Consider the following 140,993-nt stretch of genomic DNA (forward strand, 5'->3'; position numbering starts at 1 on the left):
GCGGCGGCGGAGGCGGCGGCGGAGGCGGCGGCGGCGGCGGCGGCGGCGGCGGCGGCCCGGAGCGAGGGCAGGAGCGGCGGCGGCAGGTGAGCGCGGCGGCGGCGGCCCGGGACCCGGAGCGGGGAGGCGCGGCGACCCCGAGTGGCAGCGCGCCGCGGTCCGAGTCCCCGGGCCCCCCGCGTCGTGGGGGGCGTCGCGCGGGGTGTCTGCGCGTCCTTGCCGCGCTCCGGCCGGGCCCCACCCAGGCGGAGACCCGGTGAGTGTGGGGCCGGGGCGGCGTCGGCCGGGACGAGCCTCCGGGGAAAGGCGCTGAGGCGGGACGCGGGGCGGAACGGCCCGCGGAGCCGCCGCCCCCTGCGTTCTCCTCCTCCTGCGGGGTTTGTGGGGGGGTCTCCTCAGATGCTCCCTCCCTGGGTCCTCTGCCCCCCTCCCGGGCCGCGGGAGAGCCTCGCAGACAGAGCCCCGGCTGGCAGGAGCTGGGGCGCGGTCCCACTTTTCAGATGGCAAGACTGAGACCTGCGGGAGGGACACGGCTCTGCGCCTTTCCCCGGCTGCACCCCAGGCCGGTGACCTTCGGACCGATGCCGGCAAGTTCGCTGGCCTGTGATGGTCCCGAGGGCCTGGCTGGTTAGGTTTCCCAGACTTAACAAGGCCCGGGCCCCCGAGCGCCGGTAGAGTGTACTGAAAGTAACAATAATACCTCAAGGGGAGAAGGCTCAGTGAGGGCCAGACCAGGGATTGGGTTTGGAGGCAGTCCTACCACAGCCGGCATTGAGCAGGACCCCTTTGGAATTAAGGGAGAGGGGTTGGGCAAGAGAGCTAGGCGCTGGCCCCGGACTTAGATACCCACTGGGGAAAACGGGAAACCTAAACCTTAACATCCGAAGGGAATGGGTAAAGGTAGTCTCACCCTGGTTGGGGGAGAGATGCTGGAGTCTTCCTCAGTGGGGTCTGAAGGGTTCTATCTTGGGTCCCCTCCTCAGAGGCCAAGAACTCCTGTTCTTTCTGAGCCCCAGAGTCAAAGCTGGAAATGAGAGTCTAGGATTGGAGCCTTTCACAGGGGGAGCCCAGTTGACCTGGGTCTGGGGGTTGTGCCCAGAACAGCCAATGCAGCCCAGCCTCCATTGTGCTGAAGCGCCATCAGACCTGGTCCAGAGTGAGGCTCCGCAGGGCTGTGAACCCACGACCATCAGGCCTGCGCAGTCTCAGGGCCCCTGGCTGAGGGGTTCCGGTGGTGGGGTGTGGGGGGAGTCTGGGGCTCTGTTATTCTGTCACTGCTTTGACAGGTGGGCAGCCGCCCTCATAGTAGCAGGGAGCTTGTGTGGTGGGGACTTGGGATTGTGGGGGGTGGGCCCCAGGCACAGTGAGGAGACCCCCCCCCCCCAGGAGTGGAGCTGCTCCAGGGGGATCAGAGGGGGCAGCTGCCTCCCCCAGGGCTCAGTGTTCTGGTTTACACATGTGAGGTCCTCTTCCCTCAGCTCTTGGTGCTCTTGGGCCTATTGTGGTGGTGGTGGGGGGGCAGGGAGAGGTGGGAGCCCTCTGATTTCTGAGGCCAGATGGCTCACAGAGCCCCGGCACCTTCCTTATATCATTTGATCTGTGAGTTAGGGCTGGAATGACCTGCCCCATCTACAGATGGGAAAGCTGAGGTCTTCAAAGGTCTCTTAACAAGTTAGGCCTGGAGCTGGGACTAGGGCCTGGCCTCTTGGTCTTCCCATCCTATTCTGGTATGGTTCTGGTGAAGTCTGTTTGAGTACATATCGGGAGCCTGACCCCACCCCAACAGGCGGAAGGGCTCTCAAGTGGACCCCTTAAATCCCTCCCCTCCACAAAGGGCACAACACATTGCCCACTCACCTCCTCCCTTTTTCCCAAGGATGCTCTGGGGCTTTGCTGCTGACCTCCACCGCTTGGATCCTTTTCCTGTGTACCTGGGCACACAGGCACGCTGATGGGGGATAGTGGCTTCTGTTGACTCTTGAGTGGCCTGCCTGGGCTGGAGGCAAAGAGATGGCATGGCTTCCTGCCCTCCTGAGCCCCTTACTAGCCCACTGGGGAAACAGAGTTCACCTTGACCCCAAACACCTCCGTAGGGAGAACCTCACACAGCAGGCAGGCCAGTCCGCACTCTGGACGCTGGAGAAGGACAGACAGGGAGAGGTCTTCATTGGGACATCTTTGGGGAAGTCTGGTGATCGATCATTTTCTTCTTTATTCATGCTTGCTGTATTTCCAAAGTTGTCTAAAAGCGAGAAAAGCAAAACTTTATTCCTTTCTCATTTGCTCTGGAAAATTTCTCAAGAGCAGTTCTGCTGCCCCTGAAGCTCGCACCCGGGTTTGCAGGTCTGGTCTGGGGACAGATGTAAACTTCTGAATTTAATAAAGTGTCCAAGGGGGAAGTCTCAGGATTCTGAAATAGTTCAGCACAGATTAGTCTTGAAACCAACAGAACAGCCTGGAACTCATGCAGAAGTCAACATCCTAATTGGTCTGTTGCGGACCTTTCTGTTGGCGGTGTTGCCTCTCCGGCTGTGAGTCCGAGGGGAGCCACGACTCACGACCAGCTGCTGGAGAGCCATCTGATGGGGTCCGGCTGGCAGGTGGACGGGGGCTGGGGTGACGGCAGCCTCCAGCCCTGAGCCACACCCGTTTGGGAACCGAAGAGAATGGTTTCCTAAGCTGATGCTTGGCCTGGGTTAGAACTGGGGAGAGGGGCTCCCAGCCCAGAAAGCAGCTGATGGTTCCACATCCCAGAGGGTCCGCACTGAAGAAGCCGAGTGCATGGGATCAGCCCACAGACTCCTTCTCTCTAAGTAGCCCAGGCTGCATGACCCATCACATCCTGCGTCTTTTCTGCTCCCTGCATGAAGACCTCTACTCCTACCTCCCGGCCCTTGCACCTGCTGTTCCTTCTTCCCTCCCATGCAACGCCATCACATCTCTTAGGAAATGCTCTGCACCCCCCTCTTGGACAGCTGACCTCAGGGGTCACACTCAGTGCTGGTGGACTATGGGTCAGGGACCTGGCCTGGGGGCCCTTTTGACCTCAGGCTTTGGTTCTGGGGCCTTTGCCTTCCTCTGCCTTTTGGACATGGACATTTGAGCCTGAACTGTCACTTTGAGAGGGGAAAAAAGGAAGGCAGGAACCATGGCTCCCTCCTACCCTCAGCCATCCATGGCCCTCTCTGTCTCCCAGCTTTTTAGAAGAGGGGCTAAATGGAGCCCCACAGACTGGGGTGGTGGGCATTGGGCCAGGGCCATTGCCAGGTGTACAGAGCTGGCAGCAGGAGGCCACTCCTTTGGTTAATAACCACCTGCTGAGTGAGGTGGCTGGGAGCAGTCCTGCTGTTGGCAGAGGGAGCCACTGTTTCCAGCTATTAACAACAAAGGCTATTATTTGCAAGTCCTTGGCTTGACAGACGAGAACACGGCCTCTGGAGGGGACCCCGTGGGCTTGAGTCTCAGCTCCCCATTTCCTAGCTGTGTGACTTAGGGCAAGTGCTTCAACCTCTCTGGGCTTGTTTCTCATCTATGAAGTGGAGACAGAATACTTATCTCAAAGGCCAAGGCACAGTTCCAGATTAAAGCTCACCAAGGGGACAGGATAACCAAACTCAGTATGTGAACCCAGGCTGGAAAAAAAAAAACATCGTGTAAGGTACTTTATTGGGGCAGTTGACGAAATTGAAAATGAACTGTAAAGCGTTGTATCCATGTTAAATGATCTGATAACTATAGGGTCCGTGTTCTTAGGAAACATGCATTGACGTTTTTAGGGGTAGAGGGGCACAGGGTAGGCTGTCTGCTTTCAAATACTGGAAAGAGACACGTATATAGACAGGTCTTAAAATGAGGCAAAACAGCATAAGTAGATCTGCATAAAAAGTGTAGGGGAGTTCTTTGTACTTTTCTTGTAATCTTTCTGGAAGTTTGAAGTTTTTTTCAAAATACAAAGTTAAAAAGAATGCCTCATGGTTGGGATGAAATGACATTAATTCACATTACTTAGAATGGTGCCTGGCATTCACTGTTCACTGTTGCTTTTTATCACCATTCGTCTGGGCAGAGTGTAGCTTCCTGTCACAGTAACCTGTGTTATTTTTTCTACTTCTAGAGAACACGCTCGAAGTCGAGAGAGGTTAAGTGGTTTGCTCTGGGTCCCGCAGCAGTAAGTCCAGAGCACTGACAGAAGGGCTTACAGTCTATTTCAGATTCATTGCCAGAATGTGAAACTATGAGATTCTACACAAAAACCCAGATTTCCAGCTACATGCCCTGTCCTACCCCAGTCCTCCCTCAGTCCCACCCCCAGCACTAAGCAGGGCGCCTGGCTCTTGCAAAGGGAGGCAGAATGGCTGACCCGCCCCCTGACTGGAGTGTTGGCAGAGCCCGGGCTGCCGTCTTCATCTGGCTTTGGTGTGTGCTGGTCGGAGTCAATTATCCCCTCTGAGCCTCTGGGTCTTCCTCTGTCATATGGGGTTATACCACCTTCCTGGAGGGCGATCCCAAGGACTCAAGGACCCAGCATGTTACCCTCAAGCAGGGTAGACTTCTGCGTGTGTGGCTGTGAGGACTGTTCATCCCAGTTTCTGGCCTCCTATGCCCCTGGGTCCCCACCAGCCTGGGTGTGGGGTCAGGAGGTGCCTGAGAAGGGAAGGAAGGAGCGAAGGCTGGAAATGGGCCTGGCTGTCCACAGGGGGTGGGGGAGGGCAAGGCTGGGCAGGCACTTTTTCCTTGGCTTTGTAGGTGTGCCCTACGGGCCCCATCTCACAGAAGAGGGAACAGGCTCTGCAGGGATGGTGGGAGGAGTGCACTTGGTGGGTTTCCCCAACAGATGGGGAAACTGAGGCTCAAAGGAGCAACATGAACCTCAGAGGCCCCACAGCCATGCTGCTTCTGCTTCCTTGGCCAAGGCTCTCATTCTGTTCCCAGGAGGACAAAGCTCATCTCTTCCTTTTAAATGGCTTGAATTTTTTATGTAAATTACAGAAATAATTCACATTTATTATTGAAAAATCAGAAAACTCCAGCAATAAAGTGAGGACAAAAACCAGCATCTGTACTCTTCGAAGTAACCCATTAACATACGGGTGTATATCCTTCTAGAGGGCTTTTTTTTTTTTTTTTTTTAAAGGACAAGAAAACAAAGTGCGCCCAAGTGTCTTTCTAGTCCTCTAAGGACAATTCCACCAGCCCCGCGTGCCCCACACGCTCTGTGAGTGCATTCAGCGGGGATCCCAGCCACATCAGGCTGGCCCGGCATCTGGTGCTCCGGCAGCCCTGGTGGATTTCTTGGTCCCCTATAGCTGGACACATAGGTTGTTTCCGATATTTTTGTGGTTGGAGCGTTCCTCTGAGGAGCCGCAGCGAAGGGTTTGCACACACTGGGGATTCTTTGCGTCGGTAAATCAAGAAGGGTGCACCCCTTCCGCCCCACCCCTGCAGACGCAGGTTTGCGGTATAGGCTGCGTCTGGGGGCGTGGAGGGCGCTCGGCTCCCAGGAAACTGCTTTGCGGTCAGCAGATGAGACAGGGAGGGGCTCCCTGGAGGGCTTTGCCAGGAGAGGGTATCATTGTTGCGCCCTGGCTGGTTCTGGAAGCCTTTAAGCTCCTGTGGGGGTGGCGGGTGGAGGTTGAGGCCAAGGAGGAGGAGTGCCTCTGCCCGGTGAGGGGGTGACGGTGGAGCCTGGGGCCCTGCGGCACCCCCGCCCCGGGCTTCATGCACGGAGGCCTGCGGTTCTGTTGGGCGCTCATCCCTTGTGGCCTGGGGGTGGGCCTGGAGCAGGATTGAGTCCGGTTTTGTGGTTTTTGTCGTTAGGTCTGGCTCTGAGACCCTGGGTGAGTGGCCTTCGCTCCAAGGGCGGCACCTTTCTCATTAGTGGGAAGGGGCTTGCCACAACCCCTCACTGCTGGGACTTGAGCAAGAAAGGGCGCTAGAGCTCTTCCCAGGACCGGGTCTCAGCTTCACTAGGGAAGGATTATGCGGGTACAGGGAAAGACAGAGGAGTGGGGACAGCCGCTGCATACCCATCCCTTAGGGGCCCCCCGGGGGAGAGGGGTCCTCCCTCCTCCCCCATGCCTTCCCCTCCAGACCTATCGCTTCCTCTGGACAGATTGTAGTATATATTACTGCAAGGTAAGGACTAGCCGCCCCAGGATTATTACCACACCTGAAGCCTAGCAATGTTCTGACTGTAGCTATCCATTCAGAGTTCAAATTTCTAATTGATCTATACACATCAAATATGTATCTATTTTAGTTTTTTTAAAATATGGGTCCTTATTAGGTCTATATAATGAGATTGTATGATAGAATTGATAATCATTCCCTCTCTTCCTAGTGTCATGGTTTTTTGTTGTTGTTGTTGTTTTTTTTAAAGATTTTATTTATTTGAAAGAGAGAGAAAGCACAAGTTGGGGAATGGCAGTGGGAGAGGGAGAAGCAGGCTCCCCACTGAGCAGGGAGCCTAAAGTTGCAGGACTCAATCCCAGGACCCCGGGATCATGACCTGAGCTGAAGGCAGACACCTAACCAACTGGGCCACCCACATGCCCCATTTTGGAGGTTTTTGAAGCCAGATCCCTTTGCCTACAGTCAAGCCTCCTATCATGTGTAACACATTCCTTACCCCTGTGAACCTGGAGGCTTGATCGCATTCAGTGTCGTTTGCAGGAGAGCGTCTCGCAGCAGACGAGACAGGCTGCTCCTGGGAAGCTGGCATCGTCTGCTTGTGCCTCGCGTGTGATGCCCGTGGCCACGGATGTTTAGTGGCTTTAACGTCGAAGCATTTTTAATAATAAACCCTTCCATTTTCACCTGGTTACAGGTGGTGCTGAGTTTGGCTCTGGGGGAGAACTTCATGTCAGGACATTGTTCTTTCTGATTCTTGATTTTTTCTTCATGGTAGTTTTACCTGGTATCTCATAATAACACAGGTGGTTAATTTTTTTTTTTTTTAGAGAAAATTGGAAAATAGTCATAAATAAGATAGGTATGAAAAGACTGTTAGATTCTACCAACTTAGTGGTAACTCCTAAGATTTGAGTACATCCTTCTAGATTCTTTTTTTTTTTTTAAGATTTATTTATTTATTTATTTGAGGTGGGTTGGTGGGGGGAGAGAGAGTGCGAGCAGGGAGAGCGGCAGAGGGAAAGGGAGAGGCAGACTCCCTGCTGAGTTCAGAGCCCAACACAGGGCTGGATCCCAGGACCCTGAGATCATGACCTGAGCCGAAGGTAGATGCCCAACTGACTGAGCCACCCAGGCGCCCCCAGATTTTCACACATCTGTGACACGGTTAAGTGAAGGAGAGCAGGCCCTCCACACGCAGGTCTGTGGCTGCCATTTTCACAGTGTGGCATCTCGATGGTGACCCCATTCCTAGGATCTGTGGGGCAGAGCGTGGCCTTCCTTGCCACCCCTCGGCCCTTCCCACTGCAGCCGGGTGTGGGGAAGGACAGACAGCTGCTGTGCAGCCCAGCTGCCAAGTTTTTCAAAGGAAATGAGGACTTTTGGTTGGCAGGGCGAGAGCTTTCACATCTGTTCTTTTAGGATTCTGTGCTGTTACTCAACACCCTGTGACCCTGGCTGCCCCCTTCCTCCTCCAAAGCCCTCCGTCTCCCAGGCCTGGCAGAGGCTGGGGACATCAGGGTCCTGGGAGCCAGCCCCCTGCCCTCTGGTGGACGGCGCCCCCTAAGTGATGCTGGGCTGCCCCTCTCTCCTTGTTCTCTTTCCTTGTTCTGGTGCTGGACCCGCGACAGGCGGCGGATTTCTGCAGGGGAGGGGCAGGGTTGAGAGGAGCCGAGTTTAATAGCAAGATGCTGTTTACTTAGCCCATGTGTTTATTTGGAGTGGCTTTGAGGCTCACCCCAAGCCACCCCTTAGGACCACCACTGATTAGGAGTTAGGCCCTCATTCCATCCTGTCACTTGTGACCTGTCGCGTGACCTCAACCAGCCCCTTCTCCTCTGGAATCCTGGTTTTCTGACTGTGGAGGAAAGGAGGGAGCCATAGGGTGTCCATATGTTCCCAGTCTGGAAAAGAAAGGGATCCTGGCCCATCCCTGAGCCCACAGCCAGGAAGAGATGAAGGCAGAGGGGCTGGAGGTGAGTGAATGCTTTGGAATGTGCCCCCCCACCCCCCGGGGCCCTGTGTGAAAAATCAGTCTGGGAGGAAGGTGACGGGGCCACCAGGCTGTGCCTGCTGCACGAGGCCCCCCTCCATGAGGAATCTCACTCCAGCCCTCCTGGCCATGAGCCTGGAAGAGCTGGGGCCAGCGGACCAGACGCCTGTGCTAAGCTGGTTGTTTGTCCTCCCCGACGGGTGGGCGAGTTGGCGGGGGGGGGGGGGGCATGCATGCTGCGGGGGGCGTGGGGCGGGAGCCGTGTCTCTGCTCTGTGCTCTTGTGGGGAGAATCTGAGTGCAGATCCCTCAGGCAGAAATTTCACCAAGGGCCTCTTGAGTGTCTGGGGAGCCTCCCAAAGAGGAGAGATGATCCTGGGTCATGCCTGAGCAGGCCAGGGCCGCGGTGGTGAGAGGGAGTCCGGCTGCTTATGACGGGGGCTGCTGGGTCCTAGGGCTGGCAGCGTGGTGCTGGCTGAGGGAGGGCCCTCAGCTCCCTGTCACGGGACTGCCTGAGTGTCCTCACAACATGGCGGCCGGCTTCCCCCAGAGCCAGTGCTCCGAGAGGGGGCGAGGGGGAAGCCACGCTGTCTTTCATGACCTCAGAAGTCACACATTGTGGCTTCTGCCATATTTTGTGGGTTGCGAAGGTAGGGAGGGGCATGAACTCTGAGGGTTGTTGGAGGTCATTTGGAGACTAACTACCACAGGGGCAAAACGGTGCCCATCGCTTCTAGCTCACATCCTACCAGGCTGTTGAAATGTGAGCGCCTTTTTCCTATATAGTTCCAACAAAATCCCAGAATTGGATCTCCTTGGACCACTTTGAGTCCCATGACCATTCCTCAGTGGACAGGGGTCACAAGCCCGCCCCTGGAGGGCTGGTTGCCCATAGGAACAGGGAGCTATTACCAGAGTGGAGATGGCTGCTGCAGAAGGAGGGTATCTCACTGTAAACCCTCTGTGGAGAGACCTGTGGTGCTCTGCAGCCCAGAGGCAGTAGTGATGGGACCCTGGGGAAGGCTTCCTGGAATAGGTGGCGTTTATATTTGTCTTGGGAGGGTGGGCAGCATTTTGACCATTCCTGGGGGCAGAAGGGTCTGAATCAAGGCAAAGAGTGAGGCATGGAACGTGGACTCAGGGATGTCCTGGGATCTTTTTCTTTCCTGGGCTGGGAACATATGGATGCACTTGGGCTCAGTCCTTCATTTAATAGTCAGGAAACTGGGTTTCCAGAGGGGAAAGGACTGGTTGAGGTCATGCAACTGGTTAGGAGTTATAGGATAGAACGAGGGCCTCCGATTCCTAATCAGGGGGGATGGAAACATGACTTGTGGGGGTCAGGACTTGACTGAGGAGGCACAGCAAAGCCATGAAAGGCCTTGGACTGGGGCAAGCACATAGCAGAGCCAGGATCTGGGGTTTGGAACTGAGAGAACCCCACCCCCTGAGTCTGTCCTCCCTTGTCCTCCTTTAACTGAGCACTTACTCTGTGCCTTACACACGTTTCTCGCCTAAGCCTCCCCTGCCTTCCAAGGAGCTGGGTGACTTTACAGAGGGCCTCCGGGGCTGCCGAGATCACACAGCTTGGCCAAGGTTGCTCCTTGGGGCTCTGACTCTAGCGTTCATAAACCTTTTCTTTCCTCATGCATGGGACCAGGGGCCGGGCTAGCAAATCACTAGCCTCGCAGGGCTCTTCTGGGGTGTGGTGAGCCTCCTGACTTTAGGGGAAGGAAAAGATAAGGTGACTGAGGTATGGATGGTGTTTCCCTGCTCATACCCGCTCTGGGAAGCCTGCCTGAGGTCCCAGAGGCACTGGGTGCCGTGGGGTTTCTTCCCGAGGGGAAAGGCTTGGCATCTGGTGGCCCAGGGCTTGATGTTATTTGTCCTTTGGTCGCCCGACAGTCTGCCTTGTTTCTGCTGCACTTTTATTCCTTCCTGCCCACTGTTTTAGGACCTTGCCACTTTCCCAGGCTGTGGCTCCTGGGCAGGTGAGGTCTCTCTGCCCAGAGCTCCGGTCCATGAGTCTTGTCTCCGTAGATGATTCTCCCAGACCTTTGTGTAGGCCTTGGTGGGCACAGCTTAGCCTGGGAGCTGGGTCGGGGGGGGGGGGGGTGGGGGCTGTGTCCAAGTCCCGTTTGTGCCCCCAGCAGCAGAGAGGGGTCCTGGCCATGGGGAGGAAGGTAGGGTATAGTGGGAATTGGAGTAGCCTGTCCTCAGGCAAACCTTTCTTTGGTCCCACGATGGTCATGGGGTGAGTGGTTGAGAGCACAGGCTGTAGAATCAGACAGACCTGAGTTGGAATCCCGGCTCTGCCTTTTCTTAGCTGTGTGTTCTGGGGCAATTTAGTGACCTCTCTGAGCCTCTGCTTCCTGTTCTGCAGAAGGGGACCTTCTTTGTGGGGCTGATGGGCAGTTGTGGGAGGCCGTGCTCGAGGCTGACACACAGCCAGTGTCCAAATGTTGGTCATAAGGCTCATCAGCCTGGGTGCACGGGCCCTGCCTGGCGGAACCTTGAAGTCTGTGTGAGGGCTGGGGGGTTAGGTGCCCAGGGGCCACAGCTGGGTGCGCAGCGGGAGAGGAGGGAAGAGCCTGGCCAAGACCTCCTCTGAGGATGGAGCTGAGACAGAGGCCTGGGGAGGGCAGGGGAGTCAGCTGGGACAAATGGTCTTTGTTCTTCACTTTGTTACCAAACAGTAGGTTTTGCTGTCAGAATAAAGGGTAGAACGTGATCACAGGACCTTAGGTCACTTGTTGAACAGGCTTTGAGGACCGGGGTGCTTTGCCCCTCTATCTTAAGAGGCCTCCGCTCCCTGCTTCACGGTCCTTCCTAGCCTGCTGCCTCACTGCTGAGCACCACGTGATCCCAATGGGGAAACTGAGGGTTGGCAAAGCAGAAGGGGCTTGCTTCCTGACTGCCTGGGGCCCAGGGCTGCTGGGGTTCTCTGGGGGTTCGAGCTGCTTGGAATAGCCACTCCAGGCATGGGCCTTGGCGTGGGGGCAGCTGCGAAATGGAGAGGCAGCTGATGCGGCTGGAGGCCTTTGACCTCTCAGAGATGGATGAAGCCCCCTCACTATGTGGGTGGGGAAACTGAGGCTCAGGGTCTGACTGTCGGTGGGGGAGCCAGAATGAGGCTCAGTGTCGGGCTGCTCATCAAGGATGCGTTTACTCCTGGCCTCCAGCCGTCTCCTCGGGGCGTCTAACGGAGGTTTTGGTGCCTGTTTTATTTTCACTTTTTGAAAATTGTTCCAGCTTCAAGCTTCCAATTTCCATGAAGTCATTGGAGCCAGGAGCCTGGACTCCTGCCTCTCCCCACTTCGGCTGAGGGCCCCGCTGCAGCTGGGAGAGGGGGGCCCCCCCACACCCCCGGAGGCGCCGAGCTCAAGGCTCGGCCTTAGCTTTCGCGTGGCGGCTGCTGTGGAGCAGGAAGTTGTGGGTCCCAGATGTGACTTGCGCTTGGTAGGTAGCTGGTGAAGGAGGCTTCCCATGTGCGCACCCGGACGCCGGCTGAAGAGGGGCAGGCCGAGGCCGGGCCGCCTCCCCGCGGGCTCAGACCCCGCCGAGGGGGCCTGGACGAGAGCCAGGTAAAGGGCCTTGGGGACGGGGCGCCCTGTGTCCTGGGCCTGAGGGGAGTGCGGGCTGGGCCTCCCCCGCCGGCAGGGGGTGGACAGGGTCCGTGCTGGGGGTGGTGGCGCAGCTCCTGGACAGAGGACCTGGACAGCTGGCCCCAGGCTTTGCCCAGCCCCACGAGGGGGTGCTGTTAGATCTGTGGTGGGGGGCTCATGGGGCTCGTTCCACCTGGAGTTCTGTCTGCCCTGGACTCTCAGGTGTCTATTTTTCTTTTCAAGCTTATAATTTTACATTTATGAGTCCACTTTTCTCAATGACAGTAACAATTAGTGAGGGGAGGGCTGTCGAAGTTTGTTACGTTAAAAAGAAAAATAAGCAAAAAAAAAACCCCTGAAAGTGACACCTGCCCAAGAGAGAACCAAGGAGCCTCTGGAAAATGGAATGGTCTTCCTTTCTCTCCAGCCCCTCCCAACCTGAGGCCCCCCCGGGACTGATGCGGACCAGTGGGAGTAGGTCCTTCTGGAACATTCTGTGGGCTCATCCAGACCCAGGCACACAGGGCGAAGTAGGTGGCTCGTTTCTGTGTTACCACCCAGGGTTCAGGACAGATGGCCCCGGGCTCTTCCTCTCTGGCCAGCCCTTGGGGGAGGGGAGCAGCAGGGGTGAGCTGGACCTTGGTGCAACAGGGCCCCGGCCCCCCAGGCCTGGCTGGGTGGCTGGCGTCCTGGTGGCCGGAGTCTGGGATGGCTCAGCTTGGATAGCTGCGTGGCTGTGGGCTGTCGGCCACAGATGTGCAGGTGGACAGCCCGAGGGTGGCCCATGAGAGAGGGACTAGGCCAGCCTTTCTCCGACAGCGGCTCCGGGGCGGTCGTTTTAGCCCATATGTGGATGAGCGTGTTTAAAATTTGCTAGGTATTTATTTTAACGTATTTGAGAAAAACAAACCTGTAACTAGGACCTTGGGTCCGTGAGTTCATGGCCTTTCTTCGCTTGGGACAGGGCAAGCGAAGATACTGAAATGAGAAGTGAGCAGACCTAAGAGGAAGTGTAGAGCCGGCAGCTTTGCCGGAAGCCCAGGCGTCTGTGGGGCCGGAGTCGGGAGGGTCTGTGCTGGGAGGGTGTTTCTAACCCAGCTGCGGGTCTCCCTCCCTCCAGATGGGGGCCTTCTGGGGTTTTCCTGTGGCTTCTGATGTGAGGTGTGGGTGCAGAGGAAGGGAGGCTCTCAGATTGTTCTGGATTCGGGGCCCTCAGAAGGGAAGGTGTGAACTTTGTGGGGGAAAGAGTCTCTCGTGGAGTTGGAGGGCAGAGCAACGGCGGTATACTGGCAGCAGGTTCCGGGGGTTGGGGAAGGGGTGGTCTCGCAGGACCCCTTGGCCGGGAGTAGGTCTCAAGAGAGGGAGACTTCTTGTGAGCCCTATAAGAATGGGGGTTCGGTGCAGGGAGGGACGAGGCAGTGAGTGGTGGGACGGGGCAGGAGGAGGGCCTCTAAACAGGCCAAAGGTGCTTTTTCAAGGGGAGATAAAGGTCATTCTTGATGTTATGGGGACATGTACCCCCCTTTACAGTTTATAACTGATGGCTTAACCCATTTCCTGTTCCCCTCACCCCCACCCCCCCCTTGGCAGTGGAAAAGACAGAGGCCCAGAAGGAGCCACATGTCCTGGGTCACACAGCGAGTCAGCCCCCAGGGTGGTCGAGGGGCACTTATTACCTGTCATGGAGAGCGGCCCTGTCGTGTCCCGGTGCCTCTTGTTTGGAGAGGCCGGGCGGGGCAAAGCTGAGCTGGGGCTCTAGGTGGCTTTGAAGGGTGCCTAGGGGGTGAGCCTCACCATGAGGAGGGAGGAATCAGGTTCCCCTGAGTGGGTCCCTCACCCCATGGGCCTGGCTTGGCCCTTGTCTGCATGTGCTATTGGGGGGCCGGGGCGGGGCTGTACCACCGCTGAGCCGTGCCTCCTGGGACACGTGCAAGCTGGGAGTTAGTCCGGCTCAGTGAATGAGACCATCACATCTGAACAACCAGGGAGGCAGGGGTCTTCTGGAGGTCACTGAGTCCAGCCCCCTGCCCCCTCCCCTGGCCCCACTCTGCCTGCTTCCAGCAGCATGGGAAGTGAGCTGGGTTATCTGAGCCAGTTCCTGGCATCTGTAAAATGGGTCGCTTATGTTTAGAGGCTTAAACAGGGTGACAGGTGGTACCTGGTGCCACAGAGCCACGACTCTTGGGCAGGTGTTACCGGCGCTTGTCCTGCTTTGGGTGGGAGGGTGGGCATGACTGGGGGAGGGGACCAGGGAGGTCAGGATGGGCAGGGCAGGGAGAGGGGCCTCCCCTGGAGCCTGCAGCCCTTGGGCTGACTGCCAGCTCCCATCTGTGAAGTGGCCGTTCCCCTGGCAGGGGGCCAGGAGAGCCACATATGCCTGGAAAGCTCTTCTCAGGTGTCTGATATCAGTACAACCAGTCTTGAGTCTCCCCAGCGGTGGCCAGAGCCCTCTAGCCCACTCCTGTCTCGTGGCCCTCCAGCTCTGCCTCTGCCCCGTCCTGAACGGGTGTCCCCCTACCCACTAGGTTTCCTCCCACCCCCAGCCCCCAGGGAGGGTGGCGGGGTGCCCACCTGAGGGCCACAGGCATCTGGCTTGATCTGTTGCCATACCCGGATCTCACAGACAGCCACGTTGGGCCTGGGGTGTTGCCCAATCCTGAGTGCTGACCTGGATCAGAGCCCCTTCCTTTTCTGACTTTCTCCTGGAAGCCCTCTAGGTGTTGAAGTGGGGTGGGGATGAGCCTTGGGTCAGAAGTGAGCTCAGTTCCTCTTTCCTGACATTTCTCCCACGACAATGGATCATCCCTTCTGACACCTGCTGATCCCAGCAATGGGTCTATTTCTCGGGCGCTGTCTGAGCACCAGACCAGTGTAGTGGGGGGAGGGGAAAGCCGAGCTGCCCCTGCAGTCCACATGGCGTGGGAGGGCTGACCCAGGGGCTTGGACACGGGGCCGGCACGCTTCCTGGGTTCATCTGACACACATGCTTGACTGGTTCTCCCGTCTGGTGTCACATTTGAACCCCTTCTTCTGGCTCCTGGGGTCCTCTGTCCCGGCCCCCCTCCCAGTGCAGTCCTGCCTCTTGGGGCCTCCCATGCACTTGGCCACCCCCCACCCCGGTCAGTACCCTGCCTGTCTCGCTCTTTCCCTTTGCCCAAGCAGCCCCTCTGCTTACTGCTTCCCTACCTGACATAGGTCACCCCATCCTGGCTCAGGTCACCCATTTGAGGGTTCCTCCTTCAGGGGTCCTCAAGCTTGGGAAAAGAGCGGGCTTGAGTTGTCTGTTCTGGAGTCGGTCACTTTGCAGCCCCGTCCACCATCCCCGGCTGTGCAGCGAACCCCAACCCAGGGCTGGGGCCTGGGGATACCAGGGCCACCCTCCTCTCTCCATCCTCCTTGCTATGCCCCTGTCTGTACCCCTCCCCACACTGACCACTGGAGGGAATTAACTGTGACTGTCCCCAGGGAAAGGAAACAGATCTTTGTTGGGGGCATCCTGGTTTGCAGATGTGTATGTGGTCCCCCTGAGGCTTACCTCCTCCCTCTTCCTCTGGCGCCTGGCTGGGGGTGATGGGAGTGGGAGTGCTCATGACCTGGGGAGGAGCTCGTGCCCACCTGGGGCTCGATGCATAGCAGGTTTGGCTTTCGGGGAATGCAAGGTTGTGCCAGTAGTAGGTGGGGCCACCATCCACCCCTGGGGACCCACACTACCCTGGTGGGGACCACTTTGTATTCCAGGATCTGGGCCCCTGTCATCCCCTCCAGGGACCTTTGGTACACCTGGGAAGTGCCTCTGGTGCAGTGGACTGGGTTCCATGGTTCCTGCTGTCACTGGCCTGTGGAGCAGGGAGAGGCCTGGGAGCTCAGGGCACAGCCCCTCTCTGCACAGATGGGGAACATTTTCCTGCTTAGAGCTGTGTGGGAGGCACAGTTTCCCCTGGTCTCAGTAAGTGGTGGGGATGTGGATTGGGGGACCTTGTGCCTCCTCCTCCTAGCCTCAGTCTCCCCACCCCTGCAGTCGCCAGGCTGACTTTGCTCCCGCACAACTCCACTCCCCTCCCTGTGGGCTTTGCACAGTCCCTGCTCCCAGCCTCCTACACCTGTCTCCCTCTGGCCCCATCCAGCTGGGGGAGGAGGAGCCCTTTGAAGTCAGCTGGAGGTGCCACTTTAATAGAGGGGACCCAGGCTAAAGGGGTGTGTCCTGTTTTGAAATACCCTGCCTCCTGGAGCCCAGGCCCTGTGGAGGGGGAGGCTCAGTGTCAGACAGTGCCTGGGGCAGGGACCAGCACTTCTGTACCCCTGCTTTCTGGGCAGGGGAGCAGGGAAGGGCTGCCCTGAGGGAGCTGTCAGGAAGTCAGGCTGAGACCTCCTTGGACTTAAAGGGCATTGCTCAGTGCCTGTTGATATCAAGGTTTTTCCCAGCAGCCCACCCCTTGTGTTTGGAGCCAGCTGGGGTGACCCCACGTGGTGGCACTCCCTGTGTCCCAGCCTCTGTGGGAGACCACTGAGCTTTAGGTACTCTCACCAGCCTCTTCTTTGATTGAGGAAATGGCCCAGAGAGGTTAATGCATGTGCCCTTGGTCACACAGCAACTCTGACGTTCGGTCCCTGCGGCTCTGCTCTTGACCTCGAGGCTTTCCTGCCTTCCTGACTCTCAGCCTGAAGCAGCGCCCTTGACCACCCGTGTGTTTCTCTTCCTCAGGGAACTCACTTTTTCCGTGTGTCTCCGCTCCCCTGTCAGTGTGAGCTCTCCAGGGGAACTTGCTTATTGTGGCCTCAGCATGTCTCCCAGTGCGGGGCGTGGGCAGGAGCCCCGTGAATACGGGGTGGGGGGTTGGAGGAGCTCGAGTCTGCTCTCCTGTGGTTGAAACAACATGGTAGGGTTGGCCCCCCAGAGTGTGGGAGCTTCTGGATTTACGAGGAGGTTTTTAGCCATGAGGTCTTTTCACTGCCGGAGTGGGCCAGGGGGCTGGGGACATTTTTGTCCCCATTGCTCAGGTGAGAAACTGAGGCCAAGAGGCAGGTGACCTGCCAGAGCTCACGCAGATGGGAGCAGGGTCCCCAGGACTGGGCCCAGCCCCTGGGTGCATGTTTGGTATGGGCCGGATTTGTCTCAATCCGTGGAGTTTTACGTGTCCCCCTGTGGCAGCCAATGGCTGGATTTGGGAAGCTAAGCAGTGTGTAGCCAGACGTCAGCCTTTGGGGGGGGGCGGGGCATGTAGCCAGGCAGTGACAGGCTATGTGTCCTGTGTTTCGATGGGCATCGCAGGCACTGGGGGTGTAGAGGCAGGCACCAAATCTAGATTTGGAGAGAACTGGGCAGCCCTCCTGGGGGAGGAAACAGCTGAACCTGGGCTCTAAAGGGTAGACAGGAGTTTGCTAGGTCCGGGGTGGGGGGTGGGGTGGGGGGGGCTTGGGTGGTGATGCAGGGGGAGGTAGGCAGTGCTTCCAGGCAGCCCTAGCCTGGAGACAAAAGGGCAGGGCTTGTTTGGGGAACCGAAATAAGTCAGTCCTGCACTCACAGAGAAGCCTCTGGAAGCCCTGGAGGAGTTTTCTGGCCAGGGGGTGAGCAGGACCCGGCTTGGAGTCTTTGGGTGTGAGAAGCCGTGGCGGGCTACCCCACGGGTCGTCCTGTGTTTGGGGGTGCATGGGGGCTCTAGTACCTTGGCTTCCTGTGTCCTACTGGAGCCCGGCTCTGGAAGGCAGGAGTTTGTGGAAGGAAGGAGGAAGTGAGGACTGGGGGGCTTAGCCTCCTATAGGGAGGTCCTCCTGAGCCCCTGTGTGGGTGCAGTTGCAGAAGCCAGGCTGTGGTTTTGGGGTGGGGGAGGTCGGCTGCAACTGATTCCCTGGCAGAAGGGCTCTTCCGGGCTTCCTGCCCATCCCATGCCTTGAGGGAGTGGGGGTCTCAGCACCTTGCTTAGGGCTGGGCATGCTGGTGGCTGGTCTCTGGACTAGGCAGTGGCTAGTCTTTACCGTGGCGGCTGAACTTAGGGCTGCTCCCCTGTACCACAAGCAGGTATACCGGCTTGTCCTCCACTGTGTGTCCATCCAGCCCAACCCAGGGTCAGGTGGAGGTGGGAGAGGGGGGACCTCCGGGGCCGAGGGAGCGCCCTAAGCGGTCAGAAAAAAAGGGAGGGATAGTGCCCTCTCTAGGCCACATCTGCCCTGGGAGGAGCTCTGAGCTCCATAGTCAGCATTTCCCAAAACAAGTTCATTGGAGAGGAATACAAAAAGAGTTCCCTGAGCCAGAGAGACTAGGAAAAGTTTAGCTGTGTTTCATGTAGCCGGTTTGTTTCCTGCAGGACTTCTCAGAGCCTTTAATTGCTAATGTGTACAGGAAATCTTAAAGCAGGAGGAGGAGAACACTAAGCTCTGCACTGCCGGTGACCAGAAACCAGTGTGGGTGGGTGTGACCATGGGTGCGTAGCTTTTCGTGGCTCTGCTTCTGGAAATGCGGACAGAGTGTTAAGAAAAAGCTTGAGCCTTGGATTGGAGCAGGTCTGGGTTGAAATCCCAGCTCTCCTGCTTCCCAGCCAGGGGGCTTTGGACAAATAGGTTAAGATTCCAGAGTCTGCCCCTGGCTGGAAACAGAGTGAGAGCAACGCCCCCCGCTGGGCTCAGAGGTTGCAGAACCTGTCCTGAGTGCAGGCGTTATGCTTTCTCTCCACAAAGCAGGCCTACAAGGCTTGGAGTGAGGTCCTGATGGGGTCTGGGAGGCCACATGGCAGTTCCCTCTGCACCCAACATCCCCCCCACCTCCCTCTGAGCCCAAGTCGGGCAGATGGCCTCTCCCTTGAGGCCCAGCTGGGCACCCCGTGAGGGTGTCAGCCCCTGTGGCAGCTCAGGGCCCCTGATAGCAGTTTTGGGTATGACTACTTTTAGGCCAAGCCACTCCCAGGGCAGAGTGGGGGGGCCAAGGTTCATGACAGGGTCGGGATGGCAGGAAAGGGGCAAGTTCCCTACCTACCTCTTCCCAGATCTCTTGGCCCTTTCTGTCAACTTAATACTTGTCATCTTGACTTGGGTGTGCTGTGCCAAGGCTGCCCGCCTACGTCACCCCTGAGAATCCTCTCAAAGCCCCACGTGGTGAGGACGGCATTCTCCCTTTTTTTCAGATGAGGGAACTGAGGCACAGAGAGGGTAAGTAACTTTCTCAGGGTTGTGCAGCTGAGATGGGATGGGCCTGAGATGTGTGTGTGTGTGTGTGTGTGTGTGTGTGTGTGTGTGTGTGTGTTTCTTTTTAAAAACAGGTTCTATTTTTTTTTATGTGTTCACAGACATACTTATGTATGTTCACACACACACACACACACACACACACACCATTAAACATGCCAGGAACACATCTTCCCATGTTAGTATATATGTCACCTGGATTATCAATCACCTTTTATTCCCCTTGAATTTTTCCAGTAGGGTCTTTATATTTTAGTTCATTTTTTAAAAAATTGATTTCTTTTAGTAATCTCTACACCCACAACATGGGGCTCAAACTCAAGACCCCAAGATCAAGAGTCACATGCTCTTCAGACTGAGCCAGCCAGGTGCCCCAAGTTTTTAGTTTATTTATTTTGGAAAAGATTTATTTATTTATTTTAGAAAGAGAGAATGAGAGCACATGCAGGGAGGAGGCACGGAGGAAGAGAGAAGCTCTAAGCTCAGCGCACAGCTCGGCACCGGGTTTGATCCCACGATCCTGAGATCCGGACCTGAGCTGAGGGTAGATCCTTAACCAACTGAGCCCCCAGGCGCCCCTAGCTTATTTTCAAAACCACTTCGTTGAGGTATACAAAAGGCTGTGCATATTTAATTTATACAACTTGATGGGTTGGAGATAAGTATTCACCTATGAAACCATCATCACAGTCTATGCCATAAACCTCTCTATCTATCCCTCATTTCCAAAAATTTCCTCCTGCCCTCTTTATTATTATGTGTGATAGGAACCTTTAACATAAGGTCTGCCCTTATAGGAAGAATTCGAAGTATGTAATACAGTATTATTAACTATAGGCAGTAGATATGTGATAGATCTCACATTTTGTACTAAAACTTTTCTTTTTGAAGATTTTATTGGGGCATCTGGGTGGCTCAGTTGTTAAGCATCTGTCTGCCTTTGGCTCAGGTCCTGATTCCAGGGTCCTGGAATTGAGCCCCACATTGGGCTCCCTGCTCAGCGGGGAGCTTGCTTCTCCCTCTCCCACTCGCCCCTGCTTGGGTTCCCTCGCTTGCTGTCTCTCTGTCTGCCAAAAAATAAAATCTTTTTAAAAAAATTATTTATTTGTTTTAGAGCGAAAGCGTGCACACTCAGTGGGGAGGAGCAGAGGGGGAGGGAGAAGCAGACCCTGCCCTGAGTGTAGAGCCCGACTTGGGTCTCGATCCCACCACCCTGATCTCATGACCTGAGCCGAAATCAAGAGTCAGGTGCTCAACCGACTGAGCCCCAATTAAGAACCTTTTAATGGCCCCAGCTACATTATGGCAATAGAAACAAACTAAAGATTCATTCACTCCGTCAAAGCAGTTTTGGCTAGCCCTTGTCTCGGTTCAGGCATTGTCTGTGCCTGGCGTTACTGTTGCCATGTGGATTTTTCACACAATACCCCAGTCCAGCAGAGTTCAACCCGCTGCACCCTTTTTGACCGCTGCCTTCTATTCCATAGTGCTGGTCTATTGTGATTTTTTTCACCAGCCTCTGACGGGTAGCTACATTGTCTTCTTTTGCGATTGTAAGTAATGCTGCAATGAGTAACCTTGTACATGTGTCATTTTACATATGTGAAAGCGTGGGTAAGACAAATTATTTGAAGATTTGCTACATCAAAGGTTTGTGTATGAGTGATTTTGTTACATCTGACTATCTTGTCCTCCCTCCAGAGGTTACCATATCCCTGCCAAGGCTAAGTGTGAGCTCCTATTTTGGAGCTCCTGTTTTGCCACCACCTGTAAATGCTCTATAAATACTTTGATCTTTGCCAATCAGAGGGGTAAAGATGATTTTGTGTAGTAGTTTTAATTTATATTTCTTTTATTATGGGTGAAGTCTGCTTCTTTTTAAGAGCCATTCTTAGTGCCTTTCTGTGTACTTTCTGTCCATAACCCTTCTCCCATTTTTCTCTTGGGAGAAGGGTTATGGTCTTTTTCTTTTTGATCTGTGGGAGCTTTTTACATATGGGGGAGATTAGCTCCTTACGATAAGAGTTGCAGATATTTCCCTGATTTCTTATTTTTTTTATCTTTTGATTTTGCTCTTAATAACTGTTATTAGGCAGTAGATTTTTTAAGATGTAGTTCAGTTGATCAGTCTTTTCATTGTGGCTTTTAGGTTTTGTACTTGGCTGCTGTAGCATGATCGGAGAATGCTTTCGTGGTTTCTTGCTCTCTTATCTTGGTATAAATGATGAATCCAGCTTGCTCTCTCTCCTCTGGGTTTTGCTGCCTCTTTAAAAGACTGTTAACAGAGTAGTTACATCCTTCTTGCTCCCTCCAGTTCAATGGTTACTCTGGGATATGTCTGCCTGTGGGTGTGTGAAATGGGTCTCTTCGCCTGCCTCCCAACCCCATGCATGCCTCACCTTTGACCTCAAGGTCCTCACCTTTGGACCTCCTGGCTAGGGCCCTGGGCAAAGCATGAAGTCAGTGAAAAGACCACTGTCCTGCCATCCTGGGCGGGACATCCTGAAGGCTAGCTAGACTGCCTCTTTCTGTCCTTCCTTACCAAGGGGAGAGAGATCAGAAATGTGTTGAATGTGGGCATGAACGTGTTTTCATTTTAAAGGGGGAACATAGTGAGGGGAGTGCTAAAGGAATGAATCACTAATGGTGGAATTTCAGGCAAGAGCCAGTTAATTAGGTAATAAGCACCGTTCCCTGGATACCTACTATGCAGACACCCAGCAGAGGGGGGTGCGGAGGCCTCTGCCTTCTGGGACCTTGAGCCTGGAGCATAGTTTCTTCTTGGCATCTGGCCTAGTGCCCAACATGTAGAAGGTGCTAGAGTGCAGTCATTAAAGTAATGAAGGCATGGATCTCTCTCAAGATGGATGAATGAATGAATGAATGAATGAGTGAATTTTCACCAGGTAGTCACTAGCCATCATTAGAACTGGCACACGAGACAGAGAAGCGGGTTTACTATCCGTGGCAGCTGAGCCTTGGAGGTGAGGGGTAAACGAGGTATTTGTATTTTAAAGGAGGGACAGAGTGGGCTAAGGCAGAATCCAGAAATGTGGAAGGGAGGATGTCAGGTATAGAGAATAATCCCTTCCCCACTCTTAGAAGTAGCCCTGGAGGGGGCCAGGTGACAACACCCAAAATGTCCCCTTCAGTTTGTTGTTCTCATTTTATGATTCACACACCACGCCCAGCCCAGCCCAGTGCCGGCCTCAGAGGTCTGACAGAGCCATTCCTTTGCAGGAAGGAAAACCCGAGGCCCACATGGGGCCCAGGATCTGCCCAGGGTTATCGAGCAGGTTGGTGGCAGAGCTGGGACTGGACCACGGGTGCTGGACCCCAAGACTGATGGGGAGTCTCTGGTCCCCAGGAGCTGGCACAGAGTCAGCCTGGGGTCCTAGGAGAGCATGACGGGGTACGGGGCTGGCTGGGGAGCTCGTGTCATTAGGGGACTTTGACCTTCGTCCCTTGTGGGTTGTCACCAGGAGGTGCGAGATGATGTAGAGGGTTCTGGGGGGGGCCTTGCCTGCTTCATGCTTCTGTCTCTCCCGTTTGGGGCCCATGGTTAGGCTTCCTGAGCTCTGGAAACTGAGCCTCCTCTCTGGGCTCGTCTGCTCTTTCGTCCCAGAAACATGGCCTTCATGACCTGCACCTCACTCATCCCACGACTTGGGTATCAGCACCTGCTGCTTGCTGGTGAGGAGAACTGAGGCCCGGAGTATAAGCGCCTAGGACTCACAGCCTTGGAAGCAGAGCCGGGGTTTGAACCCGTACCTCCTCCCACCCGGCAGGCTCCCTGGAGAAGAAGGTGCGCTGCCCCGGGTGCTTCCCATTCTTCTCACCTTGTCGCCTCCTTCTGCCCTAGCGATCTCTCCCTCCTCCTTCCACACCTGCCCCACTCCCTCCCCCTGCCTTTTCTGCCTGGTCCAGGACTCCAGCTGGTCAGCACCTCTGTGTGTCCATCTGTCCCGCCCATCCGTCTATCCTTCTGTCTGTTCCACAAGCAATTGCAGGGTCCAGCGGCAGGACACAGACACAGATCTCCCCCAGCAGTTTGCCGCGGCAGGTGCTGGGACGTCAGACATGTGGGACCCTAGATTAGGAGTCCGGGCAGGCCTCCCTGGGTGGGGAGAGCCCGGTGTGGGGACGGAGGTCAGACCTTGCATGAGGAGAGCTGTGGAGAGGCCCGAGGGCGCTGGGGGCTGGAGAGGCTGGTGTTGGTGGCAGGGAGGCGGGTGGGGCAGTTAGACCGAAATCCCTCAGTCCCCACCAGGTTTCTTGGGTGCTCCTGTGGGCCAGGACCGGGCTGAGCAGAGCAGTCTTGGGCTTTCCTTCACAAAACAAAACTGCAGGTCTCCTGAGGGAGATGCCTTAGCTTGAGACCTCCCCAGCCAGTAGCAATCAGCTTGTGACCCGCCCCGTGGAGGTAGCCAAGTGCTGGGCCAGCCCAGTAGGCCGAGACCACGTGGGTGCTGGGTCCCAGCAGCATGGTCCCCAGGCGGATTTGGGGGCAGGGCCTAGGCCCCATGGGCCGGGGTGGGGCCTCTGCTAGGGACTGCCAGCCCCTCCTACACACCCCAAAGCCCCCACTTCCTCTTTTTGAGGTACCAGGGCCCCAGGCCCTGTGCAGCTCTGGGGCCTGCTGGGCTGGGCCAGAGGAAGCCAGGCTGGGATTCCTGCCGGCACTGCTTAGGTGAGGAAGTGGGTCCCTTGTCTATGTCTGTGAAAGCTGGGGGTGGTCTAGAACCCCCAAGGGGGGCCGTAGCCCTGGGGTGCCGCTGGATCAGCCAGTTCTAGGGAAGGATTTCCTGAGCACCCCCAAGGGCCTGGTCCTGCACTCATAATTTGAGGTCCCAGCTCCGTATTTCCAGCAGCTCTTTGGCTGAGGAACTCAGACCCGTCGGTCAGTGTCTGTCAAGGAGACCACAGTCCTGCCTCAGTTGCAGGGAAGGGGGGGGGAAGGGTGTGTGCGGGTAGCTCAGAGGGCTTCCTGGAGGAAGTGCTGCTTCTGGATCTTGCTGGTTCAGAGAAGGCCTCCTGACATGGCGGTCTGATCTTCCTTCTGGGAGGCAGAGGGTGGTACCTTGACGGAATCCACTTTGCCTCCCACCCTCTGTCCTAGGCCTTGAGAGGGGAGGATACGGAGGGGTAGGCATTCTGAGAAGTTATGGGCTCTGCAGATGTCTGCACCGTGAGGGCGTTGAGTAGGACAAGAGGTGGTGACGTGTGTCTACATCCTAGCTCTCTTTTGCTAGCTGTGTGACCTCAGGAAAATGACTGAACCTCTGGGTTCCCACACCCATAAAAGGGAAAAGCAGCTGTCCTTCCCTTGCAGGGCAGATGTGTGGGGTTAGAGCCCACAGCGCTGGGCACGCGGCAAGCACTCACTAGATTCTGTTTATGGCATCGTCCGCCCCATGCTGGCATGAGACATGAGGCTTCAGGGGTACAGAGCCCCCCAGGAGTGCTTTGGGGAACGAGGCTGATCCCCTGCCTCCATTTCTACCTGAGCATGCCCCTGGGCTCCCAAATTCCTCCTGTAGCGGGGAATCTCTGGAGGCCACTGGAGATATGGGGAGTCTCCTTGCCCCAGCCTCCTGCTGCCCCAGGTCCTGTGCAGGATGGCTGGCCCTGAGCTGTGGTGTTTGGGACAAGGTGACAGAACGAGGGGAGTCCCCCTCCTTGGCCCAGCCCCCTTCCAGGAGTTCTTAGCCAGGACCAGCCTTGTTGGCAGGGACACACTCTCACTTCTGAGCCAAGTGGGACTCTGTCCCCAGCCCCTGGACCCTCAATTCGGGCTTCCCAGATACAGTGAACTGGGGCAACACGGACCTTGGCACTCTTGGTTGCAAGCGACAGGAACTCACACTGACTTCAGCCCAAAGAAGCGTAATTGTTCGGTGGGATGAAATCATTTGGAGGTTGCTTGAGCTTCAGGCAGAGCTGGATCTAGGCATTGGGTGGGGGGCGGTTTCACCATGTAGAGGGTATTTTCAAGCCTCTGTCTCTAATTTCCTTTCCCATGTTGGCTCATGCTTCGTGGGCTGTCTCTTATGGTGCCTTTGAGTGTCCATCTGCAGCTGGAGGTTACCAGCCAAAGACGGTATCTTTTTCCCGTGGGTCAGCAGAAGTCCCAATGAGGGTTCTCACGGAGAGGATTTTGGTCACATGACTGTCCCTAAACCAGTCACTGGGGCTTGAGAGCTACAATGGTGATGAGCCAGCCTGGGTCACGTGGCCCCAGACCCAGGGGACTGACAGTGGGAGAGACAGTCGCAGCAGAAGTAGAAATAACGTCCCCCTCCCACCTGGACACTTGGGGATTCTCCTCCACTGTAAAATGGGGCTGCTTGCCCTGCTCCCCCACCAGAGTGATGGTGAGGTGTGAGGGACAGTGAGTGACCCCTGGGCTCCCCTTCCTCCAGGTGAAGGGGCCTCGACTATCCCAAGTGTATCTGTCTGCCATTGGTGTCTTGGGACTTCAGACAGAACCAGTGGGGAGGGGGTGAGGGATCCACAGGGAGATAGGCTTCTGCCTGACCTGAGGCGGGACTTAGAGCCAGAAGGACTGCCTGCTCATGGAGAAGACTGCCCTGAGAGGTGGTGAGCTCCCCGTCACCGAGGTGGGCAAGCTGAGGCTTCGGGGTCGTGAGTTGGACATGGAGCGAAGGAGTTCCTTCATCCCGGGCTCTCATCTATGGCCTCCCTGCCCTCTGCTGCCTGCCCCGAATCCCAGGCCTCCCAGTGGCCAGCGGTGTCAGTGACCAACTGAAGAACCAGTGACTGGATAGAGGGGCCTTGAAGCCTTCCCTGGCAGGGGGGGGCCTCTGTGTCTGCTTTTGGGTTGGGAGGCTGCTGCTAGGGAGCCGCTGACCTGAGGAGATGCTACCAGTGGGCTCGCAGACCACCTCTCCAGGAGTGATAAATGCGTCTTTCCTCCCAGCCCCCAGCCCTGCCCTGCTCTGCTGTCCCAGGAGTGGGACCATGTCCCTGCATAGGCCAAGGTCCCCGTGCCCAGGGCTGTCTATTGTCCCCACTCTCTCCCACATGCCGTTGCCCAGGAAGTGGCCTAATTAGATCCCTGAGAGCACTGTTTACCAGGCCCGGGTTCCCATGGGTCCCCAGAACCTTCCAACTGCTCCTTCTCTCTCCACACCTGCCTTAGCCGGGCCTTGTGCACCTGGAAGGGTAGGTCAATTCGAGGGTATCCTGGCTGCCCCCGGCTCTGGTCTGTGGGCTTTGCCTGGGGGAAAAGAGCCCTTGGGGGGTGTAGGTGTTGTCCTGGACCCTGGTGTTTGGGGTTTCTTGGCCTGGCAGTCGGGTCCCAGCACACCGGAGCTTGGCCCCAGGCCAGAGGGCCAGGCAGTGCTGTGTATCCTTGTGGCAAGTGGTTCTGTCCCTGGGAGATCACTGGGGAAGCCTCTCTCAGTTCAGTGAGACCACGAGGTGGGGCCAGGAGCCCGGGTTCGGGAGCTGGTGTACCTGGGTGTGAAGCCCAGTGCTTCTCCCAAGCAGCCCTGGCTGTGTGATCTTAGGTGAGCCATGCAACCTCTCTGGTCTCAGCTGCATCTGTAAAGCGTCTGTTCTGAGAATGAGAGGGGTTGTGTGTGTGTGTGTGTGTGTGTGTGTGTGTGTGTGTTGGGGGGTCACCTGGCATGACTACATTTCTGCCCCAGCATTTCTACTGGGGGCTTCTCAGGACAGGGACTGTGTCTTGTTTTGTGAACCCTACAACACAGGGCTGGGCGTATGTGCTTCCATGCCTCGTGTGGAATCAAGACGGGTTAGTTCAGAGTCCGAGGTTGCAAACGAGGGGGATGCACGCCTCACGTTTTTAAATTAGCCGCTGGCATTGATAAGTTGGTGTGTCAAGTGCAAACCAGGTCTGTAGCTTGTCCAGGCTTTGGGTGCTTGGGTGGCCCTGGGCCCCAGCCCTGCGGGGTTGGCTGCCTTCAACAGGTGCCAAGGCTGTGTTCACCTGCCTGGGGCCTGGAGCCAGCAGAAGGCCCCAGGACTTCCGGCAAATGGCATCTCCCTGTCACCCGCAAATGTGGGGTCTTCCCAATTTCTTCTTGGAATTCGTGGAAGGGGAGCTCCCAGAGGGATTTGTGCCCGAAGTGGCTCGTGGATCTGAGGTGGGCACTCACTGGGGGGCCTCGCTCGGATTCAGGGACTCTGGGTGCCCTGTTCTTCAGTGTCTGGGGTTCCATACTGCCTTTCCTTTGCAGCTTTTGCTGGTGGCCATTCATGCCCATCATGGCGGCCCAGAGCCTTTGCACCTCTTATGGCCTCCCTGCCCTCTGCCACCAGCCCTGTCCCAGTTCCAGGCTCCTAGGCAGCCTGGAGGGTGTTGGGGGCCTGGACTCCTGCCCCCAGACCTCATCACTGTATGTGCTTTCCGGTACCTTTCTGTCTGTGGGGACGGGGAGTTCTGTGGGGAGAGAGAGCTAGCCTGGAGCACAGGCACGACGACAGGCCTTTTTGGAATAAATGAATGAGCAGATGAATGAACGGTGCTGGGGAGAGAGGGACTGTGCCCGTGGCTGGGCACTGCCCACGCCCAGCTTGTCACCCACGATTCGCTGTGCTTCCCGCTCTGAGGTTCCGGTTCCGTTGCTATGGGGGCGCTTGCAAACTTCCTCCATTCTTGTCAGTGGAAATTTTAAAAATGCATGTGAAAAATGCAGTCTTATGAGGAAGCGTAACACAAATGCAAGAGGGTTGCTCTGGGTGTCGCAGGCATGGGGCCAGGGTCTGAGGCACAAAACTCACCAGAAAGCCCCAGTTACCGAGCAAGCGTGACATTTGCACGAAGACCGCCGGAACAGGAGAAGGTCTGCAAACAGACCCCATGTGTACGGTCCCCTGACTTACCACAGAGGTGGCTTCCCCGAACTTCTTGAGGAAGGAAGGGTGGCTTCACTGGAAGCCGAGGGGGTAGTTAGAGACCCACGTGGAAGAAAGGCACAAAGGCTGATCCCTGACTCACGCCACACACAGTTTCCCTGGAATGGATCGGAGAAGTCCATGTGAAAGCAACACCATCTAACTTCTAGAACAGTGCTGTCCGGTAGAAGGTTCCAGATGATTGAAATGCTGTCTTTGCTGCCCGATATGAGCGCCGTGAGCTGAGTGTGGCTCTTGAGCCCTTGAAATGAATGGGTCCAGTGGGACTGCTGGTCTGAATTTTTAACTTCATTTTCTAATGTAGTTAAATGTAACTTTGCACGGTCACGTGTGGCTAGTGGCACTGCCAGGGACTGTGTAGTCACAGGAAACACGGGATGAGCTTTGCAGGCAAAGCTTCAAATAGAACCTAAAAGCTAAGTTTGGGTTCAGGTTGGGAGGCGGGACCCGGAGGCTGTGAGGCATTGGCTCCGTTCTCCCCTGCTGCCCGTCCTTCCCTGACTCAGCCTGTCCAGGTCAAACCCTGATCTGTTTTGTGTCTCCACAGAGCTGAGGACCCCGAGCATCTGGTCAGCCCAGCCCGGATGCAGAGGAAGAGGATGGTGGTTCTGTGAGCAGGCCTGGCAGGGGAGTGGCGTGGGCCCCACGCTGCCCATGGGGCTGCAGGCCCAGGGGACCCCTCCCCAACCCCGCCGGCCAGGCTCCCAGAGCCCAGAGACCTAGGCCCATCGGTATCACCAGAAGGAGGATCCCTGGGCCTTGGGCTCTCCTGGGGGGATATGCCGGCCAAGGGGCGCTATTTCCTCAACGAGGGCGGAGAGGGCCCGGACCAGACGGCGCTGTACGAGAAGTACCGGCTCACCAGTCAGCATGGGCCGCTGCTGCTCACGCTCCTGCTGGTGGCTGTCACCGCCTGTATTGCCCTCATTGTTATCACCTTCGTCTGCGGGGTGAGTGAGGCTGCCGGCGGGGGCTGGGCGGTCGGCTCCGCTGCTCTGTGCTTGTGAGACCTTTGGTAGGTCACGGTGGCCTTCTCGCAGCCTGATGTCCGCCTCTGGCAGGTATCCTGGAGCATAGCTGGGCCGTGGGAGGCAGGTTGCTCAATTTAATTTAATTATAAACTCTGGGGTGGTTTGAGAGATTATTTTAATTTGGCCCAGGTAATGACCCTCTTCTCCAGAAGGAATTTCGATTCTGCTGAAGACTTAGGGCAGGGATGGCTCCCACTTCCCAGTGCCCTTCCTCCTAGAGCCCCACTGTGGTCCCTGGGGGCCTTCTTAAGCCTGCTCTCCAGGCACATGCCACTAACATCCCCCGTGACCTCAGCCTCGTCCCACCGTGGCCACTGCCCATACGTGGCTGCCAAGTGCTGGAAACATGGCTAGTGTGACTGAGGGACTGGGTTTTTAATTAATATAAAGTTAATCTTGAATAGGCACGTGTGGCTAGTACTCCTCTGTGGAACAGCAGAGATCTAGAAGAAGACCGCTGAGACTACCAGGTGTGTAGGGTTGGCCAGCACTCAGTAGGGGCTCTGTCCTTGCTGTCTGGATCTGTGTGCCTATAAGCCACAGGACATTTGTTTCTGTGTTCAGCAAATGGTTCCTGAGTACCTACTGTGTGCTGGCCCCCAGATCAGCCTCTGTGCCCGGGGTATGGGGGAGGCCCTGCTGTCTCAGCGGTGAATCGCCTTTCCTGGTCACCACCTGCCAGTGTCACACCTCTATACCGTTACTCCAGCTTGTCCTCTTGTGGGGCGCCTCGGGTTAGCGCCCGCTCCTACAGTTCCATCCATCCTGTAACAGGCAGGAGCAGTGGCCTCTCCTCCAGCGGGCTGTTCCCATGAGCTCCTGGGCTGGTCCCCTGCGGGCACACACAGAGCACCCTGCGAGCAGAGGAGGCCTGATGGAGATGGCGTGGGGAGTGGTAGCATCGCAGGGCTGGGCCGCGTAGGATCTCAGGGCTGCACGGTGACTGGGGGAGGGTGGTGGCGGAGGCAGCCTTCCCTGAAGGGAAGGCCAAGCTTGGTGCTCAGACGGAGCATCAACATCAGGCATGTCCGGGAGAGCACAGGTGACATTGCTTGGGGCAGGCTGGACAGGTGAGCCTGGCAGGCTTCCTGGAGGGGACAGCGCATCTCACCGGAGGAAAGCTGTGGCATTTCTGTGTATGTGTGCCCTGCCCAGGACCCCTCCGGACACCAGGCTGTCCTGGGGATGGCGTTCTTCACACTTGCCTTGTTTGTGACTCTCTACGTGCTGGTGTATATGGAGTGTCTTGTCCGGCGGTGGCTCAGGACCCTGGCGCTGGTCATCTGGGTCTGCCTCATGATGCTGGGCTACACGCTGGTGTTGGACTCGTGGATGAAGGCTGCCCCGACCTGGGCTCAGGTAACAGGGTGGGGGACCCTGGCGACCCCGAGGGGCTGGATGTCCCCAGCCAGCTGTGCACCCGGCAGTTCCTGCCCTTGCTGGACCTCAGGTCTCTTCTGGAGACAGGGCTTGCTTCGGGTGTACTGGCCTGGGGCCTACCTCCCCCTATGGGCTGTGCTTCTGCAACAGAGGGAGGGCCCTGGGCTGATCTTGTCCCCTCGGCTCCCTGCGCTGAGGAGCTGGAGGAACTGGGGAGAGCGTCCCTGTGAGTGTCTGGCTCGAGCACTGTGGGGGGACGCTCATTTGGCTGGAAGTGACACAACTCCAGCTCAGGCAAAAAGGCACGAATTGGCCCATGTGCCAGGAAGGGCTCCAGGGCCAGTCCTGGGGCTCTGGCAGGATGGCCAGGTCCCGATGGCCCTCTGCTGTGCTTTCCTCCATGTCATGTCGTCCGGCAGGCTGTCCCAGGTCGGGCACGGGTGCTGCCATGACCCCAGGCTGCCCAGCCTCCAGCCGGTCCATCCCAGCTGAGAGAGAGCCCTTTCTAACCAGCCTGAGTCCGCTGGCCTGGCTGGTCACTGTCACCCAGTGGTGGCAGCCTCGGGTGGGCCGAGGCCCAGGGAAGCCAGGCAGACTGGGGGTGGTGGGCGGGGCTGCGCCGCCAGAGGCCCGTGGGCAGCCCTAGCCTTCCGGTACTCACCACGCCTGTGCAGGGAGATCCCCAGCACTGGGTGCCGGGCCGGAACTCCTCGGGTCACGAGGGCCTGAAGTCTCGGTCCTGGGGAGGCCTGGCCTTGGCCTCAGATGGTAAATCAGCTCATAGGAAACGATGGTTCATGTCGGCTGGGTCTGACCCAGATGCAGAGTTTGGTTTTCTCTTCTTCCTATGTGTGTATTTCACTGTCCCTCCCCACATGGGAAAGGCAGGGGCCACCCTGGGGGCAGAGGGCTCACGGTTCAGGTGTTTGGGTCCGTCCCCAGAAGTCAAGAGGCCGTGGGGGCCCCCGACATCCGCTCTGTCTGGGGCTGTGTCTTGGTGTGGGGGCAGCGTGGCCGGTCCCCGAGCCTCCCTGCTGCCCTGCCCCCAGGTGCCCTTTTTCCTGTTCATCGTCTTCGTGGTGTACACGCTGCTGCCCTTCAGCATGCGGGGGGCCATCATGGCAGGGGGAGTCTCCAGCATCTCCCACCTCCTGGTGCTCGGAGTTCTGATGGGGGCCTTCACGAAGCCCAGCGACTGGGTGGTACGGCAGGTGAGGTGCGCACGGGGGGGGTCTGTGGGGCGGGGCAGCCGCAGGTCTGGTCTGGGCCTGAGGACGCAGAGATGGGTGCAGCTGAGTTAGTCCTGAGACCTCAGGGCCCCCAATGGGCTAGGGAAGCCGGCCCCCCAGGCAGGGACATGCCCCGCAGCCTTTCTTGGCTGGCCTGCGGTGCCCCAGGTGCTCTGGCCCTCCTCCCCACGTCCAGTGCACTGCTGGGAAGGCCAGTCTCACCAGCAGAACCACGTTCTGATGGGGCTGGGGTTATCCCTGGGTGCCCCGTCTTGTCTCTGCATTGAGTGACTGAGAAAACAGAACCCAGAACTCTGGGCACTCATCGAATACCCTGCCTTCTGTGACGGTCCTCAAGGCCCCACTTGGGCTCTGTGGGATGATGGGCTTCTGCTTCCCTGGTCTCTGGGGCCCCGGCTCTCCGGCTGCAGAGAAGGGCCTGAGACCTGATCTGAGAGTCAGTGACTCTAGGGGACCAGTGCCCATCCAGGCTCCCGTTTCCCTGCCTGCTGCTAACGGTGCTGGCCGGAGTGAGCGGGAGGTCAGGGAACGGGGACGGGGCCTCAGCCAGGCTGAGTGCTGAGCTCGCCCTCGGCTCGCTCCCAGCTGGTGGCCAATGCTGTCATCTTCCTGTGTGGGAACCTCACGGGTGCCTTCCACAAGCACCAGATGCAGGACGCCTCCCGAGAGCTCTTCACCTACGCCGTGAAGTGCATCCAGATCCGTCGGAAGCTGCGGATCGAGAAACGCCAGCAGGTGTGGGCCCTGCCTCCCCCTGGAGCCCGGCCCTGCCCAGCCCTGCCTGGCCCCACGCCTGGCGTCCTCTCTCTCTGCACATCAGACCTTCGCCGAACAGCGTGTGCCTGGGGCGTGGGGTGGACACCCGGGCCGGCCTCGCCGCAGGGGCCGCTGGGGACTTGGGAGGCTGGCTCAGGGGCAGGACGCAGGCCGGCTGAGATGGAGGGGGCCATGGGCAGGATGGGCGGGACCAGAGGGCAGATGGAGGCCACCGGGTCGCTAAGCCTGTGGCCCGATGTCCCCCTGCCTGTCCCCACGGGGCCCAGGAGAACCTGCTGCTGTCGGTGTTGCCGGCCCACATCTCCATGGGCATGAAGCTCGCTATCATCGAGCGGCTCAAGGAGCGTGGAGACCGCCGCTATGTGCCCGACAACAACTTCCACAGCCTGTACGTCAAGCGGCACCAGAATGTCAGGTGGGTGGCCGGCTGGGCCTGCGCACGGGGTCCCCCGGGGGCGCCTGGCCCTGGGGCGGTGGGGTCAGATCAGATTGGTGTCAGGCGGATTGGAGCTCCAGTAGTCCCCTAAAACGGTAAAACTCTGTGCCTAAGTATGACTTTGGGGAAAAAAGGGGTCCTTTTGGGTGATTCTCCAGGGGGCCCAGGTTCCCTCGAAAGAGGTGATGTCTTCAGTCCTTGTGAATTGAAGGGGCTATAGCCGTTTACTGGAAGGCCTCAGCCTCAGGGACCCGGAGGTGCAGGTGCTGTGAGCTGCTTGCTCCGAGCTCACGGACTCCGGAGCTGGGAGACTTGGCGCACGCTGTGGCTCTGGTTTCCATCAGGCTCCAACCAGGCCTCGGTTTGCTCATCTGTGGGATGGGAGTCCTTGCAGGGGAGTGTCAGGCGTGGAGCCCAGCTCAGGGGAGCATGGAGTTGCGTCTTGCCACGAGGTTGAGTTCTGAAGATGTGAGGAGGGAGAAGGACGTTCTGAGGCACCATTGTCCTGCAGTCCACAGTGATGGGGAGCCTGGGACTGGCGGTTCTCAAGGGCCCTGCAACTCTGGGCTGCTGCCTTTTGCCTTGATGCCAAGCTTCTGGAACGTTCCTTTATCCTTATGGCCTGGAGCTTCTCTCCCATCCATCTGGAGGCTGAGGGGTGGCTGGGGCAATTGGGGTCAGGCAGGTGCTCAGGGGCTCCCCGGGGCCTGGCGCTGACCCTCCGCCACCCCCGGCCCTCCCCCAGCATCCTTTATGCCGACATCGTGGGCTTCACGCGGCTGGCCAGCGACTGCTCCCCCAAAGAGTTGGTGGTGGTGCTGAACGAGCTCTTCGGCAAGTTTGACCAGATCGCCAAGGTGAGCCTGCAGGCCTTCGTGCCAGTGCCTGGTCCCTGGGAGTGGCGTGTGCCCAGGGCTGTGCTGCGATGGGCGTGTGGAGGCCCAGGCCGAGCTTCAGAGGTTAGCAACTGCTTCCAAGCGGCCCACAGTGGAAGTGAGGTCGTGTGGTGGCCGCGGCAGCCCGAACCCTGTCCCCAGAGAGTGAGGCCAGTTCGGAGACTGCCGGGACGCGTGGGGGCATGCATAGGGGCTCAGGCGCTGCGGGGTGGGGGCGCTCAGGAAGGCTGCCTGGAGGAGGAGTTGCCTCCGTCTCACTGCCCAAGGGCAGCAGAAGCCGGGTTTGGCAGGGAGCTGGGGAGGGCTGTGCAGGGCTGTGCCTTCCGACAAGACCTCCGGTGGACCGCATGCACATTAAAGTTTGAGAAGCCTGAAGGGAGATGCTGAGAGGAAAAGGAGCAGTTCTGGGCAGAGGGAAGAGTGAGTGCAAAAGGCTGGAGGAGAAAGAAGTCTCTGGGGCCTTTGGCATGGACGTGGCCCAGCATGACTGGGTGGAGTATGAGGGGAGCCAGGTGTTGGGGGTAGACATGCAAGGATTTAGGGCTGAGGAGAGGAGAACTTGACCTGAGGACGCTGGGGAACGTGGCAGGTGCTGAGGAGGGGAGGGCACTGGGTGAGGTGGGCTCCCGGGTCCAGCTGAGCAGGGAGAGGTCTGGAGACGGGCCGGGCTGGGCTGATCTCACGGTTTGTCTTCATGGACGGCACGGGGCCGGTGGGTGGGGGTAGGGGTCGCGTGCGTGTGTGTGTGTGTGTGTGTGTGTGTGTGTGTGTGTGTGTGTGCGCGCGCACGCGCGCGCACTCAGTAACTTATCACATGTCCTGAGACCTGCCACGTGGCAGCCTTGAGCTCTGCGGGGGAGGGTTGGGGGGCGCTTGGGCCTGCCCTTCGGTTGCTCCCAGTCTGCATGCTGTGCTTTGAAGAGGAGTGTAGGGGGCTGGGGGGCCTGGGGAGCACCTGGCCCAGCTTCAGATGCAGACGGGTTGAGCGGTGGCCGCTGAGTAGAGACCCGAGGGTTAGGATTTAAGGCCGTGACGTCTGTGCTGGCTGCACATTCGAATTAGAGTATGAGTAGAAGCCGACACCTGTGCCCACACCTGGGTGAGTTCCGAAGCACCCCCTGGGTGCCCCCATGTGCGCAGAATCAATGCTCAGGTCCTCGGTGGGAAGCGAGTTCTGGCCCCACCCTCGGCAGACTTTCTCACAGCCGGAGCTAGGAGGGATGCTAGTTCTAGGAGGGACCACTCTAGGAGGGATGGCCTCACCAGAGTGGCCTTCACGTGGGGGTGACCAAACTCCAGGAGACCATTCCTGGCTGGGAGTGCCCCGGAGCACTGTCCCTCAGGGTATTGTGGACCGAGGGACTCAGAGGGCCTCTCTGGTCTGGAGCCTTCCTTCAGGAGCTTCCTTCAGGAGGTTCCTTCCTTCATGACACCCCTTAAACCAGCAGGTGGAGGTTTCCAGTAGTGGGCCATATGTGGGCTAGGCCTGGCTTCCAGTCTGGACCGGCCCTTTTCCTCTTGGTCATAGCCTTCCTTCTGTGGCAGGGGCAGGAGGCAGGCCTTTTGTATGGATGGGGAGAGGGAGGCTTTCGGGCGGGCCTCCATGAGGGGTAGGGCTGTGGCCGGGAGCGGGCCTGGAGCTGGCATGGAGCCTCTTCTTCAGGGTCCCTAACTCCCCACCCCCAAGCCTTGGTATGTGTGGCCACCTTTGCCAAGGGCTGCCAGAGGGCTTGGTGACCACAGTACTACCTCAGATGGAACGTCAGATAACCTGTCTGGGCCCCTCTTCCCCTCAGAGGCATTTTCCTATGTGGCCCCAGCCTCAGTGTTTGGTTCCATCTTTCTGTTCTCTCCCCGCTCCCCAGACCCTGCTGGTCTGCATCCCTGGTCGCTTGGCCGTTTCTCCCCTTGTCTTGTGGCACTGGCCTTCATATCCTCTACTTACTCCACTCTAGCTGCATAGACTGCTTGTTGGGTCTCAAACAGCTTTCTGACCACAGGGCCTTTGCACATGCTGCACCTTTCATCTGCCTGGAACGCTCTTCCTCAGATACTGGTGTGGCTTCTTCCCTCAGTTCCTTGGGGTCTTTCCCAAATGTTTCCTTTTCTGGGAGGCCTTCTCTGGCCTCCTGGAGCTTCCTCTCTCCTCCTGCCCCTCATTTGCCTCCTCAGTACTTATCAGTATCAGATGTCTCTGGGTTTTATCTGTCTAGTTTAGCATCTAACTACCACTGGTGTGTGAGCCGCATGCTGTAGGGAACTTTGTTTTGCTCACTGCTGTGTGCTGGTGCCTGGGGCAGGGCCGTGTGCTCAGTACACATTTCAACACTACAAGACTGAATGAAGCCAGGACAGCACTCCCCCAAGGGGCACTCTGGTGGCCATCCCTAGTAACACTCACTGTAGCCCTTGGTGTTTGCTTAGAGACCTCCTTGTCCCCCAGTGCTTTTCCCAGGCCTGGAAGCAGCTCCTGGTGGCTGGTCACCTGGAGGAGGCCTCGGGCTAGGAAGGAGCATGGCTCTCCCTGAAGGGTGCAGGGAGGTGGCCAGCACACGCGGACCCCAGGTTGTAGCTGTGTGCCGACCAGGCCGCTGCTTGCCCTGCCCTGTAGGCCAACGAGTGTATGCGGATCAAGATCCTGGGCGACTGCTACTACTGCGTGTCGGGTCTGCCTGTGTCCCTGCCCACCCACGCCCGGAACTGCGTGAAGATGGGGCTGGACATCTGTGAAGCCATTAAGTAGGTACCATGGGCGGGTGCGGGGTCCCATCCCCATCACAGACCCCTTCGCTTCCCAGGGGATTGCGTTGTACCTACTTTGCAGATGAGGAAGCTGAGGCTCGGGGTGCATGTGGCTTGCCTGGGTCCCTCCTCAGTCCTGGGTGGGATGGGGTGATGGGACTGCTCTGCCCAGGCAGGTGCGAGAGGCCACGGGTGTGGACATCAGCATGCGTGTGGGCATACACTCGGGGAACGTGCTGTGTGGGGTCATTGGGCTGCGCAAATGGCAGTACGATGTGTGGTCCCACGACGTGTCCCTGGCCAACAGGATGGAGGCGGCTGGAGTCCCTGGGTAAGGCTCAGGGGGACAGTGGTGGGATTGGGGGCCATGGGCTGACTCTGGGTTCGGGGAGGGGGAAGTGAGCGGTTGGTCAGGGTGAAGTCATAGAGGGGCGCCATGACCTCGTGTCGGGGAAGCGAGGCGGGGCTCTGGCTGGCTTGGCCCTGTGTGCTGTGCACCCCCCGGGTGGGTGCTGGCCTTCTCTGGGCTCTGCTGCTCTGACTCGGGGCTGGGGTCCCCCAGCCGGGTGCACATCACAGAGGCGACGCTGAAGCACCTGGACAAGGCGTATGAGGTGGAAGACGGGCACGGGCAGCAGCGGGACCCCTACCTGAAGGAGATGAACATTCGCACCTACCTGGTCATTGACCCCCGGGTACGAGGGGCAGTGGGGGGCTGACGGGGGCCCGGGATGTGCTAGGGAGTCCACGGAGGGAGGGTTTTCCTCTTCTAGGCTGTAGAGAGGTAGGGAAGAGGCCCGCCTGGAGTGGGAGTGAGCTCCCCATCACTGAGTGTGTTCCGGGCGCCACAGCTTCTCTGGGCCCTGGTGAGATTGGAGTAACAGTAGTGCTACCTCAAGAGGAGGAGGAGCTCGCATCAGCCAGGCTCTCACCACGAACTGGGCGCCTCATGAACATTCTAGAAATGATAGTCACACAGTTTATTTTCCTGGATGGTACCACTCATTTCCCGCATTTTGAAAAGACACTTTTGTCAGACTTGCTTTGGGTAAGACTCTGGAGAAGGAGGCAATGGCCAGGGGACCACGGGGCAGGAGCCTCGGGGGCGTGTTGTGGGCTCTGCCCCCTGGGGGTGGTCGCCCGGCGGGCCGACACCTCCACCTGCTTGGAGGCCCTACTTTCGTCAGGACCCCGTGGGGGACGCAGCTGCTGGGCTGCTCCGAGGCTGGCGGGCCCTGGCCCTGCCCCTGTCCCGCGCCCACACAGCCCTGCTTTCCTGCCGTGGGAGGCCAGCTCGTCTGGCGGCCTGGGTGAATCATCCTTGGGGCTTGCTCAAGAATGTTGGCCACGAAGGGCTCTTTCCAGCTCCCTCTCGCTCTGGCCCTGGCTGTCCTTAGAGCTGGTCCTACTGCCCATCTCTGGGGGTCGTGGAGGGCCAGCCTGTGAGTCGCCCCAGTCCCCTGATGTTCCCCAGGGATAGGAACTGCCCAGGAGCCTCCCCTCCCTGGCCATGGGCTGTGGATGCTGAGTTAGCATCTGGGGAAACTCTTCCTGGGGATCTCGGGGCTGCGCCCACCCCACAGTCATGGAATACAATCCAGCCCTTCCCCCTGTACCCCACAGCTCTGGGCCCTGCCCTTCCTTCCCCTGAGGGCCCTTCACCCCAGCCACTGTCCCCCCGCTGCCCGGCTCTTCGTACCGCAGGACCCTTGTCACTGCTGCCAGCTCTGCCTGCAGCACTCTCCGTTCCCTTGCGAATGCTTCTGTTTATTTATCCTCTTTGCTCGTTCATTGTCAGTGTGAGCTCCCCGCGGGCAGGCTCAGGGCAGGGGCACCTCTTCTCTAGGCTGTAATCCCCACACCTAGAGTAGCGCCTGGCCATGGAGCAGGGGCTCTGAGAGCGTGTGACCAGCAGAAGCAGAGCCCCAGGCCCGCAAGGCAGCAGCCGGCACAGCTCTGAGCCCTCACTGGCAGGGCTGCCTGCTCGGCAAGGCCGCTGCAGGACCCGTGGGCAAGCTCAATTTCTGACCAACAGTGAAGAAGTTTCTAGCATGAGTGTTCTGTGTAGGATATCACCGGGCATCCTACATTTTTTTCCAGCAACCCTACCTTCCCCATCTTTGTTGAATATCATGGATTCGCATAGTTGAGAATTCCAAAGCCCGAAGGGGGTGTTGTGGACAGTTTCCCGCACGTCCTTGTCTGCAGCCGCGTTCCCTGCTGAAGTCCCGGGATAGTATGGGGAGTTTCCCTTCCACAGAGAGGCCGATGCCCGTGTGAGGAGTGGAGAGACTCTTACCCGGCCTTGCTAAGTCGAGGGTGGCATTCCCTGTGCCTGGCTGGTACCTTTCTTTCTTCACCTGATGACACAGTTTGGAGACCCGCCCTCATGTGTGCATGGAGGCCCCTGCACGTGTGCCCGGGTTGTCGACACGGTGGCCCTTCCCCAACTCTGGCCTCCCGGGGCCCACTTCGGAACAGGTGCCTTTTCCCTCAGAGCTGATGGGTCTTTAGTGCACATTTAGTGCACAGACCCTGAACTTGAGCAGCTGGGGGCTGCGGGGGCGGAGCTGCCCACCTGTGAAGGGGAGATGGAGAAGGTGACTCCAGGGTGGGTGGCTCTCCGTGGGGCACGGCACAGCCTCGGGACCCCGGGACTCTCACGGAGGCTGCGTTCCAGCGGGTCCTGAGGGCCAGGCAGTCAGGCGCATCTCAGGGTTTAAACATGTTTCTGTCCTGAAAGGAGGCTAGAAGTTTCCGGGAAAGCTGCCGCCTGTGGCTTAGAGAGTGTTTGCGGCCCCAGATGCCGGGTCTTGTGGGTGTTTGCAGAGACCCGAGGACACAGGGACTCCTGGAGGGCGGGCACCTTAAGAGGGTGGGGGACTTGGAGATGGTTCGAGCTCGTCTCCTGTGGCTTTGGTGCTGTCTCTCTTCTCTCCTCTGTTTACAGTCCTGCCCGCCCTCCCCAGCAGGGAAAGGTCCCTTGCGGTTGCTCTTATGGCCAGGGGGTGGGGGTGGGGTGGGGTGGGGGGCATGGAGCAGGCTGGGCCTCACTAACACCCCCTCCCTGACATGGCCAGAGCAGGCACAAGGCAAGCAATGGTCGTCCCTGCTGTGATGTAGGGGCCACGCGAGTGGAACTCTCTGGAAAGCCGCCCAGGGGGTGGGGCTGGCCTCTCACTTGGCCGGTGCTCTGGTTCTCTGGGTTCCCGGACTGCTCTCCTCTTCCTCCAGCTGTTCCTTCAGGAAGGACATGTGCTGGCCACATGTGGGTGGGCTGGGTAGGATGTTTGCAGCTTTCCTGGGCGCTGTCTCCCCAAGATGTCCCCACGGGGAGAGGCCAGTGGGCTCTCAGGCCCCAAGGGGGACAGTGTTGGGTCCCACAGAGCCTCACGGGGTTGGCGGGAGCTTAGGACTTGAGCCGTCTTTCCCTGGAGAGGTGTCTGAGGGGCTGTGCGTAGTTGTGTGTGATCCCCAATTTCCTGGTCACCTGGGAAGGACAGGCCCCAAGCCGGGTCCCCTGTAGCCCAGCCTAGGACTGCACTGGGCCGCAAGCCGAGGGGTTGCAGACCCAGCAGCGTTTCTGCCATCCTCTCTTTCCACCAGCCTGGCCAGTGCTCCAGGCAGTGGGGCATTTCATGGGGAGCAGGATGGGGGCGGGGGCCCTTCCTGAGCTGAGAGGGAAGGGGAGGGGACAGGCCATGTCTGTGTCCTGCAGAGCCAGCAGCCGCCCCCGCCCAGCCAGCACCTCCCCAAGCCCAAGGGGGACGCGGCCCTGAAGATGCGGGCGTCTGTGCGCATGACCCGCTACCTGGAGTCCTGGGGGGCTGCACGGCCCTTTGCACACCTCAACCACCGTGAGAGCGTGAGCAGCGGCGAGACCCCAGTCCCCAGCGGGCGGAGGCCCAAGGTAGGATATTGCTTCCCGGACTGCTCGATCCTTGCCCTCTGTGTCTGAGGGTGCGGGAGATGAGAGACCCAGTCCCGGGACAGACTCTGGGGGTCCCTCTTGGCAGAATAACTGTCCCCTCTCCCTTCCCTTCTAGACCATTCCCCTGCGGCGCCACCGGACCCCTGACAGGTACGTGCACTGTCTCCTCCTGTCAGTTGTGGCCTGCCTTCCTGGCCAAATCCTGCCCCAGTCACCCCCTTCAGGCCCATTTCCTCCAGGCAGGCTGCCCTGACTATCCTCTGTCCAGGGGTGCAGCTCGGAGGGGCTGTGGCTCAGAATCAGAACTTCGCGGTCACGGAGTGCCTGTGGAGTCCCCACCGTGACGGGGGTGGTGATGTGTGTGGGGAAGCCTGCGGGTGGAGGGCAAGAGGCCTTCGAGGGCCGCCCTCTGCTCCCGGCTGGGCTGCCAGCCAGCTGGGCCTGCTGCTTGATGCTGGGCATCCATTTGCCCTCTTTGGGCCTCAGTGGGACCTACCTGTCCCTCAGCCACTCCGCATGGGGCTCCGGGGCCTCCCGCAGGCATCTGGGCACTCGGACTGGGGAGCCATTTCGCATGCACTACTGCCTTTGGGCAAGTGGGCGAGGGCCTGGGGTGACACGGTTCGGGTTTCTGATCCAGGAGTTCGTCCCCCAAGGGGCGGTCGGAGGATGACTCATATGATGAGGAGATGCTGTCGGCCATTGAGGGGCTGAGCTCCACGAGGTACGACCCCGAGGCCTCTGTCCGCCCTGTACCCCCTCGGGTGGGGGTTCCCCAGATGGCCATGCCCCCCTTGTGCCTGTGTGCCTGGTGGTCCAGCTCCGACTGTGTCTGTGGTGGCTCCTAGGCCTCCCTGATGCGGCCTCCTGGGAGTGGACTTCTGTCCCCCCCCCCCCCCGCCCCATCTCCCCAACCCCCCCCTCCCTTCTCCTCCTGAGGGCAGGGCCCTGCCCACTCCCCCCTTCCCCCCACCTCCTTTCCCCCTCCCTCCTCCCCATCTGCTCTCCCCCCTCCCGCCCCCCGCCTCCTGAGGGTGGGTCCTCTCTCCTCCCCCATCTCCTCCCAAGGGTGGGCCCCCGATTTCCCCAGGCCCTATGTCTCACTGCCTGTGCCCGCTCCCCCTCAGGCCCTGCTGCTCCAAGTCCGATGACTTCTCCACCTTCGGGTCTATCTTCCTGGAGAAGGATTTCGAGCGAGAGGTGAGGGTCCCCCAGCAGCCCCAGAATAGGGGCTCTAGGCCTGGGGTGGGGTAGAGGTGCAGACTACGAGGCAGCCGACGCTCCATGTCTGTCGTCTGTTCGGGGAGGGTGGTGGGGAATCACCCCATTTGGCTAGGGCTGGCTTGGACCCTCTTCCTGTTGCCCTCACTCCGGGACCTGATGTGTCCCACTTGGGTTTGGGAGACCTTCGCTCCCCTCACAGGCTAGAACCTCAGCCTCAGGGGCCGGTGTGCGCCTTGGCCTGGTTCTCCCTTCTGGCTGCTACGACTACATGCTTTTGGGCTGTAACACAACTGTTTACTTATTTATTGAGGACCTACTGGTTTCTGGCTGTGTCCCAGGCACATACGTATGTCCTTGAAACCTCATATAGCTGGACAAGGTGGCCCCGAGAGGGTGGCCCCAGGCCACAGAGCTCTGGTGCTGGGACCTCTTTCCCCTCTCGGCCTCCAGGATTGGTGGTGGTGGGGGGGTCTTTCTCTGGCTGGGGCTTCCTGAGTCCGGGGCTACCTCGGTGAGGTGAGGAGCTTGGGGTCTGAGGGAAGCCTGCCCGGCAGCTGTGTGACTCCGGGCAGCCTGCTGGACTCTCTGAGCCCCAGTCTGCTCACCCGTGGCAGGAGCCCTTGTGGCCCAAGGTCATGAGATTGTGCCTGGTATAGGGGTGTAGGCAGCACGGGGTTCCCCCACCTGCTCGCGAGGAGCTTAGGCCTGGCCTTACTCCTGGGTTTCGGGGAGGACAGACCCACCATCAGCCCCAGAGTTCAGATTTGGTTCCTGTCCACAAGCTTGGGGCCATGGGCTTCTCAGGCACCTGGGAAGTAGAGTCAGAGACCTGGGTTGGGTGGGGGAGAGGAAGGGATGGGTTCTAGGCCTCAAGGAACCAAATGAAGGTCATTTGGACATGATGATGTCCCATCATCACCTGGAACTCAAGGAGGGTGTGAGGTGTGTTTGTTTTTTTAAAGATTGATTTGTCGGGGCACCTGGGTGGCTCAGTGGGTAAAGCCTCTGCCTTTGGCTCAGGTCATGATCCCAGGGTCCCGGGATGGAGCCCCACATTGGACTCTCTGCTCAGCGGGGAGCCTGCTTCCTCCTCTCTCTCTGCCTGCCTCTCTGCCTACTTGTGATCTCTCTCTCTGTCAAATAAATAAAATCTTTAAAAGAAAAAAAAGATTCATTTATTTGTTTGAGAGAGAGAATGTGTGCATGAACGAGAGTGGGGAGGACAGGGGGAGAGGGAGAAGCAGACCCCCTGCTGAGGGGGACCCTGAGATCATGACCTTAGCTCACGACCTGAGCTGAATGTTTAACTGAGGGAGCCACCCAGGTGCCCCCAGGGTGTCAGTTTTGGTTAACTGGAGCCGGGGTGGGCTGGGAAGGGGCTGGAGCGAGTGACCCTGACCGTCCCTGTCGCCCCCCAGTACCGCCTGGCGCCCATCCCCCGGGCCCGCCACTACTTCGCCTGCGCCAGCCTCATCTTCGTCTGCATCCTGCTGGTCCAGGTCCTGCTCCTGCGCAGGTCAGTTGGGCTGAGCGGGATGCGCGGGCCCACTGGGGTCGGCCCAGGGCCTCCGGAAAACCTGCGTGCGCTGTCCGACCAGCGCGAGGGGCTGGTGCTTTGAGTTCAGTGACCTGAGACCTGGAGTCCCAGAAACTGGACCAGGGGCTGGGCCCCCACCCCTGGGGTCATCAGTGCTTGCTTTTGATTCCATCGAACGTGCTAGTCCTGTCAAGATGCAGGCCTTCCTGACCCGAGAGCTGTGTTGCCCTGTGGGCATGTGGCCTGAGGCATTTGCTGTCCCAGAAGGACAGGCTCCCAGAATCATAGCCACCGCCAGTTCCCTCTTAGATGTGGGAAACTGAGGCTCAGAGGGCTTTGTGCCCTGTCCAGGTGCACGGCCCCTGCTGGTGGGGGGTGAGCAGGGCAAGTCACAGGGAAGGAGTAAGGTCAGCTATTGGTGGATTCTAGAAGGGTGGTGAGGCCAAGGGATCCTCTTGGATTAGGGTTTAGGATGTGCTTCGTAAAGACGAGACAAGAAGAAGCCCTTCTCTGGTATTTCTGTGCCGGCCGTGGGTCTGAAGGCCCTTAAATCCGTACACCAGGCCTCGGGTGTCACGAGTGGGGCAGCTGGACCATGGTTCTCAGGGAGCCCCTTTGCTGCGTGTAGATGGGGGTCGGGGGAGGAGGCGGCCGGGAGCCGGACAGTTGGGGTCAGGGTCGGGGGGTTGGGGAGCATGCCTGCAGCTTGGCCCTGGGCAGATGGCCCCCAGAACGAGGGTTTTCTGCTCTCCAGCAGGGCTGTTCTTGGTTTGTCCTTCGGGCTGGTGGCCTGTGTGGTGGCGCTGGTGCTGGGCCTGTGCTTCGCCCATGAGTTCTTGGTGAGTGGGAGGCCCCTGGCTGGGCCCTGACCCACTGGCCCTCCGCGCCCCTCCTGCCCAGGCGACAGTTTGCAGAGCACTTCTCCCAGTGATTCCACCTTCCTTGGGCTGCTGGTGGCCCCCAAGTGGCTGCGGCTGTCCCCGGGCTCTGAGGGTGGGGACGTCCCTTCTGTCTGTGCACCCCGTGGGTCCTGAGCTCTAGGCACGGGGCGCGGTGGGACTGCGGACCATCTCTAGCGGAGCTCTGGAGCCCCCACGTCTGCTGGGCACTTGGACCAAGGGGTCCTTGTCCGTGTGTTGGCGGTGGCTACCTGACCCCACGACTCCACAGAGGTGCTGCCCGGCCCGAAGGGTGTTGCAGGCCATCTCTGAGAGTGTGGAGACCCAGCCCCTGCTGCGCTTGTCCCTGGCCATCCTGACTATTGGCAGCCTGCTCAGTGTCGCCATCGTCAACCTGGTGAGTTCTGGGGGTGGGTGGGGACAGTGAGCCCTGGGGAGGAGCCTGCCGGCCTGGGTGTGCTTCCTGGGGGGAGGGAGCCAGTCCTTGACCCTGGGCACCTTCAGGCTCTCGAATCCCACAGTCCCCCGCCTGAGGGCTGTGTCTGGTGTAGCTCTGCAGGGCCCCAGGGGCAGGCTCCCCAAGGCCCCCAGAGGCCCGCCTGGGCTCCTTCCCTTTCGCTTTTCACATGAGGACCCGGGGCCCCCAGAGAGCTGATGTGGCCGGCCCCTCCAAGGACGGGATGTCTTGAACCATCGGTGTTCTTGGCTTCCTCTGCCTTCTTCATCCTCCTCCTACCTGGGGAGGCCGTGGCTTAGTCTCTCTGAGACTGTTCCCTCTTGAGGGGCGAGTGGCCCCAGGCACCGGCTGGGAGGACTTGAGCCCCTGCTTCTCAGGCCTGGCTCGTGTGCTCAGTGCTGCGGACAACATGTGTCCCTGCTGGTCCTCCCAGCTCTGACCTCTCGAGTCAGGGGCTCTCTGTGGCTCTGAGACCCTGTGTTACCTTTGGAGAAGGGGGCTCACTGACCATGCTGATCCCAGCTTCTCCCCTGCCCTCCCCGCAGCCCCGAATCGGCCTCCGATGCTCTGGTGACGGTGCACACGGGGCTTCATTTTGCAGCCTCCTCTGCCCCAGACCCCTCCCCACCTCGAAGCTGATGCCCGTGGAGGAGGGGCGGGGCGCTCTGGCCACTCCTGGAGCGGGTCTGGCACGAGATGCTCATGCCGCTCGTGAAGGCCTCGGGCCCCTGCCGACCCCTGGCCCTGCTCAGCCCGGGAAGGTCCTGGAATCCCAGGTCCCTGGGCTCCCCACTCACGGTGACCTGTCTCCTCTGTAGCTGCTGATGCCTTTTCTGGCCCCAGAGCTGCCTGCGGGCAACCAGACGAGCCCAAGCCCGATGGATGTGGGCAACACGTGTGAGCCCCTCCTGGTGAGTGTGGGCTGGGCTGGGCCCTGGTTTAGACCCCTGGGTCCTGTGTGCCCTGAGATGGTCCTGCTCTTGCACAGTGCTCTGCCTGAGTGCCTGAGGCCCCACTGCGGGAGAGCAGAGTCCAGCCTTTCCCGGGAGGTGGAAAGAGTAAGGCCCAGACAGGGCCAAGGTGGCCTCTGGTCCTGGAGGACACAGGGTCTTTGGGGCTGGTGTGGCTTCATCCAAGGTGTGAGGGCAGGAGCACCCCATGCCAGGACTTGTCTCCTGACAGCTCACCTGACAGCTGGCCCGTGGACGAGGAGGGGCCCGGAGAGGTGGACTGGTGGGCCTCACGGGTGCTGGAGCCTTGGGCAGGCCGACAGCAGGAGCTGGGCCTGGGGATCCTGATGGGTGGCAGTGGAGGGCTAGGGGACTTCAGGGGGCCGTGGTGAATTTCAAGCTGGTCTCTGCTGGGCAGGGGCTAGAGAGGGGACAGGGAGAAAAGCTGAGGCACGCAGTGAGAGCGGGGGCGACATTTGGGATGTAGACCCAGAGCGGGGTTTGGTCTAAATTGGGAGGAGCATGAGCGCCAGGATAGAGAGATTGGTCTCTCTTTTGGGGGCAGTGGGGATCCACAGCATGATCTTGAGCAGGAGAGTAACCTGGGCAGTGATGCCCTTTGGGGAGGGCAAGCTCGGTTGGGCAGAACTGGAGGTGGGAGGCTGTTGGGTGTGTGCACAGCGCTGCCCTCTCCCTTGTCCCGTCTACAGGCTGCAGTTGCAGTTACTTCTGCTTCTTCCTTCAGTGAGTTTACCTGCCATAAGTAGAAGTGAAAATACAGTGAAAACAGTGCGATGCCCCAAAGTTCTAGATTCTGTTGTCTCCTCTTTGCTAAGAGAGGTCACTGAGGCAGGAGAGCAGTGACCCAGGTGCTCAGAAGGTCTTGGTGCTGGAAGGGGGCTCAGAGGCAGCGAGCCGGCCCTGCAGGCGCGCCCCCTCCTGGTGACCCTGGGTGCAGGCGCTGCTTCCTGGTGACGGACCCCTCCCCCCAACCCCCAGTATTACACCTGTAGCTGCATCCTGGCCTTTGTCGCTTGCTCGGTCTTCCTGCGGATGAGCCTGGAGCTGAAGGTTGTGCTGTTGACCACGGCCTTGGTGGCCTACCTGGTGCTCTTCAACATCCACCCGTGCTGGCGGTTGGACTGCTGTGGCCTCGTGGCCAACCTCACCGAGACCAACGGAACCCTCAGGTGGGGCCCGAAGCACCCCCAGTCCCACCACCCGTCTCGAGTGTGCTCCGTGGGGTGTCCTGTCAAACCGTGCTGCATTTGTCTTTGCAGTCCCATCTGGACTGGACACCCGGGGGGGCTGGGCTGGCAGGCGGCACCGTCTCCATTTCATAGAAGGGGACCGGATGGTCCCAGGTCTACACTCAGAGCTGAAGAGTGGGACTCATCTGCAGGTTCTCTGGGGGACTTCCCGAGTCCCACAGAGGCTTCCTGGGTCCTCCGGTGTCTATGCCATTCTGGGGCTGTGGAGTGGGGCGGGGGCTTCAGCTCTAGGCTGCTCCCCCTCCTTGAACCATGTGCCAGATCTCCACAGAATTCTGGAAAGAACAGTTGTTTCCAGCCTGTCCCTGGACAGGTGGCTGACCCCTGTGGCATGGGAAGGGACAGTGTGTGGGTGCCTATGGGGGCTCTCGGCCCCAGGTAGCTTGAGGAGAGGGGCCTGGCTCCCCTGGAATTTGGGGACCCAGAACAAAACCTGCTCCCAGGGGTCTACTGGCAGGGGCAAACTCCTTCTGCCGAACTCTAAGTCCCGGACTTGGAGGCGTGCTCGGCTGTCCCCTCACATGCCTGCAGCGCTTTTCCTTCAGACTCTGGTGTGAGCCGAGCCGTCACTACAGCACCGCCTCCCCACCTTCCAGTCAAAGCCTCTTCTCTTTCCAACCCATAGTGGCCTGTTTAGTGTCTGTGCCCGGAGGGCAGAAGTCTGTCCCCCTCTGCCTCCCTGAGCCCCGCCAGCTGGGGCATCTGAGGGGCGGCGGGAGCAGGAGTGACTCTGGCCTCTTCCCTTCGTGTCCCGCAGCTCCCCACCGTGTGTGTGGAAGGACCCGAAGGTGATGATCAATTTCTATCTGGTTCTGTTTTACGTCACCCTCCTCATGCTCTCCAGACAGGTAGGGCCCGGGAAGCCCCGGTGGCCCATGCTCAGCGGGGAGGCATGGCCGGGCAGGGGCAGCGTGGGAGCGCACAGTCCCCTAGGGAAGCCCTGGTCCTCAGGGTGGTGATCCCCAAGTTCTCACCTCCCCTTCCCTCAGGACACCAGTGACATTTGGTCGCATGGGTCACTTGTGAACTGAGCCGAGGCTGACTGGGATTCTGAGGCCACAGGGAGGTGGCCGTTGAGCTGGTGACATTTGCCGGGGACGCAGGGTTGAAGCGCTGAGGGGCTGGCTCAGCAGGCCCCGGAGCTGCTCGTGTGTCCCACCCGCAGCTCGGTGTCCTCGCGTCCCCGCTCACGACGGCCAGGACACCGACGCTGCCTGCTGTCTGCAGATTGACTACTACTGCCGCTTGGACTGTTTGTGGAAGACCAAGTTCAAGAAGGAACACGAGGAGTTTGAAACCATGGAGAATGTGAACCGCCTTCTTCTGGAGAATGTCTTGCCTGCCCACGTGGCCGCTCACTTCATTGGTGACAAGTTAAATGAGGTGTGGTGCTGGCAGGGGCTGGGTCGCCCGGGTAGGGAGAGACGGAGGGTATGGCTGCGGTCGGGGGCCCGCGCTTTCCGGGGCCGTGGTTTTCACCCATGTTACGGGGCCGTCCGGTGGTGTGTGGGTTGGGCATCAGCTGCACGTCCAGGCCTTGGTGGTCTAGACGGTCCATGCGGATGAAAACGTGCATGTTTCACAGGTTCTGTGCAGCAGCATTTTACAGAAGAGGGGACGGGCCCCAGGGCTTAGGACCCAGGCCTCCTGACTGTGACCTTCCCCCGCCCCCTTGGCGCTCAGCGTCAGTCACAGGACCCAGGGGAGCGCAGAGCCAGAACCACCCTGAGCCTGAACCGCCCAAACCAGGGCTCAGAATCTTTTTTTTTTTTTTAACAGCCCCCAGAGAGGAGCTCAGGCGTAAGACAGGCCAAGCGACACTTGTGTCGCGCCCCCCTCCCCTGAAAGTTTAGTGGGCTGGGCCAAGGGGCCAAGTCCCTGTGCTTGCCTGTCCCCTTCCCCGGGGCAACTGGCACAAGGGCATCCTCTCCCCGCCCCGATTCAGGACTGGTACCATCAGTCCTACGACTGCGTGTGTGTCATGTTCGCGTCCGTGCCGGACTTCAAAGTCTTCTACACGGAGTGCGATGTCAACAAGGAGGGGCTGGAGTGTCTGCGCCTGCTGAACGAGATCATTGCCGACTTTGATGAGGTACGGCTGGCTGGAGGAGGGCAGGGTGCGGGCCGGGAGCGCCCCCCAAATCAGGAGAGGGACACGCGTGTCTTTTTCCTTGTTTCCCTCCATAAGCACTTTGTCATCTTCTCTGCGCGGGGCAGCAGGCTAAGGTCAGATTTAGGTCCTTGAAGAAGGCAGCGGTCCCTTTATCTGTGGCCACGCTCTGGCAGATGACCACCCCCCGACACACAGCCAGAAGGTCTGTAGTGGCCAGACACCACGTCGCAGTATCCCCGCCCTGTGCTGCGCTTCATCTCATTAGGAGGAGGAGGAGGCATGAATACAGCACAGGAACATGTTTTGAGAGAGGGACCATCCACGTCACTTGTTAGGGCACGTGGCCCTGTTGTTTTCTCCGTGCCTGACTTCTCTCCACTAAACCTCACCACAGGCGAGCTCGTGGGCGCAGGAGCACACGCCGCGCGGGGCTCGGGACCCTGCGGTGCGTGGCAGCCACTGGGGTCTGGGAGTGGATAAGGGGATCTGTGTAGTTTGAGTCCCAGCGAAGCCATGCTGCCAACCGTTCCAGAAGAAGTCCACTGGTTTGGGCTTTTTTTTTTTTTTTTTTTTTAGAGGATTTACTTATTTTAGAGAGAGAGCACAGAAGAGGGGGGCAGGGACACAGGGAGAGGGAGAGAGAAAATCTAGGTAGAGACTCTACCTCCGCACTGAGCCTGACGTGGGGTTCGATCCCAGGACGCTGAGATCATGACCTGAGCCCAAACTGAGTCAGATGCTTAACTGACTGAGCCATGAGGCGCCCCTGGATCTCATTCTTAGCTGCAAACATTCGAGGTTCTGGGTAGGTGCTGTCGGGCTGCACTTGCTCCTTCAGAAGGAGAGTCCGGATGCGAACGGGAGGGCCGGGGAGTAGGGAGAGAGGAGGAGAGAACCAGAAACCTCGTCCCTGCATGGACTTGGCTGTCCACTCATGGGGGGCCGAGCGTGAGAAATGTCGGCATTAGGAGCAGCGGCAGGAAGGACCCCACCCCTTCTCAGACCTCAGGGTGTCCCTTTGTCTCACAGCTGCTCCTGAAGCCCAAGTTCAGCAGCGTGGAGAAGATCAAGACCATCGGCAGCACGTACATGGCGGCTGCAGGGCTCAGCAGCCCCTCAGGGACCGAGAACCAGGTACGGGGCTGAGCTGGTGGCCTCCTGTCCCAGTCTCACGTCAGAGGGATTCAACAGGTCCCAGACCTGTCCCACCTCACCTGACATGGGGGAGGGGGTGGGGAGACACCCCTTCCTGCCCAGTCCTATGAGGAAGGGCAGAGGACCTCAGGGGTCAGCCTGGGGTCACGCAGTGGAGGCCGGAAGGCGGGGCACGGGTCCCCCCGGCTCCCGCACACAGCGCCCTGTCCCGCAGGACCTGGAGCGGCAGCGTGCACACATCGGCATCATGGTGGAGTTCAGCATCGCCCTGATGAGCAAGCTGGACGGCATCAACCGGCACTCCTTCAACTCCTTCCGCCTCCGCGTCGGTGAGGGCCCGGAGAGCCGGCTGGGCCGCGCTCGGGGTGGGAGGCTGGGGCCCGTGGCTCCGGCGCGCCCGCGCTCAGGTCTGACAGGGCACTGCACGGTCCGGCAGGAAAGGTCTGACAACTCCCTCTTGTCTTACAACGCTGGCGACGGGGCAATTACTCTTGGTTTGCATTATCAACTTACCTTTGAAAGTTTTGAGAGATAGGAAGAGAACACTACGGAAAACTGAGAACCCCAAAATCACCTTCCATAAGTCTTAAAACATACTGAGAACAAAGCAAGTTATTAATCTAACTACTGGGTGTTAGCTAACAGGGCTGGTGCTCAAAGCCCGTTTGTCCTGTGTTGGGAGATGAGCAGATGCTAGGAAAGTGCAAACCTCAGCCCGATCTCTCAGCGAGCAGCTGGAAGAGGGCTGCCAGGGGAGCGCCACTCCTGCCCCCCGAATGAGAGCTCCTGCCACCGGCTTGGGGAGCTCTCTCCAACCCCCATTTCAGCTGTCAGTGCTTTCTGTGGCTGCCAAGGAGAGAGCCTGAGGTTCCGCCTCTCTGACACACCAGCTGCAAATGTCCCCTTCAGGCATAAACCACGGGCCCGTGATTGCTGGAGTGATCGGGGCACGGAAGCCTCAGTATGACATCTGGGGAAACACGGTCAACGTTGCTAGCCGGATGGAGAGCACTGGAGAACTTGGCAAGATCCAGGTACAACTCACCTGGGGCCCCTATGACCACAGGGGGACCCGCGCATCGGTTAGCCCTGATGTGCTCGAGGGACACCAGACACGTGTGCAGCTCGGGGTTGGTTCTGCCTGACCCCCAACAGCAGGTGTCCTTCCTGCTTCCCATGACGGCCGTCCTCTTCCTTTCAGGTTACTGAAGAGACGTGCGCCACCCTCCAGGGACTAGGTTACTCTTGCGAATGCCGGGGACTGATCAACGTCAAAGGCAAAGGCGAGCTGAGGACTTACTTTGTCTGTACAGACACTGCCAAGTTCCAAGGGCTGGGACTGAACTGAGGGCTTCTGGTAGGTGCAGAACATGCTGGAAGTGGATTTCCTTCCCCGAGACAAGCCAAGGGGACCCCTCAGCCCCACGCCAGTCACAAAGGCATTTCCGGGGTTTGGCGGTCACTACCCAGCAGATGGCTGTGCGTGGCTCCCTCGGACTTGTGCCAGAGGGTTTCTGGGAAGGCGCATCAGACCCCAACCCGAGGCGACCACAGAGTCTTGCCACGCACGGGCAGCCAGGCCTCACGTGCCATCCGAGCCCACAGCGCAGCCTCTGGACCGTGCGACTGGCTCGCTCATGCGGGTCAGCAGCTCAGTCCCCTCGGTGCTGTGGCCATCTCCCATGCGCCACATGTACCCTGCCTGGCCTGCGAGTGCACAAGCGGGACCTGTCTTTTCTAGGAACAGAACCAGGACAAGTCGTCCAGGATGGGCTGGGCACTCCTTGCTCCTCAGCCGATCAGCTGCAGGATTCTCCATTTCTCACGCAGGCGTTCCAGGAAATAGAGCTGAAAAGGCTGTTTTCAATCTGTGGTTTTACGCAGTAGGGAGGAAAAACCACAGCGGACACTTACTGCCTCTTGTCATCTCTAGCAGGTGTCTGTTTTAAATGGCTATAGTATTAGTGGAGGTTTTATTCTTTTTAATGACTTCCTAGATGCTAGACAAAGTCTCTTCCCCCCAGTGTGCTTTTTAACCCTTGACATGGCACAAGAACCTTCCGTCTAGTGTTCGTTTCTGGATTGGCCCAGCCGGGGGTGGTGTGGCCCGGAGTGTGTCTCCCAGCAGGAAGGCAAGCGGGGGTAGCCCAGGAAGTCGGGCACCACCTCCTCACCCCGCCCCGACCCGTCGGGCCTGTGTGGACGCTCCCCAGCAGCCTTCCGCGGAATCTTAGCTTCTGTGGTAGAAAGGAGTGGAGTCTGCAAACAGGATGCGGGCCACCTGTAGCGCTTCCTTCCTTTTCTTTAGTCCTCACACCTAACTTGAAGAGCTTCAAAATGAAAAACATCTACTCCACGTAAGCGTGTAGAGGTTGGCCATGTGGGAAGCCAGCCTGCTCGGAAATGCTGGGACGGTCTTGCTCTGAACTGCAGGGATCAAGGGCAAGTGCGAAAAGCCAGGTTTGCGAGCTGCGTCTCAGCGCTTCAGCTGTTGAGAATCAGGAGTCAGCCCGAGCTGTGTTTCAAGGTGAGAAGGAACCGAACTGCCCCCTCCTTTTGCTGGATCAGCTTCGCTGCCTCCTCACCAGAGCGTGCCCGGGGTTTCTCCCCCAGCCGCACTCCACTACAGAGCAGGGATTCCCAGCTCGGGGTCCTCCGGGAACCCCCCGCCATTCTGGGAAATCTTGCACATGGGAGACTTCAACAGTGGACGCGGGGCCGCAGCCAAGGGCAGGAGGACTGCAGCTGACCCCGCGGTCTGCTTGGACCCTGGCTGCGGGCTTGTCAGCCTCAGAAGGGGCTTACCCGGTCCGCCAGAGGGGCCGGGTGCGCCAGCACCGCGAGGCCTGCGTGTCACTAGAAGAGAGATGAACGAGGTACAAGAACTTGCCGTCCAAAGGGATTTTATGGCAAAAATGCTGTTAAGGGGAATAACCTCATTTAAAGACTGCTTTTCTGCACCAACTTTTCATATAAAGGAATAGTTTCCGGTGAGTACTGCACTGTGACCCGTACACTTAATTGGCAGCGACCAGGGCCGCGCAGCAGGGCTCCCCTGAAGGGTTCAGGAAGGTTCTGTCACAGATACAATATGGATGCATGTAGGTGTGCTGGGGCTCTCTGAGGCGGGCCTACTTCTACTCTGGCAATATTTGAGTTACTTTTATCCTTCAACAACAGAAATCCAGTCCTGTCTTTTATTTCCAATTCAAGCACGGTGCTCCGATAAGCACATTTTGGAAGTCTGTTTCTGATGTGCCGACCACCATGTGGGACGGACCCTAAAAGGCACCTGCTGTCACTTTTGTTCAGTGTGTTTTCCAGGGGCCGGGCCCTTTCCTCACAGGTGTCATTCTGTTTTATGATAGGACAAGTACCTTTTCCAACACTGACCTTTCCTAGGGGCCGTGGGGCGGTGTGAAGGTGGCCTCCCCGACTCCAGTGAAAGTCACACCTGAAGTCTTCATTAAGAAAATTTCCTAACAGAAGATCACTGAGCACTGCATACATGGTGTATATAATAGGTCATGTCCAAAACCAGGTTTTGAGAAGGTACATATGAATAACTAGGAATTATTCTGTATACTGACTATTTATAGATCTGTAACATTTGTTTCAAAATGTTATACTTCATTTTTATAAAGTACCAGTGTTTCCACTCTGTTTAGCCTTTCATATATTAAATCAGCAATCTGGAAAAACAATGTCCTAAAGTGTTTTGAATTTCAGTGTTTTCTTGGTCTGCTTGAGAAGATTACTGCCTGAATAATAATTCAAAGATTAAAATTAAGCTCTAAAAAAGACTTGATAAAATACCTAACAATTTTGAAGTTCTTTGGGCATATGGTTTTCAGTAGATTTTTAAGACTGGGTGTGTTGGAGAATCAGTTTCCCTTCACCCCACTTATTCTTGCTAAATGTTCATTTTCAAAGTCAGGAAAATAAAAATAAAATGGCTTCCATCCAGGGGGCAGGGGAGTCTTATAGGGGCTCCGTACAGCCCAAGTCGGGTTCCCTGAAGCAGGCTGCCGTGTGGTGCCTGGTTAGGGAAGAGGACCACATGTCTCCCGGTCTCCCACTCCGTTATCTGCTCAAGCAGCCGACCTTTGTATTTCAAGATAAAAGTAGAGGACTCTCAGTTCAAGAGACATGCTGAGGCACAGGTGGCCTGGGAGACACAGTAAACAGAAATGTAAACTTTGCTTTAAGTTCTGTGATTTCCTTTCTTATTTAGCTTCTTTTATTGTGGTTCTAAGTGACCCTCTCAAAAATGGAAAAACTAAACCAAACAGCACCACTGGACAGGTTAGTGCTATGAAACTTCTGGTGTGATTTCTGGGGGGCTGGGGACAGGAAGAGTGGCATAGGGGACGTACCTCATCACCTCATCCTTCTACAGGAGGACAGCATTCCCATCAGTTATGCCGGGGACACGCACTTAAAATAATCTTAGAATCTACTAGTATTTGTTTTCACAGTGTAACGATGGAAAATCTCACGGGATAGGGATTTTAAAGAAGCATCTGAGCTCTGGTACTGTCTGTATGCCCTAAGGAAAGCGGCACTGTCACTATTCTGACCCAACTGTGCCCAGGCCCACTTGGGATGGCAACAGGTCTGAGTCCATCCTATTCCTTTCTCATGAGGCCCTTCTTTGGATAAATCATCTAGGTGAAATCTGGTAAGTCAGGAACTATTTGGTTGTAATTTCTTTAATGAGTTTTGACAAATGCGGAAAAATGAGGGAGTTCAGTTATTTGGGGGGCTTGCTGCCTTTTTTGGGGGAAGATTTTATTTATTTGACAGATCACAAGTAGGCAGAAAGAGAGTGGGAAGCAGGCTCCCTACTGAGCAGACAGCCCGATGCGGGGCTCGATCCCAGGAGCCTGGGATCATGACCTGAGCCGAAGGCAGAGGCTTTAACCCACTGAGCCACCCAGTGCCCCGGACTTGCTGCTTTTAACGAAGGGTCCTGAAAAGGCTGTTTTATTTCTTAAGTGTTTCTCTATCACTTCCCCCTCAGACCCAGCCTTGGGGCAACTCAGCTGACAGCACCAACAGGGCTCATAGTCCCAGGCTCAGCTTTATTACCTAATACAAGTCCAATCTCTGGAACATTAAAATTAATTGTTCCAAAGTTTAATTAAAAACACAATTTACAAATATTTAATATCTTCTGAAAAGCATTTCCAAGTTAAGAATGAAAAAAAATATGTACATAATATATAATGAAATACCAGTGAGCTTCAAATCCCATCAGGTCCACACTCGGCAACACCAGTCCTTTTCAGTTCTTCAAAATCTGAAAGGAAAAGTTACAGCCTCATTCAGCACTTTTCCCCTTTTAATTAAAAGGTAAAGGTATCATCCAGAGGAGTTAAGTGCTGACAGCTCTTCTTTACCTCGTTCAAGGTTAAAAACTAGATGTACTACTAGGGTATCATTTTTGGGGGTTTTTTTTTTTTTTTTTTTTTTGCAAATGTGTCAAATCTTTGTTTCCCTTACATCTTGTCTAAAGAATTAATAAAAACATTTTATACAATGTCAACACGCAGAGATAATTTTTCCAGTGTTCCTCGAGGGGAAAGGACCGATGTTCCTTTACTCACAACAGCCCTCCATCCTCCCAAAAACAAAGGGCACGTACCTTCTGTTAAATCTACAAAGCTGTTTTCCACGATGGGGGAGGGGATGGAGATCCCCATTGCTTTTCGAACTCCGTACGTGCTGACGATGTCGCCTGGAGTGACTTGCTGTGCAAGTTCTTTCAGATTGTTGGTCACCTGTTCAGCTAGCGAAAAGAAAAGAGAAACAGTTCTAGGTGTTAAAACACGGTTCCTTTACATAATGAACAAAAAACAAAAGAGCAATGCAAAGCCGACCCTGGAACTGCAGGGGCTGGAGGTGAGCCGGTCCACGGATACAAAGATCTTTTTTTTTTTTTTTGACAAGCACAGGACTGTAAACCTATTCTCTTCGTTATTATTTTAATCTTTTCTTTACTGTAAGAAACAGTATACATTCGACATACTAAATATGTTAGTTGACTGTTTGTAGGTAAGGCTTCCAGTCAGCAGAAGGCTGTTCAAGTTTGGGGGGAGTCAAAAATTACACATGGGGGTGCCTGGGTGGCTCAGTGGGTTAAGCCGCTGCCTTCGGCTCAGGTCATGATCTCGGGGTCCTGGGATCGAGTCCCGCATCGGGCTCTCTGCTAAGTGGGGAGCCTGCTTCCCCCTCTCTCTCTGCCTGCCTCTCTGCCTACGTGTGATCTCTCTCCATCAAATAAGTAAATCTCTTTAAAAAAAAAAAAAAAAAAAATTACACATGGATTTTCAACCCGCGGGGCAGGGGAGGAAGGAGGTCAGCTGGCACCCCTAACCCCTGCGTTGTTCAAGGGCCAACTATGTGAATGCAATAAAGGAACCGTCCGTGGTTCACTTCGGCGCTGCTGACAGTGGTGTCGCTTCTCAGAAGGTTTTCCTTCTAAGGACCCCATTCTCCTTTTACCAGAGGTGTAACGTACCGAGATGCATTTCCCTGTACGATGGACCCAGGAGACAGATCATGTTGGGAGGGGGTCTGGTGCTCAGACGCTCATTCTGGGCTTCCTGGAGCTCTCGGAGCAATCTGGTGGTCTCATCAAGTTTCCTCTGGAACATTTCAGCTTCTGTGTGGTGCGAAGAGTAACACACTAAAGAAAACACGGACCTACCTGTGTCTGACCTTGGGCGGTTGTGTCCTATGCTCTGGGGTTTTGCTACTTATTGGCTAGTTTTCTCTCCTCAAAGGAGTAATCCCCCTTAAAAGAAAACACTAGAGACATGCTTTACTCTTCGCGGAAGCATGGCCAGTCAAGATCTTCCTGTGGTTAGTGGCAGTGTCAATCTGGAGTAATGTGACACTAAATCGTGACTGCCCAGGTCATGAAGGGACACTCACCCTCAGAGTCAAAAACTTCAACAGGAGCACCAAAATTTGTTACTGCTTTCAGTGCTGTGAGCCGGTCCCGACTGTTGGAGTCTAAATGCCCCGCTGGCTCTATTTCTGTAATCTGCTTTAAAAAAGGGAAAGGGAAAAAAAAAAAGTTATTACCTGGGCTTATTAAGCCCCAGCGGTGCTAGAATGAGACCTCTGTAAGATGGTTTGTGTTTCCAGGCCACGTTATCCACCTATTCACTTTGGAGTTACAATTCTGATACCTACAAAACCATCCCCGAATACTTGTAGAGTGCTATTCCCCAATCTGGGCCGAACACTATCCACGAAGGCGTACTTCCTGAAAATGAAACGACGTGTCCTACACAACACCCATTGTTTGTTCCACCTGGCAGCCTCTCTAAAGATGGAAGGAACAAGGGCCTTGGTCCTGTCTATGCCACTGGAGCTGGAGTTCCTGGTGGACTGGGACGATGCCTCGGAAACCGAGGCTCACAGGCAGTGTTTTGGCCCCAGTGTATATACTTGCTCTCCCGCAGCAGAGCCTGAGCCTGAGGTGATGGACTTGGCTTCTACTGTACTTGCTTCTACTGTGGGCTCTTTAGTCCCCTCCCTTGTGTTGCCACGCTCGTCAGAGTTTTACTCAGACAAGCCCCAGAGCCCTTCACAAGTCTCCTCCTCCAAACCCTCTCCCCCTCCACATTTCCTCAGAGCCTCCCATCTTCTGGGGAAAAACCTCAGCTTCTCCATCGTCAGGGCCTCCCCTGTGCAGGCCTCCGCACCTCCCCTCCTCTGCTCATAAATCATGCTCACATGCCAACTGTGCTCTCTGCACATGGGCCTTGTCCCCTTGTGTCTGCTTCTGTCACTACACGTGCAGTTTCGGCCCACTTCCCACTGCCTGCTGGGAGAATGTCTTCATCTTTCTAGGCCCAGCGGGCCCAGTGTGCTCTCTGGGAGGACCTCCTCGGCTATGCAGAGCAGCGGGTGTCTGCAATCTGCGTTCCTATAGCGTTCCTATAGCACGTACATTTATGCAGTGTGGTGGGCGGGGCCGGCCCCGGCTCACAGGCCCGTGCGCTGCACCAGCCGCTGCCTGCTCCCCACTCTCCCCAGCGGAGAGAGTGCTGTTATTTACAAAGATACGCAACAAATAATGTTCTTTTAAAATAAAGCTTTATCATTTGGGCCTTTTGGCTTAACCTCCCATTAAATATTTTTTACGAAGAATGAAATACAATCACCTCCATTTCTTTTTCAGAGTCAAGGCTCCCAGTCTGGCCGTCATCTTCAGGTGATGACTAGAAGTTTAAAGACAAACAACGTTTTATTCAAAGATATATTAAAGAGGTAAATATCAAGGAAAATAAAAAGAAATGTTAAGAGTTTCAAGATAAGGAATAAGAATATGGATTACTGGAATTTAATTTTTTAAATAAAAAAAACCAGTCAGATACAGCAAGTGGGCATTTTGAGAGCACTTGTGTCAAGAGTACCTATTACTGGTACTTCAAGATTGATCTTTCTGTGCCTGAGCAAAAAAGCTATGAACATATATGAAGGTATCTGGTAAACAGCACAGAAGTACCTAATAAATGGGAGTCGGTTTTCAACAACAGGTGAGTCTAGCACAAGCAGAAAATAGAGGCATTCTAGGGACTATTTTGCATTGAGAGCAACATTCTCGGATAAGAGAGGATTACTATATTCAAATGCTATGGAGAATGTGAAAGCTGCTTATAATCCTACCTGTCAGAAATCACACACACACATAAACAACAGACAAATGTATCATGCATGAAAATCAATAATGATGCGATCTTTTTGAAAGGCTGTATGATTTTTTTAACCAATTCCCAATTTTTTAAAATTATAAATGATGTATCCTTATATATAACTTTTTAAAATTTTCTAAGACACAGCCTGCAAAGATATGCTGGATCAACAGAGAAACTTTAGATCTGAAATCTACTGCCCTACCCAACCAAAGGAAAGCTATTCAATTGTAGCTGAAGACTATTAATTAATTCAGATTCATGGAAGGGTTACAGGAAAAATATTTCTGAACAGATGTGAAGTGGCATTTTTTTTAGGTCACGTGAGGAAAGCCGTTCCTGCATGAAGACTGTACGGCAATTCTCACTGAACCTGAGGTGCTGACCCAGCACCGCCGAGTCACCCAGGGCCCAGCAGCCACGTGGGGGCAGAGGACAAGCCAACAGCAGCCACAGCCCTCAGGAAGAGGACTCCCGGAGACACACACAGGGTTCTTCTACCTACGGTGACAAGGACATTGTGGAGCTTGACTCTCCTCTACTTATCAGGAGGGACATTTTCTGGTTCTAATCTTTGAGCTGAGGGTGTGATTATTCCAGATGATGAACTATGGCCAACTAAACTGGAGACAGTTTACAGGTGTTAACGGCAGAGAGCAAAGAGGAAACTTCTTACTTTTTTCCTTGTGACCCCACCGCTGTGCTGTTACTGAATAATAAAGGAAAGGACATTCTCTATCATTTTAGTCAACTCAGTTTCAAGCCAGTGAGTAACACTTTCCTTTTTTGTTAGGGTACAGAGCACGAGCTGAATTCTGAGTTGTTAACTCCATTCTGATTCCTACATTCCCAAGATCGGGAGATAATGACGGTATTCTGGCCCTCACAGACCCTGGTAGCTGACTTACCATTTCCGTTCATTGTCCTCCACCCGAGGTCCCCACCCAGGCCGGCCTGGCTTTTCAGGGGAATGCAGCTCAGCTGTCACCCTGGTGACTCCCATGGTTTCATAACACTCAGTGACTAATGCTCAGAGCCAACAATAAATTACCCATTTCTTGAGCAGCCTTCTTACCATCTCCAACTCTTGCAGGGTTCTAGAATGGCCTCCTTTTGTTAAAACATCCAGTAAACTGTCCGCCATCACGTAAGGATAATCCTGGCACGTGGCCAAAAACTCATGGATGCTGAAACAGAGAGAGCCGGAATGTCACTTCCATATAAATCGTCCATTGGCTGAATCTTTCTATCCCAGTCAACTGTTTCCATCAGACACGCCTCACTTTATGTGCCAGGTGTGAGAATCTCCGTTTAGGTCTGTCACCCTATTTACAGATTTACCAGTGACACCTTTATCACCTCGAGCGAACTAAAGAGCATCAAGAACACAGTGAAATGAAATGCTCCTGGGGCAACCTTCAGACAGAAACAAGACTCTCTGAGGCGGAGGCTCCAGGGCTCCGTCCTGGACTTGCTCCTGCCCTTCACTTCCTCCCTGAGGTGACCTTATTCCCCCCGCAGGACTTACACGTGTCCCAGGAGTCCCCGGGTTACCCATCCGGTTCGGACCACGCCCCCTGGATATTCACAGGTCTGTCAGTGTTTCAGGAGAACGTGGCATTCAGGACACCGGCGAACCGGTCACTCACCTGAAATCACTGGGAAGGTCAGAGTCTTCCCCATAGGCTGAATAGATCAGATCCGAATCGTCCTTGCTAATATTTGCAAATGTGGAGTCATAATGTGGAGCATAAGAACTGTAGGGCCCGTAATTCAAGTATAACACTGTTGACAGAAATCAAATACTACAGTACTATTCTTTTACTTGTGTGTCAATCTAATTTTTGTTTTACTAAAGGTTATTCCCTTCTAATTTTAGTACTTCACTGACAGGTATAAAAAATCCAAGGTAAGTATTTCCCCCTCCCAGATCCTTGGGGAGTCATAACTCAAGTGACTTTTTCCCCACAAAGGGGAGACAGAAGAAAGCAAGCATAAAACTCACTTTGAATACTAATAGCTGATTTTACAGCTTCTTCCAGAGTTAATAAAACAGCTGATTCATGTTGCAAAAATACCACCAAGAGAATTAAATAAATGGTAATTATGCTTTTTCCCTCCCCTAACTGCTTGGGTGAGAAGAGAAACACAAAGGCTTACCTGGAGTGACTTTGTTCCTTTTGTCTTCCTTGAACCCCTGCAAAGTATTCACTCCAGACTGAAGCCTTCCAGTTGTCATTCCCAATCTCACGGGGCAGTAGCCTGGTTCTGAAACGGAAGAGCAGTGTGGGAGGTGCACACGGTCAGGAGCTGAGGGGGGCTCCGCGGGCTGTGTGCACGCACACTGCTTCATGCCGTCTCTGTGACTCTGTCCAGGAGCCTGGGTGGCCCTTCCTACACCCAACAGTTACCTACAGAAATCTCGGCAAGGAAGGAGCGTAGCCAGCACCTGCAGCCGATCCTTTTCATCATACTCTACTGTTTTCTTGCAATTCTTTATAATCATGTTGCATTTCACTTAAAAAAATAATTAAGGATTTAAAGGTTGAAACTTAACTTTGATGGAAGTAAACCAGTAGAAAAGGTTAGTAAAAGACTAAGGAAAAATACCTGATTAAAGACAAGAACTCATGATATATTCAGGAAAAACTAGTACCTATGAGGCAGGCTACTTCCCCCGCCACTGTCCAGAATAGAGGCTGTGGCCACAGGTGACCACGGTGACAGAATGAAAGCGCCTGGGAGAGATGTGGCACACCTAAATTGGGTCTGCTCTCCCTCGAAGCAAGCAGTCTGCAAGGAAGATGAACCTGAGAAGTGAACAGGGGCAAAGCTTCCACCGCATAGCAGGACATGGGCCCTTTGGGGGCTGCTGCCATGTGCAGAGCTCAGCCTGGGCCACAGAGACACTGCCTCCAGGAACGGAAAGGCAAGACAGCAGAGCAAGGGCAGACAGACCGTGGGACACAAAGAAGGGGCAGATTGTAAGATGTCACCTAAATCGTTAGCTGCATCTCCTTACCACCGAATCTTTGCCACGACTACACCAGAAAGAGCAGTGTTCTCAGTCTGGCAGCATTTCCGTTGATCCAAGACCACAGAAACTTCTACTACGCAAAGTTCGCATAAAAAGCAAAAAGTGAGTTTTTTTTTTCCCTCTTACCCTGGACAACACCAGTTCCTCTTCTAAGCCAAGGAACCCTGCCAGTGTTTCAAGAGTGGACTGCGATGCTCGAAGACATCAGTGGGCTCCCTGTGCACTCCTCAAACGCATCCAGAGATGCGTCAAGGTCTCTTACCCTCACCCCTCACCCTTGCGTTTTTGGGACCAATCTACACATCACCTCGCTAAGGGATAAGGAAGCCTTCTCTGGCCCCGACACCAGGGCTGCTTCTGCCGCGTGCTGTCACAGCTGCCCTCCTCACGGCGGACGGGATGCGGCTCCTCACACGATGATTCACTTTCGTTCCTCCACTCGCCACCCCAGACGAAAGGGGAAGGGACTCCTCTCTCCTGTTCTGCTCCCTACCTTACACCCTGCTCCACCTCCAGCTCCCAGGCTGTGCCTGCAGCACAACGGTAAGTACTGGAGACTGTTCGCTGAGGTGTCATCGCTCGTTTCTGTGTGGCTGGTGATCTCTCTCATGATGGCAGCATGAAATGGGTGTTTATAAAGTAACATTCTCAGGTTTGCTTATCCTGACATACGCTCCTCCCCCTCAGATGAATGACGAAAAGTTCTTCTTACGTCACATCTCAAACTATTCCCTATACTATCGCCATTAAAATACCACCTGAGAAAATAAAAATATGACTGGGGTTCTAAAGCCATGCTTCCCGACCTTTACCAACTTGCGACCGGCCACAGCGACACACAGCATTAGCAGACCTGTTCTCCCGTGACTAGTATGGAACTACAGGGCATGCATGTGTGTTCTAGTCACTAAAATTTAAAAAGCCAGTCAGATTTATGATGTTATGATAAGGGAGTTTTGAGATACCTCCCGAAATACTGAGTGTACATACCATGGTGTCTTAGAGCCAGAGCTAGAAATTATGTCATTTTCCGGCTTTATTGGTGGGTCTGCTATTCCAGGGACTTTGTATTCTAGAGAACCCTGGACCTATATAGCACCTGCTTTAAGAGGCGGTAAATTCGGGCTAGCTATCAGCCAAAATGCACGGTGTCTGGCCAAGTTCTCTGGGGGAGCTGCCACAGGCGGACTGCTCAGTGTCACCCAGGCTGCTGCTTGTTGCCAAGCAGCAAGTTCATGTGCGTTATGACCTGTGGACTTACCTCCTACAATGGGATCCACAGGATGGAGAAGCCCCAGTGTTGTTGTTCCATCTGGTTTTCTCCTTTCAAACTCACACTGCAATGACCCGAAGTATTCAAATGTCATAAACCATTCTATATATACCGCATTCGTATGCAAGTACATGTGCGTATACATATCTCATACTAGAAAGCCTTAAACTTCATCAAACTAGTATTAAGGGTTATCACTGTTATACTTAGATACTGACTTTCCCACTTGGCTCCATACACACAAGGGCTAATGCGCTGCAGAAATGAAGGTTAGGGAGAACTCAGGATGGTAAAGAGCTGTGTGGGGGGGGCCTTTAGGCCCCTCTGTTCTGCCTACTCTATTAAAGAAGGAGGATACTGGAGACCAGGGGAGGGGAGTGACTGCTGAAAGTCACATATTAATCCACTTCGTTTTAAACCAATGTGCTAAACAATGATTTCAAGAGGCCAGAGTATAAATGTTCATTTTCCAAGTTTAGAACACATTAACCGCACTAAAATCCAGTAACAGAGGAAAAGATTCATCATGTACTTTACAAATAAATTATTAAAACGGACTTCTCTGCGTGTTGTACTGAACTGCTCTACGGCAGGTATGGGTTGAAAGTGCACAAGCAATCTGACTGCACGCCCCCACGACCACACAGTCGGTGGTGAGAAGAAGAAAGACAAAGCCCAGTCACCTGGCTGTTAACAAGCCGCCTGGTCAGCTTCCCTCCAGATTCCTTAACGATGCGGTCTATCTGCTCCTGCTCTCTTTCTATAGTATTGCTCTTACATTTATCTTCAAGTGTATCTTTGTCTTTCCTGTAAACACACATTAATACTAAGTAAAAAAAAAAAAAAAAAAAAAGATAAGATGAAAACATTAAGATCAGTTCCAAACGGGAGCACAACTCAATCGGAGCCATTGGCACTACAGTGGCCCATTAAAGCTCTGTTGCTCCGGCGGCCCGGGAGCACCTGTGACACCCGCGCAGCAAGGCCGACCTGACGCTCGGCTCAGTTCTCTCCTGTGTGTGTCCGGCGCTATGTCTTGGGCGTTTTTCTCAATGCAGTCACACAAATGGATTCTACCTCAAAAGGGACACATCATTTTCTTTTTAAAGTCCAGTTTCTAAGTTTAAAATGAGATACATTTTAAATTATACAAATCTTAGAAACAGAGTAAGAGTACGTCACAATTTTACTTTCTTTGCCTTACGCCAACAGAAATCCCAGCCTGCTCACTAGAACCCTCTTCCGGAGTGGACAGTGAGGTGCGGGGCCTCAGGGCTGCTGGTCAGTCAGTGGTGGGAGCAGGTGGACACAAGCGCGCACGGCCGGGCCTGCCTGGGGGGACCAGTGCTGAGTTACCGCTCCTACCAGGTGCCGTCTGGTGGAGGCCACACACACACCTCAGCAATGGCCCATCCGTTCAGGAAGCAGCTTCGACTATGCGCAGGCTGAATTTATGGTCTCAGACCCTTTATGGAATGAGGTAACAAATGCAGATGTTTTTCTTCAACAGAGAGTTCTATTTCAATAAATTCACAAAGTCCCTAAAGATAATTTACTGGTTTTAAAACTACCTTCATAAGAATACACATTCAGAACTGTTTTCTAAACTATGTTTAAACAATTCCATATAGTGCTTTGTATGAGAAGATGGGAATTATCACCAAAATGGACTTTCATGCCAAAAACCAACCATGACTTGGTCTTCCCAAGGCAGGCACTGAAACAGTATTTTCCCCCCTTAATGGTCTGAAAAAGATAGCTTAACTTAAATATTCCAAAGATTCTTTACTTTTTGTTTTCCTTATTGGGACTCTTGAAGGCTTGTGCTTCAGTATCTCCAGAGTCTTCCCTTTCTCTCGGCCAGCAGCCGCTGTCCTCCCCACTCTGCGAGGTGTCTGTTCTATCTTTCTGCTTTCGACTTTTCTGCAAGTCTGCCATGAATTCTATGCTCTGCTTCAGGCTCTGAATTCTCTCCTAAAAATATTCAAGAATATTCTCATTGCATATTTGTCATTAATTTTTAAAGTGATGCATTTCTTTCTCACAATTTGAGTTTGCACTTACTCTGTCATTAACTAAGGAAGAAAAGCAATTAAACGTAATTATACCAAGAGAGTATGTTTGGGAACCAGGACAATACTGTCTATTTCTTCAATCCAGATAATTTAATTTCCAACGTAAGAGAATGCTTTTTAACTTGATTACATCATCAAAACGTTTGTAGAAAAGAAAGCATGAATAAGTACTAAGTATTCTTTGCAGTACTAACTTCAAAAAGGAGAACTTAGTTTAACATTGTTTAAATTTTATATATAACAGAATGGCTTTTTTTTTTTGAATTTAAGAGTTACCAGGTATTTCAAAAGCTAGAGGATGTGAACACGTGAGTACCCTTATACTCCAGTATCCTAGGATCACCCGAGGCCGCTGGCATTTCTGTGTGAAAACATGCTTCCAGGAGAATAAAAGGTTGCTAGCATAGTTTCTTTCCCAGAAAGCATAATGTTCTTCTTACCAAAGTAGTCTTGTTTCTATTTAGTGAGACATGTACTTAATTTTCCACTGCATTGGTATGCTGTGAAATTTTCTTTGTGGCTGAGGGCTTGAGGTTTCTGGAGGCACATTTGTTTCTAGCAACTATTCTGTCTTTTAACTCTGAGCACTGTCCCTGGATAAAATACGGGCTGCATGGCAACGCCAGGGAAGACTTTTGCAGAATAAGAGAAACTGAAAACTGGAAAGGACCAGAGGTCATTCAAATAAGAACAACATAGCCCAGAAATGCTAAATATCTCACCTAGGGTCACAGAACCAGTAATGAAGGCCAGGCCTCTGGGGTCTCATGAGGGGCCCTGTCTCATCACACTGCTGAATTAGCAGTGCAGACTGTGATAGCATCCAGAATGAGGAGCTGCTGTTTTTACTGAACTTTTATTTTAAGGTAATCTTAAAACTATCCAAGTAATATATTTCATTGTAGACAAAGATTTGGGTAGAGGAGAAAATATAAACTTTGTTAATTTATCATTAAGCGACTATTTCTCTAAGCATTACACATACTAGCAAATTAGAATTATACTGTATATTTGGTAACATGCATTTTTTTCATTAATGAATTATAATAATTTTCCATCCGCATCATTAAATACTCTTTAAAGACTTTTTAACAAGTGTATCGTATATTATCCTGTGTACCATGGTGTAATTAACATTCCACTATTGGACATTTAAATTATTTCCAAGTTCCCACTATTACAAATAGTTCTCATGAACATCACTGTAAATAAATCTCTCCAAGAATATCTCTTTAGGATGAATTCCCAAAAGTGATACTGGATGTCAACTATATTAAAAAAAAAATCCTAGAAGTGAAAACACTAGGTCATCAGGTTTTGATATTTACTGCCAAACTACTCTCCAGAGAAGTTTTATCAACGCATATATCAATGTTTTAAAGTTTCTCTGAATCCTTATCAAACTGAATAGTATTTAAAAGAATGTGCCAATTTGATTTTTAAAAACATGTCTTATTTTAATATACACCTAAAAAATATTAGTGAGTATGATAATCTCTGGAACCTTTTGTGTTTTCCCTTGCGCATGTCACGTAGGTAATTCCTTACCCAGCTCTATCTCGAGGACCTAAATCAGAGACTGGTACACTGCTAGTACCCAATAAATGGTGTTAAATGAATGGGCTTAGGTCACGAAGTTCTCAGTTATCTTTTTATTTCCACTTTAGAATTTTATAAAGCAGAACCTACATTAAGAACATTTTGGAATTTTAAAAAATATCACACACAAAATTAAGAGAATTAGAGAAATCTTCTAAATTTCAACATAAATCATTGGAAAAAGCTGAGTTTGATTTTACTTTGAAAGTCTTTTTTTTTTTTTTAATAATTAAGATTGTCTCTGAATCAGCATACTATTTATTTTCCTCAATTTTACAACATCAAATGACTGAAAGGGCTTGACTCTTTGCCACAGCTAACACTCGCGTGCTTATACATGCATCCTGCACGGCGGCCTGGCTCCACGAGGTAAGGACTACCGAGGCCGAGCAAGGTCACTCAGCATCTCGAGTGCACAGCCAGGACATGAACTTTGATTCTAAAGCTACTGTGCTACAAAGAGTAGTCTGCATTATTCTTTGTAGTATAATGCAGCATTCTAGTATTTATCTAGGTGAGCAAAAAAGTTATTCGACTATGTCCACTCTTCATAAAAAATGTCTACTAATAGTCGCTACTTGTGTGTAAATGAAAAAAATGATAAATGACTGCTCTATAATCTTTACACTGAACATTCAAAACCAGTGATCTTTTAAAAAGACACCATTCATGGGAAGGGTGTGCTGGCCTCCCTTGGGAGTACCGCTATTAGAAGAGTTAACTCAGAAGATCTAAATTTAAATATTTAAAAATCACTGTTGTAAGAATCCCTCCCATTTAGGGTGGAGAGAACAGTCAACAGGAAGCTATAACACAGGATGGGTAGGGCTCCTCAACAGGAAGAGATCTGAAAAAAAGGAAGACAACAGAGAGAGAAAAGGGAAAGTGGAGAAGAAAGTTTATTTTCTGTGCTTCCAGCCATCCCACCCCCAATAAAATTCAAGAGATACCGGAATCTTTTGCATGTTATATTAACTATATTATGTGAAGAAAAGAAAGTAATGGTAAATCAAAGTTGATAAATTTACTTGGGTTACTGCAAATTCAACTTCTCTACAAAAATTTAATGTGCACATTTTGGAGTGACTAAAGACTACATCTGCAGGATGCACTTTCATTTCAAATGTAATAACAAGCATTTGCAGATTTTTAAACCTGGAATATGGCTTGGGGCTGGATTGAGTCTTCCTGCAAGGAGTGGGATAAACATTTTATAGTCCCCTTTCCTTTGTAGATTTTGCCAAAGACGGGTAACTGGTTTACATTACAGTTTCTTAAGTCTGTAGGAAAGGGCAGGACCTGATGCCACCTGAACATTAGGAGTACAAGAATCATCACCAAGGCAAATGTTTTTCCTTCCCAATTAAATGGATCTGAGAATCATTGAGAGCCAAGCCCATACTCCGACATCTGCACACCAAGACAATTCTTCAAATGTAAAACTGTGATACAGATGGTCACTGTAATGAGTGGGAAACTGTGTGCATCTACACATGACTCATTCCTACTCTCCTCTAACTCCTCTGAGTCTGGGCCCAAGCTCTTCACTCTGATTTCTTCCTCGTGCTTCCTGACTTATACCCCCACTCATTTCTTCTTCACAAAATCCCTCTCCTGTCTTGCTCTCCTTTCTCTAGCCTCCTGCCTACCCTAGCTCTGAGAGCTGGCACCCTAATGCTTGCAATTATTTTGGGAGACTGCACTTTAAACCTTCTTCTACACATGTGAGAACACCGAGGCCCAGTGTGGTTCATGTCTTGCCAGAGGTCCACAACTAAGAGCAAGAGCTAAAACCAGAACTCCAACTTCCTGACGTGGTAAGGCTCCAGGATCATCTCAGTTCATTTCCCATCCTACTCAGAGCCATGATTAAAACCTCAAAAGACACGACTTATTTTTTGAGCTCTCCTTTTCTCCCAGCAGGTGCACAGCGAGGCCCTTAATCCCCCTCCCAAACATGCCTTTCATCAGTGGTTGTTCTGAGATGGCACCTATTCTTTTCTGCCACTAACCTCTCTTTTGAATAAACTATCATGTTTATGCGGTCTCGTGAAGCTTGATGATGAAGTGTCCCTCCCACCTCTGCCGCCTTGCTATGGTACCAGTTCTGGTCCTTCCAGGGAGAGTCCTCCTGTGGGGAGGTGGCAAAGAGCAGGTTACTGCTCACTGGAATTCTCTTTGCAGTGGGAGGAGTTCCTATGCTTCAACATCAAATTCCATCCTTTAAAGGGAAGTAGAGAGCTTTCACCTCTAAAAGTCCTCATAATTCATCTAATCAATCTTATCCTGGAATTCCAGGTGATGTTTCTTTCACAGCAAATATAAATCTATCTGAATACTAACCTATTCAACAGCCTCTCAATAAGTATTAGTAGTGAATGCCAATATTTATTTGTATCAATTCCAAATGAGAATTTCCTGCTTCAATTTTCTCTGTATGAAAACTTTCTTTTTTGAATATTTCCTACTTTAATATGATCTGCCTATAAAACTAATACTGTACTGGATCTCTTATCGCTCTAACCAAAAAACAAAGGCATACAGATTTTATAACAGTTACTATTTCTGACAAAGAATTTCCTTTACCTGGCTAAGAATTTTCATCCCTGAGTGCAACAGCTTCTTTGCAGCTTTATAATAAATGGTCTCAGGTTTGTTGTAAATCATAGCATTAGTACACATTAGTTTGAAGTTATCCTGCAGAGAGAATATTAAGGAGAAAAATGCATTTAAAACAAAACAAAGCCCCTTCTTGCCCCTGTTTGAAATCATACAGGTCCTTGAAAAATTAAGGCAGATAAAACCAATAAAAAACCCTGTCCTTTCCTTTCACTGTTTATTAAACAACATTAAATCAATTTAGTAAGTTTTAAAACTAAGAAAACAAATACTAATTTAAATATTGCACTACATTCCTTCCCAAATTAAGACTTTTTTAACGAACTACATAAATGTTTAGATCCTAAGATGAAATTTAATGGATTTCTTCACTATAACCTTGACACACACAAAAAGAATTGGAAGAAAATTCTTCTATTTAATAGAATAATTTTAAAAAATTGTTTTTTTTGAGAGAGAGGAAACGAGATCCAGAGTGGGTGGTGGGGGGAGGGGGATTAGGGGAATGGACAAAGGGAGAGGGAGAGAGAATCCTAAGCAGGCTCCTTACCCAGCACAGAGTCTGACGTGGGGCTTGATCTCATGACCCTGAGACCATGACCTGAGCCCAAATCAAGAGTTGGACCGGTGGTAACAGACTGAGCCACCCACCCGCCCCTAAAATAATCTTAATTGAGTTCATGTAATTAAAAAATATTACTCCTGGTTTTAAAACAAACATCTTAAATTTCCATTTATGAATTAAATAATTTCAAATTTTGATGAAAACTGACAGGGTTAGATTATCACAATATTTTTTTAGGAAATTCAAATTAACTGAGCAAAAATGTTAAAATATTTACACTAATTTTAAGTGTTAGCTATCATAAGCTAAACATAATTTACTGAATGCTGCAAAATCATGCCAATGTGAAATAAACCATACAATCTCAAAGAGTTGGAACATGTAGTCGGAGTAGTCAAATTATCAAAACTGTACTTTTGGGTTAAATTTCAAAGTACCTACATGTGCTGGAGAGCTCAATGCCACTGCATAGTTTCATGGTTAAGTAATTTTTTACACTGTATAAATGTGGCAGTGATTATGCCAAGGTCAGAGTTAAAATGGTAAAAACCCAACAACAAAAAATTCCCCCTAAACAAACTCTTCCTCCATATCCAAAACAAATATTCAAACCCCACTATTTAATAACTAGTGATGACAGCTTAGGACACTTAAATAGAACAAAATAGGTAGACTTAGTATTATCTGAAAGCATATGAGAAGACAGACTCAAGGATCACAAGAAGTCTGGTATTAAAGTAGATGGAAGTACCTGTGGATCCTTGTCCCTGGCCAAATCTGTAGACAATAAGAATTTGCTAGGTCCTGCATCTTCCAGAATGTGATGAAAGCCATTCATTCACTCCTCAAGCATATATATATACACACCAAATTGAACACAAAATTTTCCATGTAATTTTAGCAGGATCCCCCTTAAAGGCCCATCTGTGGCTTCCATCCAGAGGACCCCAGGTTAAGGACCCCAGCTATTGGTTTTCTGAAAAGCTTCCATTCCATTCAGAATTACTAAATATATATTTTGGGAAATGGGAGGCAATCGAGGAAGGACATCAGATAATTATTACTTATAAAAGGGACCACTGGGCCTCTAACCAGCAAGAGAGTACTGGATTATTCCACTGAGCTCATCTGTTAAGGAAATGTGTAGATTCCACTAATCCTAACTGTCATATGCTAGGCTTTACTGGGCTCTGGGGTAATGGCACGTGGTCATTCAAAAAGTTAAATGACCTTTCTGCATACTTTTCAGGTAATTAAAAAAAACTGAACAGCTTAATGAGCTCAATTAACTAATTAATATTACATCAGGCTATTGATTTTTCCCCAAAGGAAAATGCAATAATGTAGAAAACTCTGAAAAGTCAAAGTATTAGTTTATTTCAGTTACAACAAATCTTAATAATCATTTGTGCAAAAACACGTAGGGCACACATTTCTCCTTTCTCCTGTCATTGTAAGAGAAAGATCAGAGGAAAACTATTTACTAAAAGAAAAAAAAAACCAACCCTGTGAAATTTTTTTTCCACTAAGCAGTAAGAAGGTCAGAAATATGCTGAAATAAACCTTTCTAGCCTAACTTTCACCAGATGAGAAGTTTGGAAAGCTTCCTTTTCTGTGAATACAAGAGAATGTAATTCAGGTTTCCAGAGTAAGTGGAATGTTATCTATGCATTCGAATGGATAGGAAAGATAGAATTAAATACTAGTTTTAAATTTTTTTTTTTTAAAGATTTTATTTATTTATTTGACACAGAGAGAGATCACAAGCAGACAGAGAGGCAGGCAGAGAGAGAGGGGGAAGCAGGCTCCCTGCTGAGCAGAGAGCCGGATGCGGGGCTTGATCCCAGGACCCTGAGATCATGACCTGAGCCGAAGGCAGCGGCTTAACCCACTGAGCCACCCAGGCACCCTAAATACTAGTTTTATTCATAAATCTCAACCGATTGATATGTGGATTAAAAAAAGGTAAAAAGATAATCTAACCAATTAGGGTCTAGTACTTAGGTCAGATGAATACTACAAAGTTTATTTAGAAAAAATAAAGGTAAAATAGGTATTATCTACACCAGTTAAGTTTGGGCGGTGTGATACAGAGAAAATTTCTGAAAACACATGGTTGCTTTCTTTGAAGGTCAAAATGAAGAGTATGCTGTTGAAATCAACATACACCACAACTACTTAAAGATGGAAAAACTTCCACTGTAACATCAGGCACACACATCATCCTCTCGTCCCTTATGTGTTCTTCACTTTTTAAAAAATTCCCTTCCTCTCTTTTGAAGAAAATACGCTCAACAAATATAGCCAAACTGAGTTTGGGAAGCAACTGACTTCCATCAAAGAGAAGTGTAATTAAACTTTTGTTTACTATTTCTGGACAAGTCAACTTCTCCTCTATTTGAGAGACATGCTACACTTTAGCTGTCTAGAAACAGAAAAGGAAACTACTTTGTCACAACTTTCATTTCAGTATCAATTTTACTCGTATTGGTCTGAAATGAAAAATGACATTTTTTCATTTTATTTTATTTATTTTTTTTTAAAGATTTTATTTATTTATTTGACAGACAGATCACAAGTAGACAGAGAGGCAGGCAGAGAGAGAAGGGGGAAAGCAGGCTCCCTGTGAGCAGAGAGGCCGACGCGGGACTCGATCCCAGGACCCTGGGATCACGACCCGAGCCGAAAGCAGAGGCTTAACCCACTGAGCCACCCAGGCGCCCCACATTTTTTCATTTTAAAGTTTGAGAATATATATTGTAGAACATATGAAATTCAAAATTTTTCTAAAATGCCCCCAAATAATAAAAAGACAGCAGATGGCTTAGTTTGTCTGGTTTTCTATCACCAAGCTCAAAAATGTTTTCTGAGACAGAAAAATACAAACATTTTGGATATTAAAATAAATTTAATTCTCTGCAAAATAAGAAGTCAATGAGAAAGCCTCCTATAACCAGATATGCAGACTTCTACCAAGTATATATATATAGTATCCAAGAGTTTGACTCTCAACTGAATAGTTATGTTACTCTGGTTAGTTTTCTAATCACAACGTAAGTAACTATGGTTACCTTTAGTTCTTCTATGGACTGGTAATCATTGTTCTTAATCTTTTCTTTCATGGTGCTAAAATCCATTGGGTGCTTAATGATCATGGAGTAGCCGGGAGCAATAAAATCAGTCACAGGAAATGAAAAGAAAGCACTTGGGTCTTTTCTGTGAAGATATGAAAAAGGCAGTTTTATTTCTACTGCAAACAAACCTACTGGTCTGGGCGCAAAAGTCAGGGGAAACATTTCAGTGCAGAAAGAATCTGTAGTATGCTAACATGCTCTTCACTGCAAATTGAAAGAATGATTTTATTTAAAAAAAAATTTTTTTTTTATTTACTTGACAGAGATTACAAGTAGGCAGAGAGGCAGTCAGAGAGAGAGGAGGAACAGTTTCCCTGCTGAGCAGAGAGCCCGATTCGGGGAACGATCCCAGGACCCTGAGACCATGACCCGAGCCAAAGGCAGAGGCTTAACCCACTGAACCACCCAGGCGCCCCATGGAATGATTTTATTTTTTAAAAGACTTTTTTAGGGGCGCCTGGGTGGCTCAGTGGGTTAGGCCACTGCCTTCGGCTCAGGTCATGATCTCAGGGTCCTGTGATCAAGTCCTGCATCGGGCTCTCTGCTCAGCGGAGAGCCTGCTTCCCTCTCTCTCTCTCTGCCTGCCTCTGCCTACTTGTGATCTCTCTCTGTCAAAAAATTAAATAAAATCTTTAAAAAAAAAAAAAAAAAGAATAAAAGACTTTTTTAAAAATTTATCTGACAGAGAGGGAGAGTGAGCACAGCAGGGAGAGTGGGAGAGGGAGAAGCAGGCTCCCCACTGAGTAGGGAACTCTACGTGGGGGCTTAATCCCAGGACCCTGAGATGATCACCTGAGCCTAAGGCAGATGCCTAACTGAGCCACCAGGTGCCCCTGAAGGAATGGTTTTAAAGACTCATAATAACAAGGTTAAGATGTTTTATATACTAGCTGTACCCTTAAGACAGAGAATCTTTTAAAATATGCAGGCTAATAAATCTGTAGCACCTCCTACATAGGGAAAAATGAAACAAAAGATCTAAGACTAACTGACCAATGTCATGGCTTTTGGGAGATAAGCACTATATATTTTTTTCAACCATAGGGGAAAAGATGGAAAGAATAACTGTAATGCACACCTACAATCTTCCATACTGATATATAACTGTAAGCTGTGGACTCCTAATGGGCCACACAATTCACGTGAGTATCTGTATTTTCTTAATCAGTGGCTCTGACTTTTGTGTGTGTAGGGGAGTACTCAAAAAACTGCCATTAAAAAGGTCCTCATATGACCCCCAAACTTAAGAACCAGTGCTTTCTATTGTAGGCTCTCAATTCTGGCTGTGCATGAGAATCAAGAGAGGAGCTTTAAAAAAAAAAAATTCCAGGTTTGGGGGGTGGCTCACCCTAGACCCACTACATCAGAATCTCCTGGGAAGGAGGGTCTGTCCAGGCACTGGTACTGAGTACTGGTATTGCAGTATCTGGGCTTGGTAATCCTAGTACTGACAGGGTTGAAGACCACTGTGTATGATTAGGTCATTAGATTGATTTTCTCCTCTGGAAATTTGGCAAAGCAAAGTTTTCTTACTCCAAATAATCATTAACAATAAAAATGGTTTAAAAAGTAGTAATAAGAGCAACTTTCAGAATGTATTTACCATATGCAGGACCAATGGAAGGTGCCTGATGTATTTTTTATCAAATTCTTACAAAAACCATCAAGGTGGTGGCAGCCTCACTTAGAGATGAGGGAACTGGGGTTCAGAGGTCAATTTTTTTGTTCTAGGTCATAAATCTGATAGAAGATAGAGCTGGAATCTAAACTCAGCTGTTTGTTTTTCCTTAGCAGGATGTCTAGGCAGTGAGACTAGAAAATAAAGAATAAACAAAAATACCCAGTCTGTCTATAGTAGTTACTATGCATAACAACACTGATCATCTCTGGAGGACTTCTTCAGAGCAAATTATCTATACCCACCCTTGAATCAGACATTTTAACAGAACCCTAACCAACTACACCATTTACCAGCATTTGGGCTGAGCTGAAGGATGAGGAATCACTAATGAGCATTCAATAAATGTGGCTCTGAGTTCTAATTCCCAAAATGTTTGGAGAAATGTCAACATCCTTGGACTAAGAGAGACCTTTTCTTTAAAGATTTTATTTATTTATTTGAGAGAGAGAGAGAGAGAGATATGTCACAAACGGGGAGAGGCAGAGGGGGAAGCAGGCTCCCACTGAGCAGGGAGCCCAATGTGGGACTCAACCCCAGGACCTGATTATCATGACCTGAGGTGAAGGCAGACGCTTAACCAACTGAGCCACCCAGGCACCCCTAAGAGAGACCCTGTTAAGTGGATTTCTTTTAAGTTGACATCATTAAGCTACATCCTGGTCTCATGTTACAAAACATAAAACTTCAAAGGGAGCCAAAACACTTCAAAATCATACAGTCTAATAGAGTCAGAACACCTACTGTTTACCTGTTCAAATTTGGGGACAAGTAATGAATGACTTACTTAAGTGTAAAGACTTGAGATGTAATTTTCTCATTTATCCTGTTAACACCAAAAAGGGAGAGAGGCCACTAACTTCTCGTCTTAATTTCAAAGCTGGAGAGGTGGTGAATACTGAGAGCACAAGAGGCTTTAACTTACAAAATGATTTATAATGTGTTCTGGGGTTGACACAGGACAACCCAGTGAGAAGAAAGTTCACTAAGAGAATGCATGCCCTCCACCCATGAATCCTCTGTAAATAATAGGTCTTTGAACTTAAAATTCAAATTCCGAGTAGAGACAGGTATCAAAAATATGTATTTTAATAAAAATGGAGTTATTTTTTTCCCCTTTTATGAACTTAACATTGGTTTAATCTAGATACTGTAATTTTTAGAACAAAATTTTGCATGTAAGAAAAGGTCACAAATTCTCTTTAGTTTGTTTCTTCTTTCAGACTTAATAATTACTGAATATTCACAGCACGATAAGCACTGAACAAATATATAGAAGGTATTTTCATCTATTAGTGAAGTGAAAATATCTGTATTGTTTATTCCTGGTTTAAAATTTCAACATCAGAAGTTACTTTAAAGAGAAATTTGCCATTAAGAGTATTATGTAACACTCTTCAAGTTGCCAGTTAAAACAAACCAAAGGAGAACATTTTTAAAGTCAGCTTCTTAAAGTACTTTATACTGCCAGGCAAAATATTTATCATCCACTTTAAAATCACGTACATTTGGATTCAGGCCACGAAATGTGGCTTTAAATAATCAAAAATAGAGAAGTGGTTTGGATCCTATATTTCCCATTTTAATTTCCAAGTTATAAAAATGTTGGAAAAAACATTTACCTCTGTAATTGTCTCATCAGTTGATTCAAAGCTTCTTGAAGGGGTGTCTGTTCTACTTCTAAAGCAAAGAAGAAAGGGAAAGAGTATTTTCAAAAGGAAGATTCTAGAGAGTATTGTTTAGCTTATTTTCTATGAGTTACCTCATATCCATCATTAACTATCTCACACAGCAATTCCATTTCTCTTACAAATATACTGAACTATGAAAATTTCAACTCAAAATTGAAGCTAATTTAAAGCTCTTATGCAGTGACAGAAAAAAGAACACTTCAAAAAATTCAATTAAACAGCTTTTAAAATTTAACTTAAAAACTAAAAACCTACTTTCCCTGGCTACAACCCTTAAAATAATTTCAGCCTCCTCATTCACAGTAGTTAATGCAGAGTTAGTCCAACCTTCTTGTTTGGCTAAAGAGCTTGCAAGAGGCTTCTCAGGAGGCAAGTCTAATCTTACAGGGGCCTGGCACTGGAGGTCTTTTTCTGCCTCATTCTCCACACGGTCCCGATCTCGCTTCTTTTTATCCTCCTAAATGGAACAAAGGGAAACAATTTAGAATTACTTCAGAATTAATACCATAAAAACAAACAATACTCATTTCATTGAAAAAACAAAAAACAAGCAACAAAACCCAAAAGAGCAAAAAAAAAAAAAAAAATCACTCAGAAAAGATAGTCTTAATAATGAAATCTTAATGTATTTTACTGCCATCTACTGGAAAAGGAGAGAATCACAGTTCAAGGGCAAGGGCGGGGGTGGGAGGTAGTGCTTCTATATCCCAGAAATAACCAATTAGAAAAATAATTACTATACACAAAAGATAACATACCTAGGAATAAATCTAATAAAAGATGCCCAATACCCTTTGGGAAAAATTATGAAACATTATTGAAAGTTCACTGTGGAAAACCAGAATAAAGGAGATATACCATGTTCATGAACTGAAAGATAATCAATTCTCTCCCAAGTAATCTATAAGTAAAATGTAAGTGAAAATTTAAGACAGAATTTTTCATGAAATTTGACAAGCCAAGCATAGAATTTATCTTGAAGAGTGAGGCATCAAGAGTATCTACACAATTTTGAAAAAAAATCACAATAAGATGTGTCATATCAGACAGTATTTGTATAAAGTGATAATAATTAAGACAATGTGATCTGACAGACAAACAGACTAACATACAGAGTCCAGAAACAGACTTGTAACATAGAAAAGTCTTGTTATATCAGGGGTGGCATCAAAAATCAATGACAAAAGGGTAGTGCTGGGATAACTGGATATCTACATGAAAAAGAAAATAAAATTAGATCTCTCCTTCATATCATACACAAAAGGAAATTTCAAGTAGACTAAAGACTTAAATGTACAAAGCAAAGCTTTAAAACTTCAGATAAATAAAAGGAATCTTCATGACCCAAGAGTAGGGAAAGATTTTCTTACCCAGAAGCAAAGCCAAAACACTAGCTATTAACTGAGATAAAGTACTTCTAACACAAAAATCTCATATAAAGTATTAGCAAAAATCACAAAGAGCATTTATTCAGGTAAACTTCAGGTAAAAAGGAAAATGGGTAGAAAATGGGTAAAGGATATCACAGGTAATTCCTACAAGAAACCTGAAATAAAAAAAAATATGAAAACAAGCTCAAGCTCCCGAGAACTCTGGGAATTACAAATTTAAAAATTAGAATGCATTTCATATCTCTGATTGACAAAAATTAAAATGCCTGAAAATGTCAAATCTTGATGAAAATGTAGAGAAACTGGGCTCTCATACCTTATAGATGGGTGAGTAAATAGGTATAATAACTAGAACAATGAACAATATCTAGTAAGGCTGATGATGCCTTTACCCTACTACTCAGCTATTCTATTCTTGGGCATACACCCTAAAGAAACTTCCTTTCACACAGTATACATGAAGGATAGGTATAAGAATACTTACTGCCACACTCTGAAATAGTAAAAAATTATGAACAATCCAGTATCTACCAAAAGAAAATGGATTAATATGAATATTTAGACAGCAGGCAAAATTAATAGGCTAAAGTTACACTGTATCAAAATATATGTTAAGAAATATAATTTCTAGAGACAAAAGTTGAGAATAAGTGTTACTAGTTCTATAGTTTGAAAACGTGTATATGTATATTATTCACAGATCTATGTAGAAGTAGTAAAATTACAAAAACAAATATGCAAGCGATGCACATGAAACTCATGAAAATGGTTCACTCTAGTGCAAGGGAGAGAGGAATGAGATTCTGGAAGAATACACATAAGGCTTCAACTGGATCTATACTCTTAATTTCTTAAAAACAAAAACCCCAAAACCAAAAAACATCAAGCAAAAGGTACAATGCTGAAATCTGCTAAAGCTGGGTGGTTGGTATCCAGGTAGCAGTTTTATCATTTTTTAAAAATTAAATTTCTAATAAAATTGCCCCAAAATGTCATTTTATGACTCTGAGAATCAAGATTCTCCACAGGATCTTATCAACTCCAGAACTATTTTCTTGGCTTATGTCCTCATTTATTGTCCTAGTATCTAGGGCAGTGGTTCTCAAAGTGTGCTCCTTGACCAGCACCATCAGCTGGGAAATTGCTAGATGTGTAAATTCTGAGTTCCAATTAGGTTTTCAAGCTTCAGTGCACATCAGAATCACCTAAAGAGTTTGCTGAAACCTTAATATCTTGGCCCTGTCTCCAGAATTACCCATCCAGTAGGTCTAAGGTAGAGCCTATGAGTATTATCAACACGTTTCCAGGCCATTAGGGTGTTGCTGCTATAGGAAACACACTGAGCTATCACTGATAGAGGGCTTCCCTTCTAAGGGTCCAAAGAATCTAATACAGAATGTATGACTGGCTTAAAAGCTCCAGAGAAAAATGCTATAAACTGCACTCATTATGCCCTTGATCTCAGTTACTATCGAGTTGACTGGTGTCTTTTATGGCTTCGTGACAGACTCTGGAGCAGCAAATCTTGACTTTGGAAAGTTTGTATCTTTTGCCCAGAAAGCTTGGCATGAATCTTTGTAGGCTGGAAGATTTCCACCTGTTCAATGGAAAAAGACCCCCTAGAGACTCAGATTCCTTCCTAGTAAAAGTAAATTGTGGAGTGAGGACAGCTTGGAAGGCAAAGCACTCTCCTAGGTGCAAAGAACTAGGGCCATAGTCCCAGGAATCTAGAGCAGGGGTTGGCAAACTTTTCTGGTAAATGGTCAGATAGTATATAATTTAGTTTTGTGGTCCATAAGGTCTGTCACAACTACTAAGCTTTGCCGTTGGCATGAAAGCAGCCACAGACAATACATAATAAATGAGTTTTATCTGTGTTCCAATAAAACTTTATTTATAAAACCAGGTGGCACCGGCCATGGTTGCTGATGGTCTATGGGCTCAAGTTCTAGCCCCAGCTTCATCCTTAACACACTCTGTGACCTTCTTAGGCAACTCCTTTTATCATGAGGCCTCTTCATCATCCATAAGACAGAGATTTAACTGCTGATTTTATTTATCCTAGAATATCAATGAGATTGTGAAATGAGGTCAAGTAATAGAAAAGTTGAAAAAGTACCAAAGGAAGGTACTACCTGATAACTTTATCTTGTCAGCCTGGTCTACAGTAACCACCTTATTTTCAGTGACAAGAGAATATAGCCTTCTGGGCTAGGGTCCAAAAGAGAAAGAGCATATAAAAACCTACACTCAGAAACTACCCTAAACTGAATGGAGATACTGTAATGTATTAGTGGCAGATTAGGAATTAGCGGACATGGCATCTAGTTTACCAGATTGTGATCTTGAACAGGTTACCCCACTCACTTACTCTCAGTTTCATTTACAAAACAAGACGCTTTGAGCTCTACAGTTCCCTCTCCACTTAAAATTCTGATTTCAACCTTATTTTCTTCATGATTCAGAATATAGTAGAGAATCTTCCTGCAAATGTCCCTTACAAAAGGTTACAGAGATGTAAAACCAAAAGTTAACACAGTTATGCTCAATAGTTAGTGCATTCTGCCAGTTACATATAGAGAATGAAACAAAAATACTAGAGCCATTTAACTTCAGTCAGCCAAGGAAGAGGGTTTAGTTACAGTTTATAAATGGGTTTGCCACTTATTAGCTATCAGATTGTACATAAACTGTGTAATTTGGGGGGACTAATTTTCTTATCTCTAACATACACAAAAGGGGCACCTGAGTGGCTCCATCGGTTAAGTGGTCTGCCTTTGGCTCCGGGTCCTTTGAGCCTAAGCCCAGCCTTGCCTCTGGCTCCCTGCACTGTGCAAAGTCTGCTTCTCCCTCTGCCCCTTCCCTCGCTTGTGCTCCCTCTTTCTCTCAAATAAATAAAATTGTAAAAAAAAAAAAAAAACACCTCACAATAGTACCTCAGAAGATTGTTTTGAGGATGAAATAAGATAGTGTATGTGGAATTCCAGTGAAGTACTCACTCACAGTGTTCACTCATTCATTCATGTATTCAGCAAATAAGTGAGGTTCTACTGTGTGGATACACACTGGTGGATAAAACACACACAGCCCTGCCCTTAGGCAGCCGAGAATGTTAACAACAGAGACACGCATTAAACTCATTAAAAAAACCCAAACAGATTTCATGGGGAGAGTAACTGTCGGGTGAATCTAATTTAGACTGGACAAGTGTGGGAAGGCTTCTATAAGGAAGTAACATTTGAGCTGAGATCTGAAGGACAGAATTTAGCCAGCCTGCTGGGGGGGTGGGGAGGTGGAAAGAGCATTCCAGACAGAGGAAGTATCCTTTGTGCAAGGTCCAGGCAGCAGAGGAACCATGGCTTTCTGTTAACTACAAACACACTGGACTTAATTTCAGACTCTAATTTATTCACAACTCAATGGCAAGTTATTCCTTTGCGAACGACACTTTTGAAGCAAATCTCTCTTCATATTATGATTCCAACACTCACTGTACTATGTTACAAACACATCTGTCTCTGTCGCTGGAGTTCCTCGTGGGTAGGGTCCCCTGTTATTTTCGGCTCTGTACCCCCAAGCTCAACAATGCCTAACACATAATACTTGCAGAATTACAGGAAACAGCATGAAAAGAGAAAGTGAAATATGCAAATTAACAGCTGAAGTCCTTAGTTTTAAGGACTGTCCTCCAGGTTGACTACTTTTGGAGATCTAGATATAGATACAAAGATCTCTAACTATATTCAAATAATGCTTCCAATGTGCAAAATAATTCCAGAACTTCCCTGTAACAGGTGATTTTTAAAATTTTTTTTATTTTTTATTTTTTTAAAGATTTTATTTATTTATTTGACAGAGAGAGGTCACAAGTAGGCGGAGAGGCAGGTAGAGAAGAGAGGAAGGGAAGCAGGCTCCCTGCTGATCAGAGAGCCCAATGCGGGGCTCGATCCCAGGACCCTGGGATCATGACCTGAGCCAAAGGCAGAGGCTCTAACCCACTGAGCCACCCAGGTGCCCCGTAACAGGTGATTTTAGAATGTAATTGAAAAATCAGTCTTACTACTTTGCAGTGATGCCTCATTCCGGCAAAAGAGCATCAACAGATTGAAAACAGCATCTGCTGCACAATTTAGTCGTTAGGTCTCCTTTGTCTTCCCCCAGCTTCCCAAAACAAAATGAGAAACACTTTCCTTGGGACTCCCAGAACACTTTATTTATACCTCTGCTAGAATTTATACCAGGCCATGAAGTTTATCTATCCTTTAACATCTGCTTTCCCAGCCCAACTCTGAGCTCCTCCTATTTGGCAGGAAATGTATTTTATTAATCTTCCTCATTTGAATCTAGTACAAAGTCTGGCACACAAGCCGTGTCCAGTAAATGTCCGGGGAATACATAAACGAATAAATAGCCTTTCCATCAGAGAAGCAACACTACTCTTATGCTTTTAGAGTCCTTCCTTCTGAAGTGGCACAGCTAGCTCATTTGGAAGTGTGACTCTTGATCTCAGGATCATGGCTTCAAGCCCCACATTGGTATACAGATTACCACAAAAAAAAAAAATACATAAATAAACTTTAGGGGCACCTGGCTGTCTCATTTGGTAGAGCATGTGATTCTTGACCTCAGGGTTGTGAGTTCAAGCCCCACGCTGGGTGCAGAGATTACAAAAAAAAAAAGAAAAAGAAAAAAGGTTAAACACACAAACACAAACACACACACAACAAAAAGAGGATAGCCTCAGGAGGAAACCAGAGTGGGAGGATTTTCTGCCATGAGATCCTGGGTGTGGCAGATGTCACACCAAACAAATCAATGAATTGTTTTGACCGAATTTTCATTCTGTTTAATTATAGTCATTCATTTCTTCTCTCTGGTTATGAGCTATCTTATCCTCTATGCCCCAGCTCAGCAATACAATGAGATACTAACAGGACCTATCCCACATCTGTTATTTGTAAGAAGACAGTAAACACGATGGCATACAATAAACACTCAAATGTTGGTTTTGAGTATGTATCCCCCTTGGAATCTAGTTTAGTGCTTTAATAAAATAGGTGCTTATTGGAATTTATTATATGATGGCTTCAAATTCTCACTAAAAGTTTTAACCTCAGCTTTATAAATATCCTATATGTTAATGCTTATGATTTAAAATTTTTAAAAAAATCTCTCATTTTATCCTGCTAAGATCTCTAGCAAAGGGACTAGTCTAACATCTTTGGCATTGAAACCTGAAGCTGACTTGCAAAACTGTTAAGACAGAATTTGGGTTACGATTATGTTTTTCAGGAACACGGGTCTGAGTTTTAATAAAGGAATTCAGAGCTCTCATCTGAGCTCTTTCATTAGAAAACCTTCTAGGTAGTTCTCCTTACGCCCAGCCTCTGCTCTTCAATAGCTACTAGATGCTGCTAACAGATTAACATTACTAAGGCACTCAACTTTTATCATTCTTCCACTCAGAAAGTCTCTGACTGCTTAGGGTCAACATATTCAAGTTCAAACTTCTTCCTCTGACACCTCACCTGCGGTTCAGGTCTCATCCCTTACCCCCACTTCCTTTATTCTGTGCTTAAAAAGAAAACTCCATTCTGTCCCTTATATACACCCTCACACTGGCCCAGCTCCCTGCTACCGTTCTCAGCCCTCGCTGGTATGCAGCGTCCTAAACTCCGCTTCTCTCTGCAGCACGGTGGAGTTCTCTTCAGGCATCGCTTCTAAATCAGTGCGCAGGTGAAAACTGGGTCGTCAGATTACCTTTGAAAATCTCTGCAGTAGCCAATAAAGGGCCATACTCATGGCCATACACACAGGATCCTTCACATTTAATTGTACAAGATGAAAAGAACCTATGTTACAAATATAGCTCAGAGTATAGTTGATCCCATGTTGCCTGAACCATGCAGTGCAACATCACGATGTTCTAACTTCTAAAGACCACCTCAAACACGGCTTCCTGAGCAAAGTCTTCTGTGATTCCCCCCAACCAGCCCAGCACCCCTCCAGAGCCTCTTGGAGCTAGAACTCTCTGTCTCTGTTAGGACACAAATTTTAACCTCCCACTCCTACAAAGGGAGTGGAGGGCGTTGTCCACTCTAACAACTCTTTTCATGTTAATGACCTCCTGAGTGCGGGATTTGAGTTCTTGTTCCGGCACTGTGTGACAATGAGCAACTTACTAACCTCTCTGAGCCTTAGTCTTCTCACCTGTAAAAGAGCAGATGGTATAATCTGGCACTTTTACTTTTGGGCATGTATCTGAAAGAACAGATTCCTGAAGAGATCCTTATATGACCATGTTAACAGCAGCAATATTTATCATAGCCAAGAGGCAAAAGCAAACCAGGTGTCTACTGATGATGAATGGATAAACATGGTATATTCATACAACCCAGTATCATTCAGCCTTAAAAAGGAGGGAAATTCTAACACCTGCCACAACATGGATGAACCTCCAGGAGAGTATACAAAACGAGCCAGTCACAAAAAGACAAATACTGTGTGATTCCACTTCTATGAGACACCTAGAGTAGTCACACTCACAGAGAAAGAAAGCAGAATGGTGGAGGGTGGGGGATATGGAGAGTTGTTGAACAGGTATAAAAAAGTTCTGGAAACTGGATGTATAACAATGTAAGTATACTCAACAGTACTGAGCAGGACGCTTAAAGATAGTTAAGATGGTAAAGCTTATGCTAAATATATTTTACCACCATTTTAAAAGAAGAGATGGTAATGCCAGCTTCATAGATTATAGTCAAGAGTAAGGGGAGATAACAGATATTACACAGTAAACGCAGGGCCCAGCCTGTAATATGTACGCATTCTGTGTACAGTATTCATGCAGTTTTTTTAGTAATCAGGTACGTGTGTTATGTGTGAATGGTTGTTATTTCACTTAAAATGGTTTTGTAAACACTTCTGTAGTTTTTATAAATCACGACACTATCAGTGTAATGGCCAACACAGAATTTTACTTGCTGCCCCTCAGTTTTACTTCACTGCCCTCTTGTGCCTATATTACTAGGCCAAATGATGTGAGCATTTTTCATCAGCTGTTATTTTGTTATATGATGTGGAAATAAATAACTTGAAAATGTAAAGCTGGACCTTCAGGAAAGGGTCATGTTATACATAGTAAGAATTATGCCAGCACACAAATTCCTTGCCAATCACTCAGCATTCAAACGCTCAGGGGAAAAATAGAACACAACACATTTTCACAGGGGTGATGTTTAAATTAAATGGCCTGATTAAAACAAAAGTATACACACCCACACACATATAGTACTCGTAATGCTCTGGTTGGTATTAAATGTCACCACTCTACATAGAGAAATACAGATACTAATGTATTTGTTTGGGCATTTTAAACTAATATAACCAGGGCCTTCCATACTCAAGAGAAGAGTATCGTTTAACTCAAACACTTCTGAAAAAGTATAGGGTTTTACGTTTTATGTGTGTGTGCTTCCCCAAAATTTTATCTTCCACAAGTAACAGATCCTCCATCCCCTTCCCCAACTAACACTTCCCAGCCTCCCTAGCAGCTAGGATGGCCATGTGGTTAAGTAAGTTCTGTGTGATGAAATATAAGCACAAGTTACATATGCCTTTCAGAAAAATGCTTTAAAAGGGAAAGGGCATGCTTTATCTTTTCCCTGCATTCTTCCTCCTGCTGCATGGAACTGACAGAAGCATCACTCCTCCCTCAGAACCACACATCCCCCAGCCGCTCCGAGGCCCATGGGTGTCATACAGCTGATTCTCCCCAAGAAGAGACTTGAAGCAACTGCTGTTCCTAGAACTCCCTGGAGATCCAGAACATAGCTCAGAGAGGTGTGTCCTTCTGAAGCCTCCCTACCTAGACAACACTATCAAAAGAACACCTCTCCCCATCCCGTCTGGCCTGCAAAAAAAGAGATGACCCAAACAGCCTCTATAGAACCAATGACATCTCAGAGAATGTCCCCTGGTCCCTGGTCCTGAATCCTGGGGAAATGGGACCTAGCACAAATTCACTTAACTTCTTTGAGTTTCCATTTTACCTTTTATAAAATGGAAACTAACCTACCTGTCCTATTCTGCAGGGTGTTCTGTCCAAGTAAGACTATGGATGCAAAAGCATCTTAATTTACAATGGAATCAAAATATAATGAAGGCTAATGACATTTAGAGCTACAGTCAAGAAAGACCAGAGTGGCTGGAACAGACAGGAAGAATTCCAGGAACTTACCCTGAAGATATCCTTATAAAATTATACAGAGATTTGTGTCCATGAGACTCACTGCAGCTTTATTTATAGCATTTAGACATAATATAAAATAAAATAAGGTACATCAATATAACCAAATACTATGTAGTTAATAAAAAGAATGAGGTAAGTGATAAAAGAAATAAAGAACATAAGCGTATCAGCTGGTGTTATGGTGCCAGGACTAAAATTGGAAGTGGTTAAAAGGGATGACCTCACCTACCAGTTAAATGAGATGAACAAAGTAGAGAAGAGACTACAGGGGATCAAAGTCGCCCACACACCTGGGAGATGAGAGGCAAGTGGAGAAGTGTGCAGATCACAGACAGCAAGTTACCTCCTCCGTGCAGAAGTGGCCACCTAGGAGAAGAGTTCAAATCCCAGCAACCAGAAAAGCTCAAACCTGGAACCACCAGGAACCAGAAAGTCTCCGGACTGGATGCCAGTCAGGAGTGGGGAGAGATGCTGGAATGAAAACGAGCAGCGGCTGGGAGGACCTTCAGTCTCCTTCCCTGGTTGGCCCCCGAAATACCAGCAGTCAGGTAATAACCTTGTTTCAGGAGGGATTTTTCTCTGGATAACAGACACCTGGGGGATCCACCAAAATGAATGGGTCTCTGTTTAGTGACTCTCCAGCTGACAAACTGTCTAGACACAGAGTATTTCATCAGGCTGTTGTGCGGCCCATGGAAATAGAGAGAGACTAGGAAGGCTCAACAGATAACAGATAAGGGATGTGGTTAACGTAAAAAAGAGGAGACCAAGAAAATAAACTGAAGAACTTGAGGGGAAATAAGAGATAGAGCAAAAGAAAACAAGGAAAAAAAAAAGGCAACAAACCCATCAATTAGTATCCTCAGGGAAAAACAAGAACAGGGTGCTATTAAACAAGGATAATGAGGGGCGCCTGAGTAGCTCAGTGGGTTACAGCCTCTCCCTTCGGCTCAGGTCATGATCCCAGGGTGCTGGGATCGAGCCTGCTTCCCCCTCTCTCTCTGCCTACTTGTGATCTCTGTCAAATAAATAAATAAAATCTTAAAAAACAAAACAAGGACAATGAGAGAAGAAGATGCTTTCAAAATTCTAGGAGACAGAATTTTTACTCTGGAATTCCATGCTGAGGGGAACTATCAAGCTATAGGAGCAGACTATATTAGGGTAGACTAAAGATGTTCAATCACATAAGGACTTAGAAAAACCTACCTCCTATGAATGCTTTCTTAGAAGTTCCTAGAATTAAGATTCCACCAGAAAAAGGGAGTAAATATAACATGGGATCCAGGAAAGAGGCAAAGGAGGGTCCCAGAAGGCCTAGAGAACAAATAATCTAGACTAGAGCAGGAGGTCACAGAGGGCCACAAGATGGATGTCTCAAGAAGAGGGCAACTGTTTGGCAATGTGAAAAACAGAAATCAGATGGGTTTTATAAATCTGTCAAGAGTTTGGGAAGAGGGGTGCCTGTGTGGCTCAGTGGGTTAAGCCTCTGCCTTTGGCTCAGGTCATGATCTCAGGGTCCTGGGATCCAGGCGCATTGGGCTCTCTACTCAGCAGGGTGCCTGCTTCCCCCTCTCTCTCTGCCTGCCTCTCTGCCTACTTGTGATTCCTCGCTCTCTGTCAAATAAATAAATAAAATATTAAAAAAAAAATTTGGGGAAGAATTGGTACATGACTACCAAACCAATGAAGTAATTAACGAGGGACCAAGACCAGATCTGTATTTATTTTACTTGCCATCAGTGAACAATAATTAAACAGTGAATACTGATTTAACCAACAACTGTGGTGTACCTATACTGGGAGAACAGAGGAAGAGAAACTGGGGACAGGAAGCGGTATTAGAATGCTAATTTAAATTCTCATTTTCTATAAGAGATCTGTAAAAGATGTAAACCGATAAATCAGGAAATACCATAAACCTACATTTAAAAAAGAAGACAGATATCCCAAAAAAACCCCGAAAAGTTTGGGAAGTAAAACTCTAGGCTGGGGTAGGACACTGCTTTTGTGTTAAAAGCCTTGAAGTACTCTTAATTTTTAAAAAAATATGTTCAAGAACTACTTTACAAATAACAAAAAATAATTAAAAAAAAAAAGAGAGAGAGACTATGTGAGGGACTAAGGTGAGGAAAATTTATTGCCCTCCTTTTATTCACTTCTGTATTGCTTGAATCTCTTAAATCATATGCATACAGCATATGGAAGAAAACATTAGATAGTTCTATACACTGACACAGCCTAGCCAAAGGCAACTAAAAATTAAGGCTGAAAAATAACTGATTTAAGAAATTCTAAAGAGTCTCTAAGATTTAGTGACTTGCCATGTGTTTAATCACATGGAATAGAACATTGCTGGTACATATAAACAAGAAAAATTACAAAGCTAACTTATGGAAATCTATTCTCAAGACCTAGTAATGGATTTAGTAAGTCACTCAGGGACAGGTTAAATCTGGGAAGTGCAGAAGTCTAGGAAAATTCCAGATATATGTGTATGATCATTCATGAAAGTTAATTATTATTATTTTGTCCCACTTGTGAACCAATAGCACCTACTCCCCTCCTCCTTTTTCCTATTAACTGCAAATGGTTAAAATGCTCATTTTTATCACTGGTGTGTCATATCCCTTAAAGGTCTCTGATCGAATTTTCTCTTCAACAGACTCAAGCTTTAAGATCAAAGCTGCTCATTATATATCTGGCATCACAGTATTTACTTCAGAACAAAATCTGAACCCCGACAGATCCCACTCACTTCTGAACTGATTTCTTTTTTAAAAAGATTTTATTTATTTGACAGACAGACATCACAAGTAGGCAGAGAGGCAGGCAGCCAGAGAGGAAGGGAAGCAGGCTCCCCACTGAGCAGAGAGGCCGATGCAGGGCTCCACGGCTCAATCCCAGGACTCTGGGATCATGACCTGAGCCCAAGGCAGAGGCTTTAACCCACTGAGCCACCCAGGGGCCCCTGTCCTGATGATTTTTGACAAAGCTCCAACACTGAGGCTTTTCTGAGCATGACTTTTACCTTTCCTGGGTGGAGAAAATACTCTGACACTGCTCCTGAAGTTCAGGACTTAGCTGCTCGCTCACCGGCTGTGAGAGTAACTAAGAGTATAATTAAATCGAGAGTTGCTGAAACTCACAGGTGATTCGTGTTTCTGTGTTGCCCCGCTCCGCCTCCAAACAAGGCTGACTTTACAGGCGTTTTAGAGTCTCGCTAGACACCAAAAGAAAGTGAGGCTGCCAGCGGGCGGCGGGAACTCTTGAAAAGGGGTACCCCCAGCAACACGGAAGCCACGCAACGACATTTACCTTTACTCGTCTCCGTTTTCTTCCCTTTTCTTCCCCTGGAAGCTGCTTCTCTCCTTTCTTTCGCTTTTTCCGCTTTCTGTCCTTGTGTTTGTCATGATCGTTTTTGTCTTCGAAGAGGCTTGAGTCGTGCCCCGAGCTGCCCGTGGAGAGCTCGGTGACCTCGTTCCCTCCCACTTTGAGGACCAGCTTCAAGGGCTTCTCTACATACTCTTAAACAAAAGGAGAGAGCCTGGATTACCGGCGGACGCGCGGGGCAGCGTCCACAATGCAGAGGCAGCGTGGGCAGAGGGAGAAGGGGCGCCACGGCCGCGGCGGCTTTGGGCACGCAGTGGGCGCCCCGCGAAACACCTGTTGACTGACGGACACTTGCCCCGAGGGTGTCCCGAACGCTGCGGGCCTCTGGGCGCCGTCTCACACCTCCCGGCAAGAGCCCCGCCGGGGACCAGGGATCTGGGGTTCGAATGCGGCCCCCCGCCTGGGGTATGCGCTGCCTCCGGCGGGCCGCGCCCCCTTCGCGGGTCCCGGCCTGCCCGTGGGAGGTGCGGTCCCCGGTCCGCCTCCGGAGCTCGAGAGTGGTCTCGAAGGAGCGAGGATCCTCCTCCCTCCCCCACCCCCCTCCCAAGCCCGGAGCCGCCGCGGGCCCGCCGCCCCCGCACCGCGGCCCACTCCTCACCCTCATAGAGATGTTTGTCCGACTTGTGCTTCTTGTGCTTCTTGCCCATATCCGACCGGGCCCCGGTGCCCGCCCCCCGCGCCAGGCCCAGGCCGTGCGGCGCCGCTTCCGGTCCGGGCCAGGCAAGCGGAGGGCGGGAGCGGGGCCCGCGAGACCCCGCGCCGCGAGGCAGGGGGACGGCGTGCGCCGGGCGGCGCGAGGCCCCTCACGAGAAGACGGCGCGCGAAACCCGACCGTAGCCCGAGAGCGGCGGCAGGGCTGCGAGCGGCCGGCGCGGAGGCGGGAGAGAGGGCCCGCCGCGCGCGCTGGGTGCTGTCTGCTGCCCGTGGCGGCCCCTGGCGGCTGGAGGTGGCTCTGCAACCCGCGGGTCGGGGGCGGAGTCCGAGTCGGGGGGAAGAGTCCGAGTCCGGGGGCAGAGACCGGGCCGGGGGCGGGGTTCACTGCTCAGAATCTCTTGCCTCTCTCCTCTCCTCTCTCTTCCTTCCTCACCTTTCTCTTTCTCTCTTCTACCTTCTCTTCCTCCCTTCCTCTCTTTCTTCCCTCCGTCCTTCTCTCCGTTTTTCTGTCTCTGTCGATCTGATTGTCCGTCTCCCTCTTTCTCTCCTTCCCTTCCTCTCTCTGTCTCTGTCTCATTGTCTCTCTGTCTCTCCCATCCTCTCTCCAACTGTTTCTGTCTGTCCGCCAGTCTTTCCATCTCTCCCTTCCGTCCTCTCTGTTCCTTTCTCTTTCCTCCCTCCCTCTTTCCTCCCTCCTCTCTCTTTCCCTCTCTTCCTTTCCTCTCTATCTCCCTTCCCTCCCTCTTCCTACCACTCTTTTTTTTTTCTATCATCCTTCCCTCTTCCCTGACTCCACACTTCTACCCCTGTCCCCCTTGTTTCTGTCTTCCCTTTGACAATATTTATTGAACCTTGTACTAGATGCCAGATCCCACAAATCCAGCACATGGGTAACTAGAAGGATTCTAATCTTAAGAACAAAATAAAACAAAAACCCTTATGTGCTGGGTCTGTAACTAAAACTGTAACTAAACTAACTAAAACAACATAAAAAAATATGAAACCGAGTGTTTTTTGGTAAAACTCATATATGGAAATAAACGTTGACGTCTGGATGAAAAGGTTCTGGTAGGGTGAAAGTGGACTGTTTTAGTTTTAGTTTTATGCTTCTCCCTATTGTTTGAAAAATTTTTCATGTACATGTTAAATTATTAAAAGCTTTTATTTATTTAACTTTTTTTTTAGATTTTATTTATTTATTTGACAGACAGAGATCACAAGTAGGCAGAGAGGCAGGCAGAGAGAGAGGAAGGAAAGCAGGCTCCCCGCTGAGCAGAGAGCCCAATGCGGAGCTCGATCCCAGGACTCTGGGATCATGACCTGAGCTGAAGGCAGAGGCTTTAACCTACTGAGCCACCCAGACGCCCCTAAAAGCTTTTATTTATTTACTTATTTATTTAGAGAGAGCAGGAGCAGGGGGAGGGGCGAAGGGAGAGGAAGACAGAGAATCTTAAACAGGTTCCACGCTCAGTATGGAGCCCAAAATGGGACTCCCACTCAGGACCCTGATGATCTGAGCTGAAAGCAAGAGTCAGGTTCTTAACTGACGGAGCGCCCAGGGCCCCAATGTTAATTTTTTTTCTAAATGAAAAAGATTGAAATACAAGTTAGAAAATAACTTGAAAAAAATGATGAAAATGTATCTATTAGAGCCATACCAACTAAGAATCCACACTAACAGCATTGCTCTTAGATGCGCATCTACTCCTTGATGTTGTTCTAAGCCTTTCTCAGTCACTCTTACCCTCAGGTGCTGAGCCCTGCTGGAGAGCTGTTATTCACATTTCTGCTCATTGGCCAAATATATTGTATTTAGCCAAATATAGTATTAAGATGTACTTATTATAACACATGCAGGGATGTTGGCTGCAAAGAAGCAATATAATGTTGATATTTTTCCACATGACAATTTCATAAGATAGGAATCACAGAAACATGCTTATTCCCGTTTTGAAGATGAGAAATGGATGCCCAGAGAAATGAGGTAGGTTGCCAGTTAGTGGTAAAGCCTGGACTCACATTCAGGTTTTCTGAATTTGAAACACAAGCTCTTTTTCATATGAATATGGGGAAGATGCCTTGACTGTCTCTACTTTTAACTTTATAATGCCCTGTGTATTTTTAAACTAAACCCATAATCACAGCCTTCTCTCAATAAAGGATCTTAGTCATTTACACTTTAGTAAGAATTTGGACCTCTGGATCATATCTTCCAGGAAGATTTGTAGCTTTAGCTTGAATTCCAATGGTAAAATGGGAGATTTTAGTTCAGGCCAGTTTGAATTTTTTCAGGAAAACTAAAAAGATTCCAAGTAAGAAGATTTTCAAGTAAAGCTTGAAGATGGGAACCAGGGATCTGATGCTATCTGGTATCTCTTTGTCTCTCTTTGTTTTGTCTCTGTGTACATTAGGCTCCATTTCTCCCCCCACCCACCCCATGGCTGAAAACATGGTTACCAGTAGCTGTTTCCAGATTAACTGGGTCAATAGTCTATTCTCTGTCAGTTTCCCCGAGGAAGAAATGCTAGAGAAGGGCTCTGATTGCCTTGGATTGGGTCACATATTTTATGGGCTGGGGAATGGGAGATTGATCCAACTTGGGTACCAAGTCTGCCCCCAGGGCCAAGAGGAGTTAGAGTCTGTGACAGCCAGGCCCCATCAGACCCTCAGGGTTAGCCAGGAAAGATAAGGTTCCTTGAACAAAGGGTGCTGCTTTTTCATGAGGGCTAGAAGTTTGTGTCTGTTACCTCTCTGTAACAGGCCTCTCGGGCATCAGCGATGTGGTCAGAGTAGGGGAAGAGAGGTTGTGCTGGGGAAGAAAACTTCAGTTGCTCTGAGATCAAGCCACCATTGCCCACTAAATACAGGGCAATGGTTCAGCTTCTCAGTCATTGGGTATCATCTTTTTCTTTAAGGGGAACTGTGATACCAACTCCCTCCTCCCCAGAGTCCTGCCTCTGCTGTAATCTGAGTTTACCTCTTTGCTTGCCATCCCCTGGTGTGTTTCCCCAGAGAGGGGGCTGGTCTCACTCCCTTCATTCCTAGCATAATGACATAACACCCAGCATAATGGCTACTACTCTCTGCAAATGCCCCTCAGAGCTAGCTCACTGTGTGTATGTGTGTGTGTGTGTGTGTGTGTGTGTGTGTGTGTGTCTTTCTTTTCTCTGACCAGCCTGGGATGGAGGAAAAGGGTCTAGTGAACTCATTCCCATTATGGAGTGAGTAGTTACCCTCTTCCCCTCAACAGAGATCCTACACAGGTCCCAAAGTGTTCCTAACAGTGAAAAAATGAGTAAGAGCCTGAAACAGAAAACACCTCACAGAAGTTCCTGAGAGATAGAAACCCTGACTTATCCACTTTTTAAAAAAATTCCTGGCTCCAGGACAGTGCCTGGTACATAAAAGTCACCAGAAAACGAGAGCTGAATGGAAACTTTCGGTGTAGGGCAGAATCTAAAGTGACCCCTGGAGACTCCTGCCTCTGGTATTTATGGTCTCCAGCTGAGTGTGGAAGGGCCTAGAGACTTGCTTCTAGCCCATGGGGAAAGGTGATGAGATGTCCCTTCTGTGATTCAGTTACTTAAGACGGTAACTTCTGTCTTGCCAGCCAGTTACGTTGCCTTCTTGGCTTGCATACTTTGAGGAAGCCTCTGGAGAGGTTCACATGCAAGAAACTGAGATCAGCCTCCAGCCAGCAACCGGCAAGGATGGAGGCTGTCAGCCCAGCAGCCCCTGAGCCATTGACTCTGCCAACAACCCCCTGAGCTTCAAAGTGAATCCTTCCTCAGTGGAGCGCTCAGATGAGGCCTCAACCCTGCCTCTCCCTTGATGGCAGCATTCAAGGGACCCTGAAGCAGAAGACCCAGGTAAGCTATGGTCAACACTCCTGACCCACAGAAACTATGAGATAATCAAATGTGTGTTCACTTAAACCGTTAAATTTTAGGGGAATTTGTTACACAGCGATAGGTAGCTTATACAAATATTATCCCAAACGGGGAACTTTCCAAGCCTGCTGCCTATCTCCATAAGGACCAAAGAAACAGCAAATGAATCACTGCCTGTGCAGGGTACTTGCCTGGAGTTTTGCACAGACTACCTATCTCCTTTTATCCTTTTCCTGGCCCAGTGAGAGGAACACTCTTGTCTTTGTCCCATAGATGAGGACACTGGAGACTTTAGAAGTCAAGTGGCTTATCCGAGGTCACGCAGCTCGCCTGCCTGGGATCTGAATCCATGTCCGCCTCCCTCCCAATGCTACATTCTAATCGGTAGCCCACACAGCTCTTCGAAAAGAGGGCCAGAAACCTCGGAAGTTTCTTCCTGCCTATCGGGAATAGTGTCAGATGGAAATAAATTCCCCAAGAGGACTCATATACTCGTCTAAACAGGTAGGAATGGATGTTTGTGCACCCAGAGGATCAGAAGATAAGGCAAAGCATGGAAACAGTTGCTAATTGCTGTTTAAGGATCTCTGGGATCCCGGGAGGCTAAGTGGACAAAGAGAACCCAGGCAATGACAGATGACCGCTGCACGGGGTGGAAGAGGGCTGTTGTGGTGGAGCTGCAGGTTTCATGACTCCTAGGTGGGGGTGGGGTGGGGGGTGGGCTTCTGACCTGGGCTGTGAGGGTATGCCTCTTGTGGCAGGAGCTAGTTGTTCCCCATAAAGTGATGCGGTCTTGTCTCTCTCATGCATCCTTATTGGCTGGAAAGGAAGAGGACAGTCTCAGGAGAAGACAGGGGTGGCTCTATATCTTGCTTAGTCTCACCCAACCCCTTCCTGCACCTGGGGGCCTCTGCCACTTCCCTTGTCATTTCCCTGCTCAAAAGTGTTTCATCGCTTCTCATTTCACTCAGAGTCAAAGCCAAATCCTTACCTTGGCTTCCAGGACCGATCTGGCCCCCATTGTCTCTCCAGCCCCACGTCCTTCCCCCATCACTGAGGCTGGCCACACTGTTCTCCTCACTTGCTTCTGCCTCACAAGCCTGCTTCTGCCCCAGGACCTCAGCCTCTGCTCTTCCCTGTGCCTAGAGCACTCTCCCCTCAACTCCTGGCCTGGATCCTGCCCTCAAAGCATCGTGGTTGTCCAGGGGGCTGCCTCAGAGAAGCTTCTGGGCCAGTGATACACAGCAGTGCCTCCTGACCCCTCACCCTATGTGGCTCTGGCTCTCTTCATGGCACACGTGGGCCCCAACATCATGTTACATATCGGTCACATGTCTGTGTGTGTTAGTCAACTGTCTCCCCCTTGGGACTCCCAGCTCCCTGAGGACAGGAGTGGGGCCCGCATCACTCACGGCTGTGTCTCGTGTACCTACCACAGAGCCAGGCTCAGTGCAGGCCCTCAAGAAGTATTTGTCCGATGAATGAATGAATGAAGAATTATACTGTTTTATGATGATGATTCCCTCCCACTTTCTTCTCTGAGGGTCTTTTGGCTGAGGACAGGAGGTGACAGGTGGCCTCCCAGGGAGTCTGAGGAGGAAAAGGAGGGAGGCAGTGAGGAAGGCAGGCCACTTGGGGGGGGTGGCATTCCCAGCAAATGGCCTCTATTCAGCTCTCTCAGGGCCAGGCATATCTGCAGAGGACTTGTTGCCCAGCAGGTGGGAGACCATGGCAGGCCAGGCCCTCAGCAGCCCCCTTACTCTAAGATGTGCCAGTCTCCCACCACAGCCCGGTCTTTGGAACTTGGTGCCCCTATGGAGAGGGAGCCCTGGGACACAGCTGGAGTAGAGTGTGGCCTCCCTTGGCCGACCCAGAGGACACTCTTCACAGGCCCTATGGGTGAAAGCAGTGGCTTACTGGGAACCGACCCCATGATCCCATCAGGCTGAAAGCCCTGAATATTGGGGGCCTCCAACATCCCCACCCCCCACACACATACCATGGCTCTGCTGGTGTTCCTCAAAGCGTGTGGAATTCTCTGGGGGAATGGGCAGAACCATCCCTGGGCACCTGTGTGGTTGGCATAAGGGTCAGGGACAGTGAAAAGGCTTCTGGCACAATGAAGGCCTTTTGGAGTGGGGAAGATCGGAAAGGAAGTGAGGAAAAGAGCTGGTTCTCTTGGGTACTCCAGGGGGCACCCTGCCCTCTGTCCGGGGAAAAGGGAGAGAGGAGGTGTCTCCCCAGCCCAGGCTCCAGCAGCTGCAGCAGGTGGCCTAGTTGGGTGATATGGGCAGGCAGCCGACCTGGCCATCAGCTTGGTAGTGGGTGCGGAGGGCCCTGAGGGGGCCGAGGCTGGTTCACTGGGCGGCTCTTCGGGGATGCAGTGGCCTGAGGTGATTCCCTGTGACAGGCTGTCGACAGTGCAACTCGCAGGGTTGCTCCTGGTCACAGATGTTACTGCCCCAGCTGTCTGCGTCTGAGGGAACAAAAGGAAGGCCGCAGATGGCAGCTGTCCATGTGGGGGGCCTGTGCCTCCTCTCCCCTTGTGGCCTCGGAGCTGTCTGAGGTCCACGCCATGGTGCCCACTGCTGACAACCGGGAAAGCTATTTGGACTCCAACACTGCCAGGATGGAGCAAAAACTCGGAGGCCGTGATCAATTAGGAAAGAGGCAACACGAGCACCTTCTCCCCACCCCCCACCCGCCTTCCCTTCTTCCTATTTTCTTGAATGCCCACTCTTGTGCCGAGTGTTGGAACGCAGTGAGAGCAAAACAGACCTGGTCTCGTCCGCGTGACGTTCACAGTCACACACTTAACGGGCAATCGCACACACACATGTGGTTGAGCCTCGAGCAGCTTGGGTTTGCGTCCACAGACCCACTGTGTGCGATTTTTTCCCAGACAGCATAATACTGTAGAAGTATTTTCTCTTCCCTATGATTTTCTCCATAACATTCTTTTTTCTGACTTACTTGGTTGTAAGACACGTATGTAAAGGCACTTAGGAATCCGTGCTAATTCATCAATTTATGTTATGTTACTGCTAAGGCTTCCCGTCCATGGCAGGCCATTAGGGGTTATGTTTTGGGGGGACCCAAAAGTCGTACACAGGCTTTTGATGGCGTTGGGGGGCCAGCACCCCTAATTCCAGAGTGGTTCAAGAGTCAGCTGGATTTAACCACTGTTGTTCTGAGTGTCAGGAGGGAACACAACAGGGTGGTGATAGGTTATGCTGTGATGAATAGACTGACACAGTCTCGGGGTTCAGAGGCTGCCCCCGGGGAAGCCCTAAAGGGAGGCATCTTGGGTTGGGTGCCCTAGAAGCTGTTGGGGCAATCTGTTGAAGGGAGTCTGTTTGGGGCAACTGGAAACAGCTGGAAGGGAGAGCGAGGAGCAGGGTAGGGCAGGGCAGAAGCAGAGGGAGGTCGGGGTCTCCACCTAGCCCAGTCACAAGGAGCTGGTGTGGGGAGATGGATGTGGAATGGGAAGTCCTCATGGAAAGTTTCCCTGGGGGAGAGGGGCCAGGCTTTGGTAGCCGGGGTCAGGCGGAGAGGTCAGCCCAGTGGTTTTCCTGACCCCCACAGAGCCACTGTCGTCTATGCAGGGCAATCCTCTGAAGAAGATGGCAGCTGTGGGCCCTCAGCAGCCAACACTGACAGCTGCTGGAGGTGGCATGTCCTGGGGACAGGTGAGCGGAGGGGGGCGTCAGCAGCATCCACTAGCCAGGCGGAAGGGGGCGGGGACCAGCATATGCAAAGGCACGAAAACGTTGGGTGCATTGGGTGCGTTCAAAGAAGGGAGAAGCCCAGTTCTGGAGCAAGAGAAACGAGGGGACACTGGGGGCAGTGTCCAGACACAAGGCTGGGCTGGGCAGAAATTCAGGAGGCATGGTGGAGATGTTTGATTTTATGTTGGGGTGCCATGGAAGGCAGGGGATATGGTCACATGACCAGGTTTGCATTTTGTCCAGAGGGCTTTGGCTTCTGAGTAGAGAAGGAATTGTGGGTTTAGGAGACAGGGCAGGGAGAGCAGTTAGGAGTTGACATTGGACTTCACGGTGGTGGGGGTGGGGTGGGGTGGTGGTCGCTTGGATTATGGGCAGGCAAGGGGCTGGTGCATCGGGATCATTTGGGAGTTACTTAGGAGGAAGAGTCTGAAGATGCCTGTGAGTGACCCAGGAGGAGATGCTGAGTAGGATGTTGGGTGCCTGTGTCTGGGGCTCAGAGGGGAGGCTAGGTCTGTCTGAAAATAGACTTTTGGTCTAAGGATGTCTTTGGGAACCCCAGGAGTGAATCAGACCACCCAGGAGGAGAAAACAGAGGGACCAGAGACGATAGAGCTTCGAGGACTTGTAATATCAAGGTCAGTGGATATCAAGGATGAGGAAGCAGGAAAGGAGATAGAGGAGCAACCCGGAGCAGGAGAAAGCCCAGGAGAGGGGGGCATGCCAGGAGGATGCTCTGGCTGAGGACATGGGTGGCGGGGAGGGAAGTGGCACCAGACTGCAGGGGGCCGTTCAGGGCTGGAAAGGGTGGATCAAACAAGTCGAATCACGAAGGTAAGAACGCTGAGGTGGGGATGCTGGGGGAGACCGTCAGCAGCTCAGAAATGGTTGTGCGGGCTTGGAACATGGTCCACCATCAGTCCCAGAAACCCTGCTCTGGGAACAGAGAGCCACTGTGTGCTGTGGCTGTGGGCTTGCTTGGTGCCACCCAGATCTCTAAGTTCCTGGAGCTGAAAAACCAGCCATGGACCCTGGAGCACGTCCCATGGAAAGAGGATGAGGCTCTTCCTTGAACCTCAGTTGGTTCTGGGGAGCTACTTCTGATGTTCCGTCAGTGTCTGATCAGTTTCATTTTAAATGTGTGCGTATATTTTAGGGTTTTCTTCATTCAGCGATTTAACTTGAAGCTTATTTATTTCTTAAATTTATTTTATTTCTTTAACATGTATTAACATGTTAAAGATAAAGTTGAAAATACAGGTAGGCATAAGGAAGAAATTTTAAATAGCTTATAATCCTGCCACTTATTGTATCATTTTGGACTCTGTTGTTCCAGATATTTTCCAACCTGTTTTTCAGATTAGAGTTTGGTAGTGATTCTTATCTCCTTATCTCGGAGGCACATTCACGATGCTCCATTACTGTGTATTCTAGAACCTTGCTACTCAAAGTGTGGTCCACGGATCGGCTGCATTGTTGGTACCCGGGAGCGTGGGAGAAATGCAGAATCTTGGGCTCCACCTCAGAATCACGGAATCAGAACCTACATTTTTAACACGATCCGTGGCAATTCATATATATGCATTAAAGTTTGAAAAGCACTGTTGTAGAACATTGGTTTATACCTAACCTTTATTTTTTTTGGACAAGAAATAGGAAGCCTTTAGTTTAGAACCATTAGACCCCAAAGGAGAGCTTTGACAAACCAGATATACACCTGTGTCGATGTTTTGACTCGAAAGCTCAGTAGGGACACCTGCGTGGCCCAGTTGGTTGAGCCTCTGACTCTTATTTTCGGCTCAAGTGGTGATCTCAGTGTTGTGAGATCGAGCCCCATGTCTGGCTTAGCACTCAGCAGGAAGTCTGCTTGGGATCTCTTTCCCTCCTCTCCCTCTGCCCTCCCTCTGGTCACACGATCTCTAAATAAATAAATAAATAAATAAATAAATAAATAAATAAATAAATAAATAAAAATAAATAAATAAATAAATAAATAAATAAATAAATAAATAAATAAATAAATAAATAAATAAATAAATAAATAAATAAATAAATAAATAAATAAATAAAAATATTTAAAAAATAAAGGCAGCTCAATAGGGTGAAAAGATCTGAAGATTTGAGGGTCTTTTTCACTTATCCCAATTATTAAGAAAATTTTTAACTCTTAAAAAAACTGTAATGAAACCCCCCATATGCAATTATATATTATATATACTTTAGATAACCATTTTTTAAAAGATAATTTTTATTTTTATTTTTTAAAGATTTTATTTATTTGACAGACAGAGATCACAAGTAGGCAGAGAGGCAGGCAGAGAGAGGAGGAAGCAGGCTCCCTGCTGAGCAGAGAGCCCGATGCGGGGCTTGATCCCAGGACTCTGGGATCATGACATGAGCTGTAGGCAGAGGCTTTAACCGACTGAGCCACTCAGGCGCCCCTAAAAGATAATTTTTAAAGGAAGCTTTAGGTTCACAGAAAATGAGGGGAAGGTACAGAGATTTCCCCTACACCTCATGCCCTGAGATAGACACAGCCTTCTCCATTATTGATATCCCCAACCGGAGTGTGACACATCATAATTACCCAGTTCGTAGTTGACATTAGGGTTCCCTGTGGGTCCTGTATATTCTCTGGGTTTAGACAAGTATAATAATATGTACCCATTATTACATTATCATACAGAGTATTTTTACTGCCCTAAAGATTCTTCTGTGCTCCACCTACTCAGCTCTCCCTAAGCACCCACCCCCCCCAACCCCTGGCAACCCTGGTCTTTTTAGTGTCTCCATAGTTTTGCCTTCTCCAAGATGTCATATGGTTGGATGGGATGTAGCCTTTTCAGATGGGCTTGTTTCACTTAGCAACATGCATTTAAGATTCTTTCACATCTTTTCAGGGCCTGGTAGCTCATTTCTTTTTAGCGCTGGATACTATTCCATTGTCTGAATCACCACAGTAGATTTATCCATTTCCCTACTGAAGATCATCTTGGTTGCTTCCAAGGTTGCATCAACATGGATAAAGTTGCTATAAACTTCCGTGTGCAAGTTTTGGTGCGGACATAAGCTTTCAACGCCTTTGGATAAATACCAAGAAGCACGAATGCTAGATTGGATGGCAAGAGTATGTTTATTTTGTAACAAGCTGCCAAACTGTCTTCCAAAGTAGCCAAACTATTTTGCATTCCTACCGGCTATGAATGAGAGTTCCTGTTGCTCCGTACCCTCACCAGCTGTTGGTGGTGTCAGTGTTCTGGAGTTTGGCCATTCTAGTAAGTGTGAAGTGATAGCTGACTGTTGTTTTAGTTTGCATTTCCCTGATGGCATATGATATGGGACATCTTTTCATATATTTACTTGCCATCCATATGTCTTCTTTGGTCAAGTGTCTGCTAAGGTCTTCGACCCATTTTTAAATTAGATCATTTGTTTTCCTTCTTTTGCTTTAATTTAAAAAATTTAAATTTTTTAAAAAGAGTTTATTTCAGATTGTTTTCTTATAGTTGAATTTTAAGAGTTTTTTATGGTATATTTTGAATAGCTGTCATTTATCAGATATATCTTTAGCAAATATTTCCTCCCATCTTCTCATTCTCTTTACTAGGATTCACAGATCTGAAGATTTTAATCTTAATGAGGTCCAGCTTATCGATTATTTCTCTCATGAATTTGTTTGCCTTTTGTATTGTATCTGAAAAGTCAGTGGCATATCCAAGGTCATAGATTTTCTCCCATGTTATCTTCCAGGAGTTTTATACTTTTTCATTTTACATTTAGGTCTCTGAGTTAATTTTTGAGAAGGGTTTAAGGTCTGTGTTCTGATTTTTTTTTTTTTACATGTAGATGTTCTATTGTTCTAACACCATAAGTTGAAAAGACTATTTTTTCCCCATTATGTTGCTTTTGTTCCTTTGTCAAAGATCTGTTAACTATATTTATGTGGGTCTATTTCTGGGCTGTCTATTCTACTCCATTGATCTATTTGTCTACTTTTTTTTTTTTTTTTTTTCTTTTACCCCCCTTCCTTTTTTTTTTTTTTTTTAAATTAACATATAATGTGTTATTAGCCCCAGGGGTACAGATCTGTGAATCACCAGGTTTACACACTTCACAGAACTCACCATAGCACATACCTTCCCCAATGTCCATAACCCCACCACCTTCTCACTCCCCTCCTCCCCCCAGAAACCCTCAGTTTGTTTTGTGAGATTAAGAGTCTCTTATGGTTTGTTTCCCTCCTAATCCCATCTTGTTTCATTTATTCTTTTCCTACCCCCCAAACCTCCCATGCTGCATCTCCACTTCCTCATATCAGGGAGATCATATGATAATTGTCTTTCTCTGATTGACTTATTTCGCTGAGCACAACACCTTCTAGTTCCATCCACGTCGTTGCAAATGGCAAGATTTCATTTCTTTTGACAGCTGCATAGTATTCCATTATATATATATACACCACATCTTCTTTATCCATTCATCTATTGATGGACATATAGGTTCTTTCCATAGTTTGGCTATTGTGGACACTGCTGCTATAAACATTCGGGTGCACGTGCCCCTTCAGATCACTACATTTGTATCTTCAGGGTAAATACCTAGTAGTGCAATTGATGGGTCATAGGGTAGCTTTATTTTCAACTTTTTGAGGAACCTCCATGCTGTTTTCCAGAGTGGTTGCACCAGCTTGCATTCCCACCAACAGCATAGGAGGGTTCCTCTTTCTCCGCATCCTCACCAACATCTGTCATTTCCTGACTTGTTAATTTTAGCCATTCTGATTGGTGTGAGGTGGTATCTCATTGTGGTTTGATTTGTATTTCCCTGATGCCGAGTGATGTGGAACACTTTTTCATGTGTCTGTTGGCCATCTGGATGTCTTCTTTGCCAGATGTCTGTTCATGTCTTCTGCCCATTTCTTGATTGGATTATTTGCTCTTTGGGTGTTGAGTTTGATAAGTTCTTTATAGATTTTGGATACTAGCCCTTTATCTGATATGTCATTTGCAAATAACTTCTCCCATTCTGTCAGTGGTCTTTCGGTTTTGTTAACTGCTTCCTTTGCTGTGCAAAAGCTTTTGATCTTGATGAAGTCCCAATAGTTCATTTTTGCCCTTACTTACCTTGCCTTTGGTGATGTTTCTAGGAAGTTGCTGTGGCTGAGGTCGAAGATGTTGCTGCCTGTGTTCTCCTTAAGGATTTTGATGGATTCCTTTCTCACATTGAGGCCCTCCATCCATTTTGAGTTTATTTTCATGTGTGGTGTAAAGAAATGGTCCAGTTTCATTTTTCAGCATGTGACTGTCCAATTTTCCCAACACCATTTGTTGAAGAGACTGTCTTTTTTCCATTGGACATTCTTTCCTGCTTTGTTGAAGATTAGTTGTCTGTAGAGTTGAGGTTCTATTTCTAGGCTCTCTATTCTGTTCCACTGATCTATGTGTCTGTTTTTGTATACCACACTGTCTTAATTACTCTAGCTTTATAGTAAGCTTTGGAGTAGAATAGTGTCAGTCCTCCAAATTTGTTCTCCTTCAGTATTGTCTTGGCTATTCTGGGTCTTTTTCCTCACAATATAAGCTTTAGAATCAGTGTGTCTATATCAACAAAATAACTTTCTGGGATTTTGATTTAGATTGCATTGAATCTATAGATCAAATTCAGAAGAAATGACATCATGACAATATTGAGTCTTCCTATCTTCCTATCAGTGACTGTGGAACAACTCCGCTTATTTAGTTCTTTGAGTCCCTTCATCAGAGTTTTGTAGTTTTCCTCATGTAGATCTTATACATATTTTGCTAAATTTATACCTAAACATTTCAATTTTTGGATGTTAATATAAATGGTATTGCTTTTAATTTCAAATTCCACTGGTTCATTGATAGTTTATAGGAAAATATTTGGCTTTCGTATATTAACTTTGTATCCTGCAACCTTGCACTTATTCCAGTTTTTTTTTTGCTGTTGTTGTGGTTGATTCAGATTTTCTACACAGATGGTCATGTAATCTGTGAACAAAGACAATTTCTTCTTTCTCAATCTGCATTTTCTTTTTTTTAGAAAAGTATTTTATTTATTTGTTTGACACAGAGAGAGAGCGAGTGAGCTATGAGCAGGGGTAGGAGCAGGCAGAAGGAGAGGGAGAAGGAGAAACAGGCTTCCTGCTGAGCAGGGAGCCCAACTTGGGGCTTGATCCCAGGACCCTGGGATCGTAACCTGAGCTGAAGGCAGACACTTAACAACTGAGCCACCCAGGTGCCCCCCAATCTGTATTTTCTTTTTTGTTCTTACTGCAGTGCCTAGAACTTCCAGCATGATGTTAAAAAGGAGTGATGAGGGGCGCCTGGGTGGCTCAGTGGGTTAAGCCGCTGCCTTCGGCTCAGGTCATGATCTCAGGGTCCTGGGATCGAGTCCCGCATCGGGCTCTCTGCTCAGCGGGGAGCCTGCTTCCCTCTCTCTCTCCCTCTCTCTGCCTGCCTCTCTGTCTACTTGTGATCTCTGTCAAATAAATAAATAAAATCTTAAAAAAAAAAAAAAAGGAGTGATGAGAAGGAACATCCTTGCCTTGTACCTGGTCTTAGAGGGAATGTTTTGAGGTTCTCACCACTAAGGATGATATTAGCTAGTCATAGGCTTTTTGGTGTATTCTTTATCAAGATGAAGAAGTATTCCCCTATTCTTACTTTCCCCAGAGGTTTTTTTTTTTTTTAAATCATGAATGGATTTTGAATTTTGTCAAATGCTTTTCTGCTTCTACTGAATATTATTTTTGCTCTTTAGCCCACTAAGGCAATGAACTACATTAAGTGATTTTTGATTTTTTAAATTAAGATTACTTACTTGTTTATTTATTTGATAGTGACTGAGAGAGAGAGAGAGAGAACAAGCATGGGGAGTGGCAGGCAAAGGGAGAGGGAGAAGTTTTCTTGCAGAGCAGGGAGCCCAATGAGGGGCTCGATACCAGGGCCCTGAGATCATGACTTGAGCTGAAGGCAGCCACTTAAACCGGCTGACCACCCAGGAGCCCTGTGATTTTTGATTGTTGAACTAGCCTTGTAACCTTGAATAAATTCCACCAAATTATAGAGTATAATTCTTTTATACATTATTGTATTTGCTTTGGTAATATTTTTGCTGAGGATTTTTAAAAAAATCTTTGTTCATGAGAGATATTGGTCTGTAGTTTTCTTCTCTTGTAATGTCTTTGGTTTTGGTATTAGGGTAATGCTGGCCTCATAGAATGAGTTAGGAAGTAGTCCCTTTGCTTCTCTCTCTGATAGAGTATAGAGAATTCATATAATTTTTTTTTCTTAAATGTTTGATAGGTTTCACCAGTGAACCCATCTGGGACTGATACTTTCTCTTTTGGAAGGATATTAGTTTATTTATTTTCTTTAATAGATAAGGGACTATTCATATAATCTATTTCTTCTTGTGTGGGTTTGGCAAATTGTGTCTTTCAAGGAATTTGTCTATTTAATCTAGGTATCAAATTTGTAGGGTTAGAGTGGTTCACAGTATTCCTTTATTATCCTTTTAATGTCCATAGGATCTGTAGTGATGTCTTCTTTTTCATTTATGTCATTAGTAATTTCTGTCCTTGCTCTTTTTTCCTTAGCCTAGCTAGAGGTTTATCGCTTTTATTGATCTTTTCAAAGAACTAACTTTTGTTTTCATTGATTTTCTTTATTGATTTCCTACATAACCAATTTTTATACCTTGGAAACAAATACATCAAAATTTGGGTCTTCATTGATCCTAAAAAGTAAATGTTAAAATTTTAACTGAAAAGATAAAACACATTTTTCACTAACAAGATACTGTTTTTTTTTCTTTTATACAGGAATTCTGCTTATGACTTCTTTTGAGATGCGAAGTTGTTAAAGATCTTTGAAAACCACTCAATGATATGATCTCCAGGGTCCTTCCATGGCTCTGTGATTCAGTTAGATAAAATACTGTTGTGATCAGATGTTTTAAAATACCTATCTCTTAGTAAACCAATAAAGTCATACATATTAGTCAAGTTTGGGTATGTGGTTGGATAAAGTCATCTGGAATACAATACAGGGTAAAAGCACAGTAGTAGAATTCAGGATGTCTGATTCTCACCCTTGTATAGTTCAGTCACCATGTGATAGTCAGAATACTTTTGTCTGGAAGTACCTGAAAACCACCTCTGATGAGGCTGAGCTTCAGGTAATGCTACATCCAGGAGCCCAAATGATGTCACAAGATTCAGGCTTTCTCTGTCTTTTGGCTCTGGTTCCTCTGCACTTGTCCTATTTTCAGACAGGCTCTAATGGTCTCCAGCAGCTCCAGGCTGACATCCTCATAGATCCAGTTCAGAGAAAAGAGACTGTTTCTTTCCCCAGTGGTCTAACAGAAAGTCATGGGGTTATTTGATCAAGCCAATTTAGATCTTGTGCCCATTCTGAATCAATCACCGTGAAAGGGTGGGATGCGGGGTTGGCTATGGTAGTGGTAGAATTCAATGACAAGCTAATTCTTATCTAGCCCTGGATTCTGAGTAGGAGGCTGGTGCCACCTAAACCACGTGGCCTTGGCTGAGGTCTCCAAGAAATGTTAAGATGCTGTTACCACAGGATTGGAGAATGAATGCTGGGGAGGGAAAGCAATTCAGCAGAAGCAAAAACAGTTTCTAAATTCTGCTTTCTACCTGTCTTGAGGGGGTTTTCAGTTAGGAGGGCTGACGAGAGAAGGATGTGTACAGCAGGGAGGACTAGGAACTGTTCTGAGATGGATGGAGCCTAGAGGCACATTGCTGTGTGAACTTGGCCGGCAGGCAATACCTGGTTGAATGAAAACACACAGTATTTAACAAACACAACAGGATTGACAAAATGTGAACTCTTGCCCCTTGTGAGACTGGTCACCAATAAAGAGCTGGCAGAGAGACTCTGACTAATCACATTCTGGTTGGCCTGGTTGACTCTCGCCCTGCTCATCCGAGAGGCAAATGTGCCCATTTGCTGGGGTAAATGCCATGGGGGAAGCTCTTTCTGCTTCTTTCTCTGCTGTGATCTTGCCTTTCAGAGGCCAGTAGGGATCAGACTTGGAACTGCTGACATTGTTTGCCCCAGGAGAAAATTTGTGAGGCTCAGCTGGATCTATTTATGTCAAATTTTACAATGTCATGGAGTCATTCACACTTGGAACTGCTGATATTATGTTGTCATTGTTTAACCCTCCATGTAGGTAATTTGGAAGGTACTGATTGACGAATGGCCATCTCTTTCTGGTTCCCGAGGCAGAAAAAGGAAAAACAAAAGTTTCCCCTTTATTCAGGAGGGAAAACCTTGGATTGGGGGGGATGCAGCCTTCTTCATCCCTGCCCGTTCAGCTTTCCCTTGGGGTAAAGTCCCCTCCTCAAAGCCTTTCTAGATGCCCCCATTAGGAGGAAATAGCCACTCATCTGTGTGCCCTTGACATTGACTTACCGAGAGCCGCCATGTCTTCCAGCTTCCATTCTGCGCCACTCTCAATCCACTCTCCCCACTACAGCCAGAGGGACCTTTACGAATGTAGATGAGCTTCGACTGTTTCGTTGCCCTGTTCGCAACCCTTCGGTGGTCTCCCTTGACACTCAGATAAAACCTGAGCTTTTGTCCTGGCCCCAGGCCCTCCTCTCTGATTCATCCTGCACCATGACTCACTTTGACTCATTACACTCCAGAAATAATTTTCCTAATTTGAGTCCTTTGAAGAGCAGAAAACTACTCTTACCATGCAGGACCTCCATAAAGGCTGCTTGTTCCCTTATTCTGGAATGCTCTTCCCACACTCTTCATATGGTGGGCTCCTTCTCACCTTTTACCACCCCAGAAAGGTTAACTCCCCAAACCCTGCTTAAATGAATCTCCTTCTCGTTTCTTCCACAGCATTTTATACCTTTCCTTTGTCCTTTAAATGTCACATTTGCAACGACATATTTGTTTATCATCAGTCTCCCCATTAGACTGAGAGCTTCATGAAGGCAAGAGCTGCGTCTATTTTTCTGTTTTGTTTACTGCCAAATCCTCTGCACTTGGCCCTTAGCACATACATACACGTTTTTGATTAGAGGGGCGATGTTATCGCTTACGGTAGGCAAGACTTACTTCTGTGTTCTTTCTGGCCAAGACTGATTTCTTTTCCCAGGAGGGGAGTAGGCATAGAGGGTGGTGTCACTCTCACCTCTGGCACCCTCAAAGCTTAGCATGGTGTTTAGCCCACAGTAGGGGCCCAGTGAGGGTTGTTGAATGAATCCACAGTACACGTACTCTTTCTCTTAACTTAACAACCAGCCAGTCCTGGAAGAGGCATAGTGACCTACAGGACAAGACTTCAGAGTTGTCAAGCTACTGCAAACCTAAAACTCTCTCCTGCTGCTGTGTTGTGGCCCCCAAGTTTCTACCAAAACAGAGCCAGGAAAGGCTCCAAGAATCATCTTCCAAGATACAGCACATCTGGACAGCCGCTGGGCCCCTGCTCTCACTTCGAGAGATATTCATTAAGCAGAATAGTGATTGTGTTAGGTCTGTGGGGGCTTCAGACAAGAAAAAGACACAGCCCCTAACCTCAGGAGGCTCAGAGTTTAGTAGAATAGTTGCATAGCTTGACCCTTTCTAGTCCTATGGCTTTGGACCCATTACTTCTCCAAAGCTTTGGTTTCCTCATCTCTAAAACGGGGTAAAGATTGTACCAACATCATTGCTGCTAATTCGGTGAGTTGATGCATTGGTAGGTGCTGAGGACAGGTGGGGCTGAAGAAGGCTTGGCAGTGAGGATAGCAGTAGGTATCTGCTATGCTCAGGCTGGGGCAGGAGTCACCTACCTGCAGCCCTCTGACCACCTCCTGTTTACCGTCATCTCTAGGCAAGGCTGCCCTCTGGTGGTAATTATGCAGAATGACCACCCGGCTTCAGCCCCTGCCTGTGTGGCTCCCATCCCAACAACCATCCAGGTTTTGGCCTTTTGCTTGCCGGGTCCGTGGATATTTACCAGACCTCCCCTTTTGCTAGGTTCCCAAGGCTGCCCTTCCTGGTCAACAGGGTTCTCAGGTTGCCGAGAGATAAGAGGTCAGGACAGAGGCACAGAGAAGAGTCAGTGTTCAGCGGTTGTTTAAGCCCCAAGGGCCCCAACTTCCCTCTTTTTCAGAGAACAGCATCCTGACCTCCCTCTGGAGAGCTTCCTCCGAAGCCTGCCAATGAGGGTAGCAGATCTGCCAGGACCAGTGACTGGTTCGGGAGTGGGCACGTGACCTAAACCGGCCAATGGCAGCATCACAGCCGCCTGGGCCTGTGATTGGCTCACGGATAGACATGTGACTGGGGCCTGGCCAATGAGAATCTCACAGCCCCTGACTTAGTGATTGGTGCCAGGGGTGGGCTCGTGACGGAGGCTTGACTTGGTGGGAAAGGGTTTTTCTGCTGGGGTCGTGAAGCTTGTAGTGTGTCAGCCTGGAGTTCCGGGGCCTGAGAATAAAGACAATGTGGAAAAAGCAGGGCCTAGAGCAAGTATTCCGGTGACAGTACTGGAGTCTCTGGATCACCAGCGTCTTACACTTTTCAGTCCAGTGGGAAAATAAACTTCGCCTTTGAGTAGGGCTACTTTGAACGGGATTTCTGTTACCTGCAGCTCAGAGTGTGCGTCACGTACACACATGCACACAGCACTGCCTCTGCCCTGGGAACTGAGCACGGCCTATTCCCAGGGCATACAGTGGTGACTTGGACTCGTTCCTCAAGGGTCTCAGGAAGGGGGGTGACAGGCAGGCTCCTGGCTCAGCTGCTTTGAAGAGCAGCAAGACAAGCTACATAACCTATGGGGTCCAGAGCAAGAGGAACACGTGGTATCCTTTGTCTAAAATTACTAATTTCAAGATGGTCATAGCAGAGCATCGGGCCAGGTGGGAACACCCGTGTCACTGCACAGATGGCTTGCTCCTAAAGCCAAACCTGGTTCTCAGCCCATGGCCGTTCAGGCCTTTATTGAAGAAGTCAAGTGGCTTATCCAAGGTCACACAGCTTGCCTAGTTCTAGTTTAAGATGTTCTAAGGGGCCGGGGCCTCGCTCCTTAATAATAAAATCTTTGGCAGGGACCCAGGTTTGACAAGCGCTCACCACAGCAAGACCCTTGAAGGGAGCTGGCAGTGAGTGGGAAATTGTACCATGTGCCCGTGGTCACAAAGGAAGACTGCTTTGCCTGGAAGGGAAGAGAGTTCCTGGGGCTGGAAATATCTCAAGCTTGGGCATGTGGGTGGGTGGGAGCAGAGGGAAGGTGCTGGTTAGGTTCCCTCAGCTTTGAGGGGGAGGGAGGGAGAGATGGGGGGGTCCCACATTTTGTAAAAAGAAGACTCAAGAGTCAAAGAAGTTTGCCAGTAGGCTTGGTAGTGTCATGGCCCTGCCACCAGAAGGACTTGGGGTTGACTTCCACTTTGACCAGTTAGTAGCTTAGTGACCTTGGGCAAGTCACTTGACCTCTCAGAGTACAGTTTCATGGAATGGAAAACAGCAGTGGTATTACCGTCAACAGGTTTGTAGTGAACAGTGAGATAATGTCTAAGAAAAACCCTTTACAAACTGAACTATAAAAATATAATCATTATGCATCAATTCTAAGGTGGGATTTTTTTTTTTAACATTCCACAGTTCTGAAATTGGGATGAATTGCAATCTGTGGTACAACATAATTTAATTGGTGGCTTTTAGTTCTTCTTAGTGGTTCATAACATATTTGTGTGTTGCAATCAGTGACATCTCATGAACAGATCTGATGGAATCACAGTTGAAACAGTAATCAATGTCATTGCCTCCCCCACTGCTACCCTTGCCCATGAACTCTCAGAGAACGGAAATGACGCCTTTTCATGTGTGCCTCCTTTGAGCCTGGCACAATGTCTGCCAGTCAGTGCTCCATTAACACTTTATACTCTGATCAGGGCGAGTAGCCAGCTAAAAGGTTTGGCTGGAAGGACTTTGGATAAGTCAAAGGCAACCATCTCACCTTCCAATTCATTTGGCAGCGTAGGCATGAGGAGTGGTCATTGGTGTGTTTTGTTTTTCTTGGTGCCCAGTGTCCATTCACCTCATTTCTGAGAGCTGCTGCAGTTTGCCCTCATTCATTTAGATGAGGTACAGAGGGAACACCGCCTCACCATACCCTTATGTGGCCTCCCCACCATCTCCCCTCTCCAGACAAATTCAGTTAGCATAGGACTTGACTCTGGCCTCAGTGATAGGTCCAGGGACAAATATGATCCAGTCAGAACCTTGGAGACACAATGAGATTTTTGCTCGTGTGAACAGTCCCTGTCTGTGCCCCCATCATATTCTTTTCGCATTTGTCATTTCTATGAACACTGGCTGAGATTCCCACTACCAGTCCCTGGGACTCTGCCTGAGGGCTCTCTCATGCTGCTGAAGACCTCTGTGTTCATGTGTGAAGCAGCCAGAGGGTCAGGGAGTTGGTGCCACTAAGGAGCCAGGGCTGGGACCAAGGTGAGGCAAGTGAAGGGCTTAGGATGCAAGATATAGGAGTCCTAGACCCCCTCCTGGAGCAGCCCTCAACCAGTGCTGATGGAGGCTGGTGGATAAATGCCCAGATTCCCTTTGGGGTGCATGTCTGACCCTGTCTCTCACAGCTTCCTGGTGAGATCAGGCTCCGGCCGCCCACAGAGATAACTGGCTCCATAACACACCATTTACTGGCTTCATTCCCCTCCCTGGTTCCCTTCCCCCATTCCCTACCAGTGTTTCCTATGATCATGTCCCTGTAAACCACTCATCCTCAAATCTTTGTCTCAGCTTTTGCTTCGGGGGGAGCCCAAACCAAGACACAAGGACTCCTCCTGCTGGCTGTGGTTAAGGAAGGATGCAGCTCTTGGAGCTGCCAGCAGCTGTCTTACTAGCTCTGAGGGTCAATCCCTCCAAGAATGAGGTGACAGGGAGGAGAGCAGAGCTGAGAGATGACAGGGGATGCGATTTTAATGACGTTTTCCTCTAAGGATCACACACCACAGTTCAGACACTTTATGAAACGCCCCATTAGATCTCTCTGTGCAACTGGATTTTTTTCTCCTACAGCCACACCGCACCATTAGTCTCTCCTTTGGGAGTCAACATTCTGGAAGTCGTTCAGGCGTGGGCGGGGAATTGTGAAGAGAAAGTAAAAAGGAGTGCATGCCTGTTGGTGGGGTGGGATGTGATGTGTCTGTGTGACGTGTGTGTATGTGTGTTTGCGTGTTTGTGCTTCTTGGCCAGAGTCATCTCACGGGCCCCGAAGTCAGGAGAGGCCGGACAGCCTCGTCTACAGGGAAATCACATGGGAACACAAAACCTGGCATTGGAGCGCTCCTCCTTGTCTCTCATCTCTTTCTGTCTTGCAGGAACTTTGTATCTCTCATCTCTACTGTTCTCAGTCATCCATCTTTTTCTCCTCCTCTCTGCCTCTTTCCTCCGCTCTTTATGGCCAAATGGGATCATCAATCCACTCGACCTGACAGCTTGACCCCCCACCCCCCACCCCCGTTCAAATTCTCCGCCGAGAATCTGACAGGCTCTGCTCATCTGCCAATAGATAAGCTTCCCTTGAGCCATGTCCTACGTCTTGTCCAATTAGCTGCAGCCGTGGTGCTGGGGGCGGGGCCTTGGGGAGAGCAGCCAATGAAATATCCTCCACAGCTCCACCCCTTTACAGGTGCGTGCTCTGGAAGCCTCAGGACAACGCCTGGGACGGAAGGTAATAAGAAGAGCCCACAGTGATCGAGTATTTCTTTAAAAATCAGGCAAAGCAGGCATGAGACACCTATTAACCTCTTTTATAATAAAATTTTATTGAAGTGGAACAGGTGCATACTTCTTTTAGTTCTGACGGTAAGCTCAGGATAAGGCTGTGGTTATAGTCATCTCCGATGTGCAGGCATGAAAGGAGGCTCCGTGAAGTCCATCGACTCACCCACGGTGTGGATCTAGGATTTGAATCCGAGCAATTCACTCGAGCATCTGGGTGCATAGTCACCACTGCCTATTGCAAGTCATCCTTAGGGATGGGCATGACCTGCCATCCAGGGCAGTGGCAGGGAGACAAATCAGGCGACGTGAACTTGCAAAGGGCATAGGGGGCTAGATGGAGGAACTCTAGCTTGGCTCTCTGTTCTTGGGCGACCTTCCCCCTGCTCCCTCTGGTCACTTGGTGCCTTCCTTGCCTTTCCCTGGCAGCCCAGGCACAGCTGGAGGCAGCCCCTGGGAACCACCAAGCAGCTTTATGATGTACAGATGGTGTTTCCGCTGAGCCCCTCGCTTTTTATGTCGGTGGCCTCTGGGAGCCGGGCCAGCCCAGATGTCCCTGATCGTGAGAAAGCCTTCCCTGGCAAGGCTGGCACAAGATGCCAGCGACCGGGGCCTCAGGCCAGCTCCGTCTTGGATTCTTTGGTGAGGGGGCTTGGCTCGGTGCTTGTGAGGTGATGGTTCTGTGTCATTTGTGTCCAGCCCTGTGGATTAGGATGGTGTGTCTGCAGAGCCACGAATATCACTTCTGAGTCCACAAACAGATACACTCTGCACAGCTAGCTTTTCAAAGGAACTTTACATTGATCTCTTTTTACCATGTATGTTGTTTTATCTGACTCTCAAGCTATCTATGGGCACAGACTGCCTCTCCCATCAGAGGAGGTGCCCTCCTGGGACAGGAAACCACCCACCCCCATCAGTGACAGACTGGTCCAAGATCAAGAGCCATGTGTCTCCTCCATCAGACTGGGAGTTCCACAATCCGAGATAAATATGTCTCCCCCAGAAAACTAAGAGCCACCAGTATCAGGGAAAATGTGACTCTGCTATCTGTTCTCAGACTGGAAGTCCCCCAAATCAGGAAATGATGACTCTCCCGTCAAACTGGGAGTTTCCAAGGTTGAGAACCATGTCTGTCTCTTCCATTAGGCTGAAAACTCCCCAGGGATGAGATGAGTGTCTTCCCCGTCAGACCAGGAGCTCCCAGAGAGTGGGAGGATGGCGTCTCTTTATTTCTTTTCTTCCAGACTGTTCGACAAGGCTCTGCCTGCAGAAGACACCCAGGGCCGAAGAGGGTCTGCTGATGACCCTGAGGGCAGGCAACTTCCAGTCTGAACTTGGCAGACCTGCCTTTGGCCCAGGCGCATGGGAAGGGTAAGGGGAGTGTCAGCCAAAGTGGGTACTGCAGATCGAAGGGCGAGGAAGCCCCTCTGTGAGATGCATGGGCACTGGAAAGAGTCCGTTTTGTGACCTGCAGTAGTAGTGTCCAGCCACTGGCTCGGGGGCTCGCCTCTCTCCAGGAGCTCAGTGATGATGACCGAATGAATCAGTGAATAAATGGGTGCATGAATGAATGTGAGAGCGATTGAAAACCTGGTTTCTGCCCTCGAGAAGCTCACACTCTATGAGTGCAAGAATGAAGCTCGCTTCTTCGTGCCTCTATGTGTTGGACACAATTTTCGACTCTTTCATGTTTATCACCTTGTCAGTTCCTCAGAACAACCCTAGAGGATAAGTTCTATGTTCTCTACTTTATAAATGAGGCAACTGGGGCACAGAGAGGAAAAGTGACCTGTTCAAGTTCTTTTTTTTTTTTTTAAAGATTTTATTTATCTATTTGTCAGAGAGAGAGAGGGAGAGAGAGCAAGCACAGGCAGACAGAATGGCAGGCAGAGGCAGAGGGAGAAGCAGGCTCCCTGATGGACAAGGAGCCCGATGTGGGACTCGATCCCAGGACGCTGGGATCATGACCTGAGCCGAAGGCAGCTGCTCAACCAACTGAACCACCCAGGCGTCCCACCTGTTCAAGTTCTCACAGCTGGTGAAAAGACAGCTGGGATTTGAAGCGCTAACCTTTGATTTCCAGACAAGTGCCCTCTTCCTGGAAAAATGACTGCCATTTAATTTCAGAGTTTCCTGAGACAGAAGTGGATGAAGCTGCACGTGAGCTGAGGGAGAGGGAGGCTCAGAAAGCCTACAAAGAAGGAGTGATACTGCAGAAGGGTTTTGAAGCATGAGTAGGAGTTTACCAGTTAGGGAAAGAAGGGACTACTCTGGAAGGCTCCCTTCAGGATTTGGTGGGCAGGATGCCCACTCCCAAAGGTGCTTATCTGTGGCCCTGCCTCTTCAGGAGCCAGGCTTCCTCCCTCTCTGGGAGGACACACAGATGGAAGCCTAATCTCACGTTGGCACATCACTGCCAAGGTGCCCGGAAATTTCTGCTGTGAGCCTCCCACCCTGGCGCCAGCTGTGCTCTTCGGAGGAAGTAAGGGTGGTTAGGGCCAGCTGTGATGGAAAGGAAACTGAGAAGTTTCCTCTTTGGATCCTCTGAAAGGGGCAGGGCAGTGCAGGAGGGCCTGGGACCCTGGTCCCACATCTGGCCAGAGGGAAGACACAGAGGGATATGGGAGTAGACGAATTGTCCCCCAGGCCTGTGACCAGCAGCCATGTCTCTCCCATTTAGAAAGCAGATGTTGATTTATCAAATGCCCTGTGAATGTGACCATCCCTTAGATTTCTGGGTCTGGTGTTCTCATAGGTGGGAAAGCAGAGTAGTTTTTTTTTTTTTTTAAAGATTTATTTATTTATTTATTTGACAGAGAGAGAGAGAGAGAGAGAGAGAGAGAGATCACAAGTAGGCAGAGAGGCAGACAGAGAGAGAAGGGGAAGCAGGTTCCCTGCTGAGCAGAGAGCCCGATGCGGGACTTGATCTCAGGACCCTGAGATCATGACCTGAGCCGAAGGCAGAGGCTTTAACCCACTGAGCCACCCAGGCGCCCCCAGAGTAGGTTTTCAACAGACACTTGGTTGCTAATTGGTGGTCAGACTCTGTAAGCTCATTATTCTACTGAAACTGGATAGAATGAAGTTGAGCTCTTAGTTGAGCCTATTGGGGTTCAATGGGAATCGCATATTCGAGGGGGTCAGAAAGTGGGAGCAGGCCCTCTTGACCTGTGGCTTTTAAATTGTATGTGTGTTTTCATCAGTAGGACCTTAAAAAAGCCTGGAGATTTTACCTGAAGTCCAATGTGTATAACAGATGAAAGCTCTGTTTGGAGGACCCTCTGTTTGGGGGACCCAAAGGAGTACCTGTTCAGCTCCCTCTTGATCTCTCCTTGGTCCCCTCAGGAATGTTCATGGAACCCCAATTCTCCCCAGCACCTGAATATCTCTGGTGCTTTCCACCTCCTAAACTTCACCACGAGGACAGCTGAGTCATGGACAGAGGAGCCATTTGTGTGAGGTCATGTCAGTAGTAGGTGTGTGGGGTCGGGTCCCCCGGATTCCTGCACAGAAACTCAGTTTGTGGGGTGTGTCTGTTCAGTTGTGTTGCTGGTTCTGTGACCATTGCCTCGAGGCTCCCATCCAGGCCAGAGGAACACCGGTGACCCAAAGCTTTCGGCTCTGGGCGTTGCTCCCCAACAAAGTAAGAGAGACTCTGCCCACGAGGGTAGACTCGCTCTGTTTGGTAGGAGGGCAAACTGAGGTCCGGAGAGGACCAGTTTACATGGAGGTCAGGTGGGGTGTTAAAGTGGGACTGGGTCAGAGCCACTTTTAGTTCTGTCCCTCCAGGATCTTTGCTTGTCCCGGGCTCAGTCAGCCAAGGGAGATTCCCCACCATGGGCCTCCCTACAGACAGCCGGAAGCTGTGAGACCAGGTTCCGAATGGAAGCTGCCAGGGCGTCACTAACGGGCTGTCGCTTGTAATTAGGGCAGCAGCCTTTCATCTCCCTGCCGCTCCCCTCCTGCTCAGGACAGCCTCACGTCAGCTTCCTGGCCTGACTCTGTCTGGCCCCTGTCAGGCACCCCTTCTGAGATGGGACACTGGGTGGGGGCCTGCAGCCTTTGGGGGAAACCACCACCAGGACTGCGGAGTTTCCGGGGCCCACCTCCAGCGGCCTCCGGTCCATCCCTCCACCCGACAGGAGCTGCCCTGGGGGGTGGGGGCCCTCCCTCCCAGCCTCAGCCTGGAAGGCTCCACCATCTCCAGCAAGGTCTGCCCGGGGTTGACCTAGGTGTTCTGGTGACTTCGGAGGGCCTGGCATGAAGAGATAACGCCCAAATCAACAAATCTGCCATTGCGGCTTTGAAGAGCTAGTCTCCATCACTTTATTTTGTCTTTCTGTCAGGTTTGCCAGATGGCTTGGGTCTTTCGGAGGCCCTGTACCGAGGGGGCGCAGAGAGAACTGGTACAGCTTCAAAGCTCCTTTTTAATCTTTAGCAACATCACAGCGGCTGGGAAACTGCCTGGGTTCCCACAAGTCTCTCCCACAAAAGAGGCGCGGCTGAGGCTCTAATGAAAGCCACATAAAGGGATGGCTGGAATCAGAAACAGAGGGGAGAGAGCAGTCGCTAGTCTTTCTTGTAGCTGTTTCAAAAGAAATTCTAAGACAAATTATGGCTTTGGGTGTTTTTCTAAAAGGACTGACAGAGAGAGGAGCCGGGGGAGGACGCTTTGACCCCTCGGCACCCTTCCCCTTGCATAAAAGGCACAGGAGACTGAACAAAAGGCCGAAATACAACAATAAACTTGCGGCGTGCGCGCGTGGGGATGAAAGCCCGGCTGGCATAATTATGGGCGAGTGTGCTCCGGAGCGGGCGGGTGGCTTTACCTTGCCGCCAGCGCTATTAATGATGAGGCCCCCTCCTTTCTCTCCTCTGGAAGGGGCACCTTTGGTTTCGGGGACGGGTGGGGGGTGCTGCGCCACGCGGCTGACATCTGGTGCGGGCTGTGGGCTGTGGTTCTGGGGGGTGGTGCTCCCCAGCGCCCTCCCCGGCTGCCGACGCCCAGACATCCGTTAGGGGGAGACCCACGTGTCCACAGGTCACTCTCCCTCCCTACCTGGCCTCCTGTCAGGCTCCTCTCTGGGGACCTGGGGAGGGGTTTCTGACCTGCAAGTCTAGCCCGGCACTGATCTTTTGCAGATCAGTCCTGTTCTACGGAATCAGGGGGTGGGGACGCCTCGGTTGTTTTGGATCTCTCACTGTCTTAAACCCCCACCATCGGCCCAAAGGCCAGGCACCACCCCCACCCCGCACCCCCCAACCGGTGCTGCTGTGTTCTGTCCCATAGAGGTGGGTCAGACACCCCCACTTCCTGTCTCACCTCTAGTCATCTTAGTTCACCTGGGTGGTTGCTTAGCAATTTGCAAGGCCTAGAGGCAATGGGACAGCTAAGGTTTGCTAGAGGAAGGTGGGAAATTGGAAAGGATAAGGGGCTTTCCAGGAGAGGGACGGGGTGGAGAGTTGGGCAGTGCTGAGCAGCAACCTCGTGAGAACACCATTGACTTGGAAGATTGGTGAAGACCAACTGAGTCACAGGGCTGCAGAAATGGTAGACTGGGGTCTTCAGAGGGGAAGAGGTTAACCAAGGTCACACAGCTGGCTGGGGACAAAGCCAGACCCTTAGTTTATGTTCCACAAGATGAATCAGATATCCTGAGAGAATGGGGGTCTTGGGTGATGTGGGGTCAGAAGAGAATTCAGATCCCATTTGGGTTGGGGGGATGGACCAGGTCTGGCCTGTGTCCCTTGGCCTTCTTTTGTCATTTTGTAGGGCTCAGTGGCCAGAGATCTTGGTTTCTGGAACCCTGGCTGGGAGTTGTTCCTGGGGCTCTCTAAGCTTCAGGCTCATGGCCCAAAGTAGGGTCAAGTGAGGGGCATCCCCAGGGGGCATATGTCTTTTCTCTCTTCACTTCTGGAAACTCCTGCTCTGCACCAGGGGCCTGAGGAAAATTTTAACTGTAGAAATAGAGCTGCAAAACTTTCCCCTGACTGATTGACAAGGTCTTTCCACCTCTCCTTCTTGCTTTCAGCCCCAAAGAGGAGAGGTAGATGTGTTGACAGGAAGGGCAAGGGAGGACATGTCCCCATCTCTGTCTCCCACTTTCTGTCTTTGTTCTCTTCCTGTATGTCTCCCACCTTCTCCTTCTGTCCGTCTGTCTATCTGTCTCCTCCCCATTCCTCTCTAGTGCTGGCCTGGCCTGGGGCTCTGGTTTCTGCTCTTGACCCTGGAAGCCTCCAAGACCCCGTCTGCTGCCTCATCTCCCTGCTGCACACGTCATTGGGGGAGGAGCTCGGGTGCTCGGGATGGCTGGGAGAACCCCAGCTGACTGAGGAGTTGAGGTGTGTTGGTGAGGGCTTGGATGTCCTATCATGCTTTCCTCCCTTGGGGGCAGAGCCAGGCAGGAGCTGCCTGCCAGACCCCTGGGCTATTTTAATGAAGACAAATTTGGGCCGATTGGAGGTTTTAACCACAGAGGGGGGCAGGTTTTTCTGGCTCTCCTGTATGTATGGTGCTCACGGTCCACCACCAAACTCCCCTTGTCCAAGGCATTGTGTGGGGGTGGGGGAACAGGGGGCATAGGTTCTGGGACCACATATCCTGGCCCTTAACTTCTTAGCTGGGGGGCTTTGAGCAAAGCAACTTACCTTTTGGGGCCTCCCCTTTCTCTCCTGTAAAATGGGACCAAGAATTGTACTTATGTCCTAGGGTTGTCATGAGAAGTGAGTTCATACACTTAAGGGCTTAGAATAGTGCCCGGCATGTTGGTGCTCAGTAAATGTAAGCTACCCTGTTCCCCTCAGCCAGATCTCCTCAGCCATCATCGTTGGCAACAACATCGTTGGCAACAGTTGGTGTAGATTCAGCAGAATTTGTGCCTTCCTGGCTGTGGTGGTCCTCGAGCTAGACTCGATTTCAGGGTCTTAGAGAAAGGGAGAGGGCAAGCATTCCCAGCGAGCTATCAGCTCAGAGGAGAGAAAACATGAGATGTATTAGAACATCAGCAACTAGTCTGATGACTGAAATGTCAGGTCAGTGGGGAAAGGGGAACTGGAAGCAATGAGGATGGAAAGTTCTATCAAAGAGCAGGGTGGGTCTTGAGTTTCAGGTCTAGGAACTTGGATTTTATGGACTAGAGAATAGGGAATCATTGAAGTTTGTTTATTTGTTTTGTTTTGTTTTTGAGTGGAAGTTTAATAAAGATTCATCGCTGTGCAGAGGATGGTTAATATGTGGAGGCTGAAGTCAGGGAGTTGGTTAGAAACCAGGTGAGAAATACTGGAAGGCTAGCATTGGATGGTGGTCTAGAATAGAGATGTGTATCTTGGGAATTTGTTATTTTTATGCTCAGCATTTACTCTCATTTCTGGTAAGAACTTCCCCATTTTCCTTGGGGAAAACACCCCTCCCTTGAACTCAGTCTATATGGTCTGGGTGAGACTGACACCCCCCCCCCACCGGCTGCCCCCAGACCTAAGGCATGGCATGTGACTTTGGCCTTAGTCCATATGGTCCAGACATGCATGTGATCTTGACCTAAGCCAAGCCATATAACCATCCCTTGACCACTGTAAATGGTTCAACAATGGCCAACGGTCCCAGTGAGAGTCAGGCTCACTCTTTTTATAGGATGAGTTAGGGAAAGGGAATTCTATTTTCTAGTGGACTTGTGGCTGGAAGGAAATGAGTCTGGAGCTTCAGAGGACCCCAGGAGATAGAATGGAGTCACACAGAAGAAAACAGAGTGACATATGGAGAGACTGAGACCAAATCTGGACACAAATTACTTAGCTGCTTAAAAGATGAGTCAGAGATTACCAAGTAGGGAAGAGGTGGACAGCATTCTTGGCAGAAGAACTGGCTGGTGGCTAAAGTGAGAGAATCCCCAGAGGGAAGGAGGTAGAGTCATAGGCTCTGGTGTCAACTGGTAAGTCCTTCTATCTCTCTGCCTCAGTTTGCTCATCTGACAAGTGGACCCTGTGATGTCTATCTTGTAAGGCTGGTATGAAAATTATCATACCAGCTTTTCCCCAAAATGCCTGGCACATAGTTGGTGCTTAAATAGTTGCTTTTCTACTGTTCTTTCCAGTGATTTATTATTACTTTTCAAGGCATGGAGGCATGGCGGCACATGGGGTATGTGTATATTAGTCATTTTTCAGTTGCAAGTAAACGAAACCCAACTCAGACTAGCTTAAGAAGAAACAGAAGGAAATTGTTGGCTCACATATGGGTATGGTCCAAGGCACTAACGGATTTCAGGCATGGCTAGATGCAGGGGCTCACATAATATCAGCAGAGTACTGTTTATCTCTCCATCTTTTGCTTCTGTTTTCCATGGTATAGGTTTCATTTCAGGGGTATGCTGGAGCTAATTATAAAACATTCAGGAATCTTGCACAGTTAAATCATTGGTAGCATGAAATTGTCCATGGTAGGAGTATTTATATCATGGAAATTGGCAAACACTACAAGTCAGGGCCTTTTTTATTTTTATTTTATTTATTTATTTTTTTTGTGTGGGAAAAGAGCTAGCTCACCGGCACATGACTGTTCCATTCTCCAAAAGGCACTTCCATTGCACCAGCAAGATGGCTGCTGGCAGCAAATGGCTGACATCCCACCATCCCTGCAACCGAAATGGGAAGCAAGTACTTCTTCCCCAGAAATTCCAGCAGATGTCCCAGGGTTGGGTCTTATTGGCCTGGCTTGGACCACAGGCCCATTTATGGAATAGTCACTAGGGCCAGGGCGCCTGGGTGCAGAGTAGACCCATTGGCACATGTCTTCTCTGCAGCTGGGAGATGGGGTCAGCTCCGCCTGAACCATGTGGGTGGAGTGGGTGGGGATGGTTCCCTTTATAACAGCCACAGAACCTGGCTGCCTGGCAGGAAGTGTTTATTGCTCTCACATCTGGGGTTTGGCTGGAGGGTCTGGCCAGGCTGAGCTTGTGTGAAGCACTGAGCTGGGACAGCTCTCCTCCCATTCTCTGTTTTTCTCCTCCTAAGACCAGCTGATGAGCCCTGAATGTCCTCCTCGGGGTGATGACAAAGTCACAAGACAAGAAATAGTGATGCCCTTACAGGGCTGAGGCTCAGGCAGGGTACACCATCACTTCTGCCTCACTCTTTTCCCCACAGCTGCAGGACTGAGCCCAGAGCCAAGGGGTGGGGGCATAAACTTTGCTTCTTTAGTGAGATAAACCTTAAAGTCCAATGGTGTAGTGTTTAGATGCAGAGAGGGGAGAAGGATCAGGACCATTGAAACAGCCGAGCACCTTCTCTAAAGAAAACCAGACTGGCGTCAGTAGCAGAAAGGGAAAGGATGCTGAGGGGATATAAAAAATGAATGTGCAGTGAGTGTGTTGGGGAGGGTAGGAATGGGTTTGGCTGTGCTGTGTGTCGTGGGGAGGGGAGAGGGTGAGAGGGAGAGCTGCTGGAAGACAGGAGCCTAGAGTATAAGGTAAAGGACATGACTGGAAAGGGCCTCCTGCCTTTGTGACACCACTTGTGTGACTGGGTCTGCAGACTCAGGGGAACTGTCTCAATTTTTCTTTGGCCAGGAGCAGATCTTGAGCAAGGATTTGAGTGTGCATTTATTTGGGAGGTAATGCCAAGAAAAAATGAGAAGAAAGTGGGAAAGTGAGCCAAAGTGTGCTGGGAAACTGGTTCTCTCGAGTTTTTTTTTTTTTTCCTTCCTTTTTTGAGAGAGAGAGAGAAAGAGCGCAAGTGGGGTGCGGGCAAAGGCAGGGAGAGAGAGAATCCTAAGCAGGCTCCATGCTAAGCGTGGAGCCCAATGTGGGGCTTGATCGCATGACCCTGAGATCATGACCTGAGTTGAAATCAAGAGTCAGATGCTTAACCAACTGAGCCACCCAGGCGCCCCTAACCTGGTTCTCTGAACAAAACAAATAAAAACTAAAACATTATTGTGTCTGCCCATTTCCTGGTGTAAATGTTCCCACCGTGTTTGATTCCAGCTGCTGACATGATACATCTGAACAAGCTGGGAAGAGGTGGGTAGATGGGCTTGCAGGGGCTCTTGGGGGCCACACACCATGGCAAGCGACACGGAGATGGGAAGGTGGCTGGCAAAGGGGGCATCATCTAGCCAGTCACTGTATGCCACTAGAGCTCAGTACCACAGGGACTGCCCAAGCAGCGGTGCCTAGCATAGGTCTCTGCGTTACCCCTTCACGGTCAAGGGGCTGGGGTGCTCCTTTACCAACTCCCCGTCTGCCATTGGTTCAGGTAATTCCCTAGCTCTTCTGGCCAGGGCTCTGGCTGCTGAAAAAGACCCATGAGGCTGGACGTTGAGAGTTGGGCCAGTGTGTGCTACTATTTGCTACGGGAGCTCTGGAGAGTTCCCAGCAGAGAGAAAGGTCTTCCCACTGAATCCCTTACAGCCTCCTCCAGCAGACTAGCCTTTGGGGTCCCCCACCAGCTTCTGGGCTGTTCTCCCCCAGCATACTACCTACCCCTTCATTGAAAGAAACGTTACCTGCTTCCCTCAACAGGAAATGGAGTAAACATCTTTAAACTTTTCCAACGATGCCATTTTGACGTTCTTTAGATGTGAAGGGGGTTTCTGGACCTTGTTGGGGGTGGGAATGGGGTCATATTATGTTCATTTCTTGTTTTTTTTTCTCAGACCCTCTGATGTTTCTTTCTAGGAATTGGAAAGCCTGGCGAAAATTCTCTCTGTTGTGGTGTTGTTAGCTGCTAAAATCCATTCATTTCCTGGAAACTACTCATTTTTGGTGATTTGCTGTGGGGTGCAGGCAGGGTGAACCAGCCCCACATGGGACAAGCTACAAGTGTCCCAGGAGGAGCCCTTAGCAGAGGACCACTGGGAAATGGTGGATGAATCCTTCAGCTTTATTATCCCGAGTGGGACACCTCAGGCACGTCCCAGGGGTCTGGTTGGGATTGAACCCCTTTTGCCCACAGCTGTAACCTGCTCAGTAACCCACCCTATATTGCTCACCTTCTCCTTCCGCCTCACCTCCCCACGTCCCTACAGTTGCCTCCTGGGACCACTTCCCTGATCAGCTGCTTGTACTCACATCCTTGTCTCACTTTGGCTCTGCTTTGGGGGAACTCAGACTGGGGCACCCCTGTTGGCTTCTGACCTAGACTATCTGGCAGAGTTGACATGGCCTCTGATGGTGTTTTTTGGCTTCCCAAAGGGGCTCACCAGGGCTTCAACATCTGGTCGAAGAATCAAAGAACGTGAAAATCCAAATCCAAGGAAGCTGAGGGGGAGACACGGGCTGTGACTGCCCAGGTCTGCAGGTCCAGCCCCCTATCTCCTGAGCCCTGGACCCGGCATCCTCCTGAATGGTTCCAACTGGAACCCCAAGCTCAAAAAGTAACTTATCAGTCCTCCCCACCCCTCATACGCAGCATGCCTCTTCTCCTGTCATCGCTCACCCCGGTCTTGCCTCCCTACAGCTCCTCCTTCTGAAGCAAGTCTGGCCACCTTCCTCCCTGCTGTGAAGCCCTGGCCGTGGACTCCCCATCGCCATGAAGAGGAAATCCATGCTCCTGGCCATGACCTCACAAGGCCCCTCAGGAGCTGCTCCCCAACCTATCCGCAGTCTCCACGCTCTGCCCTTGGAGCAGAACTGCCTTCGGGTCCCGGAATCCACATGCTTTCACCCGGGGGCCTTAGTGCAAGCTGTTCTCTCTGTCACAACCTTCTTCCTCCCTCTTCCCCTGGCCGGCCCTGGCTCATCCTTTAGGCTTAGCCTAGATGTCACCTCTACAGAGTGGAAACCTCTCAATCCCGGGGCCTGGGTGACGAGAGCCCATTTTCTCATGACCCCCGGTGGATACATGGATCCCTGAATTGTACTCAGTGACTTAATCACTTCTCTCTGGGGAAAGGCAGACTGTCCCTGAGCAGGCCCCGTCCGATTTGTCCCTGGGCGTGTATCCCCGGCACTTAGGGCTGAAGCCTCCCTGTGAATGCCTGTCCAGTGAGGCAGGCCGTGAAAGGGCGACTCTTCTCCAGCCTGCCCCGGAAGCCTGTAGCCAGAGACCTGGGCCCCGAGCTCTCCAGGAGGAGGCAGAGCTTCCGCTCTGCAGCCTCTGTGTTCCCCACGACATCTTCTTCAGGTTCTTTAACGGGAAGAGAGGGGAGAGAGAGGCAGAGAGGAGGAGGCAGGGCAGAGAAGAAAGCCAGCCCTAATCCGTGGCCCAGAAGGAATGAACATTTCCAACCTTGCCGCATCTCTCATCTAAGTAGGTCACACGGAAGAACTCGTAGTCCCTGTCAAAGTTTCAGGCGAAAACAATAACTTGGTTTTGACCTTGCTCTCTTCAAAAAGCAAGTTGCTGCTGAGCGGCAACATCAAAAAGAATAAATAATTGTTTTTCTTTTTTGTTGTTATGATATGGATCAGCTGAGCGGTTAGTGGTAAGCAAGCGGCTTTGATTCGACTCTGGCTCCCCAACGCTCCAGCCTCTATGTGTCAGCGGGCTCCTGTTTCCACCCCAGGATAGCAGAATCCCTTGATTAAATTCATATTTGTTTTAATCTTTCCCTGTGTCTGATCTCCAGCTCAAAGATGGGCAGGAGAAAAAGCCGGCTGCCCCTGCTGTGGCCGCGGGGAGGCCCGTGTCAGGCCCCACGCTGTTTGTTCTGTCCAGCGCGATAAGGCCGCCAGCCCGCGGCGCCCCGTCATGCCCACTGTGCCCACCCCGGTGCCCGCTGCCGGGACAGCCCACTGAGCCGCAGGGCCGAGGGAGCTGGCGGAGGAGGGTGGGGGAGGCAGGCAGCCGAGCGGCGCCCGCCACAGCCCGGGCTTAGACCCCGCGGCTGGCTGGACTGGGGATGCGAGAATTCTCTTTCAAAACTCCAAAGCTGGAAACATCCTGGATCTTAGGTGCACGGAGTGGAGTTTATCTCCCTGGACAGTTCAGGCCGGGCTGCTGTCATGTGTCTGTGTTTGACACCTTCCCACCTTCAGCCCTGTCTGTCCTTCTCCACCCCACCCCCGCGCGCGGGGGAAATATCCTCAAATACACATTGTTGCTTTGTGTGTGGATGTGCGTTTCTTTTTTCTATTGTGGTAAAATGCACAGAACACAAAGCTAACCTTTCGTAATGTTTGTGATATTAGTATATAGAGAGATGCTGTGTTCTGTACGGGGTAGTGGTCAAGGGGATAGGCTCTGGACTCAGCCTGAGCTCAAAATCCCAGCTCTGCCGCTTACTAGCGGTTACTTAGCCACTGGGTGCCTCAGTGTCTCCATCTGTGAAATGGGACGGTCGGTATATTCGTTCCTGCTTCGGAGAGGAGTCCAGAGGATGAGATGAGATCATATGTACGAAGCACTTAGAATGCTGCCTAAGTTCTAAATTCTAAATGCTCTAAAGATGTTAGCTGTTTTTTTTCTTTTAAAGATTTTATTTATTTATTTGACAGACAGAGATTACAAGTAGGCAGAGAGGCAGGCAGAGAGAGAGAGAGAGAGGAAGCAGGCTCCCTGCTCAGCAGAGAGCCCGACTCGCGCGCGGCTCGATCCCAGGACCCTGGGATCATGACCTGAGCTGAAGGCAGAGGTTTAACCCACTGAACCATCCAGGCACCCCATAAGATGTTAGCTGTTTTTATGATTGTTTTTCACTTTTGATTTTCTCTCACTTAGCCCTGTATTTTTGGGGATCACCCATGCTGCTGTACACACATCTTGCTGGCTTTAAACCGTATTCCAGGGGGCACCCTGGTGGCTCAGTCCTTTAAGTGTCTGACTCTTGATTTTCACTGGGGTCATGATCTCAGGGTCATGAGATCGAGCCCCACATTGGGGAGTCTGCTTGAGATTCTCTCTCACCCTTTCTCCCTGCCCCACCCCTGCTCACGATCTCTTTCTCTCTCTCTAAAGTAATAAATAAATCTTTCACTGTATTTCATAGTGAGCCTTGCCCATGTTTTATTTTTTGATTCCTCAGAGATGGACCCCTCCTTGGCAATGCAGCAATGAGTTCTGTCCCTCGCAGACCAGTAGGAGGATTTCTGCTCTCAGGAGTGGGGTCACAGGGTCCTAGGTCAGGTGTGGGCAAACTTTTCATAAAGGTGACACAGTAAATATCTTTGGCTTTGTGAGCTGTACAATTTCTGTTGCAAATATCCAACTCTGCCATCTTAGCACTAAAACAACCATAGGCTATATGTTAGCAGATGTGTGTGGCTGTGTTGTCATAAATTTTATTTATAAAAATGGGGGGGAGCCAGATTTGGCCTGCAAGCTTGCAGACCCCCTTACTAGGTCATAAGTGTGCCCAGTACCTCCCACTGCTCCCAGACTGCCTGCCCAGTTTATTCTCCTCCAAGTAATGCTCATGAGTTCCCGTCTCCCCATGCCCTTCTAACGGGATCCTCTGAGTCATTGATTTGGAGAGCATAGAGGAACCAAGAGGGCCCATCCGTCCACCCTCACCCTCTGACTGCCTTTCTTGCCCTCGCTTTCTGGTCATGACTTCTTTCACGGTGAGGTCGGGCCGTTGGCATCTGTTGGTGGAGACATTCCCCTGTGAGATTTAAGTTAATGTGTTCTTGGGACATTTGAACCATTGTCACTCCATGTATTATGTGCCAGGCGCTGTACTAAGCTCTTTACATGTATTAGCCCCTTTCAACCTTCCAACAACCATGTGAAGTAGATACAAGTAGAATTTCCTTTTCCCGATTTTGGAAATTCAGTCTCAGATTGGTGGAAGGACTTGCCTGAGGTCACACGACTAGAACAAGGTAGAACTAGTACATGAAAGCACACCTGTTTAATGTCAAGTCCAATTCCATTCTAGTCCCTCTCAAGCGAGCTCTGGGAGGAGGAGGGGGCCTGCCAGAGGAGGTCTAGGAAGCTCAAGGTGGGGGTGGGGCCCATTGGGAAAGAAAGGGAAGAAGCTGATAGCAAACTTGACTCTTGTATGCCCAGCATGGGTGGGGGCGTCTCTGGCTGGGAGCCTGCTGGTGTGTGTTGGAGGGGTTGGTTTGGATACTCATGCTCACAGTGGAAAGCACCTCTGTGGAATCAGCAGCTGAGGGCCCAGGTCTGTGGTAGGGAAAGGACTTGGATGAGAAAGGGCAGAGATCAGTCACATGTGCCACGCCAAGCGCAAGGCCGGACCGGAACCCTGCAGGAGGGAGGGCTGTGTCCAGACCACCTTGGTTCCCCTCTGTAATCAGTGCTGTGCCTGGCATTTACTTGGCAAAGCAAATACTGCTTGAACATGAATTAAAAGTGATATTTTCCAGCCAATCTTTACTGATGTATTTGCACACATATAGAAAATATGCAAATCCTGTGTATGATGCCTTTTTACAAAGTGAACATACCCACCCCATCTTAGTACCCAGATGAAGAAACAGAACTTCACCAGTACCACCGAAGCCCCTCTCATGTCCCCTCCCAGATCCCTCACTTCCCACAGGCAACCCCCTCTTCTGGCTTCTAACAGCATGAATTAGTGTTGCCGGGTTGTGAACTTGAACTTGATACAAATGGAATCGTCGATGAGCATCTTGTTTTGTTTGGCTTCTTTTGTTCAACATGATGTTGGAGATTCATCCATATTGGTTGAATGTAGTTAGTTTGCCTATGCTCATTCTTGGAGAAGTATTTCAGGATATATACAGTTCCACTATATATGTGAGACTGTATAGTCTGTCTGTCTGTCTCTCTATCTATCTCATAATTTATTTATCCGTTCTCCTCTTGTTGAGTATTTGGGCAGCATCCCCTTTTTTTGGCTCTTCCAAATAAAGCTGCTGTTTTCATTCTTATATGTATTTTTTGGTGACCATTTACATGATTATCTATTGGGTATATATGTAGGAGCAGAACACTTTGGTCCTAGAGGAGCAGATCTTTAGCTCTGGTTAGACACTGCCCAACAATTTATATTCCCACCCCCTTGCGTGAGAGTTTTATTTGCTCCAGACCCATGAGTACCTCGGGGCTTGCAAACAGCCATTGAGTTTCCAGTTGTTCTGAATGTCTCTAAGCTTCACCAGACTGTGGGTTCACATGAGGGCTTCTACCATGTCTGATGGAGTCTTTCTGATTGGACAGTGCCCTCCACTTCCTGTCTTCTTCCACAGAGCTATAGGTATTAAGACAGTGCACTTGTTTTTTTTTTTTTTTAAGATTTTATTTATTTATTTGACATAGAGAGATCACATGTAGACAGAGAGGCAGGCAGAGAGAGAGGAGGAGGCAGGCTCCCTGCTGAGCAGAGAGCCTGATGCGGGACTCCATCCAGGACCCTGAGACCATGACCCGAGCCGAAGGCAGCGGGTTAACTCACTGAGCCACCCAGGTGCCCCGACAGTGCACTTGTCAATCGCTACTGATGATGGCATTTTCTGAGCTCTTCCTATGTATGTGGTACAAGCACTGTTCAAGAAGTGGTTGATTTAAAGATCATGACAACGCTTTAAGACAGGTGCACTTAATAGCAGCCTGTCTTGGACACCTGGGTGGCTCAGTCAGTTAAGCTGCTGCCTTTGGCTCAGGTCATGATCCCAGGGTCCTGGGATTGAGTCGCACATTGGGGGGGTCTCTGCTCGGCAGGGAGCCTGCTTCTCTCTCTGCCTCTGCCTGCTTGTGCTCTCTCTCTCTCTGACAAATAAATAAATAAATAAAATATTTAAAAAAAAATAGCAGCCCGTCTTACAACGAGGAAGCAGACATGCAAAGAGGGCAAGTTTCTTGTGCAAGGATACACAACTGGTAAATTGCAGTGCCAACATTGAATTTAAGCCCATGAAGACTGGTTCAAAGCCTCTCTCCTTAAGTCTCGTCTCGTGGTGCCTCGTTGCTCAGTCTTCCTGTGCCATAGCCTGTGGGCCACCAGCTCCTTCTCCTGTGGGCCCTCCATGAAAGGCATCCACTGACTGGTCCGCTCAGGCAGCTCTCCTCCACGTACCATTGGTGTCCAGGCCACTACCTGGTGCTGGTCTGTGTCACCCTCCTCTGAGGGTGCCATCTGCTGCTCACGTCCCATGGGAAACGAGTAAGGGAACAGCCCCTGGACAATGTCAGAGGGATCCCACCGCAGACATGCATGAGCCCTGGCGTCTTAGCTTTGCTGGCCACAGTCACAGGCTCGGTGGTGTGGCGGTGGGGAGAGGGCTTGCCTAAGAGCCAGCAGCCTCAGAACTATTATTCTTCCCCCACTTGCAGGCTTAGGTGCCAAGTCTGGTTTATAACATCAGACTTTTCTTTCCTTCAGGAGGATTTATTTTTTAGGGGTCCTAAGTTCAGTCTGGGTTCTGGTTCCATACAGGATAAGTGGGCCACGGCACACTTAAGCATGAGAGGAATGGAATGAAAGAATCCTGGGTAGCTCACAGAATCAGGAGAAGATTGGGGTCCTTTGAAGCAGAGCCCAGACTCTCCCAGGATTCCACAAGGGATCTTCCTTCAAAATTGGAAGGGTGTTGGGATCCTGGGGAGGAGGGCGAGACAGACAGAGAGAGAGACAGATAGGGAGAGAGATAGAATCTCCTGGATCCTTGCCTTCATCTGGAAAGCCCTTCAGTCCCTACTCTGACCAATGGAAATTAGCTGTCACCAAGAGGGCGACCAAAAGGCCTAGTGCAGCCTCCCCTAGGCACCACAGGATGCCCTTGGTAAGTCCACATCTGGAACTATTTTTTTCATCACAGTGACTTTGCTGCCAAATGAAGGGCTCAGCCCTTTTCTGACAATGATTTCATGGCACCATGCAACAGTGAGGAGCACACATGGGGTGAGAGCTGCAGCCACGCCCCTGATGAATGAAATGCTGAATTGGAAATGATTTATGGAACAATTTCTCACCTCTTTATTTCACATTCCACTCTTAAGATAACACTTAAAATCTTTGAGGGAAAGAAACAAGAAGAGATGCCTAACGATAGAGAACAAACTGAGGGTTGAAGGAGGGAGGTGGGTGGGGGATGGACATGGGGGATGGGGATTAAGGAGGGCACTTGTTCTCAAGAGCTCTGGGTTTTGTATGTAAATGATGAATCACTGAATTCTACTCCTGAAACCAATATCGCACTATATGTTAACTAACTTGAATTGAAATACAGATTTGAAAAGAAAAAAAGAATTTAGAATCTTAAGTGTTGTTTTCAAGAATAGCTAATAAAAATTGTTTGTGCTGTTGTCATTGTGGGCTGTTTTTTCTTTGTGAAAGCTACTTAAATACAAAGTCAACATGTTATACAAAGGTGAAGAACGTTGCTAGATATATAAAGAAAGTGATTTTGGATTTGAAAGCATTTACAATTTAAAAACGCAAAAAAAAAAAAAAATCGATTCCAGCAAGTAACCCTGAGATCAGTTTTAGAAAAATTATATATATATAAAAAAAATCTCCATTGGATGCTGCCAAAATGATCATGAAAATGTCCATTTTGACCAAATTCACTGTGGGCATTTCACTTGGTACCAGAGAAAAATTTAGATATATATGGCAATATTGTAAAGCCACTGGGGCAGCCAAGTTTGCCTAAAAATGTTTTTGAAGTTAAAATATTTAAATATGAACAAAAACAGTGACGAGTGCATTTAAAAAATGTTGCTGTTGTTGGGATGCCTGGTTGGCTCAGTCAGTGAAGCACCTGCCTTCAGCTCGGGTCATGATCCTGGGATCCTGGGATTGAGTCCCGCACCAGGCTCCTTGCCCGGAGGGAGTCTGCTTCTCCCTCTCCTTCTGCCGCTCCTCCCGCTTGTGCTCTCTCTCTCTGACAAATAAATAAATACAACCTTTTAAAAAATGTTGCTGTTGTATAGAGCAGAAATCAGAGGAACCAGAAGCTTCCCCAAATCCTGAAAACCGGTGGAAATAACTTGAATTGTGGCCAAACTGTCCAAGAGTGGAAAAATGGATCCGTGAGATATTAAACAAAAAAGAATGGAAAACCAGTGACTAATTCCGACTACTTGTTGCTTTGACTGTGGTTCCTTCTGCCAACTCGCCTGGGGTTGTGGTTATTTATCAAACAGATGAAACATGCTGATGGGTCTTGGGACACCCAGGCTCTACGTGCTTCCTTCCCTCAACGGTGTTGGGCCGCACTCTTCTGCCGAGCCACTCCTGGTGTCCAACCTCTGGTGATGGGTGTTCTTCAAGATTGCTTACAATGTTTGAACATTTATGCTCCTGTTTCAGTGTGGCCAAATCACCCCAGTTGAGTAGGGAAAGCTCCTCTCTATGGAACAGTAGCTAATAGATAAAGAAGATCCAATTAGAAGATGATCATTTGCAACCACTAATAAAATTAATTGACTCAGTCAAGGTTCATTAATGACGTTGAAAGCATTAGGTGGAAAGTTGACCAAGACCTGGATTTTTGCACACCGTCAGGGGACTGACCCCACACCCTACTTGCAAAAGAAAATATGTGACTGCATATTGGCAAGATTTGGCTGTTGTCCTTCTAGTCAGGAATTAAATTTATCTAGTGTCACTAATATAGGAACTCTGTTGTTCTGAACTTCTTGTTGGAATATCATGATGAAGCCATAGCTTCACCTTTGAGGGATCCCTGCTAACAATGTTGAACCTGCTGAGCACCTGCTCAGTCATTAAGCATCTGCCTTTGGCTCTGGTCATGATTCCAGGATCCTGGAATGGAGCCCCGCATGGGGCTCCCTGTTCAGCAGGAAGCCTGCTTCTCCCTCTCCCACTCCCCCTGCTTGTATTCCCTTCCTCTCTCTCTGTCTCTCTCTCTTTCTCTCTCTGTGTCAAATAAACAAAAAAAGTGTTCCAAAAAAAAAAAGATGTTGAACCTGCTCCTAACCAGGCCTTTAGCACTAATTCTGGTTTATAGTAAATGTAAAGGGCAAACAAAGAAATAATGCCACAAGGAAACAATCAGATAGACAAATACAGATTGCGCAACATTCCTTAAGATAAAAGGTGTAGGGTCTTCAACAAAGTCAACATCCTAGGGATAAAAAACAACAACAAACAACTACAAAACAAGGCTGAGGGGGGATTGTTCTAGACGAAAAAAGACCTACGAGACACAAGTGCAGGATGTGATTTTTGACTGGGATCTAGTTTAAACAACCATAAAACATTTTTGGAACAAATCAAGATTTGAATATAGACTGATTTTTAGATGCTGCTAGGGAATCGGTTGATTTTTTTTAGTAGAGACAATGACACTGTGGGGAAGTATCCTTATTTTTTATTTTAAAAAAATTTTTTTTAAGATTTTATTTATATGACAGACAGAGATCACAAGGAGGCAGAGAGGCAGGCAGAGAGATGGGGGAAAGCAAACTCCCCGCTGAACAGAGAGCCGTATGTGAGGCTCAATCCCAGGACCTTGAGATCATGACCTGAGCCGAAGGCAGAGGCTTTAACCCACTGAGCCGCCCAGGTGCCCCTATCCTTATTTTTAAAAAAAGATTTTATTTATTTGAGAGAGAGAGAGCACAAATGGGGGGACAGGCAGAGGGAGAGGGAGAAGCAGACTCCCTGCTGAGCAGGAAGCCAGCCGTGGGGCTCAATCCCAGGACCCCGAGATCACGACCTGAGCCGAAGGCAGACACTTACCCATCTGAGCCACCCAGGTGCCCAAGTATCCTTATTTTTGACAATGCCTGCTGAAGCACTACTGTTGTGCTGTCTGCAACTTACTTTCAAATGGTTCAACAAAAATAAAAATATGGGATAAGCAAATATGCTAAAGCTAGAGGGATGTTTATGGACATCTATTTTTCTATACTATTTTTCAGTTTATTCAGACATGTCTTCAAAAGACTTAAAAATAAAAATATTCCAGTGCATATGAAAACCTTGAAACCTCCTAATAGTACGATTGCAAAAACTGAGAATATAGGGGGAGGGATTGATTTGAGAGTGGGGGTGGGGAAAAGGCTGTGCCACAAAATACAGACTTTACGGATCCCACAGCAACTGTAACTTGGGGGAGACGTGGGTGGTGGAGTCTGGATGTGGTTGGTGGTGACTGCCACAGTGCGTGAGATCTCCCAGGCTGGTGGCTCGCCAGCTTCTCTGGGAGCCATTGCCAGGGTTTATGATTGGGTTTACGAAATTCATTCAATACTTTGGCACCTGTGGAAGAAATACATGTATGCCCTTGGAATGGTGAGAGTGCCCTTGGAAAATGTTAGAATAAAGACAAAAAAACCAAACAGCCCCCGAGGTCTATAAAATCCATATGGAGTCCACAAATCGTGTCTCACCTCTCCCCTATCCACTGGATTTTACTGTCACTTCCCTTGAGCCTGAGGCAGACCATGGCTTGCCTTTAGATTCAGAAGGGTGATTCTTGACCTTGGCTGCTAAGAAAGGCACGGGTGACCTTGAACAAGTTACTTGGCCCCTGGCACATTAAATTTCTCATCAGTAAATAAAAAATGACAAAATCTGCCTTCTAGATTCTTTTTGGCTTTTTTCCCCCTTTTCTTTTCAGGAACTCAGTAGCATTTAGTACATTCATAATGTTGTACAACTGTCACCACCATCCCAATGTGGAAATTTTTCATCTTCCCAATGGAAACTCTGTAGCCCTTAAACAAGAGCTCCCCATTCTCCTGGAAACCACTAATCAGCATTCTGTCTCTATGACTTGACCTATTCTGGGTATTTCAAATAAATGGAATCACACAATTAGTGACCTTTTTTTTGCCTACCTTCTGTATCTTAACTTAATGTTTAATTCATAATGTCGTAGCATGTATCAGTACTTTATTTCTTTTTATGGTTGAATACTATTATATGTACATACCCCTATTTATTCATTCATTCATTCATCCATTGATGGGCATTTGAGTTGTTTCCACCCTTTGGCTATCGTAAATAGTGCTGCTATGATCACGCATGTATTTGTTTGAGCTCTTGTTTTCAATTCTTTTAGATATCCAGCTAGAAGTGAAATCGACGGATCATCTGGTGATTATATGTTTAACTTTTTGAAGAGCTGCTTAACTGTTTTCCACAATGGCTAAACCATTCTACATTCCCACTAGCAAAGTTTGAGGGTTCCGAATTCTCCACATACTTCCCGACACTTACTGTTTTTATTATTTTAAATGTAGCCATCCTAGTGGGCGTGAAGTGGTTGTCTCAATGTTGTTTTGATTTGCCTTTTCCTAATGACCAGTGATTCCTGTGCTTACAGGCCCTTTGTTTATCTTCTTTGGAGAAAGGTCTATTCAAGTCCTTTGCCCATTTTTGAATTGGGTTGCATTTTTTCTTACCGTTGAGTTGTAGGAGTTCTTCAAATATTCTTTATACTAATCTCTTCTCAGATACGGGGTTTACAAATATTTTGTCCCGTTTTGTGTTGTCTTTTCATTCTCTTGATAGTGGTACAAAAAGTTTTAGAAGTTGGTGAAATCAATGTATGGTTTTGTTGTTGTTGTTGCCTGGATTTTTGGTGGTATAGCTAAGGCTCCATTACCAAATACAATGTTACCTGCGTTTACCGTAGGGATGACAATTAAATCCTAAGTTTATAATTGTCTAGTTTGAGTCGATTCCAATTTAGCTTCCATAGCACACAAAATCTCTGTTCTATACATCTCTGTCCCTTCTTTCTTATGCTCTTATATGTCTTGATATATGTGTGCATATTAACATAGGGTTTTAATTACTGTTTTATGCATTTGTCTTTTAAATCAGACAAAAGAGGAGCCAGAAACAAAAAAAAACATAGTAATGCTTGTTTTTATATTTACCTATGTAGTTTTATATTCCCTGAGATTCCTTATTACTTCATATGGATTCAAGTTACTGTCCAGTGCACTTTTGTTTCAGCTTAAAGGGCTCCTGTTTTTTTGCAGGGCCGGTCTCCTAGTAACAAACTCCCTTAGCTTTTGTTTGTCTGAGAATCTCTTAATTTCTCTCTCTCTTCCTTTTTTGTTTGGTTGACTTTTGATTTATTATGGTAAAATATGCAAAACATAAAACTCATCATGATAACCATTTTTTAAAAGACTTTATTTATCTATTTGTGAGAGCACAAGAGCAGGGTAAGGGGCAGAGGGATAAGCAGACTCCCCGCTGAGGAGGGAACCCGATTCGAGGCTCAAACCCAGGATTCTGGGATCATGACCTGAGCTGAAGGCAGACTCTTAACCGACTGAGCTACCCAGGTGCCCCTATAATATCCATTTTTAAGTATATGATTCAGTGGCATTAACTATATTCACACTGTTGTATAACCATTACCACTATCAATTTCCAGAACTTTTTCATCATTACAAATAGAAACTCTGTACCCATTAATCAATAACTCTGTATTCCTTCCTTCTTCTTCCCCTTGTCCAGTCCCTGTAATCTCTAGTCTCCTTTTTGTTTCTATGAATTTGCCTGTCCTAGAATCCATATTTAAGTGGAACCACAGAGTATTTGTCCTTTTGTGGTCTGGCTTATTTCACTTAGCATAATGTTTTCAAGATTCATTCAAAATTCATTTCAAGGTTGTAGCATGTCAGAATTTCATTCTTTTTTGGTTAAATAATACTCCATTGTATGTATAGACCACATTTCGTATATTCAATAATCTCTTGATGGACATTTGGATTATTTCCATGTTTTGGCTATTGAGCATAATAATGCTATTAAACATTGGTGTTACAAGTATCTGTTTGACTCCCTGCTTCCAGTTCTTTGTAGTATATACCAAAAAGTGGAATTACCGGATTGTACACCGATTTTCTTTTTTAATTTTTTTTTAAATTTATTTGACAGACAGAGATCACAAGTAGGTAGAGAGGCAGGCAGAGAGAGAGGAAGGAAAGCAGGCTCCCTGCTGAGCAGAGAGCCCGATGTGGGGCTCCATCCCAGGACCCTGGGATCATGACCTGAGCCAAAAGCAGATGCTTTAACCCACTGAGCCACCCAGGTACCCCTGTACACCGATTTTTTTTTTTTTTTTAAAGATTTTATTTATTTATTTGAGAGAGAGGCAGTGAGAGAGAGCATGAGCCAGAAGAAGGTCAGAGGGAGAAGCAGACTCCCCACGGAGCTGGGAGCCCAATGCGGGACTCGATCCCAGGACTCCAGGATCATGACCTGAGCCGAAAGCAGTCGTCCAACCAACTGAGCCACCCAGGCGTCCCCTGTACACCGATTTTAATAGTTTTTGAGGAGCCACTAAACTGTTTTTCACTGCAGCTGCACCACTTTACATGCCACCAGGAATGCATGAGGGTTCCACTTTGTCCATATCCTCACCAGTAACTTGTCATTTTCTCTTTTTTCATTTTTGTCAATTTACATACATATTTAAGATTTATTTATTTATTTTAGGTAGACATAGAGAGAGAGAGCGAGAGAGCACATGAGTTGGGGTGGGGGCAAAGGGAGAGGGACAGAGAATCTCAAGCAGACTCCAGGCTGAGTGTAGAGCCCAGCACAGGGCTCTATCTCATGTCCCTGAGATCATGACATGAGTGGAAACCAAGAGTCTGATGCTTAACTGACTGTGCCACCCAGATGTCCCTAATTTATGTATATATATGTATGTATATATTTATATTTATTTTTTAAGAAAAGGATTTTATTTATTTACCTGAGAGAGAGAGTGCAGAGCAAGAGAGAGAGAGCAGGAGCAGAAGGGGAGGAAGAAGCAGGCTTCCTGCTGATCAGGGAGCGCCAAATGGCACCCATCCTCGTGCCCCTTAGATATATTTTTTATAACAGTCTTCCTAATGGGGGTGAAGGGACATTTGGTTTGGATTTGCATTTCCCTAATGACTAGTGATGTTGAGCATCATTCCATGTGCTTATGGATCACTTGTAGATCTTTTCTGGAGAAGTGTCAATCTTTTGTTTATTTTTTAATTTGGTTATTTGTTTTCTTGTTCTTGAGTGTAGGAGTTCTTTATATATTCTTTATATTATTCTCTTCTCAGATATATGACTTGCAAAAATATTTTCTCCTGTTTTGTGAGTTGTCTTTTTACTCTCTTGATAGTATTTTGCAATGCACACAAGTTTTAATTTTTGTGAAGTCCATTTTATCTATTTTTTCTTTTGTGGCCTGTGTGTTTAGTATTATCCATAAGAAACCATCAGCAAGTTCGAGGTCATGAAAATTTTTTCCTATGTTCCTTTCTAATAGTTTTATAGTTTTAACTCTTAAATTTGGGTCTTGGATCCATTTTACATTAATTTCTGTATATAAGGTAAGGGACCAACTTCATTACTTTGCATGTGGATATCCAGTTTTCCCAGCACAATTTGTTGAAAAGATTGCCCTTTCCCACATTGAATGGTCTTGGTAGCCTTGTCATAAATCAATTGACCACATACAGATTTATTTCTGGGCCCTTTATTCTATTCCATTGATCTATATGTCTATCCTATGCTAGTACCACACTGTTTTGATGTGAGTCTTTCAAATTTGTACTTCTGCAAGATTGTTTTGATGATTTGGGGTCCCAAATGAATTTTAATGTAGGTTTTTCTCTTTCTGGAAAAAAAAAAACAACAACAAACTACGGTTGGGATTTTGATAGGGAGTGCATCAGATCTGTAGATTGCTTTGGGTAATATTGCCATCTTAATGATATATCTTCCAATCATGAATCAATTTATTTAGCTCATCTTTATTTCAGCAGTATCTTGTAGTTTTCAGGGTACAAATCTCTCACTTCCTTGGTTAAATTTACACCTAAGTATTTTATTTTTTTCAGTTGCTATTAAAATGGAATTTTTAAAAATTAATTTCCCTTTTTGGATCGCTCATTGCTAATGTATCAGATATAGATGATTTTTGTGTGTTGATCTTATATTCTGCAACTTTGCTGAATTTGTTTATTAATTTTAACAGGTGTGTGTGTGTGTGTGTGTGTGTGTGTGTGTGTGTGTGTGTATTCTTTAGAGTGGTCTACATTAAAAGATCATGTCATCTGTGAGTAAAGAGAATTTTCTTTCTTTCCAATTTGGATGTCCTTTAATTATTTTTCTTGACTAATTGCTCTGGTTCTAGTACTATGTTGCAAAGGAGTGATAAAAATGAAAAAGATAAAAGAAAGGCATCTTGTCTTGTTCTCAATCTTAGGAGAAAAGCTTTCAATCTTTCACCACTGACTATGTTAGCTAAGGGGTTTTTGGAGACTTTATCGCATTGAAGAAGTTCTGTTCTATTCCTCATTTACAGATTGTTTTTACCAGGAAAGAATGTTGGATTTTGCAAATGCCTTTCTTGTATCAGTTGAGGTCAAGCTGTCAGCAAGGAGGTTTCATTCTCTTGGATTGTAGGTGGCTATCTTCTCACTGTGTGCTCAACATGGTCTCTTCTTCTGTGTGCCATGTGGAGAGAATAAGAGACAGAGGGAAGGGGACACAACTCCATTCCATAGCAGATTAGAAAATTTCAATTGTCTTACCTTTAAGTTTTCTGATTCTTTCATCTGCCTGATCAAATCTGTAATTGAATACTTCTAGTGGGCTTCTCACTTCAGCTCTAGAATTCCTATTAGATTCCTTTTTATATTTTCTATCTTTTATTGATATTCTCCATTTGTTCATAATTTTTTCTTCTGGTTTCCTTTAGTTCTCTGTCCATGGTTTCCTTTAGCTCATTGAGCATATTTAAGACAGTTGATTTAAGGTCTTTATCAAGTAAATATAATATCTGAGCTTCTTTGGGGATAGTTTCTGGCAATATTGTTTCATCTTATGAATGGGCCATACTTTCCTGTTTCTTTGTATGGCTTGTAATTTTTTTTTGTTACAAGTGGGTGTTTTGAATATTATAATATGGTAACTCTCAAAATCAGATTCTCCCCAGTTTGCTGTTGTTGATTTTTGAGGACTGCAGCCATCCATTTGTTAATGACTCTTCTGAATTTTTTTTTTGTAAGACTGTATTCCTTGTTGTATATGGTCACAGAAGTCTCTGTTCCTTTATCTCAGAGGTTTGTCAGTGACCTGAGAGATTTTCTTAAGTGCCTGGAACCAAAAAGAAGAATAATACTCTCCTACTCTTTGCAGATTGGTTCTAAGCTGGGGCACTCCTCTAATGCTAAGCCAGGCCCATACACATTTGCCTAGGCTTTCCCTTCCTCCTTACGCAGACCCCAAAAATCAGCCTAAGGTAGAAGTCTGTGATCTTACTGGATCTTTTCTGAGCGTGTGTCTATCCCTGGGAATGCACATAGGATTGCACTCCAGATCCCCTGGTATATGTAGGAGTCCTTTGAAGCCCTTAGTGCCCCAAGGGTCTTCCTCTTTAGTCCCTTCCTTCCCAGATTTATGGATCTGTCAGCTCCTTGCCTTGTCTAGCCTCCAAGGTAGTGGCAGGCAACTGGCTACGGGTAGTGTAATGCCTTCTACAGAGTACTCATCAAAAGCCCTTCCAGCCTAAGGGGGACAAAACAAAGTTCAGCCTCTGTGCTGGTCTCTCAAGGAACTGCCAAGCAAATCAAAGTGCATGACCACAGTTTTTTTGAGAACAAGATCTGTATTGGCCTCCAGCTCCAGCAGAACACAGCAGGGATGCATGTTGCCATCCCCATGGCTGCCACCGAGCTGGAGAATGGAGGATGATAGGTAGGTAAGAAAAATGCTACACACTTTTTGAAATTTAGCAGCCTGTCTCTTCATTGAGAACTTCCCTAGTTGTTGTAAATTTTTCTTTTTTGAGATTCTAGTGCCCCAAAAGAATCGATTTTATTAGTTTTTGCCCATTTAATTGTTGCTTCTTGGATCAATTCTTGGAGCTCCCTACTCCTCCATTTCTATGCCATCACTCAGCCTCTCCTAGGTTAAAAAACTTTTTTTTTATTACGGAAAAATTTAAGCAGACACAAAATTGAAGAGGTCCCTAGGAATTCATGGTCTTATAAATGGTCTTAAAAATGGTCAACTCATGGCCATTCTCATCTCATCTCTGCCACCAACTATTGATCAAAGGCTTAGGGCTGTGCTCAGAGTCATGCATTGTCTTGTTTTCGCCATAGCTCTGTGAAGTAGTTACTAATATCTCCATACCACAGATGAAGAGATTGAAACTAGGGGATTTCATTTTCTCAAGATCACTTCCTGAACTAGGACTGGAACTAGGATCAGAATCATGGCTCCAACTAATTCCCTAGTCGCTTTTCCATGGAAGCCCATTGGATATTGACAGCACCCTAAGAGGCAGGTGTGAGGGACATGGCTAATGTTCATTCCAATCCACTTCTTATCTGCTTCTTGGTAGGTAGCACTGTTTGTGCGTTTAGGCAGGCTCCTATGGCAATGAAATATAGGCAAGAGTGACACGTGTCATTATTGGGCTGAAGAATTTAATTGCTGGTGCCTCACCCTCCAGGCTTCTCTTTACTTGCTGCAGGGAACTGTGAAGCCTTGTTCTGAGATGTCTGAGGATCCTCGGGTACCTGGGGTCCTCGAGGAATGACTATGATAGGAGAGCACAGGTCTTCACCAACCTTTGTTGTACATGTAACGTGGGCAAGAAATACACCTTTGTTGTGGCAAACTGCCAACATCTGGGGCTTGTTTGTCACTACAGCATCACCTTGCCTGTCCTGACTGGGTGCTATCAGCTATCAGCTATCAGCCCATATGGAAGCTAAGCCCCAGCAGCTTGCCCGATGTCCAACAACAAATGTAGTTTTAGAAATCGGGATGGAACCCACGTCCCAGATTCCTTGT

At 49.8% G+C, this 140,993-nt stretch overlaps 2 protein-coding genes across 6 annotated transcripts; one reads left to right on the plus strand and one right to left on the minus strand.

Annotated features, from left to right (window-relative positions):
• Window positions 1-22,583: 22,583 nt before the first annotated feature.
• On the plus strand, window positions 22,584-53,565 carry LOC111157326 (adenylate cyclase 7). 4 transcript variants are annotated; one of them, XM_022518650.1, is made up of 27 exons: window positions 22,584-22,707; window positions 28,354-28,756; window positions 29,993-30,196; window positions 31,267-31,428; window positions 32,053-32,202; window positions 32,511-32,659; window positions 33,426-33,537; window positions 36,188-36,315; window positions 36,491-36,649; window positions 36,881-37,013; window positions 40,037-40,228; window positions 40,365-40,399; window positions 40,890-40,973; window positions 41,377-41,449; window positions 42,892-42,989; window positions 43,765-43,849; window positions 44,181-44,306; window positions 45,185-45,277; window positions 46,316-46,506; window positions 47,345-47,435; window positions 47,815-47,970; window positions 48,533-48,679; window positions 49,730-49,834; window positions 50,070-50,184; window positions 50,765-50,889; window positions 51,057-51,212; window positions 51,597-53,565. In XM_022518650.1, exons 2-26 carry the CDS (start codon window positions 28,586-28,588, stop codon window positions 51,201-51,203), a joined length of 3,231 nt encoding a protein of 1,076 aa, XP_022374358.1. In that variant the 5' UTR covers window positions 22,584-22,707; window positions 28,354-28,585; the 3' UTR covers window positions 51,204-51,212; window positions 51,597-53,565. The 4 variants fall into 4 exon arrangements, with proteins under 4 accessions (XP_022374358.1, XP_022374359.1, XP_022374357.1 ...); XM_022518651.1 differs by having other exon boundaries at window positions 22,585-22,707; window positions 43,768-43,849; window positions 51,057-53,565; XM_022518649.1 differs by lacking the exon at window positions 22,584-22,707 and adding an exon at window positions 23,547-23,592 and having other exon boundaries at window positions 51,057-53,565.
• A 1,354-nt stretch (window positions 53,566-54,919) lies between these two features.
• On the minus strand, window positions 54,920-90,130 carry LOC111157360 (bromodomain containing 7). Of its 2 annotated transcripts, none has more exons than XM_022518704.1 (17): window positions 89,871-90,130; window positions 89,198-89,406; window positions 76,565-76,694; window positions 76,169-76,226; window positions 72,806-72,950; window positions 69,137-69,247; window positions 64,666-64,850; window positions 63,560-63,683; window positions 62,865-62,940; window positions 60,727-60,834; window positions 60,216-60,351; window positions 59,642-59,753; window positions 58,036-58,092; window positions 56,795-56,906; window positions 56,379-56,522; window positions 55,503-55,646; window positions 54,920-55,157 (listed from the first exon to the last, which is right to left on the minus strand). In XM_022518704.1, the coding sequence occupies exons 1-17, from the start codon at window positions 89,917-89,919 to the stop codon at window positions 55,102-55,104; spliced, it is 1,956 nt and encodes a 651-aa protein (XP_022374412.1). In that variant the 5' UTR covers window positions 89,920-90,130; the 3' UTR covers window positions 54,920-55,101. The 2 variants fall into 2 exon arrangements, with proteins under 2 accessions (XP_022374412.1, XP_022374411.1); XM_022518703.1 differs by having other exon boundaries at window positions 54,927-55,157; window positions 56,795-56,909.
• Between the last annotated feature and the right edge of the window lie 50,863 nt (window positions 90,131-140,993).

Source organism: Enhydra lutris, unplaced genomic scaffold, assembly GCF_002288905.1.
Source record: "Enhydra lutris kenyoni isolate GAN:26980312 unplaced genomic scaffold, ASM228890v2 scaffoldscaffold54, whole genome shotgun sequence".
Lineage (NCBI taxonomy): Eukaryota > Metazoa > Chordata > Mammalia > Carnivora > Mustelidae > Enhydra > Enhydra lutris.

Bases quoted from the DNA above. Each gene is read 5' to 3' on its own strand.
- LOC111157360 (XM_022518703.1), bottom strand. From the start codon at position 89,919: ATGGGCAAGAAGCACAAGAAGCACAAGTCGGACAAACATCTCTATGAG. The intron at 72,951-76,168 runs GTAAATGTTTTT...ATATCTTCACAG, and splicing joins CTGATGAGACAATTACAGAG to AAAAGACCCAAGTGCTTTCT. The intron at 58,093-59,641 runs GTAAGAAGGCTG...TTAAACTTCTAG, and splicing joins CCCTGCAAGAGTTGGAGATG to TCATCACCTGAAGATGACGG.
- LOC111157326 (XM_022518650.1), top strand. From the start codon at position 28,586: ATGCCGGCCAAGGGGCGCTATTTCCTCAACGAGGGCGGAGAGGGCCCG. The intron at 36,316-36,490 runs GTAGGTACCATG...TGCTCTGCCCAG, and splicing joins GACATCTGTGAAGCCATTAA to GCAGGTGCGAGAGGCCACGG. The intron at 45,278-46,315 runs GTGAGTGTGGGC...CCCAACCCCCAG, and splicing joins ACACGTGTGAGCCCCTCCTG to TATTACACCTGTAGCTGCAT.